This window comes from Cervus elaphus, chromosome 23 (genome assembly GCF_910594005.1).
Source record: "Cervus elaphus chromosome 23, mCerEla1.1, whole genome shotgun sequence".
Lineage (NCBI taxonomy): Eukaryota > Metazoa > Chordata > Mammalia > Artiodactyla > Cervidae > Cervus > Cervus elaphus.
The window spans coordinates 6,706,627-6,831,869 of NC_057837.1; the positions used below are offsets into that span (position 1 = coordinate 6,706,627).

Here is a 125,243-nt window from a genome sequence, read left to right on the forward strand (position 1 = left end):
CATAATGTACTTAATTTTTCTTCTTGCCTCACAAAGGCAAAAATATTTATTATCCAGCCTTCTAAGTAAAAATGTTAACCCTTGCTCTATCCAGCCCACCCATGACACTACAAATTTTCATTCACATACTGGTATTTTAGCAGAGATAATTCTATATGGAAATAGTACCATGCCTGGGACATAGCCATTTTATATTCCTCCTAGACATACAAGAATTCTCCATTTCCCAGCTCTCCTTGCAGCTGGGTAGAGCCACACGACAGAGTCTCAGCCAATGGTACGTCTGGCAGTCTCCCCTTTCTCTCTTCCCTTGTCTGCTGGATAAGGCACTGGGCCCTTAAATCAAATGAAGGCTGCCCTCTGAATGCCAAGGTATTCAGAATATTGCAGTATAAGCAAGAAAATGAATTTTTCTTGTGTTAAGTCTTTGAGTTTTGGGGGAAGTGTTTCTTACAACAGCTAAAGTTACTTTCCCTGGCTGGTATATGTAGATTTTTTTTTTTTTTCAGTATCACTGGGCCTGATATCACCATGGCATATATTTACTCACAACACACACATAAAAACATGAGAATGGTTTATTCTTCAATCTTTATGAGTATCCAAAACAAACAAGATGATTTGGCTTTCATTTCCCCAACAAATAAAAGCTTCATTCTCAAACGCTAGTTTTTGTTGCCATGGATAAAACTGAACTACAATTTGAGAACCAAGTTAGACACCAGGTAAATAAAGGAAAATCTCAATCTTGTAAAATAACAACTGTCCCAAATTTGAGCTCCAAAAACGTGTAAACAGTTCTTTCACGCTTATACCTCCACAAGGCCGCTTCACGTCCAGCTTTCATCATCCTGTTTACCAAGTGAGAATTTTCAGATTTCAGTTTAGACACATCTGGTTCACAAATGAGCCACGACACCCCCAATCATTGTGAAATCCTCACCACAAGCATTGGTGATGAGATCTTGTGTTTATTAGTAAAGATGTGAGAACCAGTCTGTTGTGAAGCTATTTTGAGTGGAGACGTCTCTGATGTGGCATCTTAGAGGTGTCAGTTTGGTCTTTCTTTGTTGAAGAACTATTGTCATTAAATTCACTTCTAATTGCAAATTCATCAGTTTTAGCTTTCTTTCAGATATAACCTCACCTGGAACAGTCAGAAAAAAATAATTCAGCTACTCTTTAATCGTTAAAAAAGAGTTGACATGACCAATCTGTTGGTGTTTTCTTCCTGTCTTTTAAACTTCCCTAGGTATTTTTAGATTCCTTGCAATTTTTTCAATGCATCATAAAACTAAGTCATTTACTATTTTGAGATCACTGAAGTCAAGGGTGATTAATAGCAAATTAATTTCTCTTTTGTCTTACACCAAATCTGGCTTACTAACAAAGAGAGGAGAGAGAGATTGAGGCTAAACTACTCAGAATGAACTGATAACGACTTTTGATTAGAGTAAACAAAAAAATAACTGACTCACAGCCTGTGCTGTATGCCTGCAACTAACACAACATTGTAAATCAACTATATTTCAAAGGGAAAAAAATCAAATCTGAAAATAATTAATTCATTAATTTAAAAATCAAGCCTGTACCCCTCTCTACTGCTGATCCTGCTCACAGGGCCAATTGTCTTGTTTTTCACACCGTCAGCACTGTTGGTTGAGCCCAGGGCAGGCAAGGTGTGAGCTGAGAAGCTGAAGGAGACCCGAGGAGCCGTAGGAACTGCAGACGTTTTCTTCTCTCCTGGCTGGCACAGCAGCCGTAATTTAACACAACATAACCGTACACAACCCTCCAGGGCTTTTCCAGGTGATGCTCACAGAGGCATTTCACACAAGGTAGTCGAGACCAAGAGAATATCTTGCGATGCGCATGCATGGTGCTATAGATGAGCTCAGCTGTTACATAGTTATTATTTACAGAGAGCCTGAACACACTCTCTGGGCTAATTTGCTCTCTCCCTATACCCTCCTCCCAAAAAAACCCCCAGTCAACGTTACTACATGAAGAGGTTCTTATCTCATGCAGTTTCCAAATAAGCATCTTTACATTCCACAGAATTTTCAAGATGCTTGACTGTGACTGTCAAAGAACATATTCTGACTAAATAAATATATAAATAACTTATTTGTAAAAGAAAGTCACCCTCTAACATGGTCGCACCCCACTGCCCTGAAGGGCCTGGACAAAGTTAACAAAGAATTTAGGACAAAGTAGAGTAGCTTCCCGGGAAATTCGATGGACTCACTTTGCACACACCAGCGTATTCTCAGTCCAGAACTCTTCCCATTTCATCAAGACCTCTGCATCTAGAGAGAGATTCCCCAACAACGGGGCCAGCCGGAGTGTGGGCCCCGTGATGTGACATACACGTGAGAACATGGCACCATCCGTATTCCTGCCCAAAGGGCATAGTCTGACATTAATCCTGGAGAAACAAACACGCTAGTGTGAACTGAAAGTCACTCTGCAAAATCACCTGACCTAGACTTTTCAAATTGTTAATAAGACAAAAGACCAAAAGGAAAAGGCCGGTGGGGGGGGAGATGGCAATTGTTGAAGACAGAAATAATGAGGTGGGACCACGACAACTACATGCAGCAGGGAACGCTCGCCTGAGTCCTGAGTGGAAGGAAGACAGCTAGAAAGGGGACTGTCTGCTGCGCCACGCTCGGCCACTGCAGTCGTGTCTGACTCTGCAACCCCACAAACTGTCACCGGAAGGGCCCCTCTGTCCCTGGGATTCTCCAGGCAAGAACACTGGAGTGGGTTGCTGTGCCCTTCTCCAGGGGATCTTCCAGACCCAGAAATCGAACCCGTATCTCTGGCCTCTCCTGCATGGCAGGCAGGTTCTTTACCCACTGAGCCGCTTGGGAAGCCCCAAAGGGTATTGTAGGAGCAATTAGAAAATTTTGAATGCGAATGTAAATTAGAAATAATTGTATCAATGGTAAATGTCCTGAGCCTAATTATATTGTGATGATGTAGGAGAATCTCTGTCTTCTTAGGAGCTATACACTGAAATATTTGAGGTAAAGGGTTGCATTGAGCACTTTTTCTGACAAATCTCCACAAAAGAGCAGCTATGTATTTAGCTTATGTTTCTATTTAGACTCAGCTCCCCTGGGAAGTTCCAGTGAGCTCTGTTGGGTCCCTCCTGTGTCTGTGATCAGCAGCCAACCGGTTGGGCAGCTTTGCTTCTGGGGTGAGTCTGGTGGTTGGCTGCAGTGACTAGGACCCTGTCACTGTCCCATCAGCAGGTTAGTCCTGGCTTATTCATGGGCAGAGGCAAAGTTCCAAGAAAGATACAGAGAGAGAGGAAGCCTGGGAAGTTTCTTGAGACCAGACCACAGAACTGGTACAACCTCACTGGTGATGCATTTTCTCAAAGTCAGGGTGGGTGGATGCCTCTGCGTCACGGTGGGGAAAGCTGAGAAGTCACATTGTAAAGGGCCTGGTTGTGGTGAAGGAAAAACTGTGGTCATTTGTGCCAACCACCACAAGGATGGATGGGTGTTCTTTCAATCATACCTGAAACATTTCTATAGGATTAAAAGTCTTCTAAATAAAAAGCTCCAAAGTCACTGCGGATGGTGACTGCAGCCATGAAGTTAAAAGATGCTTGCTCCCTGGAAGAAAACCTATGACAAAACTGACGGTGTACTAAAAAGCAGAGACATTACTTTGTCGACAAAGGTCGGTCTAGCGGAGGTATAGGTTTTCCAGTAGTCATGTTCAGATGAGAGTTGGATCATAAAGAAGGCTGAGTGCCATAGAATTAATGCTTTCAAACTGTGGTGTTGGAAAAGATTCCTGAGAGTTCATTGGACTGCAAGGAGATCAAATCAGTCAATCCTAAAGGAAATCAACCCTGAATATTCATTGGAAGGACTGGTGCTAAAGCTGCAAGACTTTGGCCACCTGATGCGAAGAGCCAACTCATTGAAAAAGACCCTGATGACAGGAAAGATTAAGGGCGGTGGAGGGTGGGGAGGGGTGGCAGAGGATGAGATGGTTAGATGGCGTCACCAACTCAATGGACATGAGTTTGAGCAAACTCTGGGAGATGGTGAAGGACAGGGAAGCCTGGCGTGCTGCAGTCCATGCGGTCACAAAGAGTTGGACATGACTGACTGAACAACTAAAAAGTTGAAGAGAGAAACGGAAGATAGCACTAGACGTGAGATACCAAGAGATATCTTGTAAAGTTGTGCTGTGTGCTTAGCCATTCAGTTGTGTCCGACTCTTTGTGACCCCATGGACAGTAGCCCTCCAGGCTCCTCTGTCCATGGGGATTCTCCAGGCAAGAATACTGGAGTGGGTTGCCATGCCCTCCTCCAGGGGCATGTAACTTGTAAAGTTAAGTTTATATTATTGTCTAAGTCCATTCAAATGTACAGTGATGAAAGTCAGAATATTGTTAACATCTGAATAATGGGTTACTGGGGTGCTGGTAATATACTGCTTCTTGATCTGAATAATAAAAATTTCATGGAGCTGTATACACCTAGGATATGCACTCTTTTTGGTAGGTATGTCACACTTTAATATTTTAAACTATACTTAGAAAAGTAGAAAGAGCAATGGCCTTGAAGTGAAAACCTGATGCTGCCACCAACTCCCTCTGCAATATTGAAAATGTCAATTTAATTCCCTGGGCCTCAGTTTCCTCATCTGTAAAAGGAAGCTTGATGAATTCTGGTTGGCCCCTACCAACCTCTAAACTCAGAGATGGAACTCTGACCAGTTTGCTTTCTTTCTGTCTAGAAATTATTTGTCAGAATTTTTTTTTTAAAAACCTATGATATATAATATATAACATGGTAATTATACAAATTATAATTATATATTTTCTCCTCCAGCTATAACATGTCTGAGATTTTATTTTGTTTTGCACAGAAATAATTATAGCAAAGCCAAAGCAATAAAGGAGTCTGTTTTTTAAGTACAGATGAGCGCTACAGAGGCCAGCTATTTGCAGAAGTCAGTGGATAGGCAGGACATCACATTTTAATGTCACACTGGAAATGCAGTCAAGGACCCTGCCACGTAAAGAAGGACCATCGCACACCCTTTCAAAGAGCCAACCCTATTTTATTACCACTCCTGCCCATGCCTGAGAAGAACAGCCCTCCCCCAGGAATGCAGCTTCTCCCCGTCCTGGGTCACACACTCAGGGTCCCTTGGGCCCTGTGTACAGTCAGGGGCTCTAAGATGAAGTGAAGACAGACACAGCATCCTCTTGGTTCTCACGAGCTTGCGTGTGTGTGTGTTAGAGCCTCCGGAGTTGGAACAACGCTGCAAGTCCAGGTGTCCCCCCAGCCTAGCTGTTGCTTTAGCGGGTAGAGCCCCCAGGAGCACCTCCGAGCCTCTGAGGGTGGTGATTTTCTCACTTGTGAGCTCTGTGACCCCTGCACAGTTCAAAGGACTCTAGTGGAACAACATTTTGGAGTTTTTGTTTGTGTTTCCTTCAGGGCTTAGAGTCTACCTCTCGGGATCCTTACAGCTACTATTTTCTGCAGTTTTCTGAGAGCTGCACCCATGGAAAAAATATTTATGGAACAGCCACCCTATGACTTCAGAAGTGAATGAGACAGACCAGTTCCCTGCCCTCACGGACACAATCTGGAGTCCTTCATCTACTGGACAGAGACCTAGAACCACTCCTTTTGCCTCCTGTGGGAGTGAAAGTGGAACCTGAAAACAATTTACAGATGGGAAACTGAGCCATTTGTTGCTTAGTCCGTAAGGTGGGTCCAACTCTTTTGTGACCCCATGGACTATAGTCCACCGGGCTCCTCTGTCCATGGGATCTCCCAGGCAAGAATACTGGAGTGGGTTGCTTTTTCCTTCTCCAGGCGATCTTCCCAACCCAGGAATCGAACCCAGGTCTCATACATGGCAGGTAGATTCTTTACCACTGCGCCGCCAGGGAAGCCCATCAACTGAGCTGAGAGAGCTAAAGTAACTTGTCTGAGAGGCTACATGGCTGGTCAATAGAATCCATTCAACCCCATTTTGCTGCAGTTCCTCCATGGATGGCCCTGAGATGAGGTGGTAAAGTATGTCCATCTCTTAGAAAAGGGACTGGCAGAAGCTAAGTCATACGGTCTAGCTGTCTGTGTATTTTGTTCAGTTTCTCAGTGGCGTCTGACTCTGCAACCCCGTGGGCTGCAGGACTACATCACGCCGGGCTTCCCTGTCCGTCACCATCTCCCGGAGCTTGCTCAAGCTCATGTCTGTTGAGTTGGTGACGCTCCAACCACCTTGTCCTCTGTCGTCCCCCTCTCCTCCTACCTTCAGTCTTTCCCGGCATCAGGGACTGTTCCAATGGGTCAGCTCTTCGCATCAGGTGGCCAAAGTATTGGAGTTTTGTGTATACATGAAGTCTGTGTATACAAGGTCTTATTAAAACACTGCCACTCAGGACTTCCCTGGCGGTCCAGTGGTTAACAGTCTGTGTTTCCACTGCAGAGGGCATGGGTTTGATCCCTGGTTGGGGAACTAGGGTCTAGCATGTCACGTAGCGCTGTGGGAAAAAAAAAGAAACAGCCACAAGCGTTGCTCTTGCATTTTCTTTGACCGCTTTCCTGCTGCAACAGCAGAGCTGACTAGTCACAACAGAGGCCTGATGGCCCACAAAGACAAAGACACCCACTCTCTCCCCAAAGACTCCCACCCCTCCCTCACAGCACATGAATTAGGGCAGCGTAAGGCCTGCAGCAAACCCTCCAAATTTAGCGGCTTCACATATCTTTTAAAGAATTTTTTTCCTTAAAAAGCTAAAAATAGAGTTGCCATATGAGCCAGTAGTCCCATTCCCAGTCCCAGTAGGCATATATTGGGGAAAAACTCTAATGCCAGAGGATACACACACTCCTGTGTTTACAGAAGCACGATTCACAGTAGTTAAGACATGGAAGCAAGCTAAATGTCCATCAACAAGTGAATGTATAAAGAAGATACATACACACACACACACAAAGGATTATTACTCAGTCATAAAAAAAAAACAAAAATGAATCTGAGTCAGTTGTAGCAAGGTGGATGAACCTAGTGTCTGTTATACAGAGTAAGTCAGAAAGAGAAAAACAAATATTGTATATTAACACATGCAAATGGAATCTAGAAAAATGGGACTGATGTGCCTACTTTCAGGGAAGGAATGGAGATGCAGATGTAGAGGACGGGCCTGTGGACACAGCGGGGGAAGGAGAAGGTGGGATGGACTGGAAAAGCAGCATTGGCACGTGTGTAAAATATATAGCTAGGGGGAAGTCACTGTACGCACAGGGATGCGATCTGCTGCTCTGTGATGACCTAGAGGGATTCGATGGGCAGAGGAGGAAGGCTTAAGAGGGAGAGGATAAATATATAATTATGACTGACTCACTTGTTATATGGCAGAAACTAATATAACATTGTAAAGAAATTTTCCTCCAATTAAAAAATAAATTTAAAAACATCTTTAGAAAAAGTTGCAGTAATATATACAATGGAATAATACTCAGCCATAAAAAATAATGAAATAATGCCATTTGTAGTAACATGGATGGACCTAGAAATGATCATATTAAGTAAGTTAAGTCAGAAAGAGAAAGAAAAATACCATGTGATATACTTATATGAAGAATCTAAAATATGATACAAATGAACTTATTTGTAAAACAGAAAGACTCACAGACATAGAAAACACACTTATGGTTACCAAAGGGGTAACAGGGGTGGGGGCAGGATAAATAATTGAGTTTGGAATTAGCATATACAAACAAAATATACAAAATACCTGAGAAAAGAAGAGAAGCGAAAGACAAAGGAGAAAAGGAAAGATATACCTATCTGAATGCAGAGTTCCAGAGAACAGCAAGAAGAGATAAGAAAGTATTTTTAAGGGAACAGTGCAAAGAATAGAACAAAACAACAGAACGGGAAAGATAGAGATCTCTTTGAGAAAATTAGAGATGCCATGGGAACATATCATGCAAAGATAGGCTCAATAAAGGACAGAAATGGTAGGGACCTAACAGAAGCAGAAGATATTGAGAAGAGGTGGCAAGAATACACAGAAGAACTGTACAAAAAAGATCTTCACAACCCAGATAATCACGATGGTGTGATCACTCACCTAGAGCCAGACATCCTGGAATGTGAAGTCAAGTGGGCCTCAGGAAGCATCACTATAAACAAAGCTAGTGAAGGTGATGGAATTCCAGTTGAGCTATTTCAAATCCCAAAAGATGATGCTGTGAAAGTGCTGCACTCAATATGTCAGCAAATATGGAAAACTCAGCAGTGGCCACAGGACTGGAAAAGGTCAGTTTCCATTCTAATCCCAAAGAAAGGCAATGCCAAAGAAAGTTCAAGCTACCACACAATTGCATTCATTTCACACACTAGCGAAGTAATGCTCAAAATTTTCCAAACTAAACTTCAATAGTATGTGAATCAAGAACTTCCAGATGTTCAAGCTGGATTTAGAAAAGGCAGAGGAACCAGCCATCAAATTGCCAACATTTGTTGGCTCATCAAAATAGCAAGAGTTCCAGAAAAACATTTACTTCTGCTTTGTTGACTATGTCAAACCCTTTGGCTGTGTGGATCACAACAAACTGTGGAAAATTCTTCAAGAGATGGGAATACCATCTTACCTGCCTCCTGTGAAACCTGTAAGCAGGTCAAGAGCAACAGTTAGAACTAGACATGGAACAACAGACTGGTTCCAAATCAGGAAAGGAGTATGTCAAGACTGTATATGGTCACCCTGTTTATTTAACTTATATGCAGAGTACATCATGCAGAATGCAGTACTTGATGAAGCACAAGCTGAAATCAAGATTGCTGGGAGAAATATCAATAACCTCAGATATGCAGATGACACCATCCTTATGGCAGAAATTGAAGAGGAACGAACTAAAAAGTCTCTTGATGAAGGTGAAAGAGGAGAGTGGAAAAGCTGGTTTAAAATTCAACATTCAAAAACTAAGATTGTGGCATCTGGTCCCATCAATTCATGGCAAACAGACGGGGAAACAATGGCAACCGTGACAAACTTTATTTTCTTGGGCTCCCAAATTATTGTGGACAGTGACTGTAGCCATGTAATTGTTCCTTGGAAGAAAAGCAATGACAAATCTAGACAGTGTTTTAAAAAGCAGAGACATTACTTTGCCTAAGAAGGTCCATATAGTCAAAGCTATGGTTCTTCCAGTAGTTTTCCAGTAGTTTTACCAATATGAAAGGCTGCACAATAAAAGAAGACTGAGTGCCGAAGAACTGGTGCGTTTAAACCATGATGCTGGAGAAGACTCTTCAGAGTCCCTTGGACAGCAAGGAGATCAAACAAGTCGTTCCTAAAGGAAATCAACCCTGTTGCTGAAGCTGAAGCTCCAATACTTTGGCCACCTGATGTGAAGAGCTGACTCACTGGAAAAGACCCTGATGCTGAGAAAGACTGAAGGCAGGAGAAGGGGCTGACAGGATGAGATGGTTGGATGGTACCACCAACTCAATGGACATGATTTTGAGCAAACTCTGGGAGATGGTGGAGGACAGGGAAGCCTGGCATGCTGCAGTCCATGGGGGTCACAAAAAGTCAAACACATCTGAGCAACTGAACAATAACAACAACGTATATAAAATAGATAACTAACAAGTTCCTGCTGAATAGCACAGGGAACTATTACAATATCCTGTAATGAATCATAGTGGAAAAAGTATGAAAAAAGAATATATGTGTATAACTGGATCACTTTGCTGCACAGCAAAAAGATTATTTCTAATCACACACTAGCCTAGCTAAGGTGTTCTAGGCAGAGTTGGAATGGGCTAAGGGCTCTGTGCCCGGAATTCAGGCTGATCATTCCTCACCCTGCACAGAAATATCCAGCCACCAGACTGAGTTCTACTAGCCAGAATTCAGTCACATGGCTGTATCTAACTGTAGAGGATATTGGGAAATATAGTGAACTCATGTGTCCAGGAAGAAGAGGAAACGGGTTTTAGTGAACACCTAGCAGCCTCCACCACAATCCCTAAATGCTAATCATTTTTACACCCAGAAAAGTCTCTGGTTTTGACTTTGCAAAAAATTTGATTTACACCTCACACAGTATGCATGAGTGTAACTTTTTTTTAAATTGAATCCTTATGTTTTTGAGATACATACTGAACTATGTATCAGTGAAATGATATGATGTCATGGATTTGCCTCAAAATAATTTGACAATAGAAAGTGAGAGTAGAGATTTGGTCACAAGTTTTGTTGAAGTTGGGTTATTTATTATACCCGCTTTACTTTTGTATATATTTTTAAATAATAAAAACATATTTTAAAAGACTATACTAAAACTACCCTTTGCTATCTTCTAACAGTTTTAATAAAAAACAAAACAAAACAAAAACAAAACAACAACTATATCTATAGAGAGAGACAAAGAGTAAAAACAATAAAATCCTGATCATAATAGACTACAAGATTCCCTTCAGTTATATTAACTATAGGTGTTCTGGCTTGTTAATTTCTCTTGTTTTACCCAGCTATTCCAAACAAGCCTGTCTGCAAAAGAAAAGGACTAATAATAAAAGATAAAATTTGTGAAAGAATAGTATAATCAAGACAGAAGAACTAATATTTACAGATCAGCTACTTATAGTAGGAACAGTCTAAGGGGCGTTAATTCATTAAGTAAGGTCTGTATAAAAACCACATGCTGCATCCATTAAAGAAACACGGACTGAGCATCTACTCCATGCAAGGCTCTGTGCTCAGCTCTAGAAATATGAGAGGAGGCAGCTGTCCCCGTCTTGAGGATTGTACTTGTCAGAACAGGCTGAACTAGCTGCGTGGCAAACATCCCCAAATCACAGTGGTCTTGAACAACAAAGTGTATTTCCTGCTGCACAAGGTTACATGCAAGCATTCCTGGTGCAATAGCTCTCTCTTGAGCAGGAACTCAGAGCTTTGGGCTCCTTCCACCTGAAAGTCCTTTGCCTACAGAAAGCAAAGGGAGAGTGTGATAGATGGTCACTTCATGTTTAATGGCCAGGTCGGAGAGCGGCAGAGCTCTTCACAGTCCCACCTAGAGCTAGTGCTGCTGGAACATGTTCTCTAGTTGTGAATAAAGGAAGAAAAAAATAAAACAAAACTGGACCGGGGGTAAGGGAGATGTGCTCTGGAATGTTCTGCCACAAAGGTGATCCAAATCTGGTATAAAGACAGACACACATTCTACTAACGCATAGTTAGATCAATAATAAAAGATATGAATAAAGTGTTGTGGAAACTCTTAAGCAGGTAGGATTTTAAAAGTTTCCATTAACTGTGGGTATGATTTCCTAAAGGTGCTCAACACTTAATTTGCTTGGGCTATTAAATTTACAATTCTTTTTCACAAACTTGCAATCCAGTTTTCCCTAACTCCTCAAAAGCAGACACTGCCAGTAGCCTTGTTTGGCAACAGTCATCATAGGGATGGAGGTTTATCAGTATTAGTTATGTGTGCTTACTAGAACATAAACTCACCTGGAATTTGGATTTCACAGCATGCAAGAATTTTAATAGGATTCATTCATACGTTTGTTCGACATTTTATACAGACTTTAGTCCCCAAAATTCAATTTACAATTTTTACAACATTTTTCAAAGACTTTGATCTCCAACTCTCCTTTTACACATTTACAAGAATTTACACTCGCTGCAAGGATTTCTTTCCAATGTTTTTGTAAAAGTTATTTTTCCTAGGATCCAAAAAAAAAAAAAATGTTCATTTTAGATGAGAGGAGAGGCATTGAGGCTCACATGTGGAGACTGTGTGTGATGGAAACACAGGATACAGCAGAAGTGCCTGGATTCTAATTTAGACCAGCCTGCCTCAGGCAATGGGAAAGTCATTTGTCCCTGTATGCCCACATCAGAGTCTGGCACGACTGGGGCTTACAGCCAGCCTAAACTCTCTCTGGATATAGGATTCCAGTTTGCCATCTTAATTTACACATTCCATCGATGTGCTGATTAGCATGAACTCCCTCACATTTTCCTAAGTGATTCTGACTTGGAAACACACAGGAGGATCCCTGTGGGATCTCAGAGCCGCTGGGATCTCCTCTTTGATCTCCCATCTGAACCCGGGACCATCTATTGTTTCAAATTCTTCCTCAGCGCTCCGGTTGACAATTATTGGCATTTTAGAGCCTGCGGATTGCAATAGGATGCCTAACAGGACCTGCTGCCTAAACGTTTAAAGCGCTCTCTCCCTCCAAACATTGCCCCTTCTCAATGCCCTCCCCCTCCGCCCCCGCCCCCGCCCGCCACACACACAATGACTGAAAGAAACAGAGTGCTTTAAGAAGCTGTCGATGTGTTAGTAAGATGCTAGAGTTGGTTAGGCTTTTAAAGATGCTCAGGAAGCCTCTCCAGAGCAGTAACTAGCTCTTCTTGCCCCTGACATAAAACCAATCCGTGCACCAAACTTTGGGCTACCCTGGTGGCTTCAGTGGTCAAGGATCCGCCTGCCAATGCAGGAGACACACCGATTCCCTCCCTGGGTGGGGAAGATTCTCTGGAGAAGGAAATGGCAACCCACTTCAGTATTCTTAGCCTAGGCAGTCTCACGCACAGAGGAACCTGGCAGACGGCGTTCCAAAAGGATCGGACACGACTTAGCGACTAAACAACCAAATACTATACTTTAACCACCGCTATTTAAATACTGCAAAATGCCAGGGTGAACACCGCCACCCCCACCCCCGTGAACTTTCTTAATGATAAAAGTGCTTTTGGTCTTAATTTGGGTAAGACTTGGCTGAGGTGCCTTGTAAAAAGACAGGAACTCTGAGAAGGTAGTTGATTTAAGAATCTTACTTGAGTTTGTAAGGATGGGAGCGGGGGAAGGGGGCGTGTCGGAGAGAAAGGTTTGTTTGTTTATTTCAGTCCCCAGGGTAGAACCGAGAGGCTCCGTCGCCGGGACACTGGAATCCAGGATGCGAGGTGCGCTTGGAAATTGGGGAAATTTGGGAACGCCTAGGCTGAAGGTTCCGCTCGCGGGGAGGAAAGGACGGGGCGGGCACAGGGGAGGAGGCAAGGAGGGACCCGAGGGGAGGCGGCGGCGGAGGAGTATAAAAGGCCCGGGCCAGTCCGGGCGCTCGCCACTCCGAGCCCCTTGGAGAAGGCGGGCGTCCGGGCAGGATGCGCGGCGCCGCTGCGGTGAGCTGAGCCCAGCCCCGGACCCGGCTCTCTCGTGCATCCGAGGCGAGGACCGCGCGCCCTCCGCTCGACCCTCGAGCCCTTCCACCGGCCGGCTGTCCCCTGCGAGGCATGAGCGACGCGCGGGAGCCCGAGGTTTCAGCGCGGTCATGAAACGCTGGACCGGGAGCGGCAACTGGGCGACGGCAGCCCCCAGGGCCCCTCCGGGCGCAGCGCCTCCGGGATGAGCTCCCTGACCCGCGCCGGCCTGAGCTGAGACTGGCCCCCATTGCCCCACCTCCGTCCTGCGCGCCCGAGCCGCGGGCATCTCATCCCTGCCGCTTCTTGCCTAGACACCTGCGCGCTGGACCAGACGGACGCCCGGCGAATCGGACTCGCCTCCCTTCCCAGGCTCTACCCACCGCCGCGGGCGCCTGAGCAGCGGCGCTCGGAGAGCAGGCGGCCCACTGTCCGGGAGCGAGTGTCAAGACCTTTCTGGAACGACCCCGTCTCTTCCCCTTCGTACACAGGCCAGCTGCAGGGAGGGGCGCACAGTCGCCGGCAGACACCTGGCTGGGCCGGTGCCCTCTCGGTTCCCATCACCACATCTCCCAACTCCACTTGTCAATAAAAGTTTCCAACCTCGCCCAGGCACCCCCACCCACCCACAGCCCCGAGCCTCGGCGCGCGCGGGGCTCTGCCCTCGCCGGCCGCAGCGACCTCGGCAGCGGAGGCGCGCGCTCGGCGCAGGCCGGCAGGCGGACGCGGACTCCGGAGGGGCTCGCGGGTCACCTCCAAACACTGACAGCCCCCGCGCACGGGGCCCCCGTCTGGAGCCGGCTCTCCCGAGGACTCTGCGGCGGGGCGGCGCGGCCCGCGGCCGGGAGGAGCGCGGGGAGGAGGGGAGGTGGCTCGTCGGGTGAGTGGCTACGGGCGGCAAGGGCGGGGGAGCCAAGCGTGGAGGTAACTGCGGGCCGCCGCTGAAGCCCTCCTCCTCCTTCTCCTCCTCCTCCTTCTCCTCCTCCTCCCGCTCCCCGCGCTCCTCTGGCGGCCGCTCCCGCTCCAGCTGCGGCGCCGCGGCCACATCTGCGGCGCCCATGTGCGCTCGGGGGCTCGGCTGCGCCCGCCCCGCCGCCGCCCCCGCTGCCGGCTGCCCGCAGGGTGGGCCCCGGCCCGGCCCGGGCCCCGGGCGGCCCGCCGTCCCCGCCGCCGCCGCCGGGGAGCGCCGGGGTTCGCTCCGCCGCCGGCTTGGACGCCCCCGGCCCCGCCGTGGCTCCGCCGTGGTGCGGCGGCGGGGACGGCGGTGGCGGCTCCTGCTCCCCGGGCCCGGCGCGCCCCGCCGCAGCCAGCGCCAGTGCCGCCGGCTCGGGGAGCGGGGCCCCGGCGGGGGCCGAGGCGGGAGCCGCGCTGCCGGACTCCCGGGCTCCGACTCCTCCTCCCCCGGCGCCGCCGCCGCCGCCGCCGCCGCCCGCTGCGCCGGGTCCTAAAGCCGCGCGCCTGCGGAGGATGGTGCGCCTGGCGGCCGAGCTGCTGCTGCTCCTGGGGCTGCTGCTGCTCACGCTGCACATCACGGTGCTGCGCGGTTCCGGAGCCGCCGACCGGCCGGACGCGGCCGCGGCCAACGCCAGCCGGACCCCGCTGCAGGTGAGTGCGCCGCCGGGCAGGGGCGCGCGTGGCGGCCGGGGCCCGGGGCGGGGCGCGGACGTCGCACCTGAGCGATGCGGGGAGGCGGGTCCCCGCCCCACCACAGAACAGGCGTTTGGGCAGTAGTTGGGCGGGGGCCACCCGTCTCCAGCCTGCACGGAGCGGGCTAAGTGCTTGGAGGCTGAACCGCCTCGCAGGTCCGGCGGCACGCTCCTCCGGGTCTGTCCCCAGGTACCTGAGGCTGCGAGCGCCAGACGGGCGGCGGAGTGTGGGGCATGTGTTGGCTTCGGGGCGCTCCCAGTCTTTGGCTGCCCTTCAGAGGCGAAGTGATGTTATTCTGAGAGGCAGGGGTAGGGGGAGGAGCGGAAGGAGACCTCAACTTGGGACAAACCCCCAAGCGAGGTCTGGGAGGAAGAACCCGGTTGAATCTGCCAGCTCAGAAAACAGTGCCAAAGGTCAGGAAATAATTTCCCCGAAGAAAGCATCCCTGGTCGCCCACGTGGTCCCCGAGCCACCCTTGTACCTTCCTAGCCTGCGGGGGGCGCGGAGTCAAGCCACCTGTTCTACTCTGAGATGGCATTACTTGGGGCTTTAAAAGCTGACAGCAAAGACTTCTTCCAGCGTTCTGCCGCTGTTGAAGTTCGCCTTAGGAATGGAATTCTGGAATTCTAACGGTCTGTGCAGCTCCAACACGGGGCGTGGGGGCCGGAGGGGCGGTCACAACTAGGGAGGGAATAGCGGGCGTCAGACACAGGATGGATTTTCCGGTTTCCAAATAAAGGGTTGCCCAGGTAGGGATTTCCTGCCGCTCTCTTGGAAAACACCTTTCCTTGGGTCTGTCAGAGGTGTTGACAACTGTCAACTTGGGGCATGGGTAAAGATGTCAGCAGGGATTTTCCCAGGAGGCAGCAGGAATTCACTCAAGCAGCATCTCTAAAAACCCTGTACTCTGCAATGTCCAGATAAGCATCTTTCATTGTTGCCAAAGGGTTTTAAGATCATTGTCCTGTTAATTCTTTCCTCACATCTTTATGCATTGTGTTGCCTAAAAACCCTAGTGTAGAGGGAAGAATTCCCTTAAATACTTCCAGAGTGCTTTCCATGTGCTAGTTTTAAGTTCTTTGCAGAACTTAACTAATTTAATGATGTACTATATTGTTAATATCCCGACCACCCCCTGCATAGATGCAAAAACCGAGGTACAGAGGTTAAGAAACTTGCAAAGTTTACACATTCCAAACTCTTGGTTTGTTACACCATGTTCTCTCTCTGGCAGGATGTTGTAGACTAAAGCAAGGTGATCTTTACACAGGAATGTAAAACCAGGAATGAAAAAGAATGCACCCCAGAGCCTAAAGTTCTTTTAACCTGGGGACATTTCTGAAAATGTCCTAATTTTGTGAGGTCCTCTCCTCTTCTCCTGTGGGCAAACAGGTACAGTGACAGCCTGACCCTATCTCTTTGGGGAAATTGAAGACACCCCCATTCTATAGCTGGTGGTACACCCACCCACTGTAACACTGGGAACAATGCCTAATATCTTCAAGAATTCTGGAAGTCATATTTTATACATGATGCTTTCTTTCCTCATGGACTCATGAAAAGCTGTAAAAATGATGTTCTATGGAAAAGTAAATTTGGCAGATTTTTTTATGAGGTGTTTGCTATCATTAGAATAACCTAGGCTTGGCCTTTCCCGTTTGAATGTTAAAGTGATGAGAGAAGCAGCTGGTGGAAGTGGCAACTGCAAAGGGGAAGTGGATTAAACTCTCCAAAGGGCCGGGGGCTGAAGAACTGTCCCAGCAGGGCAGAAGAAGTGGGGGATCTAGAAAGCATAAGGCTCCTAGGATTAGCTTGAGTCCCAGGTAGCTGGTAATCCATCAGCTTTCAGCTTATCTTGTAATCATGTTTGGTTATTCTGTCCACTCAATTAACTTATTCAGGCAGATTGATGAGTTTAACAGTTTAGCTCATAATTTTACTCTCTTTTGTAATTTGTCATTGTAAAAGTTTTATATTCCTGATTAAAGTTGTTCCTTTGGCCCTCTGGCTCTCAAAAGTATTACGATTCAGCTGAAGAGAGTGTATTTGGCCAAGTGAGGAGGTCTGCAAGATACGCTTATTAGTCTGTGGTTTTCAGGGTTCGGGATGTGAATTCACTAGTAGCAGGTGTATTTGAAAACAAAACTGTGGGTACTGTATTCTTTCTGTTTACTGGTCATGTTTAACCCATCTTAAACTGCATTTAAACTTAAATGTGTTGGCTCTGGGATAGCTTAAGCTGCTAAAAATCATTCTTTGCAATCCAAAAGTTCATCAGTCTTTATGTTACATTATTTTTATCTCTGCTTAAAATATTCTAAATTATGAGGTTGGAGTCGGAAAGACACAATGGTTGCTTTACGTACCCAAACTGTAGTATATTGGGGAATATTTATTATTTTTTAGACTGGGGTATTTTAGTTGTTTTCAATGTTGTGTTAGTTTCTTCTATACAGTGAAGTGACTCAGCTACATGTATACGTGCATCCCCTCTGTTTGGGATTTCCTTCCTATTTAGTCCACCATAGCATGCTGAGTAGAGTCCCCGTGCTACCCAGCAGGCCCTCGTTAGTTATTTATTTTATACAGAGTAGTGAATATATGTCCATCTCAACCTCCCAATTCATCCCTCCTCCTTTTTCCCCCTTGGTGTCCGTGTATTTGTTGAAGGTCAAGTGTAGTATCTGTTCTTACAGTTTAATATTTAGGAACATTTACAAGAGATGCGCCTTTGTTTAAGATCTGACATATCAACGGCATCAAATAGAAGTAAGAATAACAATAGTAGCTAAGATCTGTCAGATATCTTTTATGTGTCATGCACTGTTCTTAGCACTTCTCGTATGTTTTCTTTTTAAATCCTCACGAAAATCTCATGAGTTAGGCAATATTGTTGTCCCTGTTTCAAATGAAAAGACTGAGGTTAGGTAACTTGGCCTGAGGTTGCAGAGCCAGAAGCTGCTTAATTTGTTGTTATCTTATGAGTGTAAAAATCTTTGAAGGATATTTGTGTACCAAGTTCTTGATAAAGTATTGCTGGCTACAAAAGAAAGGGTAACAATTTACATTATCAGACACATCTTGACAGTCTTATTGTGTCAAATATGAACATATCTATCTATCTGCATTATGTATACATACACACACATACACATAAACATGACTAACCATGGGTTTTTTTGGTATTTTCAACATGCTATGCTGTGCTAAATCACTTCAGTCATGTCCAACTCTTTGCAACCCCATGGACTGTAGCCCGCCAGGCTCTTCTGTCCATGGGATTCTCCAGGCAAAAATACTGGAGTGGGTTGCCATGCCCTCCTCCAGAGTCTCAGCATACTAGGAGACATATTTTTGCCTTTGTAACTGTCTCTGTACCCTTAGGTATGCTTTTATGAGGCAGTAGCATAATGCTGTTTCTATTGGTTATGTGGCTTATAATAATAATAAATAAGAATGTTAGTCTTTATACTGTTTTCAGTATTTTAAAATATAAGAAATGTTACAGTTGTCTGTAACAGCTATATAAAAATGCATAGAAAAAATCAATTTTTTCACTTTTGAAAGAAATCTTATCTCTTCTTGTCTCATGTTGTTCAGATACTCAGATTAGCTCTTTCATATGTCTTTAATTGATAAATAGTAATAAAACAATTATATATAATCAAAAGCAGCCTGGAAGACAGACTATCCCACAATATAGAACCACAGGCAATGATAATAATAACTGTATCCCTTTAACATGTGTTAGTCACTCAGTCCATCCAGTATTCTTGCCTGGAGAATGCCGTGGGCAGAGGAGCCTGGAGGGCTACAGAGTTGGACACAACTGAAGTGACTTAGCATGCATGCATGCATTGGAGAAGGAAATGGCAACCCACTCCAGTATTCTTGCCGGGAGAATCCCAGGGCCAGGGGAGCCTGGTGGGCTGCCATCCATAGGGTCACACAGAGTCGGACACGACTGAAGCGACTTAGCAGCAGCGGCAGTCACTCAGTCATGTCTGACTCTGCAACCATGTCGACTAGAGCCCACCAGGCTCCTCTGTCCGTGGAATTCTCCAGGCAAGAATACTGGAGTGGGTGACCAGTCCCTTCTCCAGGAGATCTTCCTGACCCAGGGATCAAACCCAGGTCTCCCTCGTTGCAGGCAGATTCTTCACCATCTGAACCACCAGGGAAATTCAAATGAGTGCTTCTCTTCTGTACTAAAGCACAGGTTCAGAATCATGAATTTTTATAGATTTTACATAGTAAAGCTAGAATTCATTCAAACAATGCGATTTAAGAAAGTATTTGAAATCATCAAACCAATCATTTTTTGCAATAACATTAAAGCAAGCCTAACCCTGAAATGTAGCTAAATGTTTTTGTTCTCAACTCCTAACCCCCCTCATCCATCTACTTGCCTTCAATAAAACTATTCAGTATCTTGTACTCACTGCTTCAGTCAAGAGTTGATCTGAGCTATGAATAGCAGTAAAAGCAAAAGCAACATTTATTTGTACTTAATGCTACTAAGTTTCTTTACAATGACCCTACGAGATAGATAGTATATATATCCTCATTTCACAGATGAGGAAATTGAGACCAGCAGAGATTTGAATAACTTACCCAAGGTCATACAGCCATGATGGGCAGGGCCAGGATTCAGACCCAGGCAGGCTGGAGTTCTTGTTCCGGTTCATGAACAAGACTCCTCCAGCTCTGATTCAAGTCAACAACCTTTGTGTTTCTTATTTTGTGACTTGCCTTGCCCATTTTCCAGGTAGACTGTGTTCTCTTACCTCAGGAATTCTTTTTAAATCATGGCTGACTGTTCTACTCAACTATTACTACATAATAAGTCATCCCAAAATGCAGTGGTTTAAAACAACCACATTTTATTTGCTCATGAGTTTGTGTCAGCAATTTTCCCTGGACTCTGCTGGATGGTTCTTCTGCTGATCTTGCCTAGGATTATCCATGTGGCTATAGCCTTCTGTTGGCTTGACATGGGCTAGGTAGCCTAAGAGGACTCACTCATACGTTTGATGGTTGGTGTTGGCTGTCACCTATGCTCTTCCTTCACCCTCAAGGAAGTTGCCCTGCATATCTTTACATGACTCAAAGCAGCCAGAGAGAAAAAGCAGAAATTGCAAGGCGTCTTGATGAACTTATAGGAAAGTGAAAGTAGTCAGTTATGTCCGACTCTTTGCGAACCCATAGACTATACAGTCCATGGAATTCTGTAGGCCTCAATACTGGAGTGGGTAGCCTTTCCCTTCTCCAGGGGATCTTCCCAACCCAGGGATTGAACCTAGGTCTCCTGCATTGCAGGTGGATTCTTTACCACCTGAGCCACAAGGGAAGGCCAAGAATACTGGAGTGGGTAGACTGTCCCTTCTCCAACGGATCTTCCCAACCTAGGAATCGAACTGGGGTCTCCTGCATTGCAGGCGGATTCTTTACCAGTTGAGCTATCAGGGAAGCCCAATCCAACTTCAGCCTCATTTTATTGATGAAACAAATCACTGTATCAGCTTAGATTCTAGGGGGCCAGAAATTGACTCCTCTTGATGGGAGGACCAGCAATGGAGCTTGTGTTCAGGGATGGGAGGAGTCATTGTGGCTGTCTTTGCAAAATACCTACCATATTGACCTCAGGGACTGCAAATGTTGAACCACTCTTGTATTCATTTTTTAACATTGTTTATGCTGCCTTTGGTCATGCAGAAACTTTCTAAGTGTAATCAACTCTGGATCATTTCTCACATGACTTTTGGTTTTCATGCCTTACTCAAGAAAGAGTTCCTCAAATAAAGATTGTCAGAATATTGAAATACATTTTATCCTAATTTTTTTTTAGTGTTTTTGTTGTTCTTGTTGTTTAGAACTACAACCTACTTTGAAGTTATTTGTGGATTTAAGATAAAGATAAAACTTGGATTTTTGTCGAAGTGAATAGCCACTTGTCCTTTCATATTTGTTAAATATTTCATTCTATATTTGTTAATACAAAATACCATTTTTAACATATACTAAAATTTTCACATATACATTAGTGGGATATACATATATACATATATGTATATACATATACCGGAGAAGGCAATGGCACCCCACTCCAGTACTCTTTAACTGGAAAATCCCATGGACGGAGGAGCCTGGTAGGCTGCAGTCCATGGGGTCGCGAAGAGTCAGACATGACTGAGTGACTTCACTTTCACTTTTCACTTTCATGCATTGGAGAAGGACATGGCAACCCACTCCAGTATTCTTGCCTGGAGAATCCCAGGGACGGGGGAGCCTGGTAGGCTGCCGTCTATGGGGTCGCGCAGAGCCGGACACGACTGAAGCGACTTAGCAGCAGCAGCATAAGATTGTTAGAATTCACTCATTGTTACCCTTCTTGGGTCTGGTACCTCTTTGACTGAGATCACTGATTAGTGTTCCATGTTATTGCCTGGTCAGCAGCCTATTCAGATACTATAACTTTTCTCTAGTCATTTTTGATCCTTTATGCTTTCTCAAACATATGTTTTATTGAATTTTTACTTTATCAGTATAAAGTTTGTATATAATACATGCATATTTGGCAAATATTTCTTGATTACACGTTCTTTATGATGTACAGTCTTAAATTGTTTTGTAAGACCTATCAAATCAAGATTGTTAATTATATTGTGAAAACAGTTCATCTTAATTTACTTGTTTACTTAATCTGCTTATTCCTCAAAGAATTTAATTGCATTCTGACCCTACCTCTGTGCATTTTTCTATTCTCCTTATTATCCATGAAGTTTTGCTTTACTTGTTTAGAATTCATGGTGTTAGGAGATAAAATGTCTTTTTTTTTTTTGGTGGGTTTTTGGGGGGGGCAAAGGGGAGCAGTCTAGTGGCTTTCAGGATCTTAGTTCTCCTCCCAGACCAGGGATTGAACTCATGCCCTCCTCAGTGAAAGCAAGAGTCTTAACCACTGGACCAGCAGGGAATTCCCTGGTGGTTATATTTTTGTCAAGGTGAAATTCCTTGTATATCTTTTTATTGACTTTCAACATGTTTTGATAGTAATTTTGCATCTCTTGCTTATTTTTTTTTTCTCTTGCCATTCATTGGGTATATTTTTCCAACCTTTATTTTCAGCCTTTCTCTCCCCTTTTTCTTTAAATATCTCTCATTAATCACCAATAGCCAGTTTTTCTTTTGTCTTGAAATAGATCAATGAATGTAACCCACCTGTATTTATTGTGATTACTAATAGATTTGAAGATGTGTTTTCAGTTTTGTTTGGTGGTTTTCAAATTTTCTTCATTTTGCCTCCCATCTTCCAATTTATCTATGTGAACTTTGGCAAGAGAGTTAGCCTAGGTCTAAATGTCCTCATCTGTTAAATAGATATACAAAAGCTATTTCCTTGTGTTGTTGTAAGAATTATAACACTGTATGCAGGTAAGTGTTCTGTTAGAGCTTGGCACTTAAACATTTAGTAAGTATTTAAATATTATTTAGTTTATTATTACTATTGGTTTATTATTCCTCAAGTTTGGAAAGTGTTTTATCTCTCCAATTCTTAACATTTTAGCGAATAGATTTGAAATTATACTTTTCTATCAATGTTGAGACTCAATGAGTGTTTATAATATAACCTAAACTTTCCCTAGTGGCTCAGACAGCAAAGAATCTGCCTGCAGTGCAGGAGACCCAGGTTCAGTCCCTGGGTTGGAAAGATTCCTAGAGAAGGGAATGGCAACCCACTCCAGTCTTCTTGCCTGGAGAATCCCATGGAGAGAAGAGCCTGTTGAGCTACAGTCCAGGGGGTCACAAAGAGCCAGACATGACTGAGTGACTTTCACTGAACTTTCCTGAAACAAGATTCTAACATGCCGTTTCTTTCTCTTGTCTTTCTCTCTCAATTTTTAATCACATTATCTGAATATTTGGTGCTAGGTTGTTCATTTTTCTTTCCATTTCTAATATCTTCTTTCCTTTATTATTTTTCATTTTTGCTGCCTTAGGAATAATTTCTTAGCAGTAGTATAATTCTCCCAATCATTATTTAGACTTAACTATAAGATTTATTTTTTTATTTGTCTGCTGCTGCTGCTTCTGGAATCTCATATCTTCATCTTTTATTTTGCTGGAATACATTCTCAAGAAGTTCTCTCAGAAAGATTTCATCAGAAGATAAACTCTTAGGAGTTGCCTGGAGGTTTAGTGGTTAGCAATTTCACTGCCTGGGCCCCAGGTTTAACCCCTGCTCAGGAAACTAAGATCCTGCAAGCTGTGTGGTGTGGCCAAAAGAAAAAATAAAAAAGATAAACTCTCAGATTCTAAAAGTTTAAGTACTTGTTTACATGCCTCTCACACTTTAACGCTAATTTAGCAGTTAGTTTTTTTTTTTCCTATCTTGTTTCCCCTCAGAATTTTGAAGATGTAATGCAAGTTTTTCTTTATAGCATCTCATGTTTCAGTGAAAAGTCTGATGCTTTTTCTTTGTAGGTGATTTTTTAAGTGGAAGCTTTTAGGGATTTTCTCTTTATTCATAATGCTCAGAAATTTCATTAACTTGTGCTCAGAATCAGGGCCTTCGTTGTTAGTCCTCTTCAGCCCCTGGTGGGTGCTTTCAATCTGAATCCTCAAGTTTCTCTTCAGCCTGAGAAAGTTGCTTTAGTAATTTCTTTGCTTATTTCCAACATCCTTGTATTCACTTTCAGGAACTCCTAGTAGACTTTGACACTAATGTTACGATTTCAAAATCGAACAGTCTTCCATGTCTCTTAGTTTTTTCTCTTTGCATTTTTCTAAAGCATTTTGTCTTAGCTTAATCTTCCAGCTTTTCCAACCCTAGTGCTAGTCCTTTCACTGTTTATCAGTTTCCTGTCCTTACCCTTTTCACCTGACTTCTGTAGCTTCTTCTCTTTTCTCCCCTTCTTTTCTCTTCCTTCCCCTCTCCCCTCCTCTCCTCCTTCTCTTTTTTCTCTCTCTACATATTTAAAACATTTTAATGATGAATAATTTAATGCAATAAAGTGAATGCATCTTAAGGATTCGGTTCCATTTTTGACGATTATATATACCTATATAACCACTATCAAAATTAGATACAGAATATCTCTATCATCCCCAGATGTCTTCTAGTGCACCTTTGTAGTCAACTTACTCCCCCCATAACCAACCAGTGTCTTATTTTTATCACCATGGATTAGTTTGCTTCTGCTAGATCTTCATGTAGATGGAATCGTACGGTGTGCATTTGTGTGTATGTGTCTGGGTTTCTTTTGCTTCACATAATATTTTTGACATTCATTTATGTTGCTGTATACACTAGTAAGTTTCTCTTCTTTATTGTTAAGTGGTATTCCATTGTATAACTATGCCCCAATTCATTTATCCATTTCCCCATTGATGGTCATTTGGGTTGTTTCCAATGGTTTGGATACTGTAAATAAGATCATGTTAACTTTCTTGTATGAGCCGGGACATAGGTTTTCATTTCTTGTTAGTAAATACTTGCTAGTGAAACTGACACAGGCTCAATTCTTTACATTACTATGGGAATTCCTCTAAAGAAACTCACTTCTGGTAAGTGACCTTGAGTCCGAAGCCTGTGTGTCTCTGTGTGTGTCTGTGTGTTTGTGTCTGCTGGAGAGGGTTTTTCTAAAGACGTGAAGAAAGGAGGAAAAGCCCGGGGTGGAAGCCCGGCGGCTGCTGGTGAGCGCCTTACGCGTCTTTGCCTGGCCACGGCAGGCAGGCCTCTTCTCCCGATTGTTTTCGCTTCTGAAGAGGGAGACTAGTGTCTACAGTCGCAGAGAGAAGAGGAAGCTGCCAGAGTCAGGCCTACATGTTAGGCCTTCCTGGCCTCTGACATCATTTCCCCTTCGTTTCTCTTTGCAGTATATTTATTAGCCAAAAATTGTAGGCATGGGCCCATTGATGGGCCCTGGGCAGGGTTCGACTAAGGAGAAAGATAGGGCCTTTGCCCTGGCGTGTTTTTTCAGAGGGGTGGTGAGGAGAAGCCTTCCATTCATCCATTCATTCAACAGCATTGATTGAACAGATGCAGTGCGCCAGGCACTGGTGCTAGGCGTTGCACAGATGGAATTCCTGCCCTAATGAATTTTATAGTTTAGGGGAACAAATATTAATCAGAGAAACCAGATAAATGTTAAATTATGGTCCTGGTAAATGGCAGAAGGAAAAGGTTCACGGTTCTGGGAGGATTTATGTAGGATAATTTCGGTTAATGTGAGGAATCAAGGAAGTGAGGATTGAGCTTTGATTAATAGTCTTTTTTTTTGGTCTTTATTCCAAAAAAAGTCACTGGAATGTTTACAAACACCTTGACATGATCAAATTTTCATTTTGAAAAGCGATTCTGGCTGCAGTGTGAAGAAAAAGTTAGAGCCAAAGTAGAAGACAGCCAGGACTAGGTAAATGAAGAAAATGCAGGAATTCAAGGTCTGTTAAAGAGAGGACATCAACACGGCTTGGAGATGTTTGGTTATGAGTGTGAAGAAGTCAGCATTGTCCGGATCCTAGATTTCTGTTTTTCTTCAATAGGATTGGAAACTGTGGCAAAGGGCCCAGATGAGGAGATGATGAGTTTTGAGGTGTCTTATGATGTACAGACTGGACGGTGGCTGTCCCCCAAACAATGGCAATCCCATGTGACAACTGCTGTAAAAGGAAGTGCAGGGTCCTGTGGGAACACTAGGAATTGGTGACTGATAGGGACTGGAGGGCTCTGAAGATAAATGAACATGCCAAATAATTTATTACAGGGTTTGCCCTGATGTTTGGGTTTCTAAAGTTTTGAGAAGAGGACTTTCTGAGCTGATCAGGAAGGCTTTAGAGATGAGCTCAGCCTTGAAAGATGGGAAGTCTTTTAGATTCAAGATGGGTAGAGTGGGACTGTTAGGAGACGTCACCACCCTAACGGAATGGCAGAGACAGAGAGAGTGATCAGATTGACTGTAGAGAAGGTTTCTGTTTTGGAACTTGGAGAAAGCATTAGGGAAAGAGATCAGGGACTTGTGAAAAGCTGTCATCTCTCTGGCTGTGGAGTTGTCTTAATGTTTTTGAGGAAAGAACATTAAGCTGTTGGCTTTATGTAGGAAAAAAAATAAGAAAAAAAAAATAAAATAAAAAAAAAAAAAGAAACTCACTTCTTTTGGCAATCTTTCTCTCACTTTCTCAACTCTGTAATATGTTTCACTTTCAACTGGTTACCGTTATTTCATATCTACCAGAAATCATTCCTTCTTCTGTAGAGTTCCCTCTCAGCTTTCCAATTCTGTTGAGAATTTATTCTTCTATTTCATCTTCTTTTTCAGTAGAATATAGAGAAGGAAAATAAGTAAATGAAAATACCCAGTCTGCCACCTTGAATTGAAACACTGTAATTTTATTTTTTACTTTTATTTTCCTGTATACAAACCAGAAGAAAGTTCTATTATTTGTGCAACCCCTTCATTCATTCTTTTCCAGCCGTGTTCTAAAAGGCATTGATTTTGAGGCTCAGAAGTCATGAGAACTATCCATTCAATTAAGAAGAATCTGTTGTGTTTTTAAAGCCTCCAAAGGAAAGAATCCCATTTGTACTTGTATAAGTACTTTTAAAATATATATATATATGTGTGTGTGTGTGTATTTTATTGAAGTATAGTTGACTTACAGTGTTTCAGATGCACAGCAAGGTGATTTGGTTATACAAATACACATGTATCATTTTTGAAATTATTTTCCATCATAAATTATTACAAGATATTAACTGTAGTTCCCTGTGCTATACAGTAAACCTTTGTTGCTTGTTGTGTATCTATTTTTTAATTAGAAACCTAGCATTCTATTCAGACTAAGTCAAACAAGTGGAATCAAACTGTCGTAATTTTTTAGTTAGGCAAAAAATTCGTGTTTTCAAATATATATATATTATACATATTTGTATATGTATACAAAAACTTTTCTCCTACACTTGATAAAGTCCTGAGAAAGAACATCAAAAAAAAAAAAGAGAAGAAGAAGAAATGGAGAAATTCGAGGACATAAATGAAATGGGAGCACTGAATTTGAACTAGAAATAGTGAAACAAACTAGCTAAAAATAAAAGATCATTGTATGGTCCAATTGTTTTTAAACATGACTGCCCATTAGAAACATATCTGGAAAAAGCAATACCTGAGCATTTGTATTTTTGAAAAAACTTCAAGATAATTCTGATATGCATCTGGTTTTTAAAAAGTGATTATAGGTTTTTCTATTAGACCCTAGTTTTGGTGATATAGAGTTCTATTATTTTTCTGTTGACCAATCATGATACAGTGGTATTAAGCAAGTAATTGTTAAATAATCAAAATAGTAAAAGATGTTTATCAGTTTTCACACTCAATAGCCAAACAAAAAATAAAAAATAATTACAATTGCAAGCCATAAAGGAAACATGATTAATCTGACAGTATAAAATAATCACTAATGATTTGGGAGAGTCAAGCAGAGTGATAAGCAGAAGTGCATATGTGCACATGTTTTGGTTGGCGCATGTAATTCATTTATACTTAAGGTAATGATTGATAGATATGATCCTATTACAGTTTTTGTAATTGTTTTGGTCTTATTTTCTGTAGGTCTTTTCCTTTTTCTTGTGTTTCCTGCCTAGAAAGATTCCTTTAGCATTTGTTGTAAAGCTGGTTTGGTGGTGCTGACTTCTCTTAACTTTTGCTTGTCTGGAAAGCTTTTGAATTCTCCATCAAATCTGAAAGCAGAGTCTTGCTGGGTAGAGTGTTCTTGGTTGTTCCCTTTCATCACTTTAAATATATCCTGCCATTCCCTTCTGGCTTGTAGAGTTTCTGTTGAGAAATCAGCTGATAGCCTGATGGGAGTTTCCCTGTATGTTGTCCCTTGTTGCTTTCAATATTTTATCTCTGTCTTTAATTTTTGTCAGTTTGATTACTGTGTGTCTCACTGTGTTCCTCCTTGGGTTTATCCTGTCTGGGATTCTCTGTGCTTCCTGGACTTGGTTGACTGTTTCCTTTCCCATATTTGGGAAGTTTTCAGCTATTATCTCTTCAAATATTTTCTCAGGTCCTTTTTCTTTTCTCCTTCTGGGACCCCTATAATGTGAATGTTGGTGTGTTTAATGTTGTCTGAGAGGTCTCTTAGGCTGTCTTCATTTTTTTTTTTTTTCCATTCTTTTTTCTATTTTCTGTTCTGTGGCAGTGATTTCCACCATTCTGTCCTCCAGGTCATTTATCCATTCATCTGCCTCAGTTATTCTGCTATTAATTCCTTCTAGTGTATTATTCATCTCTGTTTATTTGTTCTTTAGTTCTTCTAGGTCTTTAGTAAACATTTCTTGCATCTTCCCATTTTTTGCCTACATTCTTTTCCCGAGATCCTGGATCATCTTCACTATCATTATTCTGAACTCTTTTTTTGGAAGGTTGCCTGTCTCTACTTCATTTAGTTGTTTTTCTGGGATTTTATCTTGGCCTTTCCTCTGGGGCATAACTTTCTGCCTTTTTCTCATGATTAACTTTCTGTAATATGATTTTTGTTTTAGCCACCATGAGACTGTGCTTCTTCTTGCTTCTGTCTGCCTTCTGATGGCTGAGGCTAGGAGGCTTGTGTAATCTTCTTGATGGGAGGGATTGGCGATGGGAAAAACTGGATCTTGCTCTGGTGGGCAGGGCCTTGCTCAGTAAAGCTTTAATCCAATTACCTGCTGATGAGTGGGGTCACCCTCCCTCCCTGGTAGTTGTTTGGCCTGAGTGACCCAGCCCTGGCGTCTACGGGCTCTATGGTAGGATTAATGGTGAAGTCCAAGAGGGTTTACGCCGAGCGGGACTTTCCTGTGCCTCTGTCCCTGTGGTGAGCCCCTGCTGACCCACACCCCCACAGGAAGCCCTCCAACCCTAGCAGGTAGTCTTGGTTCAGTCTCCTTTGGGGTCACTGCTCCTCTCCTCTGGGTCTTGGTGCATGCAAAGTTTTGTTTGTGCCCTCCAAGACTGAAGTCTCCGGTTCCCCAGCCCTCTGGAAGGCCTGTAATCAAAACCCTGCTGGCCCTCAAGGCCAGATTCCCTGGGGATTCCCAGTCCCTTTGTCCAGCTGGGAAGCCTGACATGGGGTTCAGAATGTTCACAACAGTGCAAGAATGTCTTTGATATTATTATTCTCTAATCTGTGGGTTGCCCACCTGGCGGGTATAGCTGCTTCAGCTGCTGCTGTGTCGCTTCAGTCTGTGCGACCCCATAGACGGCAGCCCACCAGGCTCCTCTGTCCTGGGGATTCTCCAGGCAAGAACACTGGAGTGGGTTGCCATTTCCTTCTCCGATTCATGAAAGTGAAAAGTGAAAGTGAAGTCGCTCAGTCGTGTCTGACTCTTAGCGACCCCATGGACTTCAGCCTACCAGGCTCCTCTGTCCATGGGATTTTCGAGACGAGTACTGGAGTGGGGTTCCATTGCCTTCTCCCGGTGGGTATAGGATTTGATTTTATTGTGATTGCACCCCTCCTGCTGTCTCGCTGAGGCTTCTTCTTTGTCTTTGCATGTGGAGTATCTTTTTTTTTGGTGGGTTCCAGCGTCCTCCTATTGATGGTTGTGCAACAGCTAGTTGCAATTTTGGTGCTCTCGCAGAAGGAGATGAGTACATGTCCTTCTACTCTGCCATGTTGATCTGGAAGCCTGTACAAGTACTTTTTTACGGCCGTCAGTGGCCAAATATTTTTTTCTCTGATGTGTCCTTTAAATCTTTTTTGATACATCTTACTCCCATGTTAGCTCTTCTTTTCCCACTGTTCGTTCCCTTTTCAAGAAATATCTCATGCAGGACTTGAAGGTTATTATTTAATAGTTCTTCTCCACATTTGATTATCTCAGTTTTTTAACTTCTCTTCACTGACCTAATTTTACAGTGTTTTAATGGTTTATGTGATCCTCTTATTTCTCTTTCATCTGAGGACATCTATCTTCTGCAGACATTGGCTCAAGATTCTACAATTTACAATGAAAAGGGTAGTGATGAAGCCTGTTTCTTCAGTGGCAGCTAAGGGCACCTCTCTGTCTGTACTCATTCCTCAAAAGGCAGATCATTTAAGGGCTGGGACTGGGATGTCACTTTAGTTCCCAGGATTGAATGCAATGAGGTTGAAGAAACAGCAAGGGAGTGTGTTACTGAAAAAGAAAAACTCATTTTGCATTTTATTTAAACCTTGTCTGCACTCCTCTTCCATAAGAACGTCATAAGAAGCCCTAGACATAAAAGATATAAAGCTTAATTTCTTTCTTTCTGAGAAAAAAGTATCAGTGCAAATGTTGGGTAGAGTGCGATGCGAAGAAAAGAGACACGCTAGTGAGCAGTGTTCCTCTTTGGAAAAGCCCTCCCTGCCCACCTGGTCACTGACTTGATCATATAACCTTGTGGCTCTTCCCCTTCCCCACCCTCTTTCCCTTTCTCCTACCAGAGCTTCCTGGGGATATCTCCCAAGGACCACTTGCTCTTTGTCTCAGGGTTTGCTTCTGGAAGAAACTAAACTAAACAAAGCCCCACTCAAACCTCAGCCGTGGGATCACTGGCCATTTCTTCAGGGGCAGGAAGATGGACAGGGTGGCGTTGCCATGAGGCGCCTGCTGTTTCTTGCTGCTATTAACAAGGCTGAAGTCCGTTCCCCTCAGAAAGGGATGTTTGGCGGCAGCAACAGAATCAAACCATGTCATCCCCTCCCAGAGCAGCTGGGGAGAACGGAATTCCAAAATGGTAGGAATAGGAAAGGTCAGGCTTAGGCAGAGCCTGTGAATGGCTCGCATATAGAGAGATGCCTGTTGTTTTCCTCAGGAGAGCCTCGCCCCGCACTTGTTTGCTATTTTAGGTGGGAGGATGAGCGATGGTGGGAAGCCCTCAATGGTGTATGAGAGCACCTTCTAATGCCTAAAAACGGTAGTCGTCAGTGTTCCTGGAAAAATGCAGCTCTGCGTCAAGTCCCCAGGCACAGACCAGCACGTGTCACTGGAAAGTTGTTTCTGTAAACTGAGTGGGAGTGAAAACACCAGGGTCACACTCCTTCCTGTTGAATGACCCAGGCATATCTTAGGAAACCAAGCCATCTCACACAGAGCAGTGTCTCCGGCTGATAGACCTCCATCAGAAAGCAGCACTCCTGGGCCCCAACCCCGGAAGGAACCACACTGCAGGGCCAAAGGAGCAGGAGAATTTCAGCTTCGTGTCTGGGGCTCTGGGCTGCCAGACTCACAGTCTGGAGCACCTCGATCCCAGATGTTCAGCAGAAGTGACCCGGGAAAAGGCAGGTCGACTGAATTCTAGAGGCTGCTTCCTGCTGTACACCTCATCCCTGTTTTTGAAAATAACAAGGTGTAGCTAGAATCTATATGAAGCATGCTGGGGGCGGGGGAGCTGGAAATGATGTCATGGGTCACCCAGGTGCTACCTTACTCCACCAGCATCGAGAGAGAGCATTCATGCCAAAGCCAATGAAACAAAGCACATGCCTTGGCTCCCAGCCCCGATTGTGATGAGGAGACAACAAGGAGGAAAATGGCACTTGTGTTATTATTTTTAAAAAATACAGTTTTATTAAGGTGTAGTTGGCATACAATGAGCTGTGCGTATTCAAAGTGAACAGGAATAGACACCTGTGAAACCATCGCCACCATCAAGATAATGAATAAACAATCTACCATCTCCAAAACCTTCTTTGTGTTCCTTGGGGATTCCTCCCTCATTCCTCAGGAACCTCCACCACTGATCTGCCTTCTGTCACCATGGATCAGTTTTTACATTCCCTAGAGTTCTAGATAAGCAGACTCATACAGAATGTATAGCGTGGGGAGCTCTTTTGCTCACCATAATGACTCTGGGATGCATCCATGTTGTTTGATGCATAAGAGTTTGTTCCTTTTATTGCCAGTTGGTATTCCATGGTGTGCATATACAATATGCTTTTCCATTCACCCAGTGAAGCGCATTTAGGTGTTTCCAACTCGGGCCTATTAAAGTAAGGAGGCTACGAGTGTTTGGGTATAAGTCCTTGCATTCTGAGCATATGCTTTCATTTCTCTTGTGTGAATTCTTAGAGGCAGACTAGCTGGGTATATGTTTAGTGTACTTAAAATTGTGGCAATCTTTTTTTTAACTTTTTTGAGGGAATATAACTGCATTACAATGTACTGTTAGTTTCTGCTGTTCAACAAAGTGAATAAGCTGTACGTATGTGAATATCCCCTCCCTCTTGGGTCTCCTTTCCATCCTTCCCCATCCCAGCCCTCTCTGTCATCACAGAGCACCAAGGTGAGCTTCCTGTGCCTTATAGCAGGTTCCCACTAGCTATGTTTTACACATTGTAGTTTATATATATATATGAAAGCTTCCCACGCAGCACTAGTGGTAAAAAACTCACCTGCTAATGCAGGAGATGTAAGAGATGAGGTTTCAATCCCTGGGTTGAGGAGATCCCCTGGAGGAGAGCATGACAACCCACTCTAGTATTCTTGCCTGGAGAATTGCCGTGGGCAGAGGAACCTGGTGGGCATTACAAAGAGTCAGACACGACTGAAGCGACTTAGCACACACACAATCAGTGTAATATATATGTCAATCCTAATATCCCAATTTGTCCCATGCTCCCCTAAAAATAATAAATAAATAAAAATAAAATTGTGGCAATCTTTTAGAGGCACTCACAGAACATGTTTAGGATCTATAAAACCCAGGACACTGTTAGAAAATGAGAGAATTTGCAAGTTTTGTTTCAGGATGGTATCTTCCTACAGCTAATACACAGGTGTATAATCCATAATATATTATGGAAAACTGAAGGAACAGGAGAAGATACTGTTTCCTTGGAAAGAATTCTCCTACCTTTTCAGGATTCTCCAAATCAAAAGTTTCAGGGGGCTCAATCCTCCAAGTGATCATAGTTGCTGGTGGTAGTAGAAAGAAATAGCTGTAGAAAGTGGTGGTAGAAAGAAATAGTTGCTGGACAAGAACCAGTTGGAAAAGTCTCCTAGCAGGAGACTTGACTTCCTCTGTAAGCTGCCGTTTGATGTTCCCTTCATCTTCTTGTCCTGATGCCCTGCCTGACTGGAAGTTAACAGAACCAGAAATAGATTTGTATCTCCTGCCTGGAGACTCAATTACATTGTGACTTGGAAATCTGGTATTGGTTATGAGCCCAAAACGAACTGGAAGCCAGGTTTATTGCTGGAAATCTTCAAATTTCAGGAAGGACAAAAATTCCAAAGGGGAGATCTCATTAAGTGTTTCTAATCCTTAGCCCTGGCAGAAGGCTGCAGGAATGTTAACATGAGCTGACCCTCTGGCCACGCTGGACATGAGTAGAGTGATGACTCTTAGAAACCCACAGAGGATTCTTGCTAGAGGGCAAGGGCTCTTCTTTACTGCCACGTAAGGTGGCCCGTCCACTGCCCCAAGGGACGTGGAGCAGTCGTGACCTACAGGTACGGGTGAGAAGCTCGGGGTGATTTCTCCACACTTGCACCCACGGTGTGCTTCACAGAGCAGCGGCAACAGTGTGTCCTGGGAGCTCACTAGAAAATATGAATCTCAGGCCCCACCCAGAATGACTGGCTGAACCAGGAGCTACAATTTAATCAGGGCCCCAGGTGAATCACATGCTCGTTACAGATTAAGATGCTCTGGTCAAGATGCATGCTTTTCTTGCAAGTTGCAAGTCCCCAGAAGCACTCAGAACAGATCAGGTATTATCTAGCTATTGCCCAATTGAGCATCACAACAAACTACCCCAAACCTCAGTGGCCTGTAACAACAAGCATGTATTCTCACGCTTGTGGGTCTGTGGGTTGCTGGGGCTCAGTAGATCTAGGCAGACTGGGCTCCAGGCTAAGGCTTGGGTCTGGGTTTCTTCTTGCATCTCCCAAACTTCCACAACTAGCAGGCTACCTGTTCTGCACTCCTCTCATAGTGATGAAAAATCACAGAAAGACAGAGGCAAGCCCAAAGGACAAGTACACTCCAGCCTCTACTTAGATCACATCTGTTAGCATTCTGTTGGCCAAAACTCATCACAAAGCCCAACAGAGTGGCCAAAGGCTTTGGATTTGTTTCAATTCTTCCTCTGCTTCTCATGTGTGTGCCTTCAGCAAAAGTCTCACACTTCTCTGTGCTTCAATGTCCTGTTCAGTAAATGGAATAGTAAAAGTGGTATCCATGGGAGGTTATAATGTTGAAAGGACTGTCCTTGGTGCATAAGGACACTTCAACCCATGAATCTGGTGCTACAGAGCAGCATGATCTTGGCCAAGTCACTTCAACTCTATGCATTTCATTTTCCTTATCTAAAAGTACACTAAAAAAATAAATAAAAATAGACATCCTAGTGGGGTAACTATACTGATTTTTAAACTTTATCTTCAAACATGGTGATAACGATGCTGATGGTGATGTAAAAGCTAAGCTTGAGCATTCATTCCGTGCCAAGAGCAGAATAAAGAACAGCTTTGTGTGTGTGCGCACCTTTAATTCTCACAGCAGCCCAATGAAGACTCTGCCCCCTTTTGCAGCTGAGGGAGCAAAGGCAGAGCAGGGTCATGAAATCAGGGTTTAATGTCTGACTGTCCTGAGCACATTGTGTGGAGGGAACTGCATCACAGAAGGGAGGCAGTCCAGGCTGGCTGCATGTGCTGACGCGTATTCTGCCTCATGTCAATCAGTGACGCTTCTAGAAAGGTTACTCCTGCTGGCGTCCCTCATGTGGGAGAAGGAAAAGAAAGAGCAGGGGCAGCTAGGGAGAAAAGGCTGGGAAAGAGCTGGTCTCCTGGTTAAACAGGCCTTCCCACCCTGGGCTTCCCAGATGGCTCAGTGGTAAGGTATCCGCCTGCCGATGCAAGAGACGCAGGTTCGATCCCTGGGTCGGGAAGATCCCCTGGAGAAGGGAATGGCAACCCACTCCAGTATTCTTGCCTGGAGAAGTCCATGAACAGAGGAGCCTGGTGGGCTACAGTCCACGGGGGCTCAAAGAATCAGATACTCCTTAGCGACTGAACAACAACAGTGACTTCTGACCCCACCCACCATGCAGCCACGTCCACATGCCACGAAACGGATGCTGGATGGATGTGCCGAACCTTTCCAGTGGGACCCAACCATTACCCAAGGCTGTGTTGTGGAGCTGCTCAACCTGGCTTTGGGCTGGTATCAGACCGAGGGGAAGAAAGAAAAGGCGAAAGTTTTAGTCGCTCAGTCACCCCTGATTCTTTGCGATCCCATGGACTGTAGCCCACCAGGCTCTTCTGTCCATGGGATTCTCCAGGCACGAACACTGCAGTGGGTAGTCATTCCCTTCTCCAGGGGGTCTTCCCAACCCAGGGATTGAACCTGTGTCTCCTGCACTGCAGGCAGATTCTTTAGCCCTGAGCCACCGGGGAGTGGGGCCTACAGGATCCTGCCTCTGAGAAACCAGACCCAGAAAGGCCACGGGTTGCTCAGTCCCTACTGGACTCCACCGAAAGTGGTTTCTGAGTCGAGAGACATACACTTCTCTCTTTCCGTCTTCCTTCTGCGTGGTCTCTCTCGTGCAGCTTCACTGCTTAAAACGGTGTGTTCCGTGGCAGGGGTAGGACTGTGCCCACAAAGGTGTTATCCGTCACCCATGGGCTTTAACAAGCGAAGCTGGCAACACCTTTGTAGGGTGTCCCTTTCAAAGGGGCACCGTTTGCTGCCTTCCTTTCTCAGACATAACGAGAGAAGCAGGCACACAGACAGGAGTTTTGCAAGCGCTCCGAGCTGTATGTTCTGCTTTCCAATCACAGTTTCTGGCCAGAAGAATCTCTTCCTTGTGACTAATCAGACTTTTCCCTTTTCTTGGTGTATCACAAAGTCCTTTTCCTCAAGGTCTTCTGAGGAGCGATGGTTGGGAATTTTTGAATGTTTCCCATAGTTGAGAGGAGTATCATCCTTCTTTTTCTGGTTGTAGCATTACACTGCTAATGTCTAACCAGCTTGTGGGCCACCGTGGTTCTAGATCTTTCTCTGTTATCCTTCCCATGTCTCTGACAGCCCTGTACCCCCAGTGAATTTTATCCTTTGTTCTGCTTTGCTTCTGACAGAACTTGTCTCACACTTTGGATGTGGTCTGTGGTGCCATCTCCCTTCTCTCTTTGCTTCCCAAACGTTGGTTTGGGACCAGTCTCACGTCAATGATCTTAATAGCTTAATAACTTTGTGATTGTCACAGAATTAAGCACTGACTAGGTTGATGGCTTCAACAGAAAAACAATCAAATCTTTAAAAAATAAAGTATGACCGCTAGAAGTATGAAACCACTATATTATCTCACAGGATGGCAAAATGGAAACAAAAACCAAAGACTGTTGGCAAGAATGTGGAGCACCTATGGGGAATACAAACAGATGGGAACACTTTGGAAAATTGTTTTTCCAGAGTAGCTACTAAGACAGAATATATATGTACCCTCTGACCCAGCAATCCCATCCTGGGTATATTCCCCACAGAAATGTATTCATCTGTGGACTCAAAAACCTAAAAAAGAATGCTCATGGCAGCACTAGTTAAAATAGCCCCAAACTGGAAATACGCAAAGTACCGATCCACAGCAGGATGGATAATAAGGCAGTAAGCGCACACATTGGGAGGGAGCAAACAGCTACACACAACATGTACAACTTCACAAACGCAGTGTCACGCAAAGGAAGCCAGTCACAAAAGCATGCATGCAAGATAATTCTGTTAAATGACCAGGAAAAGCTAATCTATGCTGTTGGAACAGGGAAAACACCAGCTGCCCTTATTAAGGGGACACAAGGGGGCATCTGGCTGCTGGTAATCTTGTCTCTTGATCTGAGTGTTGGCTGCATGGCTGTGTTCAGTTTGAGAAATCTCACTGAACTGTATAGTTATAGACATGCATTTCTCTGTATGGATATTGTCCTTCAGTTAAAAATACAGTGAAGAGGGAATTCCCTGGTGGGCCAGTGGTTAGGACTCCACGCCTTCACTGACAAAGGCCCAGGTTTGATCCCTGGCAGGGGAACTAAGATTCTATAAGCCGTGCTGTGTAGCTAAAAATAAAAATTAGTTAATTAGTTTTTAAAAATACAGTACAGAAGGCAGCAGGCAGGGTAGATAGTATAGGAGAGATGGCCTTTTTTCGCTGGGAAAGGCAACCGGCAGCCCAGAGTCCACTCCCTGTTCTCCATGGTGTATCCTGCCCTGCAGGCTGCTCTCCAAGCTTTAATGAGTGTGGACAAGTTTCAGCGTCAGGGGGGATCCTGCTCTGCCTCCGTGGCCCAGTGCTATTGTCATGACATCAAAGACCAACTGCTGGCTAAGATACAGTCCATGTGAAAAGAGTGACCAGTAAATTTACTGCTTGACTTCATCCGCTTTAGATGGAACTGGCCCCGTGGTCCCCTTTCAAAGCTCGATTGCGGACATATATCTTCTTTATAGGACACCATGTACAATAAAGCAAGGCAATAACTTAAGATATTTTTAAAAGAATATCTTTGAGAGCACTGCAAGATGGGCATTCCATCACTGTGGTTACGTGTGCTCAAACACTCCTCAGGGTCTAACCATTGGTCTGAGAGCCTTCTATTCAATATGGTGACCTTTTTTGACTCATCAGGTTATATGTTTATGCTCCAACCCTTTCCCTAGGCTCTGCAAGGTCTTTGCAAAGTCATTAATGAGAGGAGATCTGCCTCAAATGAGAGGGCCACATCACCCAAGTCAGGCAAAATGGCAAAGTTCATGTCCCATTATTCACTAACTTGTTTAGAGTTACCCTTTATGGAGTAAACATTTTTAAAGGACTGAGGTCAATCTAAGCTCCTGGATTGGTTCTGTGCGGTTCCCCAATATCCACATGGACAACATTTCTTTACACAGCCCTGATGTGGAAATCTTGTTGTTTTCATTTGTTAGCATTTACAGACAGTAGAACTGGGCGAGGAAAGAACTGAGTTGTTTGTATGATTCCCAGAAAATGAAGCACCTTATTCCCTAAGAGGGAAAATATTCCCTAGCATACTCGTGAAATGACTTATAATGTAAAGGATGTCTTTGGCTTGACTTGGAGTCTTTCTCCAGGTGGCGGAGACTGAAGCATCTGCAATCAACATTACCAGCCTGAATGGAACCATCCAAAATGATCCTTCCAATGTGTGATCACTTATTACAGCAGGGAAATCAGTCTGCAGAGGATACAGCATTCTAAAGAGTGGCCAAGTCACCCCTGGCTCGGAGCGTCCCCTCCTGTTTAATCCATTACTCTTGAAAAGTGCAGCACACCACACTTGGCTGGAAAAGAGCTAGCAACTGGACAGAACCTCTGCTTTCCAGTTTCCTCGGCCGGCACGCTCAGGAAGTCACAGCAGCTGGGTGAAACGGATGTGATCTTCCTGCTGAGACTTTGACGGAGGCCAAACACTCAATGCCAAAGACACGTTGGAAAGGAGATCTCACCTGTAAACGGGAGTAAGCATCAACTAGAAGATACTGGAAATATTCGGAGAGGCTGGGGAATCCCAAGAAAATAACTGTCATGTTGAACTGCAGGTGGGGATGATGAGAGCCAGGCTCCCTGGAAGGCACCCACTGGCCTCGCCCCCTGAAGAGCCGTCCCACGTGGGCACCACACCACACGCTCCAGTCTGCGTGTCCTCTGCCCAGTGCGAGGCTCTGGAATAGCCCTAACGTGCACATCCACGCCCTGGGCCTTACACTTGTTCATAGATCAGGAAAGGGAGGAGTGAGAGAAGGAAAGTGACCAGGGAACTCAATTACAGAGCGATGTGGCCCCGAGTAAGGGGGACACCTGTGCTGTGGGGCCAGGAAGGGCGCAATTCATCTTCCTACCGTGAACAGAAAGTGAGGCTGTGAACACAGGGAAAAACAGACGGAATCGTAGCTTCAAAGAGCCAGCTTCTAATGAAGGAGACGCATTTTTTCTCTGGTACTGAATGGTTGCTCCTGGATGGCTCAAACCATTAACTCAATTTACTTCACTTGGAGGGCTCCATTGGGTGTCCATTGTTCTTTCGGGTTGGGGTTCTGCATGCCGCTTAGGATGGGGAACGGAAGGAGGGCTGTGGAAATCCGCCAGTGCCTTGGAGCCCGCCTGGATGCCGGGAGCTGCCTGAAGGCTACACAAACTCCCTTTCGAAGAAAAACTCAGTGTCCACAAAAGCCCAAGTGTTCCGCCTGGAGTGACCTTGGGGGGTCACCAGCGGCTTTTCTCTTGAGACCCAAGGAAAGCTGGATGCTGGCAGGGAATTGCTACAGCCGTGCCCCTGGAAGGTTCTGTCCTGGTCCAACAACACGAGGAGGATGCTTTTTGTGTTGCCGGGATACCCAGGCACATGACAAGTGCCCGTGCATACGAGGGTCACTGCACGCGGGTGCGTGAGTGCCCAGCGCCCTGCTCACTGGGCTGAACAGGCTTCTCCAGCTCAACACCATCCCCACAACCACAGTGAGGCTCTCTGCTTGGAAGGCAGGCTGCAGATGAAATCCTAGAGTTTCACTGTTGGTGAGAAACCTTGAAAACTGAGTCCCAACATCTCTTTTTAGACACGAGCGATCAAAAACCTGGAGAAACGAAAGGACTTGCCCAATTCCTTACTACTTCTTCCAAGATGACTGACCCTCAAGCCAGTCCTGTTTCACGAAGCCCCATGAGCCCATTTCTGAGCACCCTGAGAGGTCTCATGGTTTTTCTTTGCCAAAGATAATTGGGGCTGATGTCCATTTCAAGTGCCTCAGCCCTGTGATGTTATAGCTGCTGTTTGATTGTCAAGGGGAGTCGAAAGGAAACTAAGTGAACATGAACTGTGTTTCTTAAGAGACTTTCAGGGAGCAGTCAGGTAAATGAAATAACATACATGTAAGTGTAGGACATGACCCACCCACAGAATAAGGGCTCCACAGTTCCATTCACTCATTCAGGACTCACATATTGAGTGCCCCTGGTATGCAGGGGTTGCAGCAGATGCTGGAGATTGATGGAGAACAAGCTTCTATTACTGGTGGGGAGAGCCGTCAGGCAGGTAAAATGACAAGTGCTGAAGCCTTGAGGTGGGAAAGACTTCGGCTTGACTGAGGGGCAGAAAAGAGACCGAAGAACCATGTGTAAGGGAGAAGTGGTTTCTGAACTTGTAGAAGAAGGCAGAGCCCTGTAGCTCATGGTGGAGAATCTGGCTATTCTTTTGAGCTTAGCAAGAAAGGAAGCATGAAAGAGATTTTGAGTGATGGCTCTGTCTGCTTTGTGGAGAATTGGAAGGAAGGGTACAGACATGTCAGAAGGTTTCATCATAAAATAATCCAGGCAAGAGAGGAGGGGACATGAGCCAGGATAGAGCAGAGTGGGCGGCTAATGCATGCAAGACACAGTTCTGACACAAAGCTAACAGGATCTGCTGATGGACTGGACTTCAGAGTCCCAGGTAACTTCTGGTTTTATGGGGGCGTCGGGGGTGTGGTGTCCCTGTCAATGGACCTGTATTGGACATGCAACATTTGAGCTGTCTGTGGATGTCTAAATGAAGATGATGAACGGGAAAGGGCTCAAACTGACCAGGAGCCGAGTCGGGAACGTCATGACCAAAATGGTAGGAGGAAAACCAAGGGTTGTGTCATAGAAATCGAGGGAGGAAAGTGACTTCAAGCAAGAGACCTCCCGTTGAATGCTTCTGTCGGAGCAAAGATGAGGACACGGAGGTGCCCACGGCAGCGTGGCCATGACTGGTGGCCTCGATGGAGCTATTTCAGAGGCACTGTGGGAACAGAGGGAGCCTCTTCTGGATGATGGCACCACCGACCCGATGGGCATGAGTGTGAGCAAGCTCCAGGAGATGGTGAAGGACAGGGGAGCCTGGCGTGCTGCAGAGCGTGGGGTTGCAAAGAGTCGGACATGACTGAGCGACTGCACGACAACTCCAGGATAAAGGAGCATGTGGGAAGTGAGAAGTAGAAATGGAATCTAAAAGTAAGTCTTAGAGAAGTTTTGCTATGAAGGGGAAGCCTGCCAATATGGGACTGAAGGAGGAGTTTTTGGTTCATTTGTTTCAAGATTGGAGATCCCAGGGCATCTTTGATGCTGATGAGACCAAGCCAATAGAAAGGGAGAAATTAGACACCAGACAGAGAGGCAAGGACTGGGGACTAAATTCCTCGAGAAGGGGAGAGTGTGTGCGTGGGAACTGGCCTCTGACCGAAGCAGAGATGGGCGTTCCCTGAGACAGCTGGGACGGGGGAGACGGTGAGCTATGTGTGCAGGTCTAGTGGTGGGGGCGTGAGCATGACCATCTGAGGGACGACTTCGTTCCCTCAATGAATATGCAGTGAGGACAATGAGTGAAAAGTTTGGAGAAAGAAGATACAAAACAGTCCATCTTGAACAGTGGAGAAGGCGAGCTTCTGAGGAAAGGGCAGTGGACACTGGAACAGTCCTAATTGCTCATTAGGGGTCTGAGAACATGAATCCAAAGTGCAGCAATGTTTTCACATCAGGATATTTTATTTTTCTCATCACCCATCTGCTTGTGTACTAACCTAGAGAAGTTGAATCCTTGGGTTCAACCAGAACTGAACTTTTGCCAGTGAATAGATCAGAGGGAGTGAAGGGGCAAGGACAGTTGAGGGACGGGGGCTGCAGAGGAATAGTTACAGTAATAGAATGTGTGTTGAATAAACAGAAGAAGAGAAGGCTGAAGGGTGGGGAGAATCTGGTAGTGGAGTGAAGATCACATTGAATTTGAAAACTAGGGAGAAGAGCTGACGGAGGCTCTGGTGTCTTCTTAACAGTCTCAGCTGTTAAGGGACACGCATCGCTTCTGCCCACGTCAATCATACTTGTGTCAAGGTGGCTGGAAAATGCATTCCCGGGCCGGGGCTGGGGGCTGCCTCCACTGGGGAGCAGCGGCCCCTGCTGTTGGACAGCTGGCCCTCTCTGCCTCATTGCTCACGGTGGCTTCTCTCGAGGCACTCTGTGCCTGCACCTCCGGGACCACACGTGGGCCTGTGCATTCATCAGTTTGCCTTCTTCCTGCCTTGCCCCTCGCCCCTCGGCCCCTGGGGAAGGCCAGTCCTTCCCCAGCACCAAAGCCCAGGGAGGAAATTAAGCACATCCAGAATTTGAAAGTCACGTTTATCACCCTTCAGCATCTACTTGCACTGTGAATATTTATCTGGATACTGATCAGCAAACCACAGTCTGGGTAGGGCTTGTTATAACCCATCTGATAGAGAAGAAGGACTAAGAAATTCACAATATTTGTGCATTAAGAGTAGCTGGTGCACTTTCCCTGAAATATTCCAATGTTTGAAGCTGCAACAGAGGTGGTGCTAATCTAGCCACAAGTGCAAGAGAGGCCCCGTTAGCCAGGTTTAAATGGTAACACTTCAGAACAAATACAGTGCGTTGCGTTGCAGGAGACGCAGGAGAGACAGATTCGATTCCTGGGTTGGGAAGATCCGCTAGAGGAGGGCATGGCAACCCACCCCAGTATTCTTGCCTGGAGACTCCCATGGACAGAGGAGCCTGGCGGGCTCCAGTCCATGGGATTGCGGAGAGTCTGACACGAGTGGAGCGACTGAGCACACACAGGCACATGAGCAAACATGAACAGGATTCTTTGCTCTCTTCCTTCACTCAGACAGGCGAGGTAAACTCAAGCACAGAGAAAACTGGCCTCAGTCCTAGACTAAACGCAAAGATCTACTCACACTTTCAAAGGCTGGAACACCCACAAGAGCAGGAGGGGATTCAGAACAGCTCACCTCTGACTGGCTTGGACCACAGATCTTGCCTAGGTGTCAAGTTCAAATACAGAGTCTCTGTTTCCACTGCCAAGGAAGATCCATATGCGAAGACCAGCCTTAGCTGCTAAAAAGAGTGTGGTTACTTATTTGTACATAACATATCTTCAGGTTCTACAAAGTATGTGGCAAGATAGTTCTGTAATTTCTTTTTCTCACAGCAAGAAGGCAGATGAAAAGAATTTAACTACAAATAATTATATTTCATACAAAAGTAATTAAAAGGTTTCGTATTGAGGTTTATTTCTCAGTGCATAGGCATGATATTAACTTTTCTAAATACATCCATAATTCAAACATAAATGAAAAGGAACTTTCCTAGTGGTCCAGTGGTGATGACTTCACCTTCCAAAGGATGAGGTGTAGCAGGTTCGATCCCTGCTCGAGGAGCTTAGATCCCACATGCCTTGCAGCCCAAAAATCAAAACATAAAACAGAAGCAATATTGTAACAGATTCAATAAAGACTTTTTAAAAAATGGTCCACATCAAAAAGTCTTTTTAAAAAACAACAACAAAAACATAAATGAAGAGATAATGAGATTTCTTAACAATCCCTTGGCCAAGTTTTTTAGCTGTCGTTCAAGTATTTTGGTGCCACTTATGTGTTTCTTCCCTGATGGCTCAGATGGTAAAGAGTCTGCCTGCAATGCAGGAGACTTGGCTTCGATCCCTGGGTCAGGGAGATCCCCTGGAGAAGGGAATGGCAACCCACTCCAGTATTCTTGCCTGGAGAATTTCGATGGACAGAGGAGCCTGGCAGGCTACAGTCCATGGGCTCCCAAAGAGTCAGACATGACTGAGTGACTAACTCCCATATGTTTCTGGGATGACTCATCGTATGTTAAAAGGATATATTCCCATTTTAAGACCCCTAAAAGCAAACACCAATGCAAAATCAAAGGATGGTAAAAGGTGGACAAAGGAAAGGTGCGTTTCACCTACATGTCAGTTTCAGAAGCATCTGCCTGGCCTGGTGTGTATGGCATTAATTTCCTGCCATTTTTCTATTGGAATGCCCCCCTGAGTCGCTTGAAGTTGAAAATCAAGTCATGTTTCTTTAATCAGCCCTAGGAAACAGTGAAAAAAAGGGGTGGTGGAGAGATTTCTTTTTATGAAACTTCTAAAGTCAACAAAGCCTAGCAGAATGAGTATGTACAACTTTGGGCCCTGAGTCTGGGATTTTAACTTCAGAAAGCATCTGTTACTCACCATCCCCAGGTCAGTTAAGCATCTCCCTCCCTGTATTATCTGTCTCCTGTTCCAATATTTAGCAGCTTAAAATAATCTCAGAATTTCTGTGCATCAGGAAATTGAACACTCCCGGTCAGGGTCTCTCCTAGCCTGACCCAGTGTATCGGGCAGAGCTGTAGTCATCTCCAGGCATGACTGATGGACGACTGGCTTCCAGGCTGGGTCACTGGCAGGATTCTGTTTTCTCCAGGGCTGTTAGTCAGAGGGTGCCCTCAGCTCCTCACCACGTGGGCTTCTCCAGGGGGCAGCCCAAATACGGCAGCTGGCTTCATCACAGCCAGCGAGTGCTAGCAAGATGCAACGCGTGGGTTTCTGCTACCTAACCACAGTGACTTCTAATTACTTTTGCCTTGTTCTGTTTGTTAGAAGCCAAGTCACTTGTCCCATCCAATACTCAGACGGAGTGTGAATTCCAGGGGACGGGTTCATGTCCCCCCACGCAGACATTGCTCCTTGCCCATTTTTGCGGTCCCAGTGGTGACAGCTCCCTTTTGCTCTCTGGTTTGTGACCTGGGTCTTTCCTTTCCCAATCTCCTTTTCAATTCTAGCTTCTCTGTTCTCATGCTCATCAAAATATAATAAATACTCAGCTTCATCTTCTTGAAAATTGTTGCCCTCCTTGCTTAAGAAGTCCCATGGTTCCCCCCATTTCTTGCCTCAAAACAGGTATTGAGGAGCTGTGTGTCTGGAATTAATCAGTTTTTCTTGCCCTTTGCTTTATAGGCTGAATTTGCAGCCAGATCAGGCTCTTACTGGTCCTTGTGCTCTCCGGTGCTCTTCGCCTCTCTGCTCTGCCTAAAACTGTCGCCTCCCTCTTTCCAGCTGCAAAAATTCTGGACAAACCACGAAAACTTTCCTGTGAGCTGTTGAGGTAGAATGGGCTCATTTCTGAACCCATTGCACACCCTTTAAATGAAGATTACATATGTACAGTTATCTATCTAGCTATCTAATCTGTATCTGTACAATGCAACCATTTATATAGATATATGTATCCACATAATGATTGTATGATTGTATAAGTGTATATATATCAATATATACATAATTATTTGTATATATATAAAATATGGGCTTCCCAGGTGGTGCTAGTGGTAAAAAAAAACCCACCTGCCAATGCCGGAGATGTAAGAGAGGCGAGTTAGATTCCTGGGTCAAGAAGATCCCCTGGAGGAGGGCATGGCAGCCCACTCCAATATTCTTGCCTGGAGAATCCCATGGACAGAGGAGCCTGGCGGGCGATAGTCCATGGGGTCGCAAAGAGTCGGACACAACTGAAGCAACTCAGCACACACATGTATATAATGCAATGTAACATAGCATGATAGAATATGCACATCCCTCCCCACTCTGCCTGCCAGCTCAGAGTAAGAGCCTTGAGAAAAGGATGGTGGCTTACTTCTCTTTCCTTTCTCACAGCAGAAACAGTAGCCCTCGGTGTGTAGTCCTTGTTCAGTAAAATCTGTAGTGTCACAGACTGCTGCGCCTTCCCCACATTTGGGGAGTGGATATTGTTATTTTTCGTTTCATAGATGAGGAAGCTGAGACCCAGCAGGTTTACTGACATGCTCACGGCAGACCACGGCACAGCCCTGCCTAAATCCCTGAGTGCTCAGAGTGGCCTGGTCTGCAAGCAGGAAGTGACCAGTTTGGACTTCTCCATTCATATTTGTTTTTTTTTTTCTCTTCTTCTAAATGTAAAACCACCTAATTTGACTTGATTTTTTAATGGTACAATTCACATTCACCAACCCCTGCACTATAATAAATGTCCTACTCTGAATTTTTTTCTTAACCACGACAAAGGATGGGATTGAAACAAGATTTTTTAAAATAAATAAAAGACCCATCAGGGGCAGGAGGAGGGCCTGGATCTGTTTTTATGTGGATTAACCATTTCAACTTACCCAAAAAAAGCAGTGTCAGGAAACATCATGTTGTTAAATACCACTTTGTGTGTCTCATACTGTCCCCGATTCACCTCTGACCCTGAGATGAAGGAGGCCATCATGCAGCTTGCAGCCCGCACAGGTCAGGGAGGCTCTAGTGACCTTGGGTCCCTTTGCCAGATGCCTTGGCAGCAATCACAGGCATTTTTGTCAGGAAAGTGGCATGTGTGTGTGTGTGTGTGTTGACGTGTGTGTGTGTGTTGTGTGTGTTGTGTGTGTGTGTTGATGTGTGTATGTGTTGTGTGTGTGTGATGTGTGTGTTGACGTGTGTGTGTTGTGTGTGTTGTGTGTGTTGACATGTGTGTGTTGATGTGTGTGTTGTGTGTGTGTTGATGTGTGTGTTGACATGTGTGTGTTGTGTGTGTGTTGACATGTGTGTGTGATGTGTGTGGATGTGTGTGTGTGTTGATGTGTGTGTGTGTTGTGTGTGTGTGTTGACATGTGTGTGTGCACAGGTATGCAGGAGGAAGAGGAATTTACAAGAGGGGCTGAGACATGAAAGATAATTATTCCTCAAACCCCACTGTTCAGACCTCTGTGGGCAACATCCTCAATCCAAAATGACTTTCAGCCAAGTCATCTTTGCACCTGGGAACTGTGAAAAGGACTGAAAGCTTCTAAAGGAGATGAAACTTGACCACCACAGGAAGCGACTTGCAGCCCCAGAGGCTCAGATGTATTGACATGAAGTAGTGAAGTAGGAAGGAATTACAGTTTTCAAAAAGCAGTCGGCTCTCGGCTTCTCTTTTATCGCGGTGTGATGTGTGTGTCCTAGAATAAAACCCTCTAACCACAGTGCAAAATTGACATTCACGCAGCAGGCGTGGTTTGAATGCCTTTCTTTTGTGGGTCTGACACCAAGGAGAGTCGGAATTTCCTCTACGACTGTTTCATCATGTGTCAGTATTGTGGTTTCCAAACACTGTATGGATCTGATTTTCCCGGTTGCAGGTGGGCAACATGCTGCCTATGGCAGTGACAGAAAGTGTGGGAGGAATTATCTAGTCACTGGGTGGTGACCTGGAGCCTGCGGCACAGTGGCTGCCCCGTTCATGTTGGAATCTCTATTTTGTGCATGAATCATCAGAAAGCTTTACTCTCTAGCATTTCTTCACTCCGTTCTCCTTCGAGGATACTTCTTATTGCTACACTTGAATTAGGGACCTGATGTCCAGTGAGTGCATGCGTGCTAAGTCCCTTCAGATGTGTCCGACTCTGCGCAACCCAATCGACTGTAGTCCACGAGGCTCCTCTGTCCATGGGTTTCTGCAGGCAAGAATACTGGAGTGGGTTGCCATGCCCTCCTCCAGGGGATCTTCCTGACCCAGGGTTCGACCCTGCATCTCTTGTGTCTTCTGCATTGGCAGGAGGGCTGTTTACCCCCAGCGCCACCTGAGAAGCCCCTGATGTCCAGTAGCTGGTGATTATCCAAAATGCAGAGCATGAGCGGCTGCATGTGTGGCCGTGAACTGACTCACATGGCCATGACCAACTAGAAAATTTGATACAATTTTGACAAGTGGGCCGATCATTTATCTTAATAGATGTCTACACATCACTGGAAGCTATTTTTTTCTGTTACCTTTTGCCTGACACACTGCTTCCTGGTCTATCTCAGGAGCACCTCAAGCTGATGGAAAGTATGCTCCATCACTTCCCAGCAGGTGACTTCAACAAATTACGTGAGACTGGGACTTCCCTGGAGGTCCGGTGGTTGAGACTTTGCCTTCCAGTGCAGGAGACTGGGGTTCAGTCCTTGGGTAGGGAGCTAGAAGTCCACATGCCTTGAAGTCAAAATAAAATCTAAAATAGAAACAATATTGTAATAAATTCAATAAAGACTTGAAAAATGGTCCACGTTAAAAAAAAAATACATAAGGCCATTGACCTTCACCCCTGGAACTGATTTCTGTAGCACTGTAATTTCTGCCACTGTCCCCCTGTTCCCTGGGTGATCTTGTTTTCTCTCTCAGCCCACTTCTTCCCCCCTCCTTTACCCAATCCCACTGTTAGAGGAACAACTTCTGATATCCTAAAGGGACGTCACATGATGACTTTTGATGCCATCTCTTTGATCCCACAAGATGTTTCCCTGTTCTGCATTACCAGCTGTTTGGGAGGAAAAGAAAAAAAAAAACTGGAATAAATATATTTTCATCTACAAAGCATAGCACCGGCTTTGAATTTTAATGTTAAGATGCAAATGAAAAGCAGGTTAAAAGTATATGATGTCAGGAAGAGAGTTGATAAACCTGAAGATGGTAGGAAACCTTGTTGTCTCTTAATCTGCTTGTATAGGAGAAAAAGCTGTTTACTTTTGGGTGCGATTGACTTAACGCTGTGGGCCAAATTCTGGCCTCAAGTCCGTGTGGTCAGCCTATGAGCCCTGGAAAGAATCTGGCTTTGCTTTTATCCAAATATTAGTCATTGCTGAGTAGATTTTTTTAAGGATGATTTTTGTTTAAAGATCAATAAAATAAGACACAAAGACATGGGTGAAAAGTCGGTTCATACATGGAACCAGGTCCCTAAGACTATTCCACTCTCCCAACAACTGAGAGGGAGCGGAACAGGCCTGAGTGGGGGCAAGCAGTGAATCAGCCCATTTCACAGATGGACCAGGACTTGGGAGTGGGTGCAGCCAGTGTGGGGCTATTTCCAGGTGATCCCCCATCCCTGCTTCTGCCCCCTAAACTGCTGCCACAAGGCTAGACGTGAAGCAAGAGCAGGCCATGCTGAGCGGACGGATGCGGAGGGACCACATGGAGCCCATTTTTCTCCAGCAAAGCAGCAATGTGTTCCAGACAAAAACCCAATCTGGGATGTTTTGGCCCAAAGGAAACATTTATAACCAAATTATACACCTTGGAAAATAAATGAGCTTTCATTTTGGAAGGAAATCCTGCCAGGCTCTTTATTATTTGCACCACAATCATAAAGTTGGTTTTAATCTCTATAGTGGAATGCTGCTGAGTTGGCCAACTGGCAGGCCCCGGTGGTTTGAGTGGGCACCACTTCATCCTCAAGAAGGTGCCATGGGAAGCAGGGACACAGCCTCCTCCTCCTGGAACTTTTTGCTTGAGATCCGTCATTTGCTTTGTTTTGTGGGTGTTCATTGCAACTTCAAAGCAGACCCCGCTTTTCTTTCTCTTTTCCTTTATTCTCATTTTTAAAAATTCTTGGAGACTTCCAGAAAAAAAAAAAAGACTTAATGTAATGTTTCCTTTCTAAATTGATGAAAATCCAGGAGTAGGTCCAAGAAAGTCTATAATGGATTTCCATTGATTGCTTGGAGGTGAACTGAGTATCAAAGCTCAGAGAGAACAGAAGGGAAGGGTTTAGGAGGCAAGTTCTCTTTTTCAACCTTAACAAAGACGTTGGATGATTTAAACCTGCTGGGAGTCTGCTCCCAGGACTCATGCCATGAAATGACCTTTTCAATATGGCAACCAGAGGGCTTAGGGCTTCTGGGATGGCCTGGCTTTTGAATATATTATACTATTATCATATCAGGTGTGGGTCATGTGTCCAAATTTCGAGTCTGGATTAAGGAAGTTTCCCTACTAGAATGTGAGGATGTGCTAGTCCTTTTAGTTAGGAAGCTCCCTGGAAGGGCTCAGAAGGGATTGAGCTTACAGAGAACTTTGCCCTTGCCTTGAAGATCTTAGGATGCAGTCCTTCTGGGCTCGTGGAGTTTCACAAGCTGAGCAGGAGCCGCTGAGGTGAGCCATGGGCCAGGCTCCCACGCTCACTGAGCAGGCCAATCCTGGCAAGTCAGCTAAAAATCCTATGTGGTTCCCAAACTTTGCTATGCATCAGAACCCCTAGGGGTCTTTTTAAAGTACTAGTACTTGGATCCTCCCCCAGACACCCTGATTTAAATGGCATGCATCAGGAAGTGAGCAAAGTTTGGGAACCCCTGCTGGAAACTATAAACCCCATGAGGGCAAGGACTGTCCCTGTCTCCCCTCCATTGTGTTACCAGCACTTGGCACAGAGTAATTGGCTCTCAGGAATTACATGACTAAATGAGTAAATGAATAAGGATACTGATGCTCATCTGCCCACACACCATTAAAATGAATCCCAGCTAATGAGGTGATTTCAGCACCTAAATATTTGGGGTGACTGAGGGTGGAGGGTGGCTGAAGTTCAAGGAAGACCTTGCCACCATCTGTTTCACCCTCTGCTTCTCCCTACTTTAAGCATCCTGAGAATGATCGTATAACCTCTTCATGGACCACTTTTCATTTTGGCGACCTCACAAGGGTAGGATCATTAATGGCTTTGTGTCTTTCGCAGGTCAGGAATTTACACCTGAGCTCCCTGCTCCCTGAATTTCCCTGTCCCTCCCCTGTAATCCTTCAGTTATCCAGAGGTAGATCCACACAGGCCTTTGGCGGCCAGGATGTGGGGGCACCGTGCTCCCCGCAGTTGGCCGCTCCGCACTTGTTCCCTTGTCTGACGCTCAGGGTTTCCACGTCCCCCTCCTGCAGATGCCGAATGCTGGCAGTGGATGAATCAGCTTTTATTGTAACAGTGTTTATGGAGACTGTCAGTTCTTAACCTTAAAACTGAACCATGCTGTTTGTGTTTTTCCAAGCGATGGAGAGTGTGAAGGACTAATGGGAGCGAAGCGTGAAGAGATCAAACGTGCGCCGGGGAATCTTTGTTCAAGACCTGGAATGGGCGGAATCCCACTCGGGGCGGGGGCCAGGATCCCGGCTGGGACCTTCTACTCCTCGAGCTTGAGGCCTGAGATCATGGTCTGGCAGAGAGCGAGCGAGGTGCGAGGGAGGGAGGGAGCGCGGACCGGGCACAAGATGCTTCCTCTCTCTTTGGAAAAGCTAGAAACTATTTCCTTTGGTCAGAGCGGGAGCAGATCCACTTGCAACAAACTGTCTCCTGACCCTTTAGAGCCTGCCTTCAAACTCAGGGTTTTGAAAGAAGCCATTCATAAGCCCGTGTAATCGGACTTGGAGAAAGTTGGAGAACTTTCTGCCGACTGTGTGCCTTTTCTGTAGGCTCTGGGGAGGGTGTTTGGAGCTCTCAGTGACTGAATCCCCAGGGATTTGGTTAAAAGCGGGTTTGCTGCTGCTGCTGCTAAGTAGCTTCAGTCGTTAAGCTGTATCTAAAAACTAGTCCTTCTATGTGCAGAGGTGTGGAGTGGGTGGGAGAGAGTCGTCTTTAAAGCAGAACATGGTGTTGCCATGGAAGAGAAATAGAATTTGTTAGCTGAGTGGAGCTCTGCTTGCTACCTAAGCCTTGCCAGTCGGGGCATGCGAGGCTTGTTGGAAGAGTGTTTTTGTACGGTGGATTCCTGGCAGCAGTGGGTGCTGCCTACAGAGACTTCAGACCCCAAGATGAAGGCATCCATCAGGCTTCTGTTTTCTAGAAGATCTCCCTGAAGAATTAGAAGCAGGTGTGCAAGTTGGTGGATGAACGCTTGTTCTTCGAGAAGGAACATTTGGCTTAGATGGTGACTGCTGTGTATGTGTCGGGGACGGATAGATTTTGCTTCTTCAGCTTCACCCGTGAGTCATTGCTTAAATCTCCTGGAAAACTGCAGGTTAGGAGTTGCACAGTCTCCTACTGATCCTTGCAGATGGATTTTCAGTGGCGGGGCTTGGGGGCACCATGGAGCACTCAGGTGAAAGAGACTCCGTTTGCAAACCCAGCATCTCTCTTCCACATGTTTCATAAGCTGATGGACAATTTCTCTCTATTACACCTGCTTGGGGGCCCCCTTCTGGGCCTTGTTTAATCCTCTGCGGGCCCTCTGAGCTGGAAAAGTTTACCCAGTCACCCATCAGGACACAAGCCCGTCCCTCCCCCATGGACCTGTTCAAAGACCAGCCCACACAGTGTAGGGGAGAGAAATCAGCTGGAAATGCTCCGCAGCCCCACTTGGGGCCTTGCTGCCTGATCGAGGAGGAGAGGCAGGGACCCAGGGAGGCCGGGGCACGTGGGCAGCGAGTTTTGTCGTGCAGGGCGCTCTCCGTCTTCCGGGTTTCATCTTCTCAGCCCCTGTGTCCATGGTGAGTGTCACTGACTCAGGAACCCAGAAGGCAAGGGGTCTGCCCTTCCCCTCACACTGTTCTCATTGTGTGGGCATCCCTGGCTGCTCAGAGGGTCTCCCCAGGCCAAACTGGAGCTGGGGCTCCTGTACTATTTACCTGATCACGTTTCCCTTAAGAAAAGTACGCCAACCCTTTGAGAATCCTTCGTATTCTGGAACCTATTCCCTCTGCTAAAGTGACCCCCAGGAGAACAGCTCCTAACCTCAGCTCAGCCACCCATTCCTCATCTGACCCTTGTCTGTGCTGAATTTCTCAGATGTTGGCCTGCATCAGAAACACGGGGAGAGCTTGTTAAAACACAGACTCCTGGGTCCCACCCTAGAGACTCAGATTCTGCAGGGTGACGGCGGGGCCTGAGAATCGGCGTTTTTAACAAGCTCCCAGATGGTGCCAGTCCAAGGACCACTAGGTTAGTGATAACTGCATTATTACCAGGTTTTCTCTGAGCTTGGTTAGGAAAGAATGGGCAATTTAGGATATTTTAAAATTAAAGTAAAAATTAAAACAGAAGTTATTATTGAAGCACACATATCCATATGCATGCACGCTCGGTCACTCAGTTGTGTCCAACTCTTTGCAACCCGTCGGCTGTAGCCTGCCAGGCTCCTCTGTCCACGGGATTTCCCAGGCAAGAATGCTGGAGTGGGTTGCCATTTCTTCCTCCAGGGGACCTTCCCAACCCAGGGATCAAACCCACGTCTCCTGCATCTCTTGCATTGCAGATGGATTCCTTACCCCTGAGCCACCAGGGAAGCACGTATATCCATATGTGTATATATATTAAATAAACATGTTTTTACATTTATACAGACATATATATTTATACATATATTTATATACACAAATATTTATTTATATACACTTATGTACGTATAAGTCTGTGCATTTGTGAATCAGTATGTGTATGGATGTACATTGATACAGTCTTAGACTATTTGACATTTAAGAGAAGGAAGTTCAGAAAGTGTTCAGGGTCAGAAGTGAATTCCAAAGAGCAGCATCCTGGGGCCCTGTGCTTCCTCCTTCCCGGTCTCCTTTCTGCCCCCCACGGTCCTCCCACACCCCACTGCTTCCCTACCCTGTGCTCCCGGGGGCTCCCCCAGGGCGGCTGCTCCCCGCGCTGACTCGGTGTGGAGCAGTGAATCGCTCCCGCCCGGCTGGCTGTCACGGTTGGCACCCCCAGCGCGCTCTCCACATTCTCTGTCTGGGCACAGGGGGACACCCCGCACGGCTCATAACGTGACTTGGGGGCCAGTGACTGCACCAAGACGTGTGGTCATCAGGCCAGTGGAGATCAAGCCGAGAACCGAGTCAGGGAGACCTTCCTCGCCCTCAGGCCCCGGGACCTGGCTGTGGTTTCAGACACGCAGGGTGAGGAAAGCGTGCCTCGCCTATCAGACGTTAAAATCCTGTTTGTCCACGTAGTCATGCATCCATCCATCCAGAAGGCAGCGGTCAGGTCCTACTGTGTGCCAGGCTCTGGGCTAAGCGCCGAGCCACAGAAGTGACACAGCAGACAGAAGCCCCGTTTCAAGGAACTGACGCTCTGATGGGGGCCGACAACAAGGCTACATTGGCCAGTTTTGTTTGTATATAGACTAGCCTTGTCTTGTGGCGAAGAGTGTTGAGGACATAAGCGGAGTGATGGAAGGGAACTCTTGGGGGAGGGACAGTACTTGATGATTGCAGAAGTCCTCCATCTCTGGAGGTGATATTTAAGCTGAGACTTGAAAGGCAGAGAGTGACAATGGTAGCCTGGACTAGGACAGTGGCAGAGGAATTTTAGAAATAGCCAAAATACTCAGGGGCTAAAGAATCCACCTGCTATGCAGGACACACAGGAGACGCGAGTTCGATCCCTGAGTTGGGAAGATCCCCTAGAGGAGGAAACGGCAACCCACTCCAGTATTCTTGCCTGAAAAATCCCATGGACAGAGGAGCCTGGTGGGCTACAGCCCATGGGGTTGCAGAGAGTCGGATGAAACTGAAGAGAGATTGTGCCCCCGAAGATCAGATAGGTCTATGAAATAAAACCTGATTTGGGGGGGTTTCCCTGATAGCTCAGTTTGTAAAGAATCCACCTGTAATGCAGGAGACCCTGGTTCAATTCCTGAGCCAGGAAGATCCCCTGGAGAAGGGATAGGCTACCCACTCCATTCTTGCACTTCCCTTTTGGCTCAGCTGGTAAAGAATCCACCTGCAATGTGGGAGACCTGGGCTCTATCCCAGGCTTGGGACAATCCCCTGGAGAAGGAAACGGCTACCCACTCCAGTATTCTAGCCTGGAGAATTCCCTGGACTGTATAGTCCATGGGGTCACAAAGAGTCGGACACGACTGAGTGACTTTCACTAAGGATGAATGGACTTGAAGAAGCTAATGTGGCTAATGTAATTTACCCCTTGTGCAGCTATTTGCAGTTCAGTCACTTTTTGTGTGCCTTTATTAGTCAGACACTGAACAAAAAATGAATAAAGTTCTAATAATGTATAAAAATACAATGAAAAGGAGCCGTATTCTTGCCAGGAAAATCCCATGGACAGAGGAGCCTTGCAGGCTACAGTCCATGGGGTCGCAAAAAGTCAGACAGAACTGAGCGACTTGAAGACATACATACATGTATAAAATACAAAAGTGATAGAGAGCAAGGAGAGACTGATTCTGCTGAGCCTCAGGGAAGGCTTCACAGAGAAGGCAGTATCTTCACAGGGTTTGTAAGGAGACATAGGAGTTTTCTGTGTTGCCAAGGGAAGGAAAGGCTTTGCAGGTAGAAGAGACAGAGACCTTTGACCCAAGGGCTTCTATTAGCCTCTGTCTGAGTTGCAGCAAGGCACCCCCTCTGGGGAGAAGACACGGTGTCCTCCAGGCTTGGTTTCAGCCCATACTTGCCCCCCACCAGGCTCTTTGGTTCCATGCACAGCTTATACAACAGGCATGGTGGCCCTGAATGAAACCACAGGGAGTCAACTGTGCCCACACCCATTGGCCTTTGAAATTTGGTTTCTTTATCCATCCGTCCACTCAGAGAGCATTTATCAAGGTCCAGATTTATTTTGAGACAGCAACTCCAAAGGGAAAGCCTAACGTTTTGTGATTCAGTCTCAGGAGACTGTTGGGGCCGGGGACGGCGGAGCAGCAGGACTCTGCCACCAGAGCAGCCGGTTCCCTCGAAGAGCCCCAGGCCAGGAACCAGGAATCTCGCGTTCTGGGCCCAGCCCAGAGACCCTCTCATGTGCTGGCCCCTCCCCGGCCATCCCCTGCACCGTGTTCTGTAAAAAGAGGGCGCTGAATCCTTAGACCCAGCTCATAGTCTGCTCCCGCCTGGTAGATCTGGTGTAAGTGTTCTCAGGACGAGCTGGATTTTCCTGTGGGATTGTCGATAGGAAAATGGCTTTAAAACTGGTGCTGAATGCATCACCCTCCCCAGCCCTTCCAAAGTTGGACAGCTTTGGAGAGGCTACTGGCCAGAATCAAGGGTCTCCCTCTGTATCCTGGCCACTCTTTTTAAAAAAAAAATTTTTTTAATTGAATGTTGTATTTGCATTTTTATGCAGTTCAAGAAATTTTCTCTCTCTCTGCCTCTCTGTCTCTCTCTCTTTTTTTTTTTTTGGCTGAGTGGCATGCAGGAGCTTAGATTCCCTAACAGGGACCAAACCCATAGCCCCTGCAGTGGAAGCACGGAGTCTTCACCACTGGACTGCCAGGGAAGTCCCTCCTGGCCACTCTTGACACCAGGGTGGTTGGAAGAAGTATTGGCATTCTTCCCTGTGACTTTGGCTAACGCCAGCTGCTTTCTCTTCTCTCCATGGGTCCAGAATAAGCCTCCACCTGTCTCAGCCATATTTTGCAGCCATGGTCAGCCCCGACTGGACCTTTTAGGAGCTGGTGACTTTGATAACATCCTCAGCTTCAGGTTCCTCATCTGTACAATGGGGGTGATGATAATGGTACTCATCTGGTGGGAGCTTTGGGAGGCATTGATTGTGATGATCCATAATGAGTGTTTGGATAGGACTACCACAGAGTTAACACTGGAAAATGGGGTGGAGGTGTAGCTCGTTATGATGAGGGAAGATAGAAGCTGGGCTGAGAAGAAAACATTCAAGAGAAAAGGTAACAAGGTGAAAGTGAGTCCTAGGAAAGGCCAATGGGAGACGGGAATCATAAAGGGAGAGAAGAGGGGCTTGTGCTACAGATACGCTCCTCCTTTTAGAGGTGAGACTAGGTCATTGGGGAAATAATGGACCAAGGTGGGGGCCCTCTGTTTTTAAAAAAACGTATTTTCCTGCATCCTTTATAGTTCAGAAAATAGCAGTAACAGAAGCTTGGCATCTTAAAAAAATCCCTGTGACCTTGCCAGGTGCCATTTCTCTATGACCCCTTTTCTATTTTATTTCCCCTTGTGTTTCTAGTAGTTATATAGGTTCAGCAGATAGGTCTTGTGCATACATAAGGGAGCACAAATCATACCTGAACAGTTCACCAAATTCCCTAAAGTGAACACGTTGTGTGACCAGCTTCCAGAAGCAGAATGTGGGGACTTCCCCGTGGTCCAGTGGCTAAGACTCCATGCTCCTGATGCAAGGGGCCCAGCTTCGACCCCTGGTCAGGGAACTGGATCTCACATGTCACAACTAGAGATACCGCATGCTGCAGCTAAGACCCAGTGCAGCCAAATCAATAAATAAAAATAATTTTTTTTTTTAAAGAAACAGAATGTGGCTGTTTTGACCTGCCCCCCACCACAGGGTTCCCTTTTGGTTCCCAGCATCCCCAGGATCACCACTGTCCTGACTTCTAACAGCGTTACTTAGTTTTGCCTGGTTTTGAACTTTATATAAATAGAACCATACATTTTGTCTGGTTTCCTTTGTTCAACGTCATGTTTGTGAAATTCACTGATAATGTTTCATTCTATGACTGTTTTCTGCATATACCTTTCTTATACATTCTGCTGTGGATGGCCATTGGAGTCCCTGTCACTTTCAAAGTTCACCCCAAATGCTTAGCAAATCTCAGGAAGAAAGTGATGACTCCTAAAGCTAATGTCCAAAGCAATAGTGTGGGACCCTGGTCTTTGTGACCTATTTTCTCCATTCTCTGCCTCATCTGGCTCCCCCAAAATAAAGTCCCCTGCTTACTGTGTGAACAAATTCCATTCAAGAATACATTTGTAAGTCCAATTTGTTCCTGAGTCCAACAAGGTTAGCCTAGGTACCGAACTAACACAATCGGCTATAGGGTCCTGTGCTGGAATAGTTTAAATACTTTTCACACAAATAACATGTACATAAAAGACAAACAAACATGAAAAATAAGGCACTTTTATTCTTACAGTAAAGAACCTTGAAGAGTGCAGTCAGCAGCTGGCATACAGGGACTGCCATGCATGTTCACATCTTTGAAAGTTCACAGCTTGAAGATTGGTATGCGGGAGACTTACTGCAGATCCCAGAACACTTGCATGAAGTATGATGTGCCGTTTCATTCCTGTCTTTTTCCATCATTAGTTTGGCAGCATCCGTTGTAGTTCATGCCCATTACACCAGCTCTTTGTGTTGACCAGCTCTTACTGACCCTGTGAAGGCCTACACAAGCCAAGTGGCTTTGGGCTGGACTGATATCTGGATAGTTTTCCTAAGAAAGTGTGGCCAGGACCCCCATAACAAACAAAGTAGGGGAGCAGAGCTGAGAATTAAATCAACAGCGTGCTGCTTCTTGAAGCAGGCCCCTTGAACCTGCCGCCTGAGTGACTGCTGCAGTGAGGGAAGATGGGAGATTCAAGGCGGCTGCAGACTCTCGTTCTAGATAACCCCTGGGAGAGAAGTTAGGACATCATACAGCGGAAGGAACAGGGTTGTGGTGCCTACTGTGCTAGCCAGAGGCCTCTCAATTGCAACTTCCTCCGCCTTGGAACACAAGCACTCATGCCTGCTTTGAAGGGGTGTTGTGAAGATGAGATAGAGAGTCCTGTGCCTGGCTTGGGTAGGTGTTTTAGCCTAGATTCTTCCCCTGTGCCCAGTATCTTCCATTCGCCTCTCTAGACTGACCCCTCAGCCTTCCCCATCCTAACGTGTGTGTATGTATCACATCAATGGACTCCCTTGACCTTGAGCTTCTGATTGCCCTTGGCCAACAGTAAATGTGACAAGAGAGGAAGAAGAGGGAGGCGTCAGTATTTTGTAAGGCCCATGTACACACACACACACACACACACACCCTCGCATTGGGGAGCAGTGACCGCTCCCTTTCCTTGCCTCTCCAGGCCTGGAGGTGTAAGATCTCCCTGGCTTTACCGGCCCTGGACACCTAAGCATCTCTGGTGGTTTCCAGCCTCCTTGCCCACCCATCTGTCAGCTGTTCTTTCACTAAGCTCCCTTGGTCACACGTACCCCGGTGCCGTCCATTTCCTGCCCAGGTTCAGACAGACACACCCTTGTACTGTGATGTTTATCCTGGGGAGAGTAGCCACATGTTAAGTATGTGCTCTGGTGCACCCCCTTTCATGACCACCCCCAAAAGAAAGCCCCTGAGAAGCTCGGTCTTCCCTTTCCTTGAACCTCAGCTAACTGAGCTCCAATGGGAGAATGATCTTTATCGAGAACAAAGCTAGCAAGTGCTTTGTTTTTCTGGGGTCAGAGTGAGAAATTGTATGGGGTCAAGGAGTTAACATCAGCCACTTTAGTGGCTGAAAGTGGTCTGGTGGGTGCCCTCTGACAGTTGATGCTTGGCCTTCTGCTCTTCCCAATAAGAGGAGAAACCCACAAAGAGTCCTGCTTACAGATCATCCTTCTCCATACTTGTTTCAACTTGTTAGTGCTTTGGACAGGTATCCAGAAGGGGGTCTTTTAGAGAAAATGAAAGAACCTTAAATGGTTATTGTTAAAGATTCAGTAGATGGTGAGCTGTGGAATCATAATTAGAAGTATGGATGCTTTTACTTCCTTATGTTGAACTCCTTCACTCTTAAAGAATTTCCCACTTTCTCCCTGGCATTTCATATGCAAGCATTTCTTAACTTCCCCACTGGAGTCTGAAGTCTTAAAGACAAAGCCCTGTCCAGATATGATTTTCATAATATTAAAAACATGAGTCTCTTGTGAAAGGGATATGTGTCCGGAATTCTCTGGCAATCCAGTGGTTTAGGACTGTGTGCTCCACTGCAGGGGGCCCAGGTTTGATCCCTGGTTAGAGTATTAAGATCCCGCAAGCCATGTGGCGATAAATAATAAAATGAATGCTTGTCAAAGCTTCATTTAACTAGCTAATGAGAGAACTAGGAAGATGCTAGTGCCAGTTAAGAGCTTGTGAGGAACAGATATTTATAAAATTAGTGGAGAAAATCATGACAAAGTAGATTTGGAGGGGCAATGACCCTGTTATTCATTATTGGTTTTTTTCCCCCAGTTTTGTTGAAATATAATAGATATATAACATTGTGTATATTGAAGGCCTATAACATAATGATTTGAGATATGATACCTTGTCAGTGATTAGCACAGTAAGTTTAGTTAACATCCATCACCTCACATACTTGGAATTTTATCCCTTATGATGAGAACATTTAACAAATTATTGTTCCTACCAGACCAAAAGATAAATTATATTTCTACAGAGTGGAAATCTCCAGGTTCGCGTGTAACTTTTAGCCTGAGCCCTGTGTGTGTGTGTGTGTGAGTGTGTGTGTGTGCTCAGTCGCTCAGTTGTGTCCTAGCCTTTGCGACCCTATGGCCCGTAGCCCACCAGGCTCTTCTGTCCATGGGATGTTCCAGGCAAGAATACTGGATTGGGGTGCCATTTCCTCCTCCAGAGGATCTTCCCCACCCAGGGATGCAAACTACACCACGTCTCTTATGTCTCCTGCATTGGCAGGTGGATTCTTTACCACTAGCGCCCCCTGGGAAGCCCTAAGCAATAGTAAATAATAAGGGAAACAAAAGGTCCATTCTCCTAGAAAAGTAAATAACCAGGGACAGGCCTGTCATAGTATGCCCTGATGGGAACTGATCAACTCGCATCCATCCTTTTGCTTTATTTCCAAGTTCTGGATCATTTCTCCTCACAAGGTGTATGCTACTGAACTGCCTCAACCCCAGGCTCACGGCACCTGGCCCAAAGCAGATGCCCACAAAATGCCTGTTGAGTGAACCTATGAATAGAACAAATCTCCATCCATTTATAGAAAAAGATTAGCCAAGCGAAGTCCAGGGCCCACAATCGCATCAGCTGCCAGCTTTCCAAGCAGGGATCAAACAGATTCCCTGGAGGAGAACAGAACAACAGCCCAAATAAGAACAATCTGTACTGGCAGGTGGGGAGGGACCGGTCCTGGTGGGGTACAGCTTTCTCTTCACCTCAGGCCATAATCGGTCTATGATGGCTCTATAATTGCTTCACAGTGTCAGTAGGGGTTCCCCAATAAATGAGCATTACTGGTTTCTGGCAGCCAACAGAACCAGAACAGGTGCGTCGTGAAAGTGTGAGGGAGCATTGTTAAGTCTCAGCTCCGAATCTCTGAAACACTGGCTGTGGGGCTGTTAACACAGCAGCCTCTGTGAATGATGGAAGCAGTAGGCAGGGGGATGTTTTTCAGCAGATCTGACCCAGTTTTGAGTCGGCAGGTGGAGGGACGGGGGAAGGTGCAGAGGAAGATAACATTTGCACTGCATGCCTTTAGAACCGTCAGATTTTTGTTTAATTTCCTCACCCTCAATTTGATGTTCTTAGCCCTTTGGTATTGACTATTTTCCCTTAATCATTAGAAAATATTTTTTTTTTTCTGGGACAAGTGTCTCTTGAGGATTCCATTCCTAAGAGGTCAGATAGATGGATTGGGAGCTTCTCTCTAGTTCTCATCCTGTGTTGCCATTCCCATTTTAGAGTAGAAATAGCTGAGGTCCTGTATCAGTTAGCTTCTGCTGTGTAACAAACCACTCGGAATTCATTAGCTTAAACCACAATGTTTATTGTTTCTCATGATTCTGTGGGTCAACTGGGTGGCTTTTCTAGTCTGGATTAGCTCAGTTGGGGCCAGATGGTCTAACATAGTCTCTGTTTGTGTGACGAGTCATTGGCTGGCTGTTTAGTCTAGGGTAGATTGTCTCTGTTTCACCTGTCTGTCCTCATCCTACAAGCTAGCCCAGGCCTCTTCACATGGTGGTCTCAGGATTCCAAAGAGCAGTTTTTTTAAAAAGTCGAGCTCCAGTATACATTTATCTCTGCTTACTCTTATCCATCGGCCAAGTAAGTCATGTGACCAAACGCAAAGACAGTGTAGTAGACCACTATCCAAGGCATAGATAGTTACACAAAGAATCTGCTGACATTTTTGCCAATCCTACCAATCTAGGTGCAAAGGTACGGGAACTTGCCTAAGCTTGCAAAACTAGGTGGGGGCAAGGCAGGACATAGACCCAGGCCTCAGACCTCCTGGCCCAGGCCCCTTCTTCAGCATCATAAGCCCTTTTCTAGGATCCCAAGGTGAAGGTCCAGTTCCCTCTAAAAACCTAGCTTATGGGTACTTGGAGCACAGAAATTCATGGTAGGTTTCAGTGCTGGGTCTTCACTTTGGGTGTTGAGAGAAATCCATCTTCTTAATTAAAACAATAGCTGGGTAAGGGTCTCTAGGGCCATCCCCACCTCCAGGCCAGTCTTGCCTCCCAGGTTCTGACAGTAGAACACCAGCCTTGACTTTGCCTTGGGTGTCCCCCTTGCCACGTGGGGAGATGCTGCATCACTGCAGGGGGCCTTTACCTCTGGGGTCTCCTGGTCCTGGGTGCTCTCCCTCTGGTCATGGGAGGACTTAGACAGCTGGGCCATTTAGGCACGCTGATAATTTGTTGTCTCTGCAACTTGGGTCCTGGAAAAGGATCTGGAGGGTTTACCACTCTGTTTTCCTTCCCAGATAATGGAGAAAGCACAATTTTTAAAAATCCACAATTATCCACATTCATTAAATATTTGCTCCAACTTTGGCTCAGAAGGGAGGCTGATCTCCACATGGTCAAAGCCCCCTGGTGGCCACCCTTCACCTGTTCCTTGAACCCTGAGTAAGTTCAAATTCAACCCTTAATTTCAAACCCCCGCCTCAGCACTCAGCAGACAAGGCCTTCCCTTAGCTTACAGGGGCACTGGCAGGGGGAGTGGGCAGCACGCGTGTCTCACACCCCAAGAGGTGTTATTTATGCAAGTGTCTTGTCTAGGCAAGTTCACCATCTCCCCCAAGAATAATTCTGGAAAACACAGTCTCCCCATCCACTTCCATTGGCAGAGATGATTCAGATGATGCTTGAAGGTTTCTCTGGCCAAATTGGCTTCCCAGCCTTGAACTCTGCTTCTTACATATTTTCTTAGACTTGAAAGAGTAATTCGCATCTCATTTGTCCATTCCTTAGTCTAACGGGACATAAAGGAAATGGGGCATAGGTGGCCCTCACTCTGTTTTCTTCGCCAGCAGCGGAGAAAAGCCCAACTTGAAAAATCACCAATAATCCGCACATCTTCAAGATCAAAGCTGTTTACAGAAGCATCCGAGACAAGCTAGTGGGGCGCTGACTTCCATTTTGTCAGCTGACCCCAAGAACCTTCAATTAAGAAAGAAGCACGGGGCGGGGGGGTGGAGATTCTCATCAGTGGCCCCTTCCCCTCTGGAACCAGCTCTGTGCCCAAGTGCAAGGAGTCAGCCATTCTTCACGCCTTCCAAAGCATCACCCGAGATCATAAGCGAGGTCACTCCCAAGCCCTAGAGTAAACAGCCCTCTGGTACATTCTGCCCCCAAAATGGAAGATTCCTCAGCTATTAGTCAGACTCAACAGAAGGCTCCATTCCCAACCGAGATGAAACACTCCTGCATTCCTGAAACATGATGTGCCCGTGTCACTAGCTCCCAGGCTTGTCTTCAGGGTCCGACGGCAAAGATCGAAGTACAGCTATGGCCACTTCTCTCTGCCAGGAGTTTGTCTTTTCCGGCAAAGGGACACTGCATGTCCCTGCTTGCTGTAACACACAGCCATGGATGTCTGCTCTCTTCCTGCTACCTGAAGGGGTGTGATTACCATCACAGGCCAGCAGAAGGTGGCCAACCTCACCATCAGTATCTTCAACGATGCGGACTTTCCCCCAGAGATCTGGCCCCTTCTTTCCCACCCTTCACTGAGCAAGCCTCCACCACCAGCTGGTGCCAGGCCTGTGGTCACCATCTCACAGCTGTCTTCCTGAGTCCTAAGAACAAGCGCGCATCCCCCACCACCTCCCGAGATTGCAGGTTTTCAGCCTGAAATTCACATTGTTCATCCTTTGATTTTTCTCTTCCTGGGAGTGCTCGCCCCCTAGTCATGTGAAAAGATAATCACTGTGCCCTTTTATCCTTTTTTTCTCCCCAAACAGGGAAACTTGTGCTCTTCCCTTTGAAATACCACCCATGGCATTCTTGAACTTATTTTTAGGCGTGTGGAAACATTCCAGACAAAAATCGATGCCCGGCACAGATAAACCCCAAGTGTGTTTATCGTGGGGAGAAGAAAACGGAGTGTTTTAATGTGGAAGGAGTGTGGCCATATGCCTGGATGCAGCATGGCTGCCTTTAATCTGCAGAAAGGAAACAAGCATTGTCGATAATAATATGCAGCTGTCCAGCCCAAATGAGGACATATTGCTAATTAGCTATATTGTTAATATATTTTAAGGAGAGAGGCTGCAGTGACGTTAATTATAATCTTTGTTGTTGGTTGTTCAAAGTCTATGAGACCAAAAGCCTTACTAATAATATCTTCTTTAATATCTTCAATAGAAGATTCTTGGATTTTTTTTTTCTCTTTAGAATCCCACATAAAAGCCACATTAGGGGTAATGAGGCCTGTAGCCTGAGCCTAATTAAAACAACATCTAACTAGGCCCGTGGCCATCATTATCATCAACTAGTACTTATTGGGTGCCCCCCGAGCTCGTTTGGAATTGGAGGGTGTGGGGTTTGAGATTGCAGATACGGCCTGTTCTTTGCCCTCCAGAAATTTGCCATCCCGCCTGCCTCCAAGAAGTCTGCCTGGTTGCATTAATCTGGGAATAGTTACCACAGCCTTGAAAGAAAAAAAAAAAATAGGCATTAAAACTGTCGAAGCCAGCCACAGCTTGTTACTAGTGTGAGCCTCTTCTGAGGCTCTGGAAGTGGTCAGATCAGCCCTGGTTTTCACACAGCGACCTTTGGTTGAGGTTTATGGAACAGGGCAGGTAGCAGTAATTCTGAGCACGGTTTTTCCAAAGGTGGACGCATCGCTCCTTTTCACTCCTTGATTGTCCTCCCTCGAGCTGATCGCCCTAAATAGCTCTGGGGCCTGGTTCTCCAAAGAACCCCTGCCTCTCTCACTCCTGTGCCAAATGACCAGCTGTCGACTCTGCTGTGAGCACTCTGACCTTGATGTGGTCCAAGGCAGTCCACCTTGGTCACGAGGGTGCCCAAAAGGCTGGATCCCCCCCGACATGGCTGAGGGCAGCGGCTGAACGTGTTGGGTCTTGGGCCGGGGATGTCCCATGGAGAAAGCACACGAGGAACAGAGTGTCTGGGCTTGTCGTCTTGGAAACCACACCAGAGCTGCCAATGAGAGGTTTCCTCAGCGCATCTTGGCAGAACTTTCCTGGGGGCATTCAGAGCTAGTGACGGGAGCCAGGGAGGCGATGCCCACACATAGAACTCCAGCAAGTCTCCAGCTGACCCAGAGGATGCCACCGGGGAAGTGGTGGCCTAATGGAAAAGTCACAGCATGCTAGGATAGAAAGCTTTCAGACCAAAGGCTGGTGGGTCCAGACACTGGGGTTGGGCCTGGCATTTCCATTATTTACTCAGTGATCTCTTACTGAAGACAGCAGAGTGGCAGTGAGCCTAAGCCCCACTCCCTTCCAGCCTGATGGCCCTTGGGCCTCAGTGCCAGGCCCCAGGAGGCCTCGGGAAGTCTGCACACTCCGTGTCCTTCACCAGGATCGCCAAGTTCACTGGCCCATCTCCCTGTCTGCTCTGTGATCGTCACCTGCTTCACAGGCCTGATGGCACTCATATGTTCAATCTCGCTTCAGGCATTATTTCCTCAGGCAAACCTCTATTTCTCTTTAATACAAATGTTCCAAGTAAGGAGTTTTATAAGCCCTACCTCGAGTATAGATGATGGCTTTTCCTGACTTCCTCTCTTTTGTGAGTGTCATCGTAGGTTCATTGAATGTCACGGATGCAATGCATGGCAGTCAATGCCAACTTTTGTGTTTTGACACCCAAAGTATCTAATCCCAGTACACCGGGGGCCCTTGATGGTTCCATGTTGTTCTGAGGGAACACCATTAATTCCTGAGTTCCTTGCTTCCTGCCACAGGAGAGCATCCCAAACTCACCTTGACTTCCCCACCCCAGCTCTGGAATCAATCATCTGTCCAAGGAGATCTGGATTCTTTGAGGGCAAATGCCTCGACATTTAGTGATAGGATTTTCAGACAAATGAAAGGAAATATGACATTACCCAGCAAGGAACGGATTTGAGAAATGTAAGGTATAGATGCTGAAACAATGAGAAGATTGTATATGTGGAAGGAGGAGGTATTTGAAAAGGAGGGCAGATTTGGAGAGTCAGCAGCAGGGCTGAGCTCTCGTAACCTGGCTGACACTGTGAAGGTCTTGGGAATGATTCACTAAATGCTCGGTTGGTACCCACATAAGCTGGGGATGGTACCCAATCATGAATCACTTTGCTGAACAGGGCTTTTCTCTTTTTATTGGTGGTCACAGTTCTCAAATTAGAGTCAAACAGGGAACATTGCTACTAGCGCTGTAGTTGTCAATGTTACTGTTTGCAGCAAGGGTGCAAAAAGTTCAGAGGTCATCATGTCAGGGCTAGTATGAAGGCTCTAGCATGTTATCAGGCCTCAGCCCCTCTATCTTGCCATTCAGCTACCTTTAGAGTGTATCTTCAACCTCATGCCAGCAGCCTCATTTCACTTCAAGCACTTGTATTATCCACACTTCAGGCAAGAGAAAATGGAAAAGAGGCAAAAGATAAACTGACTCTGCTTCTGTCTTAAGTCTTATCTGGGACCTTCTATTTACCTCTCATTGGGTAGAACTGTGTCACATGGTCATCCCTACCTGCAGTGGGTGCTGGGAAATGTAGTTTTAGCCAGGTGTGTTGCCTTCTGAAATCAACCCTGAATTTTAAAAAAGAAGAATGGATTTTGGAAATTGCAATATCTGCCACAATAATACTGCCACCTAAGGCAAAACGCCAGGCTACATGAGCATGGAGCCTATTTTATTATTACTGTTAGCATTTTGTTATTACTGTTAGCATTTTGTTATTACTGTTAGCATTTTGTTATTACTTTATTCCTATTTTAAATAAGAATAAGTTATAAAAAAAAATAAGTTGTAGAATAATGGAGGGACAGGAGTTATGCACAAAGGTGGGAGCATCAAGTATCAGCTGAGAAGTGTGGCCACCATATGTCATTCCCCTCACAGTTGAACACTGCGTGAGTATAAACCGCTTACTAGCTTCAGTTCTCCTGTTTCTTTATCAGTGGTCACGGCTCTCAAATTAGAGAGAATGTTGCTCGTAGAGCTGCAGCAGCGTCACAGGGCGAGCATCAACTCAAAGACACGTTGTGGGCAAAGTGATATTTTCCCAAACTGAACTGATGGCCTTGTGTCACTTAAATTTAAACCAAATGAATCAGGCAGTTCCTTAGAAAGAGTGGTACTGTTTCTTAAAGAGAAATAGTACTCTCCCAAGCTCACCTTTTCAGAGAAGGATGCTTGCTTTGCTGAATAAAACATGAACTGTTTAAATCTTCACTTTGAGATCCACCCTTCCTGAGACTCCTCGCTCTGCTAGGATCATTAAATGAACTCTCCATGAGTGAGTTTGGCCCTTCAAGGAGGTCTTGCAGATGGGGCCTCTGCAAGGAAGCTGTGTAGTGTGTCTTTGAGAAAGGATGAAGAAGTGGTGTTTTCCTGCCTCGTCAGCAGACCCGGTCTGCTTTCTCCTGCCCTAGATTCTTGACTATCAAAATAATGGTTGCTCCTGAATCTTGTTATTGATTGAAGAAAGTAGAGCTTCATTCTATGTGAGCCAATGTAAGGCACCCTTCTCCTACCTTATCAGTGCCGTACTCAGTCGGGTCTGACTTTTTGTGACTCCTTGGACTAGCCCACCAGGCTCCTCTTGTCCATGGAATTTTCCAGGTAAGAATACTGGAGTGGGTTGCCATTTCCTCCTCCAGGGGATCTTTCCAACCCAGGGATCAGACCCAAGGATCAAACCCACATCTCCTGTGTTGGCAGGTGGATATTCTACCTGAGGGCTTCCAGTTTCTGAACAGTTTGATAGTGTACCAAGGTTTGGAGGGAGCCAAGGTTTCCAGGTCAACATGTGTTGTAGAAAAGCAAGAATAATTCAGATATTCAGAGATCATGATTAGCACTTTTTATGATTTCACATGCCCATCTTCTAGACGCTCGACAAACGCTGAGCTTGTTTGAGGGAAGGTAGGGGGAGGCAGGAGGAGGAGGACTGGGGAGGGATGGAGAGATGCCACAATTGTGTGCATAGCCCAAGCCAAAGCATACTTTAGCCCCCATCTTCCCGGCAGAGGCACTTGTGGCCTGCATCGTCCAGCCCAGTTGCCCTGACTCTACATTCCTCTTTTCAAGTGTAGGCCCAGCCCACCCTGAGTTCTCTGGACCATCCTGCTGGGACAGCATGGGATTCTTCTTCTTGGCTGCTTAGCTTTCCGCAGAGGATTCGTTCAGCCACAGAGAGTCTTAGTCCATGTCTGAGCTGGGGTCCCAGGAGAAAGTCCAGAGTCAGATCAAGAAACCCATCAGACCCCGCCCTTGTTTTATCAGCCAGCTAAACCAAGCCACAAATGTGCAGCCAAAATACCTTTCCTCTCTCTGCCATGCAATGAACATGAACTTGGGCAAACTCTGGGAGATGGTGAGGGGCAGGGAAGCCTGGCGTGCTGCAGTCCCTGGGGTCACAAAGAGTCAGACACCACTGGACTACTGAACAACAACATCTCTCTAAAATAAGAGTTTTTGTGGTAGAAAGACTGCTTCATCACAAGGAAAAGGAAAGGGGGCCCCATTTTTTAAAGAATTTTTTTTATGTGTACTACTTTTAGTCTTTATTGTCAAAGTATGGCTTCTGTTTTATGTTTTGGTTTCTTTCTTTCATTTTTTTTTTCTTTTATTTTGGCCGAGAGTCATGTGACATCTTAGCTCCCTGACCAGGGATCAACCCTCACCCCCTGCATGGGAAGGTGAAGTCTTTTTTTTTTTTAATTGCGGATAATCGCTTTACAGAATTTTGTTATTTTCTGCCAAATATCACCAGAAATAAGCCATTGGTACGCCCATGTCCCCTCCCTCTTGAACCTCCCTCCCATCTCCCTCCCCATCCCCCGCTCTAGGTTGTCACAGAGCCCCTGTCTGAGTTCCCTGAGTCACACAACAAGTCCCCACTGGCTGTCTATTTCACACATGGTGATGTGAGTTTCCCTCTTACTCTCTGCATACACCTCGCCCTCTCTGGAAGGTGAGCTCTTAACCACTGGATTGCCAGGGAAGGCTCGGGAGCTCCCTGTTTCACCCAGTGGAGCGGTGTGTACCAGTCGCCACATGAAGCCCGGGCAGGATTTGCAGGGTATCCCTCAGGGTGTGGGCAAGCAAATCCTGCACCCTTTCTGAGAATTAGGTTCCCGGAACCTCCTGCAAGAAATGTTGCATGAGAAGTCAGCTATCCTCACTAACATTATTGGGGATCCAGGGAGAGAAACAAGAGAACGATTGCATTCAGTGAGCTTGCCCTGGGCCATGATAGAGACGTTTTGTGTTGAGGAAGGAATTAGCCTGCCTCTCTCGCTCTCTCTGCGTGCTGGATGGGACAAGCTGGGCATAATGCATTTGGCCTCTGTTGCATTGAGCAATGCCCGGGGCTGCCAGGGCAGCAGGATGCTATGCCAGGAGACGAAAGCATGACCGAGAGGTGACTGGAGAGGTGTGCAAACACTCTGCCCCCGGCCACATCTCCCAAGCAAAGAGGAAGGGCAGGCAAGGACTTGATCAAGGGCAGCCCGCTCTCCCCTCCCTAACTGCACGTTTTAGAGAGGAGATACCAGACAGGCTTCTTCCTAGCTCAGTCCTCATCTCAGCCTCTGGGAACCTTCACAGACGTGATCTCTGCACCGGTGAGTTTATTCCTCACCCCCTGTCTGTTTAGAGAGATAGAAAAATCCAGCCCCTCAGGTCAGCTGTTTAATGAGATAGTTATCCTCTGCGTGTGTTCCATCTTCAGCCCACTCTTGACCTCAGGTGCTCAGAGTCAGGAGTGTTTTGATCCCAGATGTAACCCCTGACTGGGCCAGAGGCGCTGCAGGCAGAGGGGGCAGGGAGTGCGTGCAGAAGCAACGTGCTGGGATATCCACTCCAAAACCCCCAAACATGCCCAAGAATAACAAGAACATTAACCACTGACCCAAACGCGGGTGAAATTCTATCTCCACATCGCCCTCCACCAGTAAACACGAAAATGCTACCCCTTAAGGGATGGATGAAGCCTCCAACCAGAGGGCCAGGGAGAAGGCGAGCAGGAGAAGCTGCTCTGGGAAAGAAGTCCAGCAACTTCCACCCTCTCCGATCACTGGAGAAAAATGTTCCCCCGGTGACAACCAAACCCAGACATTTTCTTGCTACCCTGGAAAAACAACAGACTTGCAACTTTTCACGATAAAGACCTTGATTTGAGAACATCTTTGTGTGACTTTTCTCAGGCTGTGCCCCATCTCTCCATCCCCATCTCGGGTCCTTCTCCCTCTCTTCCTGCCATCCCAGCCCCACTGGCCTGCTCTCTGATCCTCAAGTGAGCCAGGTTATCCGCATCTCAGGATGGGCTTCCTTGCGCTTCCTCTGCCGTATTCTTCGCTCAGTAATTGCAGCTGTTCAGGTTTCACTTCACGTGTTACCTTTTCAGACAGGTCTTCCTCAGCCATCCATGTCGTGTTGTCCCTGACCACTGTCTGTTATTTTACTCTGAGCGATCACCGTTCTCTGATCCGATCCTATTCATGTGTATATTGATGTATATTTACTCCCCCCCGCCCCCCCGCCGGTGAGATGCGCAGTCCAGTAGAACAGGACCCCTGTCTGTCTTGTCCATGGCTTTCCTCTGCCAAGCACAGGGTTGACACGTGTTGACTGGAAGGCTGGAAGGATGGATGAGTGGATGACTGAGAACACTGAAGGCAGGACGGAGGGAAGGAGGGAAGGAGGGAAGAAGGTTAAGTAGGTTGATAAGTAGATGGATGGAAAAGATGATGGATGGATACATGGATGGGTGAACGGATGGATATAATCAATGACTTAACTGAAGTATTTCCAGATCTTTTGCTGACCCACACCAAAGAAACAGACGCTGGACACTGGGGTTATAACTAAAGCCAGAGTGGCCAATCAATTGAAGCTGTGATAAGCAAACTATAATCTGATTCCAGTTCTAAATGAACAACTGTTCTCCATCAAGCTCTTCAAGCTCCATCAAGCTCTTCATGTTGATACATGTTGATGTGGATCAATATCCAATAACACGTTGTGCTATGCCAGGTCACTTCAGTCATGTCCTGCTCTTTGCAACCCTATACACTGTAGCCTGCCAGGGTCCTCTGTCCATGGGATTCTCTAGGCACGAATACTGGAGTGGGTTGCCATGCCCTCCTCCAGGGCATTTTCCAGACCCAGGGATCAAACTCATTAGCCCTCAGAAAATTCCCAAGTAGCAAGCTAGGAAAATTTTTCTGATAATTTAGCTTTTTGAAGATGGAAAAACTAAGCCATGGGAAGAACAATGATTTGGGAATGCAACCCTGGCTTAATTCCAACTCCTGGAATTGTCCTCATCTCGAATTTTTAAGAGTGGCATTTCTAAATCATGCTTCTCCTGTTTGTTTGTTTATTTGCTTGTTTGTTTGTTTCAGAATAACCTCAACATGGAAAGTGCCTCGACATCAGAAACCAGCTTTCCTCCATCCAAAGAAGCACCCGGGGAACATTCAGACCACCAGGCCGGACACCAGCCCTTCCCCAGACAGCAATTCCAGCAAGAGGCTGGGCACACTTCATTGCAAAGAGATGGCCCCAGATCCTTTCTCCTTGACCTACCCAACTTTCCAGATCTTTCCAAAGCTGATATCAATGGACAGAATCCAAATATCCAGGTAATGCTGGGCAACTGAAAGGCGGAAGAAAATGAAACAGCCTATGCCTTTGTTTCCTGATCCAGTCCCACCTCCCTTTTCCCCTTAGCCCTTTGATGAATCCTGTTATCTCTGCCAGAGCAGTGTTAACATTGCATCTGTGTAACACCCTGGATTGTAAGATGCATCATTATTTTCTGAACTGTTGAAAAAAGAAAACACTGCTAGTTAGAGTATGGCACACCCACAATTATAAAATACATTGAGATCTGATTTCAGAGCTGTTGATATAGAAAAATAAAACAAAATAATATGCCCTGAAATTGATGAAATATGGTAGCTATAGGGAAAGGCCAGTCTAACGCGTGAGTAGATGAGGCAAATCATCATGTGATTTCCAAGAAGCTCAGGAAGGCAAAGCCTCTCTCCCTTGCCTTGATCTCCAGAAATTCCTCTAGGAGGCAACAACACTTCAGTTGTCACTTTAGTTGCACTAAAGTGTAAAATGACTGATAAGAAATTTCCATAAGAAGAGAGTGAAAAATAGAAGTTCCTAGGAGATAGAGGAATACATGCCCCTAGGATGGAGTGGGATGAAGCTGAAAGAAACAGGAGGTTAGGGAAAGGGGTACCTGGAATTGAAATTAAGAACTCTCATCTGCACTGAAATAGCAGTTTACTCAACAAGGCAAAGGTGGATCTAACATGACTCTCCCAACATGTTGAAGCCAAACATGTAGTCTTCTTCCAATATTATCAATAATGCAACTAATTCTCAGCAAGTTACCATTTGGTCTGCTTGCCCAAGGTCACATGGCTGGTAAACAGTAGTTGGGGCTCAAACACAGGTTTTCAGACTCCCAAGAAAACTCACCCTATCAGGCCGTGTGTCAGAGACAAACTCCTCATTTTGAATTTCACTTGTCCCTCCGTTTCTCCCCAGAGATGGGCCTCATGGTGGTGGAGGGAGGCCCGTCTCCCTGGACAGCCTGGCCCCTGCATAGCCCTCCTCAAGTGCCTGCTTCCAGACTTGTAAGCTTTGTCCTCAGTTCTTTTCACTTGGGGAAGGGCAGTTCAGTTCAGTTCAGTCGCTCAGTTGTGTCCGACTCTTTGCGACCCCATGGACTGCAGCATGCCAGGCCTCCCTGTCCATCACCAACTCCCGGAGTTTACTCAAACCCATGTCCATTGAGTCGGTGATGCCATCCAACCATCTCATCCTCTGTCATCCCCTTCTCCTCCCACCTTCAATCTTTCCCAGCATCAGGGTCTTTTCCAATGAGTCAGCTCTTCGCATCAGGTGGCCAAAGTATTGGAGTTTCAGCTTCAACATCAGTCCTTCCAATGAACAGTCAGGACTGACTTCCTTTAGGATGGACTGGTTGGATCTCCTTGCAGTCCAAAGGACTCTCAAGAGTCTTCTCCAACACCACAATTCAAAAACATCAATTATTCGGTGCTCAGTTTTTTTTATAGTCCAACTCTCAGATCCGTACATGACTACTGGAAAAACCATAGCCTTGACTAGATGGGGAAGGGCAGCTTGTCCTTATTCTTTCTCTGCATCAAATTCCAATTAACTTCCACAGCAGAAAGAATACACCTCAGTTAGAATAATATATCCACCAGTCCCCCTACCTCCGCATGTATAAAATGCTGTGTTAGCTACTGGGAAGTTAAGAAATGTCAGACCTTAAATGTAAGGTCTTCCCTCCAGGAAATGACCTAGGTGTGAAGATTCCAACTGCCACCTAAGAGAGTGCCAGAAGGATTGTGGAAGGAGAGCAGAAAAAGTGCTGTGTGCCATGGAAGGCAGACCCAGATAGATGGAAAGGTTGAGAAGAGACCTGACCGGGGCAGGGCAGGGCAGAGACAAGGGCACAGAAGTGAACAGTGTTCCGGAAGTCAGGCTTTACTGACCTGTGTGCTAAATCACTGTGTGGACCAATTAATGTTTCTGATAGGTCTTGTATCGATCCAGCTGATTAATCAGAAACACGGGCCATTTTCTCCACTGTCCTCTCTCCAGGAACTGTCCACATGGCTCTCTGATAAAGAACGCAGGCCTCACTTGGGGGAGGTGCAGACTGACCAAAAAAGGCATAGATATCCCATTACTGTTGCTCAGTGTGACTCCCCATCACTCCTTCATTGACAGGAAGTGATTTTTCCTTGTTGGTGGATTTTTTTGGCTGTAGGACCAGACCACCCTTATCCCAAGGGTGCTTAGCCCATGCCCAAAACAATTTGAGGTTTGCTGCGGCTTGCATTTTTTTTTTTTTTTTTTGAGAGATGGGCAATCTCATTGTGGAGCTTAATGCTAAGGACTGAGCTATTAATGCCATCGATTTAAGAGTTACTGATGTAAACTTACAAGAAAAGGCCTGGATACAGGGGGCTGGAGAGCTGCAGTCCCCACATTGGAAAATTACCAAGTTTATGGGCTCCACCTAGGACTGAATTTCTAGGAGAATTTATCAGGATCCCCTTTCTCTCTCCCAGATAAGTCCATCAGTCGTCCCCAGATGTCACTTGGGTCTTTTTAAAATATAAGCCCGAATGTCAAGGAAGAACAGGGATGCAAAGGCAGTTGAGATCCTCAGATCTGGGAAACCCTGATGACTTTTCCATAAAAAGAAAAGGGCAACCATGAAATGCTAAGCCCACTCCAGCCCACACGATGGATTTGCACATGAGCTCAGAAGAGCCCCAGAACTCACAATCCATTTTTCATCAGCATAAGCTGTGCTGTTTAGCCAGATGAAGAGAGCCTTGCAACAGTACCACTGGGCTTCCTGAGGGGTGAGGAGGCTGTTGGGGTTGATGGAGAGAATTATAAAGCGAGACCAGGAAGCAGAGAATACGTGGAGGATGAATCATGAGAAGACCACTCTCGAGACCCTCTGACAAAGCCTCTTGGACTTTCATAAAACACAGACTTCTAACAGGTACAAAGCAGTCAGCGTTTTGTCTTCAGCTGGTCTCAGCACCGCACCAGTACCTATGGGAAGCTCGCCTCCACACCACTTCAGAATGGGCTGCTTTGGAGCACAGGGTGGGAAGGGAACCAGGCCACTCCTACGAGTTCCCTAGATGTTTCTAGACTTTCCTTTTGTACAGAAGAGATCACTATACCTCTCATGAGTATAGGTTTCCCCATTGCTCCAATGGGGCAACCCATTCCTGGCAAAATGGCCCTGAAGTGAAAGATGCTCCAACCCAGATACTGTCACTCCCAAGGACCCAAAAAGACCAAGCCAGTGCAGTCCTGCTGCCTGTTGGCCAGTTGGGTCATCCCGCTGCTGCTTTGCACAAGCCCCCTGACTGATAACCACCTGGGGCCGGTCAGAGGAGTAGAGGGGCCTGTGTTTTATTGATCTGATGACCTGTTGGCCCTAAAGAAAGGAATCCTGAGCTGTGTTCCTGGCCTTCTCTCTCTGGGAAGACCAGCAAAGGAGGCCGTTTGTTGCTCAGAAAGATGCTCAAAGAAAGACTGATGCGTGCTACCCCTGAGAGTGCCAGCCCAAGGTCTGAGTATAAGTGCATGTGAGCATGCATACACACACACACACACACACACACACACACAGCTGGCTGCTGTGGCCTCATGCCTCACCACATGAGTAAATCAGCTCCTGGTAGTCCTTTAAAAGATGAGGTGTTTTCTCAAAGAGGGTGATGGTTTTCATGCTGACAACTCTCACCCCTTCCTCAGAGCTCTACTGTTTTGTTGAAATCCACTGGTTTGACACAAGGCCGATGCAGCCAAGCAGACAGCCCCACCAGTTACCCTGGGCCTTCCGACTGTCCTCTCGTCCCGGGGAGCGGGCTGAAAACAGGTGAAGTCGTACCGGGGGGTCGGCCCCCCTCGTCCTCTGGCAACCTGCCCCCCGCCCCCACCCAGCTCCCCTCCCTGGAGCTGGAGCACACAGGAATTTGATACCCCTGTCTCTGAACTGACCCCCGGCACCACCCCCTTGTCTGCAAGCACTTCCCATGCTCCAGGGTTGGGGTCCACAGTCTCTCCCCCCAACCACCACCAAACCCCCCACACTGCTCCGAAATGACAATGCTGAGCTGGGCCTCTTGACTTTTAGGAAGGGAAATCCTTTAAAAAGCCCAGCTTTTCAGAGCTTTTTTTTTTTTTTTTTTTTAAATAACCCCCTGAAGCCAGGTAGCCTCTGTCCCAAGTGAATCCGGCTCTTCATTTTAAGACTGGCTTCAGGCTGTGGAAGTGAGGGGGGCAGTGGGGGGGAAGCCCAACAATGCACAAAATAGAAAGAAATAGCCTCAAACTCCTGAACCCAATCTCCATATTAAATTTAAAACAAAACTAGAAGTTGGGTTTTGGCAACAAATAAATAAGTAAACCACTCAGGAAAGAAAGTAAATCCCCCAGGACAAGTTCAAGCGGAACGTCAGTATCCTTGGCTGAGTTTCTGCTCCGCAGCTGATGGTCAGATAGCAGATGCAGAAATCTCTAAAATATTCTCATTATTAGGCTCACTGCATCAATTCCTTACCACAGTAGCTATTCACCACCAAATATCTCTCTTTTCTGGGTCCATCTGAGATTCGTATTCATTTCAACCAATGTGTTTCTTTCTTTTCTTCCATTGAGGGAGACTTAAAAATAGTCTTCTAAACGCCCTTTTTCCCCCTAGTACAGACTTATTTACATGACTGTAGGCCTCTTGATATAATCAGATGCGTTGGCCAGGGCTACAGGTGTTGTACGTGAGTCTACTTCTGATTTTCCCACCTCCTTTCTGCCTAAAATTCTTTTGGGATGGCAGGCCTGACTGACTAAGAACCAAGAAACTACTGTGCCCAAGATGTGGACCCACACCCTCCTGGAGACAAGCTGATACTGTTCAGATTCTCAAGGGGGCCCTACTGTCCCCATCATGAGCCAGAGTCCACCCACTTCTCCCTGGGCTCCGGCAGCACCATTTCTGTCAACCAGGCTTGGTCTCTGTGGCTGCTGAAGGTTTCTTGACCTCCATACGCCTCAGTTTCCTTGTCTATACAGTGGGAATAACAACCTAGGAGTAGTACCTTTGTAGGACAATACTACATAGTGGTAGGGTTGCACGGATGAAACGGGCTTCCCAGGTGGCGCTAGTGGTAAAGAACCTGCCTGCCACTGCAGGAGACATGAGAGACATTCGATCCCTGGGTTGGGAAGATCCCCTGGAGGAGGGCATGGCAACCACTCCAATATTCTTGCCTGCAGAATCCCATGGACAGAGGAGCCTGGTGGGCTACAGTCCATGGGGTCGCACAGAGTCAGACACGGCTGAAGCACTTAGCATACACAAGGATTAAATGAGATCATCCGTGGGAAGCACTCAGCAAAGTGATGCGGGACGCTTCCCCAGATTGGTGGATGCTGGCTAGTGATGGCAGCAAGGGTGAAAATGACAGAGGAGATGAGTATAAAATAATTAAGAATCAGGAGATGTAGTTTTGAGAGCAGCTCTCCTCCTTCCTTTCTGTTCACCTCAGGAATGTGAATTCTCCAGGCCAGTTTCTCTGCCTGAAATGTGGGGCTAGGTTTTGTAGAACAAGCAGTGATACCTGAACAAGAACACTGTAAGGCTCAAAGCATTCATGGTGCTTACCTGGAGCTGCCAGAGTTGTTTTGAGAGCACCAGGGGGTCTGAGAGGGAGGGATTATATATCTTCCTAGTCCTTTGTGTTCTTTCTTTGGCATTTGTCAAGGAAGAAGGGTTACATTATCGGGGGCCTAACCATTTGCTGGAGACTGTCTTCCTGTCCCTGGATGCTCTGTGCTTTTGAGGAATCGTTTCAACTCCCAGGGCTTCTCTTTGTCTCTGGGAAATAAACACAAAGCCAAACTCCCTGGTCACCGTAGCTCTCAAGCTCGTTGGTCCTCTAAAAGGGCCAATGAGTTAGAGGATTCTAGAAGATTCTGTTAGAAGATTCTAGAAGATTCTCCCGAGTTCCAAAGATCAAGCCTTCTGTATTCTCAGTGTCGTTAGTTTATTGACGATTAGACTAAGAATTGTGTTAGCTTCCCAGTGGAAAGTGCTTTTCAGTGCTAAAGAGTGTGTTTCTAATAAATGTTTGAACTTTCAAGAGGAAGAAAGAAACTGGTAATAGTGCAAAGGAGTTTATCCTTCCCTAATTTTGGACAGAATTCTCAAACTTGGCACCTATTCTGGTCTCTCTTTCTTGGATCTGACAAGATTCAGCTAGAAGTTGGACTTGGATCTTTTGGAAAAGTTCTTTTTCTTTTACTGTCTTGATTCATGGTATGGAAAAATCCATAAGAAACAAATATACTAAAGATGCTTCAATGCTGTGTATTGAAGACGCCAAAGAAAGGTAAGATCCAGCTCCATCAGCTTGGAAATCTACTGTGTTCCTTGCCACACCTTCAACTCGTCACACCGATTATTGTTCAAGACATTTTTATGAACAGATTCTTTGATGCTAAAGAACATGTAAATAAGAGTAAGAGCAACAAGAAACATAAAACTAATCTCCCTCCACCCCCTCCCATTTGAGAAGTCATGATCATGCTCATTAAGTCTTTTTAATTGGATGCCTATGAAATTTCACGTTCAAGATTAGATTTCTTCTTTTGATATCAGTACGAGGTTTCCACGTTCCTAACTGCAGGGAAGGGTGGATCCTAAGGTTTGTGTGGTTTTTGTTTTGTGTGGGGGTTTTTTTGTTTGTTTGTGTTATTTTTAATTCAGTTGGAGCAGTGGCTAGAAATGAAAGGGGGAAAAGAAACCTCTAAGCTGATGAGATTTAGTCATCGATAATAGTTTTTGGAATAAATTTGTATTTTGCTACTCATTGCCTGGCCAGGCAACAAATCTGTTTTGTTTGGATCCAAGCGGCAGTTTTGGGGGAAAAAGAATCATATTGACGGTAATAGCTTAAAACATGGAATTGTTTTGATTCCCAGCTTGGAGAAATTGCAGGGCACGTTTTGTTTAGGCAATCCCTTTGACTCCAGTCTGGATACAAACGGAATACCAAAACTGTCCAGCCTGTTCCGCCTTATCTCCTACCCAGGGACTGATCTTATTACCATAATTGCAGGCTTGCCTGGCTCTTGGCAGCTTCTCGCCTCCAAGACCCTTAATAGCCTTGCAGACAATTATTGCGGCTCAGTTGTTCTGTCTGCAGGCACTGGGGGCTGGGACTGCACAGGAGAAAGGTTGTGTCTTCAAAGGCTGGGCATCATGAAATCTCTGCTGGCTCGGGTCCATGCCGCCCAGCTGTGCACTCCTTCCACTCCGTCCTTATAGGGTTGCGTGTGGGTCCTGGGCACTGTCTCTCTCCAACAGCCATCCCTCCAGCAAACAGCAGTGATACAAGATGAATTATGTAATTATTCTTTTTGTCCTTTTGGGGGATTACTAAAGTTCCATAATTATTTATAAATATGCAAGGGATGCTTACAAGACTGGGGTGATGGTGGTGGCATGGAATCAAGCCAGTGGTGCCCTCGTAGGCATCCCACACCAGAGGAGGAGATGCTCTCAGCCTGCCCCAGCCCAAGTGTACTCTTGGGTAGAAGAGTACCCTGGGGTAGAAGACCAAACCCTGAACCTCCTGTCTGGACCACACAAGGCCACAGCTAGGCCCACCAAGAGCGGGGTAACCATCTTTGAACATCGAAGAGAGTAGAATTCAAACTTTTCCATTCCTGAGACAAAAGGAAGGGTCTGTTTGTCTCGGGGATTGGCACAACCCAGTGCAATTTGGCAGAGCATCTCAGCAAGTCTCTCAGATGTCAGGTTAGGGCAAAGCTGGAAGAGCATCTGCCCAGTACATCTTGCGCTGATTACTTGGAGCGCATGTTTCTGATTCATTTGCACATAACTCATCCAGGGGTTGTTGCAAGAGCGGTGTGATGGCCAGAGGAACCCAAGAAATCTTTTATTATGATTTTTAAACAAGTTTCTCTATGTTGATTGTCTCTCGGAGCCAAGAAGCTGCATTCTTTCAGCCCTGTGACTTCCAAACGAGGCTCCATAAATCCAAGAGCGAGTTCTGACCTTGACTCTGGGACTGTCTGCTCTGACCCTGAGGGTCGGTTAAGGAGGAGTCTGCGCTGGGTCTGGTTTCGGGGATGAGTGACACTCAGCTGGGACAGCATGCACCTTGTGCTCACATCTCTACACAACCTGTGGCATCCAGCCCCTACTGGCATCGGTGGACTCTGGGCTCACCTGGTCACCACAGGGGACGGGACCTAGGTGACTGACTTTTTGAGAGATAGTTTGGCAAAGTTCATAAGAGTGCAGGCTCTGGAGCTAGAATACCCATAGCTGCCAGTTACTAGCTGTGTGACCTTAGTTTGTTAACTTCTCTGTGTCCGGTTTCTCTGTTTATAAAAAGCTGTCTAGCCACTACTCTGAAACCTAGCAGCTTGAAACAACAATCACTGGACTGCTTGTGGTGCTGTGGGTCAGCAATTTGAGCAGGGCTTAGCTGGGAGAGCTCCTCTCTGTTCTACATGCTGTCAGATGCAGTGACCCAGCGGGGCTGGAAGATCCAAGATGGGTCCCCGATCAACTGACTGGGGCCTCAGAGCTTTCCAGGGACTTGAGGAGCCTTTGTTCTCTGCTGTATGGCTCCCTCATCACATGACGGTTATGTGCACAGTAGTCTAGGCTGGGCTTCCATACATAATGGTAGGAACTTTCTGAGAGAATGCAAATGGAAACTTCAAGACTTCGTGTGACTGGTCGCGTTGACACACCTACCACACTCTACTATGAGTCGTTAGGCCAACCCAGAGGGGAAGGGAGGGGAAGTAAACCCCACCTCTTGGTGGGAGGTGCGGCACTCACAGGCCAGAATGGGAGGAGTGGCAGGGACATCACTTCAGATCAGTATCCACAAGGGCCGAGCAACAGAACCAACATTACAGAGACGTTGTGAGGATTAAATACACTAATCTATGGAAAGCCTTTAAAACAGCGCCTGGTACATGGTTAGCTCTCAATAAGTGTCCTGTTTTATGTGTTGTTCTTATGCCATTCATCGTACCTGTTGACTCCTTGAATTAAAGACTTCCCAGCAATGTGGTCATCCGTAAATCAGGGGCCCCGTGATACACTGCTTCCTCCCAACCCAAGGCCCGTGGGCGTTGGTTCCTCCGGGCGTCCCTGGAGGTTCTCCCCCATGTCGCTGAGCAGCCTCCGCTTTCCTTCCTGAGGGAGCCACGTTTCCCTCCTGAGGGGGGGCGCGTTTCCTTCCTGAGGGGGGGGCGTTTCCCTCCTGAGGGGGCGCCTTTCCCTCCTGAGGGGCCGCGTTTCCCACCTGAGGGGGCACGTTTCCCTCCTGAGGGGACGCATTTCCCTTCTGAGGGAGCCACGTTTCTCCCCCGTGTCGCTGAGCAGCCTCCGCTTTCCCTCCTGAGGGAGCCGCGTTTCCCTCCTGAGGGGGGCGCGTTTCCCTCCTGAGGGAACCCGTTTCCCTCCTGAAGCAAGGGGGGAGGGGGCGCGTTTCCCTCCTGAGGGGGGCGCGTTTCCCTTCTGAGTGGGGGATGTGTTTCCCTCCTGAGGGGGCGCGTTTCCCACCTAAGTAGGGGGCGCGTTTCCCTCCTGAGGGGGCGCGTTTCCCTCCTGAGAGGGCGCGTTTCCCTCCTGAGGCGGGGCGCGTTTCCCTCCTAAGGGGGCGCGTTTCCCTCCTGAGGGGGCGCGTTTCCCTCCTGAGGGGGGCACGTTTCCCTCCGCTCTCTTAGACTTTCTCCCGAGGGTCACCCGGCGTGGAGGCTGTTGACTCCCCATTGACCCTGACCTGTTTTGAATTCCTCAGGTCACCATAGAGGTGGTGGATGGTCCTGACTCTGAAGCGGAGAAGGATCAGCACCCGGAGAATAAACCCGGCTGGTCAGTGCCGTCGCCCGACTGGCGGGCCTGGTGGCAGAGGTCCTTGGCCCTGCCGAGGGCCCAGGGCGGTGACCAGGACTACAAGTACGATGGCACCTCGGACGACAGCAACTTCCTCAGCCCCCCCGGCGGCTGGGACCGTCCGGCCCCAGGCCACCGGACGTTTGAAACCAAAGAACAGCCCGAATATGGTGAGTTTACCACCCAGCAATATAAAATCGGTGCAGAGAATAAACAAGGACGATGAGGCCAGTGGACGTGGAGCCAAGCAAAACCCTGTTTACAGTGTGTGGCTTTGGGTCTTCAACAAGACAGACCTCATACAGACTCTGTCCACCCCATCCACAGAAGGCCCAAGAGGCCCCCCTCACCACATTTTTCTAGAAATACTATAATTTTAAGATAATGCCAATTATCCTTGGGAAGTTTTTTTTTTTAAGTTAGGGATCTTTGAGGTCCCGCCTTATTCCCCCCCGCAAAAAAAATTTTTTTTCTAAAAAAATGACGAAACCACCAAAATAACTTCCTCAGATATTGTGTGAGTGCTCAGTCGTGTCTGACTCTTTGAGACCACATGGACAGGAGCCCAGCAGCCTCCTCTGTCCATAGTAATTTCCAGGCAAGAATACTGAAGTGGCTTGCCGTTTCCTCCTCCGAACTTCCTCATGTATTTGACTGTAAAATCCTGTACAGAAAGTCAACTTAGTGAAAAAGAGACGCCCAGCTGTCTCCTTTGACCAGGCAACTATGTTATGTTTATCACTGGTAGTGGAGTGACCCTTTGAAACCTGCATGGACATGTATGTCTCGAGTTATCAAAGTGAGGCATCCCCACCAACAAATTTCAAGACCCCAAGTTGGGACTTACAGTTAGTTTCCCATGCTTTTAGAGTAGGATAAGAGAGACAACAAACAATTTTTAAGTTCAATGACATAAAATAATCCAAGTTCATTTCTCACTTAAGCTGGGATGGAAAACAGGGTCGGGGGAACTCGGCTCCACCCAGTTGTTCATGGACCCAGACTCCTTCCAACTTTAAGCCCCCAACTGTGAGGGCCTGTGAATTACCCACTGGATGCTCTGCCTCTGGCTGGCAGACAAGTAGAGAGACAGAGCCTGGGAAAGGCACTCATGCTTTTAACCCCCTCAGCCTGGAGATGACAAATCACATCTGCTCAAATTCTATTGGCAAGACTTGGTCATATGATCCCATGTAGATGCAAGGGAAGCTGGGAAATGTTTTCTGTGTGAAATAGATGAAGAGGAGACCAATTTGGAAAGCATCTGGTCAGTCTTCATGAAGAATCAGGCAGGGTGCCCCATGTTATAAGAGCATTTGCTACCTTACAAATGCATCCACCATGATGATGGCCTTGTGGTTCGGCCTCGGCAGACTCAGGGGCAGATGGTCTGTGAGGATGACTTGTTTTGCACTGTTTGCAATCTCACCCTTACCCCAGTTTTCAGCAGAAAGGCCACTCATATACTGGCAAGTCGTTTCTGCCTGCTAACAGATGATCCTAAGCAACGTCCAAAAGGGTAGGACTTTTTTCCCAACCATGTCATTTAGTTGCAACTGACATTGAACACATCTTCTGCTCATCATTCTGCTAGGTACTGGGAATCCAAAAAAGATTAAGACATGGTCCTTCCCTGAAGAGCATCTCACCTGTCTATGGACAAAAGGAGAAAAATTAATGGATAGAGCAAAAGAGTGCCACAGTAGAGATACACAGTAAACGCTAGAGAAACAGAAAGAGTGCTTCCAGATCCCACCCAACCAGAAGGCTCATAAAACCTTCCTGTTTCCCAGAAGTCCAATTTATTTTCCAAGAAAGATTGGGAACAGTAGCCTACCTTTCTGTAGCAGTTGCCTTCCACAGTCCCTCTTCATAGCAGCTCTCAAAGATTAGATCATTTAATCAGCTCACTGAGGCAGAGACCCCACTTTACAAATAGGGAAAGTGAAGTCTGGAGAAGTTAAGCAACTTTGACCTGAGATTCATCTCAGACAGTCTAGGTCCGGAGTCTGTCCTCTTCACCACTATGTTATTCTGCCTCTCTGGGGGGGAAAAAATGTACATCCTTTAGGGCAGTAAAGTGGATCTATAAAGGGACAGTTAGATTGGAAGATAGGAATGGAAGTAGAAGTCCAGGGCTGAGCTGAACTGTTGAACAAGAGAAATACAGAGGATCCCAGGGTGCTGGCCTGACACTGCACAGGACTGCAGCTTAACCTGTCTGCCCTGCCCACGTGTAACATGGTCTCTCTGAGTGAGGCTCAGACCCTCCACATCAGAATCCATCCATGCCTGTGAAAACGTAATGCCTATCCTGCATTGCAGACAATTTCTTTACTGTTTGAGCCACCAGAGAAGCCCCAGACATCAGGATTCCTACTTTCTAAAGAAAATCGGGTCCCTTTATGGAAGCCCTAAAGCAGTGCTTCTCAGACCTTTATGTGCACACACATCACCTGGGCATCTTAGCAAACACCGCGCCTGAAGCCACAGATGAAGATAAGGGGCGGGCAACCTGGTGAAGCCCACCCTGCTGGTCCTCAGACCACACTGAGAAGCAAGACTGTAAATGTGTAGCTTACATGCTATAGTCAGTCTGTAGCATTTGCAATGTGGATGAATCATTACTGCTTCTCAGTATGGCTCACAGGGAATATACAATTTCCAGAATTCTTAAATAAGCAAGGTCCCCTTTTATTTCAATCAGCAAGAAAGTATAGAGCAATTTCTATTTCACCTGCGTCGGGTGCCAGGGAGGATACAAGGAGAGAACATACAGCCCAGGAAGGTGAGGTTCATGCAGTGGCAAAGCAGTGCCCATCACTGGGTCTTTGGACTTACTGCCCTGTCTGAGGCCAGCTACAGTTCACATAGGAACTGGGCTTAGTGGAGGCTATCAATCACAAATATTTGAAGTTAGGGTTTTTAATAATGCAAATGTCTGCAGCCAGAATATTTCAGAAAATCCTTGGTGAAATAAGTAGACTGTAACAGCATCTTTAGAATAAATTATAAAATACACAACAAAAGATAGACCTAATTTGTGATGGTGGAAGCATGTAATGACCATGAGTCAGCTCACCTTTGGACTCTGTGTGTTTGAGATACTTAAGTTGTCACCCAGGGCAAAGAAAGGATCCAAATAGGTATCTTTCTGTCAAATAGTATACCATCCCCAAGATTGCTCTGAATAACCTGATAATGCAATCAGATAGACACAGCAAAGTGTAATTTGGGCTGGTAATCAGTTCTTTGCAATTCTCTGACAGATTGTGGTTGTTTTAATAGATTTCACAGTGATTGTTTTGGAAAGGTTTTTGTTTGTCTTGTTGAATTATAGCCACATAATGGGTATCTTGGTCTTCTCTGGTGCCTCAGCAGGTAAAAAATCCACCTGCAATGCCAAAGACCCGGGCTTACTCCCTGGCTCAAGAAGATCAGGAGAAGAGAATGGCTACCCACTCCAGTATTCTTGCCTGGAGAATTCCATGGACAGAGGAGCCTAGAGGGCTACAGACCATGGGGTTGCAAAGAGTCAGACATGACTGAGTGACTAACACACACATTCAATAGGTATCTTAAGGAAGGGCTGTTTGGGCCAGAATCAAAGCTGCTGGAATATTAGGATATAGAGCAAGATATGGCCAGAGCAGGCAGATCTCAGCTCTCAAACCAGCCCTGCCAAGTTTGATTTGTGTGACCTTAATCAAGCACCTTAACCTCTCTGAGCCTCAGTGTCCTTATCCATAAAAGGTGAGTGTTTCCACCTACCTTGCAGAATTATTACAGCAGTTCAATCAGGATGTTTAGACAGAGTTGCTGGTTAAGGCAGGACTTCAATACTTGGCAGTCACAATCGTCTAGCTAGGATTAGTGGTGGAGGTTTGCCCATGCCGAGCCAAGACTCAAGTCACTTCAGTTGCCCAAACACTGTAACTGGACCACAGAACTCGAGTGCCCTGAAAGTATATAATGACCACTTTAAAATTTCAAATGACATCCTGGAAGCCCAGCCCTCAGCCCACTGCCCCGTGGATTGTTCTCTGCCCTCACTGAGCTCTTTGATGTCACAGATGGGGCTGCCACAACCTCACATAATCGTTCACAGGGACTGTTCTACGGTCTTTTTTGTCGTCTTTGTAATTACTGCTGCCCAAGTTCATCTTCTGCTCTCAGCGATGCTCCCTGGTAGGTGAGCCAATGAAAACAGGCCTGTTTTATTATAGCAGAAAGGAAGACTGCCCTCAGAGCTTTGTCTCCACCTCCCCTACATCAGAAACTCCCTTTCTGTCCTTCAAATACATTAAACAAATAGAAATCCCTGGGAGGAGGGGCTTGGCTGGGATGCTTCTCCAGGGCTGTGTGCTCTAGACACTTCTGGGGAGTGGGCTGACGTGCCCACTTTTCCTCAAGAGTTTGTTTCAGTTCCTTGCTAGGCCAATGGAAATGATCAGCCATGTGGAGACATAAATGTTCCATGTCTAACTTTGGGGGACCAGTGTAAAGGAGTGTTTGGAAAATAAATGGCTTTGCTAGCATGTTTTTTTTAAGCCATGGAGAAATCCACTACTGAAGTAATAAATCCTTCATGGTTCCAGAGTCTCCAAGCCGTTCAGAGAGCATTCATAGGGAGGGTTGTTCTGGTGTATTTGTGACAGGTTTTGCTACTTTATTGTTTTCCTTTGAGAATTAAAAATAGTATATTTATTTTTTGGTTGTGTTGGGTCTTAGCTGCCCTGTGGTATGTGGGATCTTAGTTCCCCGACCAGGGATCAAACCCGCATCCCTTGCATTGATAGGTGGGTTCTTAACCACTGCACCACCAGGGAAGTTCCAGTTCTTGCTACTTTGGAAACCACTCAACAGTAAAAAAAAAAAAAATCCACCCACAATGCAGGAGATTCAGGTTCGATCCCTGGGAAGATCCCCTGGAGAAGGAATCGGCAACCGACTCCAGTCTTCTTGCCTGGGAAATCCCATGAACAGAGGAACCCAGCAGGATACAGTCCATAGGGTCGCAAAAGAGTTGGACATGACTGAACGACTTAACAACAGCAATCTAAAACTTACTGGCTTAAAAGCACAAGTGTCTTCGAGAGAGAGAGAGTCTGCAGGTCGTCTGCACTGTTGTTCTGCTTTGGGCTGACTTGGCTGGGGCTGTGTGCTCCAGCATGGCCTCATTCCCAATGGTGGGGTCCCTGCTGGTTAGCTGGGGGTGCAGGGACAGGTGGGCCTCTCCCGCTCTGGCCCCTCACCTTCCGGGCTCACCCAGGCTCTTCATGTGGTGGTGGAAGAGTTCCCTCCAGGGAGAAGGCAAACCCTGAGGCACTGGCACTTTTCTAGCCTCTGTGTTGCATCATATTTGCTGTTTTTTCATGGGCCAGAGCAAGTCAGTGGCCCTGGGCTAGGGTGGGTATGAAAGGGTAGTCACCAAGGGGGCGGGTACAGGGGGGAGAATTATGGAATCACCTTTCACATAATTTGACACAGTACTAACATTCAATAATTTAGACCAAAAAAACCAACATAAGAAATTACCTCGGGCAGAGATTCCAAGACAGTATGTTTAATGCTAAAATCTCAACATTCAGAGATGATATTCCCCCAAGCTAGCTCTCCATCTTATTATACCAGGGAGGACATACTGCCAGAGAATTCTAGGTGGCTGAGGCCCCATTGCTTCTGCTGAGCCAAGTGGGATACCTCTTGGCATCACTTGGATCATGTCTTAGGCTGAGACCCACCCCACAGGGGACAGCAACTCTTCCTCCGTGAATTAAGCTTTTTCTGACTTACCCACTGCCCCCTTTTTATGAGTCTGAAGACAGTATCATCTTGACCCATGACTTTTTCTGGTGGTGGTTGTTCCTTTTAACAAATCAGACCCCAGGAAGAGTCACACGGGAGGTGCTGAATATGTTCCTGTGTGTGTAACACATGGATACACCCACCGCAAAGGTGCAAGCATGTGATTGTTTCATGTACGTCCTTTGTGTTCTTGGTGAGTTTACCAAGAGGCCTGGGAGGTAGCAGCCCTGGCCTCCTGCTCAGCAATCTCTCTGGTTCCCCTGCACTGATGCTCAGGAGGAGATGGAGAGATGGAGGCAGCCAGGCTGGGAGAGGAAGCACACCCGCCTCCCTTGTACGAGGCCGGAGTTTCAAACATCTGCTTGGCCATGTGCTTGGAAAATCATGTCTTAGAACGAAATCAAAATTCGGAAAAACCCCTTTGGGGGAGTCGGGAGAAAGGGATGGGGCCCCCGGGGGCAGGTGAGGTGTGGTTGGACTCTCAACCGTGGGTTAGGGGAAAGGACTAGAACTGCCCCCACCGACTCTCACAATGGGCAGAGAGTCAGTGGCCCTGGGTTTGCCTGAGAGTGAACACACTGTAAACAACAGCCTGGGAGTCTGGCGTGGGTCCCGCAGTTCAGGTAGAAACATGTGTGGACTGCATTCTTGCCAGGCCTACGTAATAGCAATCACCGGGACCTGTTCCGAGCGGAGCAGGGCCCTACCCTGCGAGGCAAATGACTGGGGCTGCATGCTTGGCACTGGCAGAGGCCCCCAGGCTGGAGGAAGATTTGGGTAAAGCGGGAAAAAGTAGTTCAGAGAGAGATGCTGCACTTAGCACTAGGGCCCAAGCTTTCTTTTCTCTTCCCCTTCCCCTTGAATGGGTCACCCAAGCATGCCAGGACTTAGCTTCCTTACTCTTAAAAGAGGAAATTAGGTGAATCCCCTGGTGGTCCAGTGGCTAAGACTCCAGGCTTCCAAGGCAGGGAGTGTGGATTTGATGCCTGGTCAGGGAACTGAGATCCCACATGCCAGGCAGTGTGGCCAAATTTTTTTAAATTTTTTTTAAATTAAAAAATAAAAAGAGGAAGTTAGTCTAGATAACATACTCAACCTCTCTCACGGCCCTCAAGCCCCCAGTCTGGTTCATTTCTCCTTTTTCCTTACCACTCACTGATTTCCGATACACTGTATAATTTAGTCATTTTTGTGTGTGTTTTTGATTATCGTCTGACTCTTCTCACAAAACTATTAGTACCACAGGACAGAGATCCTTGCAAGTTTTATTTAATAATATATCTCATATACCCAGCATTGGGCCTGGCACATAATAAAGTATTTGTTGGATGGATATTGAGTGATAAAGAACCATCTAGCTCTACCATTATGTATCAATTATCTGGGCTTCCCTGGTGGCTTAGCTGGTCAAGAGTCTACCTGCAATGAGGGAGACCTGCGTTCGATCCCTGGGAAGTTCCCCTGGAGGGGAGCATGGCAACCTGCTCCAGTATCCCCATGGACAGAGGAACCTGGAGAAGGGAAAGGCTACCCACTCCAGTTTCTGGCCTGGAGAATTCCATGGACTGTATAGTCTATGGGGTGGCAGAGAGTTGGACACGGCTGAGTGACTTCCACTTTCAGACATCTTCTGGGCTTCCCCAGAGGCTCAGTGGTAAAGAATCTACATGCAATGCAGGAGCCACAGGAGACTTGGATTAGATCCCTGGGTCGGGAAGATCTCTTGGAGGAGGGCACGGCAACCCACTCCAGTGTTTTCCCTGTGGACAGAGGAACCTGGAGGGCTACGGTCCACAGGGTCTCAGAGTCAGACTTGGCTTAGCACGCACACACGCAGGCGTCCTCTGGGAGTCAGAACCTCAGACAGAATCCCTGCCATCATGAAGCTAACCCCTGAAATGAGCGCTGGGGCCATAACTTCTGACTCTGGCTGGCACCTGGTCCCCTCCAACAGTGGGGGTGCTGCAAGTGGGCAGCTGGCAGGCAGCCGGATGGGTGCTGTGAGGGTTCTTTGGGCGAGGCTGGTGACCCTCTCCCTGGCTCCCTTCCAGATTCCACAGACGGTGAGGGCGACTGGAGCCTCTGGTCTGTTTGCAGTGTCACCTGTGGGAATGGCAACCAGAAACGGACCAGGTCTTGTGGCTATGCGTGTACTGCAACCGAATCTAGGACGTGTGACCGTCCCAACTGCCCAGGTGGGTGTACTCAGGGGTGTGGCGCTACGTTCCCGGAGAAGCTTTTCCCTTTTGTTCTGTTTTCTATCTTGTTGTACAATTTCCAAGTGTTATGCTCCATTGACAGTTATAACAAAATATTGGCTGTATTTCACGTGTTGTATAATACATCTCTTACTATACACCAGAGAGTTTGTACACCCCACCAACATCCCAGCCCTATGGGGCCCATCCTCACCCTCCCCACTGCTCACCACTAGTTTGCTCTCTGTCTCTGTGAGTCTGGGAAAGGTTGTAGCTTCTATTTAAAAACTTATAGAAATTGACTGTTTACAAGACAACCATTTTCCTAATGAGAATTCTGACCAGACTGGGACAAGAGACAAATAATGAGCTTAGCGGATGAAAAGATGGATTTTCTGAGCCTGATACACAATTGCAGTAACCATGACCTAGAAGACAATGTTACCATGTACTTAATTTAAGGAGTGATTCTGGTTAACTTGGTCCTTTGATGTGGAACTGGTTGTACCTTAAAGAGATACATGAAGATGGATGTTCATGGGCTAATAAGGAAGCCAGGATCAGAGGCTTAACAGCCATCTACAGATAAACCATGTATTAGCCTGAGAGTTGCTGAAAGTTCCAGAGGGAGCAAACTGGGGCAACTTGGCAGTTAATTATTGCTTTCAACTGCATTGTCCGTGTTTTTTAAAACTTAACTAATAATTGCAAACTTAGTGAGAGGCCATATTGGATTAGAAAACAATTGTGACTGTAGTAATATTGTCAAACAGCTGTCTAGTCTTGTTTCTGCATGGCCCACACATTTTTAAAGGGTTGTGAAGAGAGAGGAGGAGGAGGAGGAAGAAGGATACACAACCAAGACCGTATGTGAAATGAATTTATTTACAAAATGTAAATAGATGCACGGCCATAGAAAACAAACTTACAGTTGCCCAAAGGGAAGTGGGTGAGGAAGGGGTAAATTAGGAGTTCAGGATTAACAGATATATCCTACTACATATAAAATAGATAAACAACAAGGACCTACTGTATAGCACAGGGAATTATACTCAATATTTTGTAATAACCTATAATGGAAAAGAATATGAAAAAGAATATATACAATATACATGTGATACCACATAAATATTCTTATCATTTTATATATATATCAATTTTCTGTACACCTGAAGCTAACACAACATTCTAAATCAACCATACTTCAACTTTTAAAAGACCATATGTGACCTACAAAGCCTGAAATATTTACTTTCTGACACCTTACATAAGAGTTTATCAACTGGTTTGTGGTTTTCCATCTACCATGTTCACCACAGGCAGGTAGAAAATCAGCCTAAAATAGTATCTCAGGTTCTTCCAAGAAATCACACTTTCCAAATGGTTTCCTCTGAAAGAGATTTCAGAGACAGAACATTTGATTCCCTACACCCCAGACTTCCTTTTTCTACCCCTGGAAACTTTGTTCTCAAACCACAAGGCTGAGATTTAGAACAAAATCTGGAGGAGATTTTAGAACAAAAATGTGGAGGAGCAAAGGGTTTTCTGCAGAGAAAGAAGATCAGATTGGGTATGCATGTGATAACAAAGGGGTATGTGCAGAAAATGGGGCTGTTGTGTGAGAAAAGGCAGTTCTGGACTCCATCAGCCATGCGGATGGATTTCCAAAAGTGCTTGATCAACTTCTGTCAAGATGTTTGTGCTGACCTTTCCCATACTCATCACAATGAAACAGAGTTAGAAGTCTGGTGGGATGTGTAGAAATAAACCAATAAATAATAACGTGAAGGAAGAAGAGGAGGAAGAAAGTGAAGAGGAGAAGGAGAGGGAAAAGAAGATGAAGACAAGATGAAACAAAAGAAAATGAAGATAAAGATTGGAAGATGAGGAAGAAAAAAGGTGATAATGAGTGTCATGTGTCATGAAGAGTAAAACTTTTGGAGTATTTCAGTATCAAGCAGATTTCTAAAGTCTTTGCATGTGTTATTTCATCTAATCCTAACAATAATGTCATGAACTAAGTACTGATGATGGTGTTCATTTGGCAGCTGTGGAAACTGGGACACATGGGCTAATTTATCTAGAATCACACAAGAAGCAAGTGGTCCAGCTGGGATTTGAATCCAAGCAGTCTGATTCCAGAATCCATGTTCTTAACCATTAAATTCTTCCACCTTCACCAGGGTGAAGGGTCCTGGGCTCAGCCACACATGAATACAGACAGCATTTAATGTCAGGGCTTGGCAGCTTGCCTGTTGCTTTCTCCTCCAGAGTTGGCATGCAGACACAAAACAGTAGACCTAGATAACTTGATAGCAGATATCATCTCTCCTCCCATTTTGAATGTTTTCTCTCACTGCTGAAAGCAGCATGGCCAGCAGCCCTGTTCTTACATTTTCTTCTCATCTGACCTGGCTTCCATCCTTTCTGCCTTTCTGTTCCTGACTCCCCCAGCTTTTCAGGGCTCCCTTGAACATGAAGGGTCTTCTTTTGCACCTTCTCTTTCCTTTCCTGGTGTCTTGATTCTCAGAATCACTGGAAAGACTTAAGGGCCAGGCAGTCTCCCTGGCCTGGTGGTGATGACACTGTAAAAGTCTGTCCCCTAGGCTGACCATACAAATAAGCTCTAAGGGCCTCACATAAAACCAGGGAGAGCCCCTTAAAAGAAATCAACTCACACCTAGCAGGACAGCCAAGGTTCTCCAACAAATAGTCCACATTCCACTGTTCCTTCCTCTCCTGACTGCTTCCATTTGCAGGGGATTCCTTTTTGCAAAGGAAACCTGGGTGGGGATGGTCATTTGAGTAGGGGAGGGAGCCAGGAAATGTGAGGCAAACTAGGTTCAGTTGCTCAGAGCAAGTAATGACAAACCCAGCATATTCTTTTCTTAACATTGAATTTTTTTGTTTTTAACTTTTTAAAATTTATTTTATTCAAGCATTGTTGAATTACAATGTTGTACGGCAAAGTGATTCAGTTATACATACATATATATATTTAAACATACATTCTTTTTCATACTATTTTCCATTATGCTTTAATCACAGGGTACTGAATATAGTTCCCTGTGCTATACAGTAGGACCTGTTGTTTATCCATTCTATATATAATTGTTTGCATCTGTTAATCCCAAACTCCCAATCCATCCCTCCCCCAGCTTATTCTTTTTGCAGCATCACCAACAGTGCTAAAAGTCCCAGCATACAAGAAATGGGTCTTTTAGCTGTGAACCACTGCATCCTCAGAATGAGCTAGACAGATATTCAAGGAGAAAATGTCAGCCAACACTTACTGCTTCTTACGCTAAATGCTTTCTTTATGCATAACTCATTTCATTCATTCAAGGCTCTGAGGAGGGTTGTTGGTTCTCCCTACTTATGGATGTGAAAACTGAATCACCCAGAGGTTCTGGGGCTTACCCAAGTCACACAGCTAGCAAAGATGTGAACCCCAGCGAGTCAGTCCTTAAGACCAGTGTTATCCACTAGACAAGTTGTTAACACTGGACTTCCCTGGTGACACAGTGGATAAGAATTTGCCTGCCAGTGCAGGGGATGTGGGTTTGATTCCTAGGTGGGGAAGATTCTCTGGGGAAGGGAATGGCAATCCACTCCAGTGCTGTTGCCTGGGAAATCCCATGGGGAGAGGAGTTTGGCAGGCTACAATCCATGTGGCTTCAGAAGAGTCGGACACAATGTAGTGACCATACAACAACCAACAACACCACCACACTCTCCAGTCTCTGGCTCACACTGCCACTCTGATGCCTCCAGACAGACACACACCCTGACGTGTGTCCAGCACCACCCAAAACCCCACTCCTGGGACCAGGAGTGAGCTCCTTAGGACATTCAGGCACATTTGGATCTGATTTCACGCTGCAGATGGTATCTGGGGTTTTAATATATTTTATGCTCTATACCTGCCTTTTACTGTTTCCTCTGTTGGCAAGTTTCTGCCCATGAGTAGTAATGAATACAAAAAAGGCTTTGTTCACGTGTATTTGTTTTTTTATTTGCCAGTAGGGTGGGGGTGGGGGGGCGGTACTTTTTCCATATAACTAGAGAAAAAAGAGCTCCTGTCTGTGCCTAGGAATTGAAGACACCTTCAGGACAGCTGCCACCGAAGTGAGTCTGCTTGCGGGAAGTGAAGAGTTTAATGCCACCAAACTGTTTGAAGTCGGTATGAAGAGTTTTCTTTTCGTTTTTCATCCAAATATTGATTTAGTGTCTTAGAGATTCCTTTTGCCTTTGCCATGCCATCCTTGGATCCATTTAAATGTTGCGTCTTCCTCTTATGGGGTCCAGTGCTGTCGGCGTTTTTCTTGCTTACCAAATATACAGCAAGCAAAAGGGAGCCTCCTGCAGGGACAGACGGAGCCCAGCAGCCTTGCTGTGTCTGTCCCAGCTCGCAGCTGGGGCCGCCCTGCCCCTGGCGTGGGGCTCATCCATCATGGGGCCTCAAGCCTCATGGAATCTCTTCTCGCAGCCCTCACCAAGTGTCCCCAATGAAATAAAGAAATGATGATGTCCGTGTCCCAGCAGAGGGTCACGGGGAGGAAGGAAGAGAAAGGGCACTTTCTCAACGTTATGCCTTCCCCATCCTAACCCCACCCCCAGCCCCCCCACCACATGAGCTTTCTGTAAACCTCTGTAACCCCCTGCTACTCCTCTGATAGAAAGTGCCAGAGAGAGTACAATAAACACGGGCCAAAGTTATAAGTGTCTACTCAGCAAGGGGAAGTCCTGCTGTATAAAAATAGCTGCATGTGCTTCTGGATGTAATTCTATTTTGCAGAAAGGTAAGATTCCTTCTGCCCCATTTCTCATTTGCACCCACTTCCGCTCTCCTCAGCCAAGCTGGAATCAGTTTGGAAATGCTGTTGCCCAGGGTTTCCATCACAGTCCTTCACGTTCAGCCAACTGCCACTAGCAGAAACCTTCTGCAAACACAATGCCTTTGATCCCCCAAATTTAAAGGTTGTGGGAGTTTTGCATAAGATAGTAAAGCAGCAAGGCTGGCTTTGGGGGCAGAGAGCGACTGTCTTCCCCCATTTCCTGTGCACAGGCAGGCAGCTGCCTTGCCCTGTCACAGGGAATGGGACCAGGTGCCCCAGTGGGCAGCTTGGGACACAGCGGAGGAGAAGGGGGTGGCCTGCCAGGCAGGTTCCGGGCAGGGACAGACACGGTTCACGCTCCAATTGGGTGACGGAGGAGCACTTGATGAGTTGTGAGCAGGTGGATGGAAAGCAGAAGGGCTGGTACAGTGCTCTGGGACTGGCCACAGTGGGGAGCCCGCACCACCCTCTGGACTGCAGGGACTGGGGAGAGGTCCCAGACCCCTGGGTAGAGCGGACACACCCCTGACTCCCAGAAGGATGCAGCCGGCCTGTAACAGGGAGGGAGGAGCCTCAGGAACGGCACCCTTACCTCGCCCTTCTTCCTTCTGCCCCTGACCTGGTCCTTCCATCGGCGCACCCCAGCTAGAAACTGGGGTTCAGGGAGTCCACAAAGCAGATCCACGCAGGGCAGCCTTCCAGGGCAAGGAAAAGGGAGATGAGGAGAAAGAAGGACAAATGGAATATGCCCAGCAGGGGTGAGAAAAGCTTGACTAGCTTAACGTCAAGTGTCTTAACTGACTCCTGCCTCAGTTTTCTGATCTGAAAAATGGTCTAAGGTAATGGTGTCTGGGCTTCCCTGGTGGTTCAGACGGTAAAGAGTCTGCCTGCAATGCAGGAAACCTGGGCTTGATCCCTGGGCCAGTAAGATCCCCTGGAGGAGGGCATGGCAACCCACTCCAGTATTCTTGCCTGGAGAATTCCATGGACAGAGGAGCCTGGTGGGCTACAGTCCATAGCGTTGCAAAGAGTTGGACATGACTAAGCGGCTAACAATTTCATACTTTAATGGTGCCCACCTCCTAGACTTATTGTAGAGTTGAATGAGTTGATACTCATAAAGCACTGAAAACATTCACACTGAATACTTCGTGTAAGTCTGATTAAAAAAAATAATAAGTCAGTGGATGCATGTCCTGTATGTACATGACTTGTGATGCCTTTATGCCCTGGAGGGAAAATGCAAAGCTGTTTTCTGTGAATCTTGTTTCTGAAAACGCTGCCCTCTGAGGAGGACCCCCACTGGCTTTGCAGACACGCGCTTCCCAGGATGGGCCTTCCATTCTCTGCAGCAGCGCACTCGGGGCTTGCCGGGGTGGAGTCACAGAGTCTAGCACATTCCTGCAGGCGGCGTTCCCCACCCTGTTCTGTGCACGGCCCGCTTGCCTTCTGGTTTAACCCTCATGGGACTTTTTTGAGCTGGGTGCCATTTTTATCCCCAATTTAGAGATGAGAAAACTGAAGCCCACCGAGGTAGCATGCCTTGCACAAGGTCACAGAGCCGCTAAGTACTTGAGCCGGGATTTGACTCAAGCAGTCTGACACAAGTGCCCACACATGCCATCTGAGGCCAGGCCTTTCCCACGCTCCTGAGAGGCGCCCCAGCTCTCTCTTCCTTGTTTCCCTCAAAAGGACCTTGACCCTCCCTGCAAGCTGGCTCCCAATCCTACCTCTCGATTTTCACTCTTGACACCACCAGCCTCCCAGGACCCAGGTCAGTGGTGGAGAGTCACTTCTGACACCTCCCTCCCTTCCCCACAGCCCCCCAAGGCCTGGCAGGCCCCCTCCCCAACTACTCCTGATCCCACCCTCCGTACCTGCCAAGCATCTCGCTGGGACTCTTAAAATTGGCACTGAAGAGCTTGCTGTCGCTCAAAAACCATCCGTGCTTCCCTAGTGCCCTCTGAATGGGCCTAAACCCCATGAAGACCACCCCCAGGTCATGACACAAGTGGTCTCCCTTCTGTGTATCCTCTGCTCCGGGGAAACAATGTGTTCCCTGCCCTCAGACTCTCTCTGTTTAACCGTGGGCCGCACAGTTACCGCCAACCTGGCTGGCCCTCCTCTCTGCTCTTGGACGATGACTGGGTCCAGTCCATCCCTCTGAGACACGACTGGACATTCAAAACCCTCCCTGGGAGAGCCCCCGCCTGTGAGGGACAAAGGTGTGGGAGCAGGAGTGGGCGGGGAGAGCTTTCAGATGGAGGTGCAGGCCTGGCCCCTGCCAAGGGAGGGAAGGAAGGAAAGAGGACCGGGAGGCAAGGGCCTCCGAGAAGCTGGGGAAAGTCTCGCCTTCACCCATGGGGAAGGCCGCAAAGGCTGTCTGATGTGGGAATCCCCCATAAACCAGCACCCTGCCTGACCACGAGCAGCCCCAAGGGAGAAAAGCTTGTCTAGCATAACGTCAAGTGTCTTAACTGACTCCTGCCTCAGTTTTCTGATCTGAAAAATGGTCTAAGGTAATGGATGTGGACCCCAGGGCAGGTGCACTGCAGCCGGGCAGCAAAGCACCCCTGCAGGCCTTCTTGCAGGAGCTCTGAGCGAGACACCTGTGGCCGCCCCTCCAAGCCTCCGGGCCAGCCCGGGGCCGCTCACCCCTGGAAGCACCCCCTATGAGCCTACAGGTCAGTGGCCTTGGGCCAAATGTTAAATTCTCTAAAACCAGGGTCCACCAGCCTCTTCTTTAAGGCATCTTTCATGGAGATTTGCATATAATGATTGTTACTGTTTCCTGCCTAAGGTTAAGAGGTTAGGCCTAGTTCAAACAAGTCAGTGAGGAGTAAAATAAAACTTAGTCTTACAAATACTACTTTGAGGTACTTTATATCACTTGTTGTTTATTTAGAAGATTCAAGGTGGATCTCTGAATTACTGTTCATTTAGTTATGAGCGATAGATAATGGGGTTAAGGTTATGCAGGAAACCATAGAAAATACACCTTTTTCTGTAGATGCCTACTAAAACTTGTTGTTGTTCAGTCACTAAACCATGTCCGACTCTTGCAACCCCATGGTCTACAGCAGGCCAGGCTCCTCTGTCTGTCCTCTACCATCTCCCGGAATTTGCTCAAATTCATTTCCATTGAGTCAGTGATTCTGTCTAACCATCTCATCCTCTGTCACCCGCTTTTCCTCCTACCCTCAATCTTTCCCGTCATCAGGGGCTTTTCCAATGAGTTGGCTCTTCACATCAGGTGGGCAAAGTATTGGAGCTTCAGCATCAGTCTTTCCAGTGAATATTCAGGGTTGATTTCCTTTAGCATTGACTGGTTTGGGAATAGTAATATTATATATTTCCAAAAGAAAATTTTAATGAGGGTAACATAATGATGATTGAGTCTAGGTGATGGCAATCTAGGCAGTCATTGTATATTTTCTCTCCTATGTATCTGAAAGTTTTTTCATAATATAAACTAAGGAATTGGTGGTGCAGAGAACATTGTGGACAAAGAAATTCCCAAGTTCAAGGAGAGTGAGTGTGTTCACCGCGCCAGGGGCTGCCACTCGGGAACGGAGAGGTTGACTTTAAAGGCATCCTGCTGCCAGTTTTGCAGGTGATGAGCTTCTCTGTGGCCTTTTTCAGACACGGACAGCTGTGAGCGCTGGATGAGCTGCAAGAGCGAGTTCCTAAAGAAGTACATGCACAAGGTGATTAACGACCTGCCCAGCTGCCCCTGCTCCTACCCCACCGAGGTGGCCTACAGCACAGCTGACATCTTCGACCGCGTCAAGCGCAGGGACTTCCGCTGGAAGGACGCCAGCGGGCCCAAGGAGAAGCTGGAGATCTACAAGCCCACAGCCCGGTACTGCATTCGCTCCATGTTGTCCCTGGAGAGCACCACGCTGGCTGCCCAGCACTGCTGCTACGGCGACAACATGCAGCTCATCACCAGGGGCAAAGGGGCGGGCACGCCCAACCTCATCAGCACCGAGTTCTCGGCGGAGCTCCACTACAAGGTGGACGTCCTGCCCTGGATCATCTGCAAGGGCGACTGGAGCAGGTATAACGAGGCCCGGCCCCCCAACAACGGACACAGGTGCACCGAGAGCCCCTCCGACGAGGACTACGTCAAGCAGTTTCAAGAGGCCAGGGAGTATTAAAGAGACGCCGCCGCTGGTGTGCCGCGCCGATCGCAGCCCGGCGGACAGCCGCTCTCACCAGCACGTGTATATACCGCGCGGGCATCTGTCCTAAGTTACACCAGGGCTGGGCGCCGGGCCCTCGCAACTGCCATCTGAAGCCACCGTTGCCATCTTCAATGTCAACAGTCCCCTTGGAACTCTCCCGAGGGAGGGATGTTCTCAGGAGGATGTGGAGAAAGAAACCGGAAGAAGAATCTGGAAGTCGTAGTGGGTGGAATTCAACTCACTTCGGATTCAGTGGTTCCCAGAGAAGCAATGGGGCCAAGAGACTGAAATTGTAAACGTGATAAGCAGTTTTATGTATAACTTATTTAATATGAATGTGATTTATGCATAACCTTTTCTCTGGAGTTGTCATCCCGAAATTATTTAATCACTTCCGTGAGAGTTCAGAAAGGGGCTTAGGGAGGTGGAAGAGAAAGGGAATTTTCCAGGAATGACTTCTTTAAAAACGAGAAATTCAATAGAAGGATATCAACATAAAAAAGCCTGAAACCAAAGGTGAGTTAGCCAGTGAGGTACCTTGCTGAAGTCTCAGCTGCCAAAATGCCCTTCCCTCAGACTGGGAGAGGGTAGAGGGGGAGCAGATGGATATTTTAAGAGCAAATCTGAGACCTGGTTTTAAATAAGCTTTAAAATAAAGGATGATATTAGCACAGTGCTGTAATTCTACTAAAAGACCCCAGAATGGTAGAATTTCTGCTCGTGCCTTAATAGGTTCAGAAGGCTACAGGAAGGTCAGACTTAAAAACGAAGAGTAGCACTTTTCCAAAGAAAACTGCAAAATAAATGGGGAAAGAACATGAACTTCATTTCATCTATTTTATTTTCATACCATCTTAACAATTTTTTTCTCCACCAATATATTTCCAGTAAATAAATATAAAAATGAGGAAGGGAACTCATCTAGAAAATCCTAATTTTTTATGTTTTAAGAAAGGAAAAAAAATACATTATTTTTGTAAAGTATTTATTGAGTCACTGAGTCTTGTGCATCAAGCAATTATAATATTGGCCTGGTTCTGTAGGGTGGAACTTAGGACAAATAAAGAGTTGATTCTTATGCAGTCTTTACTTGCAAAACTCCAGGAAAAGAGATTATATAATAAAATCATAATAAAATGTGTTACCTGCAGTAAATGTGTTACCTGCAAATATTTATGATACACATTCCATAAATAGCCATGGTAAAGCAGGGTTTCAAGGCAGGGGAGAGGAAGGTTCAAAACAGGTGGGAATAAAAGGCTCATTGATTGATGTAATGGTGAGTGGTGTGAGTCAGCATCTTTGGCACCAGGATCATCAACCCGGTCCCCAGGAGGCCGAAGCTCACTGACACACGTGCAAATTTCTGCCCATCCACAGCTAAGAAAGAGCTGAGAAAGCCAAGCCAAATCAAAGGCCTAAGACAAGTCCGGATGAATGGACCACTTCCACACAAAATTTTGCAAGTACAGTAATAAAGAGAATGCTTCATCATGTAAGTGATTCCTTTTCCAGATGAGGAAACCAAAACTCAGAAATAACAGATCAAACTGGGCCCATCTTTCGTTTCCTAGTCCAGTGCTCTTTCTACTATATCAGATTTTTCATGTCCTTGTATTCCTGATGCCTTTTGTATTCCTAACCAGATCCTTAGATTCTTTTAGTAAGATCTTGTTTTATGGAAAAGCTCTTATCAGTCATTTATACTTTAGAATGAGTTATACATGTATTGCCACTCTCAGGATATTTATATTTGAAATCTATTCTTAATTATGAGAAGAGAATCTTTATTCCGATTTTAAAGAATTTTAGGCAACTGAACTGCTGGGGAGAAAATCAGTAGGTTCGTGTATCAGGGAAGATTTGTTTCCTAATAATAGGAAAACCATTTTGCCAAGAGAGTTGGTTGCAATAGAATGCATCACCTTCGAGATGGCGAGTATCTCGGGACAGGTATTCAAGCAGAGTGTGTGAAGACCAATCACATGAGAAGCTCATTTTAGTGATGAGGAGAGACAAAAACATGCAAAAACACCCCCTCTGATAAGTGTTCTGTGAAGGAAAAGTAGAAAGTCCTCTGGGAAAATAGAGGCAGGAATCGGGGCAGTACCTGCGGGATCCAAGGGACGAGTGGTAAAAGAGGCAGGGAGGTGGATGCATTCAGAATAAGAAAACACCGTGGGCAGAGGCAAGGAACCAGGCAAGAGTGTGGTGATTTCTGAAAACTGGGATGTTTAGAGTGATGAGCCAGAGGGATAAGAATGGCAGGTTATAGAGCCATGTCTAAGGTGCGTTTGTTAAGGATTTAGCATGGGCTTCCTACATGGGCTGGTGGCTCAGCTGGTAAAGAATCTGCCCACAGTGTGGGAGACCTGGGTTCCATCCCTGGGTTGGGAAGATCCCCTGCAGAAGGGAAAGGCTACCCACTCCAGTATTCTGGCCTGGAAAATTCCATGGACTGTATGTATAGTCCATGGGGTCACAAGGAGCCGGATACGACTGAGCAACTTTCACTTTTCCAGGTGGCCCAGACGATAAAGAACCTGCCTGCAATGCAAGAGACCCAGTTCGATCCCTGAGTCTGGAAGATCCCCTGGAGAAGGTCATGGCAACCCACTCCAGTATTCGTGCCTGGAGAATCCCCTGGAGAGAGGAACCTGGCAGGCTACAGTCCATGGGGTTGCAAAAAGTCAGACATGACTGAGCAACTAACACTTTCACTTTTACTTCACTTAGCATGGAAAATGAAAGCTCTTTCCTACTACAGGGCGAATAGCTGATATGAGCAACATTTCCAATGGGCTCCTTGCCTTATAATATCAGACCTTACTGACATAATGAACTGAGAGAAGGTGAGGTGAATTGGGAGCTGGGGAGGGTTCCTGGGCTCTTCACCTGCTGAGAATACCGCTAGCCTCCCACCCACCATCCAGACAGTGCCATCCCTGCTGGAAATTTGCTGAACTATAATCTGCCTCTATCCAGACGTCCCCCATTCACTAAGGGCCCCACACCAGCCCCAGGGTAACCTTGGGTAATCCTTCATGGAAAGCAGACCATGTGCTCAAGGGCCAAGGTCGCCCACTGCAGAGAAGTCTGTCTGCTCCCTCGCCTGTAGCACCAGTGACTACAAACACCGCTCACTGAAGGCCTTGCTCCTTGGCTGAGCCTTGGAAAGACAGCCCCTTTCTCTGGGGCTCTGGGGGGGCCGTGTCTGAGCAAGCCACCAGCAGCGGACAGAAGAGCCAAGGCCCTCGGGTGGCCGTGTGTGGGAAGGATGAAGACAAGGCCCCCGAAGCTGGGCAGCTTCCTGACCCCATTCAAGCATCCGCCATGATTAGTCTCCAAGTCTTTCCAATTTTGTGGCTCAGTGGCCAAGGAGCAGATTTCCCCACCCTGAGACCAGGGGCCACAGATCCAAGAATAGGTACACCAGCCACCCTTCCTGAGGATGCACTTTGTTCCTCTGTGCTGATCACTCTACCGTGGAGTTAAGCAGGTTACATCCGATTTACAGACACGGCACGAAAAACCCAACAAGGTCCTCTAACCTGCCCAAGCTCATGAGGCCATTCCGTCTGATCACTAAGTCCACGTCCTTAACCGTATCCCCTACTCAACTCTCTTTCTAATTCTTCCCACCACTGAGGATTAGGGGCTTTGCTCCAGCTCACTCTGCCTTTGACCAAGTTGTTCAAATGTCCCTCCACCAATCTTCACGGTGTCTCACGTTGGTGACGGAGGACCGGGGTCCAGCTCTGCCCCGTCCTTCTGTATTCCATAAGAGGATCTGAGTCCTATGTCTCAGCCCTTTCTCAGGCTGGGTGAGCAGCAGAGCCTGACTTTCTAAAAGACAGCCTGCCCCACAGATAAGAGCAGACACCAGTCTGTTTCCCCTGCTGCGCCCGAGCCCCATGTCAACCACTGCTGTTGGGTAGACCTTAAGGGCGGGTGCCGGGTCTCATTCTTTCCTCTGCTCCCAGCCCCAAGCTCAGTACTTGGCAGATGTCATCAGCAAGGGATGGGGGCAGAAAAGTGTGAGGACTGAGTCAGACTGCCTAGATCCCAGTCCTGGCTCCCTCAGTCATCAGCTGGGCAGCTTTGGATAATTCAGTCAGTCTCTGCATAGTCCAGTTTCCTCAAACAGTTGTTTGGAGAATGAAATCAGATAAGAAATATGAAGTTCCTAGCATGGGGCCTGTCATGGACCCTGTGCATTGGTGTTGAGTCACTGGAGAATTAGTTATTGAGTGTATACTAGTTTCGAGGCATTGTTCTAGATGCCAGGGATGCAGCGGCATACAAATCCAAGTTTTCCAGGTGGAGGGGAGACGGCTGATAAATAAGTGCCTGATCTGAGATAATGGTAAGTGATAGCCAGAAAAATAAAATTTTTGATCACACATGTATGTTGCATTATTTAAATTAATGCTAGTTGCTGTAATAGATCAGCCTCGAAATCACAATGGCTTAATACAAAAACCTCCAAAAAAGTATGTTTCTGGTCAAGTGGCTCCTTCTAAGGACCCCAGCTCTTTCCTTCTTCAAGGCATGACTCTCTCAGATGCCCTAATGCATGCTAAGTAATTTCAATCAGGTCCAACTCTTTGCAACCCCATGGACTGTAGCCCACCAGGCTCCTCTGTCCATGGGATTCTCCAGGCAAGAATATTGGAGTGGGTGGCCGTGCCCTCCTCCAAGGGATAGTCTCGACCCAGGGATCAAATCCGTGTCTCTTACATCTCCAGCAATGGCAGGCGAGTTCTTTACCACTAGCGCCACCTGGGAAGCCCAATAGAAGCTCTACTAGACTTCAATACCATACTGTGTAGTTTTTACAAGATGAATTAAATAAGCCCCCAGTCTTTATGAGCAGGGGCTTCCCAGGTGGCGCTAGTGGTAAAGAACCCACCGGTCAATGCTGGAGACGTAAGAAACGCTGGTTTGATCCCTGGTCAGGGAAGCTGCCCTGGAGGAGGGCACAGCAGCTCATTCCAGTATTGTTGCCCGGAGAATTCCGTGGACAGAGGAGCCTGGCGGGCTGCAGTCCATGGGGTCACAGAGTCGGACACGACTGAAGCGACTTAGTTTATCATTAGGTTCAACAGGCAGGAAACGCTTCTGCCAAATCCCTCTAAACATTTCTGAACACATTTTCTTAATTTTTTAACTTCATTTCTTGCTGGTTAAAGATAAGTCCTGCTTCAAGGGACCACACTTTGAATAATACTGCTCTAAGCACCTGAGTGACAGGGATCAACAACCCTTGAGTGCTGACTTAATTCTGGTCCAATGGACAAAGAGTCATGAAAAAGCTTCCCAGGAAGTGGAGGGGGTGGGGGGAGAGGAGCTGGGGCTCTTTCTTTGTCTTCCATTTGCAATTTCCAATGGAAAAATGTGTGGGTTGTCACCATTATGCCTGCACGGTTTCAGACAAATTAAAGGCTTGCCTCAGTAATTACTGGGTGGGTATATACAGAAACATACATCCATGTCTACAGATCCTGAATACAGTAGTGTAAATTAAGGCAGAAAGCTTACAGCCAGTTGCTTTTCTGAGGTTAAACATTGGTTTACTGTATAGCATTAGAAGAAGTGGGGTGTTTTCCAGAATCAGAAGGTAAGACTTTTCAGGAACAAATTTATGGAAACAGCAACCTTTTTGTTGCTCCAGAAGAACAAAGCTTAGACAGAGACTCTTTTTTTCATATCTCCATGTAGAGATTTGAAAAGCCAGCATATAAAGACCAGTGCCTTGCCAGTAATGGCAAAAACAACATCATCCTCAGCCATTTTAGCAGCAGGGGGGTCTGTGGGGGCCTGGACTGAGACACAGCTGCAACAGCAAAGCTGGGTAAGAATTTTATGGCTTTGCTAATTTTCTATCTGTTCTGGGAGCCGTAAATGTGCCCTTATAGATATTCATGGTTGCTCTTAAAATGAAAAAAAAAAATCTTTTAAACAGCACAGAAAAACCTTTCATTCTTGAGGCATGCAATTCATGGATGATTTTCAAAATGTCATGTTTGAGTTGGGAAAGTAACATTTCTTGAACTAATCGGCCAATAGCTTCAAGAATATGACTCAAAGGATATAAAAATTTCAAACCTGACTTTCAAAGAAGAAAAAGAATTCTTTTTTCTCTGCAAGTTCCTAAGTTTATTTTTTCACAAAGGTCATGGCTCAAAGTTAGGTTTATTTGCCATGGAAAGGAACAGTCTAAATGAAGTAAACTTTTAATTCCTTAGTGAAAGGGAATGGTAGCAGATCTTGAAGGGCACCATTTAAAATTTTTACCCCAGTAGACAGGGTGGTTCAATTTGGTTAGCTGTATCCCCCACCTCTTTAATACTGACTTGGTTGGGTTTTAGGTTTGTTTGGGGGGGAGTTGGGTTCTTTTAAATCTTTGGAGAGATGAACAAATGGAGCAGGAGAAAAGCCAAAAAGAGAAAAAGGAAAATGAAAAAGAAAGAAAGAAGAAAAATTCAGGATCTCCAGGATGAAATTCTCTTTGGAACCTCTATCAATGTAACTAAGGTAAAATTCTCACAAAGGGGATGCTGGAGAGACCCATACCATTGATGCACCTGCCCTCGAGGAGACTTCCCATCCCCAGGCAGGGATGGCTGGGTCGCACCCAGCCAGCCACCCAGCCAAGACCAGGAAGAGATTTTCAAAGATGGCCCAACTTAAAGTCACGTGATCAAGATTCCTCAGAGCAAGAGAGCAAGGTGTCCTGTGCGGACTGGTTGGGAAGGTAGGACTTTCTGACAGGAACATTTCAAGGTCCTTCATTGCTTTCAAGAAGAAGCCTGCCTCTAAGACACTCTTGAGGGCTCCCTTCTGTTATTACAGGATATTATAAAGAGAAAAATGGGCTTCCCAGATGGCTCAGCGGGTAAAGAACCAGGCTGCAACACAGGAGATGCGGATCCGATCCCTGGGTGGGGAAGATTCCCAGGAGGAGGGCATGACAACGCACTCCGGTATTCTTGCCTGGAGAATCCCATGGACAGAGGAGCCTGGTGGGCCACAGTCCACGGGGTTGCAAAGAGTCAGACACGACTGAAGTGACTTAGCATGCACATAAAGGGAGAAACAAAAAGAGGAGGGCAGGGATGCAGTGCTGGAAAGAAAAACGCTGGTTCACTGCTCACCAGCAGCAAGTGGCAGAAACCGAAGCTGGAGTTAAAGTTGCAGCCTCCCTCCCTGCAGCCTTTTCTCCATTTGTGCAGTCATGCACAGCCCATCGCTTCTCTGACTGCTCCTCCCGCATCCCCTCTGCCACCCAACTGGCCATCTTGCAGCCAACTGCCAATTTTGGAGCCAATCTTTTGTCAAAGATGCTCTTCGAATGCTATTACAAGAAAGCATGCCTTCAGAAAAATGCACACATGTCATAAGGACACAGCTCAGTGGATTTTCACAAAATGAACCATCACCAGTCACGACACCTGTGACAGAAGTCAAGAAATGGAGTATGAGGCTTATGAGAGGCTCTTGGGGGTGATGCCAATGTTCCACATCTTGGTTATGGTGGCGGCTACACAACTGGAGGCAATTGTCGAAACTCGCTGAACTGTGCACTTAAGGAGACTGAATCGCAGCATATGTAAATTTTATCCCCATGTGAAATAAATAAATAGAACATTAAGGGCACTCTGTGACCCCTGCCAGCAGGGACTGACTTTCCCACCGAAAGTCATCAGTATCGCAACTTCTGCACTAGATTAGTCCTGCGGAACCTCAACGCAAAGGCACGCAGCTTGTGCTCCTTGAGATGTGGCACCTTTTGCTCTGCGCCGCCTTGTGGGGTTTCCCTCCCTGCTCCTTGCAGCCATAGGTCCTGCATGCCCATCGCTGCCTCGTACGGCTTATGTCTATTTAGCCATTCTCCCATGGGTGGGCATGTGGGCGATTGCCAGTCGGGAGGTCGTATAGATGGTGCTATTATGAACAGTCCAGGGCACGTCACTGGGGCTCATATGCACAACATTTCTACCAGGAGTGTCTGAAGGCTCCAGTTCTTCCACAAATCTTCATTTCACCCCTTTCACTAAGTCTTCCCCGACTGTTCTGTTCCTCGATCTCTTCATTCTAATACTTAAGTCAAAACATGTGTACTGAGCACTGACTAAGGGTGTGACAGTCACCATTCGCCATTCTGGATACCAGAGAAACGAAGAAAAGATGGACAGGAGCCCCGTCCCGTGGAGGAGACTAACTCAAATGACGTAGTACGATGTGGTCGGTACCATGGGGACCGATGAGAACACGACTCGTCAGACCGATTACAACAAGCCAGAGTTGCCACATTTTATTTATGAAAACAAGGCTGATAACACCAAGTGTTGGCAAGACAGTGAGAAAACAGACACTCTTTATCACCGCTGGTTGCAGTGATATAAACAAGGATAATTTGACTGTCCCTAGTAGTGCTGAAGCTGTCATGTAACAGAATTCACCAATTTCCCTCCTGAGGGTCTTTTTTCATATTATCAAAAATTAGAAACAAGTAAAATTGCCTACCAGTAGAGGAATGTACAAATAAGCCTTGTTATATACATAGGATAGAATACCATCCAACTATTAAATGATCTAGAGCTAAGCATAGCATCACAGATGTGCTATAAACATATAATGTGTAAAAAAGCAAATCACAAATGGGTATGTAAAGTATTACACAGTCTTCAATCATTTGAAAACTCACAAAACACTACTGTATTATGACTGGACACTGATATAGGAAATTAAAGTATTAAATTATGCATGAGAAGGGTAAAAAAAAACCTCAGGATAACAGTCACCTCTAGGTCTGAGTAATAGTGAGTGGGTGGAGAAGAAGAGAAATTTTAGAGGTGATATTTTATTTCTTTTTCAAAAAAGGAAACCATAAATATATAACTATGTAAGTATAAAACCTAAAATATGTACATGTACAGATATGCAGATGATACTGCTCTGATGGTAGAATGTGAAGAGAAACTTCACTTGATGAGGGTGAAAGAGGAGGGTGGAAAAGCTGGCTTGAAACTCAACATTCAAAAAACTAAGATCATGGCATCTTTTCCCATCACTTCATGACAAGTAGAAGGGGGAGAAGTGAAAGCAGTGATGGATTTTATTTTCTTGAGCTCCAAAATCACTGCAGATGGTGACTGCAGTCATGAAATTATATTTACCTGCTCCTTGGAAGGAAAGCAATGAAAAACCTAGACAATATATCAAAAAGCAGTCATCAGTTTGCTGATGAAGGTCCATATAGTCAAAGCTATGGATTTTCCAGTAGTCATGTATGGATGTGAGAGTTGAACCATAAAGAAGTCTGAGCGCCAAAGAATTAATGCTTTTGAATTGTGGTGCTGGAGAAGACTCTTGAGACTCCCTTGGACAGCAAGGATATCGAACCAGTTCATCCTAAAGGAGATCAACTCTGAATATTCATTGAAAGGAGTGTTGCTGAAGCTCTAATAGTTTGGCCACCTAATACGAAGAACTGACTCATTGGAAAAGCCCTCATGCTAGGAAACATTGAAGGCAAAAGAAGGGGGCGGCAGGGGATGAGATGGTTAGAGAGCATCTCTGACTCAATGGTCATGAATTTGAGCAAGCTCTGGGAGATGGTGGAGGACCGAGGAGCCTGGCGTGCTGCCGTCCATGGGGTCTCAGAGAGCTGGAGATGACTTAGCAACTTAACAGCAACACATGGCAAAATGTTAATACTGTTTAAACCTGAAAATGGAATAAGGTGCAACTGTTACATCATTTTCTGTATATGTGACATATTTTAAACTAAGGACCCAAAAGAAGCAAAAGCTGAGAAGTAAAACTAAACGAAGTGGTGACTTACGAGGCTTCCTACAAGGTCATGATTCTAACAGCCCTTGGCAGCTGTGGGCGCACACACAGGCAGGAGGCGGACAGCCGTGCCATTGACTGCGGCGATGCTGACGCTGAGACCCTGTGTCCACCTGGGAGAGGCCCGGGGGGGCATCGCACCCTGTCACCTCCAGCCTACAGCCCCAGCAGGGCGCCTGGCACGTGGTCGACTTAGAGGGAGGCAGCTATCTGACCAGCACCGATCACACGGAAAGCATTGGCCCTTTAGAAAACCCCATGTAAGGATTCGGGGAGAGGGACTCTGTTCAGCCTACTCTGAGGAGGTGACCCCTGTCCCCAGAGTCAGAGGCAGGTGAGGGAGCAGCAGATAGTTCTGCAGAGAAAGGGGCCCTGGGCTCCCATGCCTGCAGAAATGGACTCAGACCCCTGACCCCACTAATTAGGCCCTGTGGCGAGAGCCCCCGACTGCACCCCCAGCACAGCTGAGGGGCTCCAGGGCCCTAGCAAACAGGAAGTTGTCTTTTTTCTAAGAATGAAGACAAGTCTTAGGTTGATGGAGCGAATTCCCAAGACAGTTCAGGCTTCACTAGTGGAGCTGTGTTTGAGGAGGTGTGACAAGTCGCTTCAGTCATGTCGACTCTTTGCAACCCCACGGACTGTAGCCATCCAGCCTCCTCTGTCCATGGGATTCTCCAGGCAAGAAGATTGGAGCAGGTTGCCTTGCCCTCCTCTAGGGGATCTTCTGAACCCAGGGATCGAAACTGCGTCTCCTGCAACTCCTGCATTTCATGAGGATTCTTTCATTTCACTGCTGATCAAACTGGGAAGCCTGTTTGAGGAGGTATTTTCACTCTAAAAGAATTAGCATCATCCCATGTTTGCCAACCCAAGAGTAGAATTTTTGAGACTCACGGGACCAGTCACGGTTCAAGTCTGAAAACAAGAGAACTTAACTCTGCTTGAACAGAACAAAAGCATGTTGGGTAGATACTAGGTAGCTTTAGAAAGATTCAACTGAATAAAATCACATCATATGTTAATTAAGAAGGATGCTCTATCGTGTAGGATTAGATTTAGCTATATTAAGTTAGAGAAAAACAAGTAACCATGGCTTAAATAAGGTAGAAATCTATTTCTCTCTTAGGAAAAATACATCTCGAGGTAAATAGTCCCAGGTAGGTATGGACTCCAAGGTCCTTCAGTCTCATTATTTTACATTTCTTTCCGAGCTGTCTCCACTTCATGGTCTAAGATGACTGCCCAAACTCCAGCCCTCATGTTCATATCCCTGTCAGCATAAAAGAGGAAGGAGTGAAACAGGACTTCCCATAAGTTGCAGACACCACATCTCTTTGCTTCCCATTGACCAGAGCTTAGTTGTCCTGCCACATCTAGCTGCAAGAGATGATGAGGAATATCATGTTTCTGTGGGGAAGCCATGTGCCCCAGCTTAAAAACAGGGATTCTATGATGAATAAAGAAGATACTGGAGAGGAAATTAGCAGCTTCTCTCATAGGGGTATAGACCATCTAAACTCTGTAGCTGGCAGCTATAGGTGCAGGGTTCTTCTGCAGCACGCCGCCTGGAGCTGAGCTTCTCTCCAGGAAAGTGATGCTGGCTGCTGGGATCCAAGTAGAGAAACACTCTGTTCCAGGAAGTTCCAGAGCCTGGCCCCACAGCATCTAAAATCCTCAGAAATGTTGCAATGTCAACATGATGTTTGTCTCTTGGCCCAGACCTGGTGCCTTGAAGCCTAAGTTAAACACGGGGACCTATCAATCCCCATTCAAACCCCAGCACCTAGCCCAGGGCTTGAGTGGCTCTCAAAGAAATGTTTGTGAAACTGATGAATAAATTGCTACATTCAGCTGATTCCCACATAAAAATGTGACTATTTTTCATGTGTATGTAAATATTTTTAAATATTCTTGAATTCATAAATTCATAACCTTTTTTATCCGTGTGTGTTTTCTTGGTGAATGTCTAAGTGTGTGTGTTGAGGAGGCTGGCAGGCAGCCACGTCAGATTCCTGGAGCTGGCCGCCCGTCCTTAATCTGCTGACCACTGGCTGGGTGACTTTGAGTCAGACTCTTAACTGCTCTGTGCTCAGTGTCCTGTGATTAGCAAGTGTTACTGCTTGTTGCTCACAGGGTTGTCATGAAGGTTTAGTGAGTTAACACTTACATTATGTGAACTGGGAGTGTGTCCCTTAGAATCTCTATCAGCACAAAAAGAAAATATTAAAAATGCAAACCCCCTTTGCAAAGTCTCCTTTTTTAATGTCACAAAGTGATTCTCCCCTGAACAAAGCTAGAAGCTAGCTGTCACCCAGCGTAGGTGACTTTCAACCTGGCAGCTTTCTTAAAGTTGGCAAGAGCAAGTCACTTCATCATCATCAAAGACGGTTTATGGTGCATCTCCTGGGTGACCGGCTCTAAGTTACTAAGTCACAGAGAAGAGATTCCCCCGCACCCCTCACACCCTGCTGTGTTGGTTGATGAACTCAGTGCCGGGACCGACAGTGTTTCTCTCTCCAAACCCTCCACCTACCAAGTCACTGCACCCCAGCAGCTGACCATGTTGCAAACAGAGACCAGTCCCTTTGATGCCTCGGACCAGACGAGGTCCATATGAGGCTCTCACACAAAGCTTTTGCTTTGTTTCTAAACAACTTAAGAAGAATTAAAGGAAAAGAAGTGTTCTATTTACTCAAGCTCCTTTTCCGGCTCAAACAGAAAGAAAAATCCAAGACCCAGGGAGGGACCCAATGAGACAGAGAGAGACATCCTTTGAGAAAGAGACAGGGAGCCCAGGACAAGGAATTGGCTGCAGAGCTTAGATTACTGCCTAAAAGATGATGGGGGTGGGGGTGGATACGTGATCTTTATCTAATCAGACAGTCTCCCCAGGAAGTCCCTGAGATCAAAGCCGGGGCGCTTTTTATTTAGCCCTGTGTCAACTTAAAAACAGTTCTGGCAAAGCCACAGATCTGGACAAGCTCACACCTCTCCCCGCCCCCACCGCCCTGACCTGTCTCTCCGCATCTGAACTCTCTTAACATTCCATCTGGAATAAAACCCTGGAATGAAAAGAGTCCCCGGGATTACCATAGGAAGACACAACATTTGACAAGGTTGGGGTGGAAAACGCCACGGTCCTCCCTGGTTCCACGGAATGACTAGGTGTGCACTTCAGGGGCAGGCGGCACCATTTCGTCTCTCGGCCTAGATTTCCTGCCACCCAGCCTCCCCCAGCCGTCAAAGGAGCCCCAAAAGGTACCCAGCCACTAGTCCCAAGCATATTCCCCAGGCTGCCAGGCATTGGGTCAGGACAATTCTGGGGAAAAGCAGGCACTAAGTGGGGAGCCACCGGACAGCCACACACAGCTAAGGTCCCCAAATCTTCCTTGGTCCAGAGGATAAGCAGATGGGCAGGGGCAGGGGGAGGTGTATTCACATAAAGCAGGAAACGCGCTGAGACTTCCCTGCTCTAGAGACAGATGCTAAGAAGACTGGTTCAGAGGGAGGGAGCTCACTTCTCAGAAATGTAGGGGCTCCAGAGGAATGGGACAGGAAACTAGAACCACACTATAAAGGTAGAGAGAGAGATTCTCGGAGAAAGGATGGAACCCAGGTCTCCTCCAGTGCGTTACCATAGAGAAAGCGCATCACCTTCTCTCCCAAGGCAGCTGATAATCACTGCATCCTTTCCTTCCAAAACAGAGGCGGCACCCTTCATTCATTACTAGTCATAGGAAGTGAAGACCTGTTGGTCATTTACTTCATTAGGCATTTAAAACATCTTATCTGGGCTTCCCTGGTGCCTCAGTGGTAAAGAATCCCCTTGCCAATGCAGGAGACGTGGGTTCGATCCCTGGTCAGGAAGATCCCACGTGCCTCGGGGCAACTAAGCCTGTGCCCTGCTACACGGGAGGCGGCCGCAGTGAGGAGCCCATGCTAAGCCCACCACGACTAGAAAACTGGAGAAAAACCCTCACAGCACGACTGAAAATAAATAAAATTTAAAAAGTATATATTCTCCTATTCCATCTGTATGTCTGCCTTCTGACCATAATTTTCACGTGATGAACTGGCCTCATCATTTTGGGTCTCATTGTTCTTATACGTGTCATGGACTGCTGCTAAAGTTGATTATTAAAACCAAGTTTTTAAGAAGAGGATGTAACACTCATCTTGAAAGGAAACCTTTTTCTTCAACTCCAATAGCCTAAAAAGGAGGCTTCCTCGTGGAAGAATGGAAAATCTTTCTTCTGTCCCCTCCTCCAGACAGTTTATTTTTTAAATAGCCAAATTGATGAGAAATGCAGTATCTCTTGTGAACTTCTCTGAGTTTCTATGTGATCAGCTCTTCACTCTTAGGATATGTTTTTCTCTTAGAAGGGTTTTATGCTTCTTCTAATGAGGACAACAGCTTGCCCTAAAGAAGAATGATCATGTTAAGCCAAGAAACATATGAAGTAATTGATTGATGTTCTGTAGGAAAACAGTGCAACTTTAGGCCCCATCTATGGGGTCTTGTTGTAAAATCACCTTTAACAACACGTATTATATTTACAAAGCGTGTCCCTGTGGGCTGTCTGCTTTTCCTGGCCCCAGCTCACAGGTAAGGAGATGAAAGGTGAGAGCAATTAAGTGGTCGGATTAAAAACACACCGGACACTGTAGGAATCAACTGCCTCACTCTCTGTAAGAGATAAGTAAATATGAGGTGTGTTTTTAAAATATGACTTCTAACTTCAGGACTTATGAAATCTTAAAATGATGGGCTGAACTCAGAGGAGTGGAAAGAGGGTCTTGTCTATTTTCAGCAGAAGCGCTGAATTTAGATTTACCATCCTTCGGTCTCTCTGAAGACTTGTGGGTTTTCATCATGGCTGGATGAGAGCCTTTTGGATGAACGTAAACCAAGTTTCAATGGGCTTTATCCCCTAATCATGATCTTCTATTTCAAATCTTCAGAAGTGTGAGCTGCCACAAGTAGAAAGGGCTGAATGATGGAGGTCAAACAGATATCTCCAAGAGATCTTTCCAAGGACAAACTTATGGACACAGTGGGGGAAGGAGAGGGTGTGACAAATTGAGAGAGTAGTATTTTTTTTTTTTAATTTTTTTATTAGTTGGAGGCTAATTACTTCACAGAGAGAGTAGTATTGAAACATATACATTACCATATGCAAAATCGGTAGCCAGAGGGAATTTGCTGCGTGACACCGGGGGCTCAAACCTGGTGATCTGTGATAACCTAGAGGGGTGGGCTGGGGTGGGAGGTGGGAGGGAGACCCGAGAGGGAGGGGACATGCGTATCCTTGTGGCTGATTCATGCTGATGTACGACGAAAACCAACACAATATTATAAAGCAATTATCCTCCAATTAAAAATAAATACATTTTTAAAGCGATATCTTTCCATTTTCTTCAATTTTCCAGGCACTGATCTCTTTGCAGGTCAGGTGCCAAGTCAGGTGGCAAAAATGGCTTTCCAACACTTCTGCAGAAAACACCTACTAAACATATATTACACATATATTAAAGATAAGCTTAAAGTCAGAAGCGTCCTTAGAATCATCTAGTTGAAATTTCTTCTTTTCCAGCTGAGAAAACTAAAGCCTAAGAGGGCAGAGTCCTGCTGAAGGAGCTGAAGAAAACACAAGGGCTCCTAGCTTTGATGATCACAGTTAAAACACTGATGGGAAGACACTTTGTTTCTTTTCTGCTGCTTCTCCTCTTGGTGGTCAGCTATTTCTTTCTTGCTATTCCAAAGAAACAAATCGGAATACTTCTCTTTGTTTTTATATGAAGGTCCCAGCCAAAGAGGGGCCAGGAGCAAGGAACAAAGAAACGCTGCGCCTAAGTGACCACCAGGGGGCGCCCAGAGGACAGCCCGGCCACTCCAGGGTGACCCCAGAGTCTCCCTTCTCATGGGAAACACATGTGATACCGCAACTGAGACTATTATCTTTTGTTCTTAGCCAGGGGTTAGAGGTCTCAGGTCCCTTCTGAAAAGCAAGGTTGCACATCTGTCCTGAGAAAGCAAATCTGCAACATGTGTAAACCTCGTGCTTGAGGTTTAGAGCTCTTGTTTGCTTGCTTGTTCTTCTGATATCTGTCTCCATAAATAAAATAGAGAGAAACCTGTCACTTTGATTCCCCAACAAGGTAGAAGAGAGCTGAGATTAGATGCCAAGAGAGGATTCACAGATGCTGCAGGAAAAGGGATGAGGGCAGAGGGTTATAATGTAACTCACCCCCCTCCTCAAGCTGCTTCTTCAAACAGTCATCTGGTTGTTCCTGGGGACACGACCATGGACAAAACCCCTTCTGCCATCAGAGGACAAAACTCCCTCTAGGAGAAGCCAGATCCAAAATAATCAACTCTTCAATGAGCCCCACCTGCATCAAAGCACTGACTTGCAGTTAATATGTATTTATTCATAATTCATTTGATGAACTGGGTATTTGGGCATGACTATTCCTCTACATACCATGGGTTGCTTGTAGAGCTGCTTATTAAAATAATTTTTTAAAGAGTATTTAACACTCATCTTGAAAGAAAACCTTGTTCTTCAACCCCAGCATTTTGAAATAGAAGCTTCTTTATGAATTAAAAAAATAATAATTTCACCAACCCCACAAAAATTCTCTTTCCACTTGTCGTTGGTCACTTCCTCCACCCCAGCCCTACTGGTCTCTGGAAATCACTGATCACTATAGGTTTGTCTGTATGAAATGTCTTGGAAATAAAAACATACAGCAGGTTACCTTTTGCATCTGGCTTGTTTCACTCGGCATAATGCCTTTGGGATTCATCCAAGTTGTTTTGTGTGTGTGCGTGTGATAGAGAGCTTGATTGTTTCATTCTTTTATATTGCTGAGTAGTATTCCCTTGTGTGAATATACCACAATTTATCCATCATCTATTAAAAGACATATTCATTTGGGTCAATTATGAAAAGAGATGTTATAAATAATTGTGTACAGGTCTTTTTAGATACATAAGATTTGATTTCTCTAGGGTAAATATCTAAGGGTAGGTTGGCTGAGTCATATGGTAAGTCTATATTTGACTTTTTAAGAAACTAATGAATGCCTTTACAAATTGGTTGTACTGTTTTGCATACTCACCAATATGCAAATACTGAATATATGACCATTCCACTTGCCGCCCATCCTCATCAACCCTCGGTATTGTCAGGTTTTTATTCTAGCCATTTTAAGAGGTAAATAGTACCTCATCATGGTCTTAGTTTGAAATTCCTTAAGAGTCAGTGATGTTGAACAACTTTCCATGTGTTTATTTGCTTCCCAGATATCGTTTTTAATTTAATATCTTTTCGAGTCTTTTGCCCATTTTAAATTTGGCTGTTCATTTTGTTAGTGCTGAATTTTGAGAGTTCTTTATGTACTGTAGCTACAAGTTACTTGTCAGATGTGCGATTTTCACAAATTTTCTCTCAGAATGCAGTTTTTCTTGCCATTTTCTTGAGTGTATTTTGCAAAGCAAAAGTTATTGATTTTGATGAATTCTAATCTAAATTACTTTATCTATTGGGATTTTGTGGGTTTTGGAGAGTGTGGTCCTCAGCAGTGAAAGCATAGATCCCTAAACACTAGACCACCAGCGAATTCCCTATCTATTGGCATTTTGGTGTTAGGTCTAAGATATCTTTGTCAAATCCCAGGTCAGGAAGATTTTCTCTTTTGTTTTCTTTAAAAATTTTATATGGTTTAAAATTTTGTATTTAGATCTATGTGATTCATTTTGAGTTGATTTTTTATATAAAGTAAGGTTTAGGTCAAAGTTTACTTTTTTTGCTTAGTATGTCATTTATTCTAACAGCATTTATTGGAAAAACTCTCTTTAATTATATTTGCACCTTTGTCAAAAATCAGTTGATTTTACTCATTTAGGTCTTTTTCCAGATGTTCCATTCTGCTTTGTTTCTCAGTGAACCTATCCTTTCACCCAATAAAGTGGGGCTTCCCTAGTAGCTCAGTCAGTAAAGAATCTGCCTGCGGTGGAAGAGACCCCGGTTCGATTCCTGGGTCGGGAAGGTCTGCTGGAGAAGGGGTAGGCCACCCATTCCAGTATACTTGGGCTTCCCCTGAGGCTCAGCTGGTAAAGAATCTGCAGATGTTCCATTCTGCTCTGTTTCTCAGTAAGCATATCCTTTCCTCAATGTTGTCTTGATTATTGTAACTCTAAGGTAAGTCATTAAATCAGGTTGGGTTCACTAATTTTATTCTTTTTACAGAATTTTTTTTTTTTTGGCTATTCTAATTCCTTTAGCTTTCTATATAAATTGAGGAATCAGCTTGTCCTTATCTATAAAAAATTCTGACAGCATTTTTATTAAAATTGCAATAAATCTATAGGTCAGTTTGGGTACAGGTAACATTTTACTATATTTAATCTTGCAATCCAAGAACATGATATGTCTCTCCATTGATTTCGGACATGTTCAATCTCTCTCATAATATTTTAAAGTCTTCAGCATATAGATTTTGCACATGTTTTTTTTTTAGATTTAGAAATTATTTCCTTTTTCTGAGGCATTGTTAGTCATTGCTCTGGGCTTAATTTTGTTTCCCCAACATCCATATGTTCAAGTCCTAACTCACAGTATTTCAGAATGTGACTATACTTAAAGACAGTCTTTCAGTTCAGTTCATTTCTGTTGCTCAGTCGTGTCCAGCTCTTTGCAACCCCATGCACTGCAGCACACCAGGCTTCCCTGTCCTTCACCAACTCCCAGAGCTTGCTCAGACTCACATCCATTGAGTCAGTGATGCCATCCAGCCATCTCGTCCTCTGTCATCCCCTTCTCCTCCTGCCCTCAATCTTTCCCAGCATCAGGGTCTTTTCAAATGAGTCAACTCTTCGCATCAGGTAGCCAAAGTATTGGAGTATCAGCTTCAACATCAGTCCTTCCAATGAACACCCAGGACTGATCTCCTTTAGGATGGACTGGTTCGATCTCCTTGCAGTCCAAAGGACTCTCAAGAATTTTCTTCAACACCACAGTTCAAAAGCATCAGTTCTTCAGCACTCAGCCTTCTTTATTGTCCAACTCTCACATCCATACATGACCACTGGAAAAACCATAATTTTGACTAGACAGACCTTTGTCAGCAAAGTAATGTCTCTGCTTTTTAATATGCTAAGTTGGTCATAGTTTTTCTTTCAAGGCACAAGCATCTTTTAATTTCATGGCTGCAGTCATGATAGCAGTGATTTTGGAGCCCAAGAAAATGAAGTCTATCATTGTTCCCATCGTTTTCCCATCTATTTGCCATGAAGTGATGGGATAGGATGCCATGATCTTCGTTTTTTGAATGCTGAGTTTTAAGTCAGCTTTTTCACTCTCCTCTTTCACCTACACCAAGAGGCTCTTTAATTCCCCTTTGCTTTCTCCCACAGAGTCTTTAAAAAGGAAAATAAGTTAAAATGAGGTCTTTAGGGTGGGCCCTACTCCCATAGGACTGGAGGCTGGGACACAAACAGACACAGAGAACATCACGTGAAGACACAAGAAGACAAACCAGAGTGAAAGACCTCGGAAGAAACCAACACCCTCAAAACATTGATCTCAGCCTCCATTATTGTGGAGGAAACAGATTTCTGTTGTTTAAGCCATCCAGTCTGTGGTATTTTGTTATAGCAACTGTGGCAAACAAATTCAACACTTTTTCTTTCAAAGTTCAGTTGTTCTCTGCTAGTTTTAGAAAAATGATGGGTTGTGCTTACCTTATATCCCATAACCTTGTTAAACTCTAATCTGAGTCCTACAAGCTTTTTCTTAGTGATACCTTGAAATGTTCTTTTTACACAGACTATCATGTCATCTCAGATAGGGACAATTTTATCTTTTCTTTTCCAATCTGAATGGCCCTTATTTCTCACTCTTGGTATTGCAACAGCTGGGACTTTCAGGATGAAGTAGAAGAGGAATAACATGATTATACATCCTTGCCTTCCCAATCTTATAGGAGAAAATGCTGTCTTTATCCATTAAATATGATATTAGCTATAGGATTTCTATAAATTATAATTCCCAAGTTGGAGGTGTTGGTTTTACTCCTTGTTAAGAATGTTTATCATGAATGAATATTAAATTTTGCCACATGTTTTTTCTAAACTATTGATATGATTATGTGGCTTTTCTTCCTTTAACTATTTAAATGTTGGATGACATTGATTAATTTTTAAATACTGAATCGACCTTGCACTTGCTAGGTAAGCCCCAATTGGCTTCATGTATGGTTAAATCTGATTTTTCTAATATTTTTGTAGATTTTTGCATCTGTATTCATGAGGGATATTGGTCTGAAGTTTTCATTTCTTATAATGCCTTTGATTTTGGTGTCAAAACAATAGTGGTCTCAAAAAATGAAGTTAGAAGTGTTGTCTCAGGCTTTCTCAGCTCAGTGGTGGAGAACCCGCCTGCCAGTTCAGGAGATGCAGGTTCCACCCCTGGGTCCGGGAGATCCCGTAGCCATGGAGCGACTAAGCCTGTGCGTCACGACCACTGAGCCTGTGCTCCAGAGCCTGGGAGCTGCAACTACTGCCTCTGCACACCCTGGAGCCCCTGGTCCACAACACGAGAAGCCACTGCAATGAGAAGCCCGCACACCACACCTGTAGAAAGGCCTGAGCAGCAACTCAGTCACAGCACAGCCAAAAGTAGATAAATAAAACTCACCATGCCATCTTTGTCAAAAAGAGGAAGTGTTACCCTTTTTTTCCTGGAGATTTTATAGAATTAGTGAAAGTCACTCAGTCATGTCCGACTCTTTGTGATCCCGTGGACTGTAGCCTGCCAGGTTCCTCTGTCCTTGAAATTCTCCAGGCCAGAACACTGGAGTGGGTAAGCCAGTCCCTTTTCCAAGGGATCGTCCCAACCCAGGGATCAAACCCAGGTCTCCTGCCTTGCAGGTGGATTCTTTATCCTCCGAGTCACCAGGGAAGAAATAGTAGACTATGCCAGCAAAAAAAAAAAAAAAAAAAAAAATCTAAGCCTGGAATTTTCTTTAGTGGAAGCTTTTATACTATGGATTCAATTGATTTACTAGTTATAGGACTATTCAGTTGTCCTTTTTAAGTTGAGCAAGTTTGGTGGTTTATGGATTTTGAGAAATATGTTTATTTCATCTACATGGTAGAATTTAAATGCACTGACTTGCTGATACTATTCCCGTATTATATTTTTCATGCTTATGGGTGTCTGTATTAACATCCTCTCTTGTAGTCGTGACACTGGTAATTTTTGTCTTCTCCCTTTTTTTTCTTTTATCAGTCTTGCTAGAGTTGATTTATTTTATTGACATTTTAAAGAACCAGCTTTTGGTTTAATGAATTTTCTGTTGTTTTTCTCATTCAATGTCATTGAGTTCTGCTCAGATCTATAGGATTTCCTTGCTTCTGTTGCTTTGAGTTTGTTTTTCTTGCCCTCATTTCTAGTTTCTTGAAGTTGGCCTTCCCTGGTGGTTCAGTGTTAAAGAATATACCTGCAATGCAGGAGACTCAGGCTCACTCCCTAGATGGGGAAGATCCCCAGAGGAGGGCATGGCAACCCACTCCAGTATTCTTGCCTGGAGAATCCCATAGACAGAGGAGCCTGGCGGGCTGCAGTCCATTGGGGTCACAAAAGAGTCAGACACCACTTAGCAACAACACCAAACTTGAAGTTGGATTGACTTGAGCTTCCTTATCTCCTGGTATAAGCACTTAATGCTTTAAACTTCCATCTAAGATCTGCTTTATCTGCATTCCACAATGTTGACATGTTGTACTTTCATTTCTGTTGTTTTACACATCTTCTAATTCTCTATGTTGTCTATTCTGTTTCTTCATTCCTTAATTCTTCTTTTCTACTTTCCTTCCTGCTTTTGATTGAATAGTTTTAGTGTTCCAAGACATTTCCCCACATCCCAGATAGACATTTCCCACAAGTCAATGTCCCCCTGACTCAAAGCATAGCTCAAAATAACAAGATCATTAAGGAGTTTCATGCTTTATGAAAAGCCATCGTGCTCACATTTTAAAGCACATACTCCCATGGAACAGGAGTGAGGATTTACATTATCAAAAGATTTAGAGAGTCTAGAGTGGACTATCCAGTCCCCCTGTTCTGATAAAACTGCCTCCATTTTCTATTAGAGAATCACCTCTGCTCCACTCATAGTTCATGTGATTTGGGTTACATGAACTTACACTTTTTAATTTTTGCTTAAACCAGTTTGAGGTGAGGTTGTTTTTTTTTTTTTTTTTGTTTTGTTTTTTTGTCATTTGCAAAGAGACAGTCCTGAAGATGAACACAAATTCCTATACATAGGAAGCTCCATTGTGCTTTTAAGTTTTCTTTCTTTCTGCTTTTACTTTACTTTTTACATTCTGTGATACTGGTCTGTAAATGCCACAAGGACCAGGACAATGACTCTCCTGTCCTCCATACAATGGTTTATGACCAGCACATATTTGTGGAATAAATGAAAGGCCACTGGTCTTCAACTAGAGTTGGTTGGTATCAGGGTGCAAATGGTTGGTGGACTCACTGAAGGTAATGAGGCTAGAACGTGTCTCCTGACCACAAACGGGCTGGTCCACTGACACTTCCCCATGTTATGTCCTCTCTTGGACTGTGGCCATAACTGCACATTCATTCACCGTGTCCCTAGAGATCACAAAAGTGTTATCCCATCCTGGACAACTTCGGACAGTATTCTTTGCAGTTTTTGAGATAGAACTTATTTACTTGAGAACTGAATTAGCCTGTGAAATTTGTCTGTCAAAATACACTCTTGCATACGGGGTTGAGTATATAATTTGGGGAGCTCAGTACAAAATGAAAATGTAGGGCCCTTGTTCCAAAAGCAGGGGGAAAAAGTGCCAATAAAGATACTAAGATATAAAGTTCTTCCCTCTCTTTCACAATAATTCTTGACTTGTCATAGTGCTTTTTATTCACTGTTTAATGAATTTGAAGTAAAGAAAAATTAAATCGAGATCTTAAATCAGTAGCATGAATTTCACCATTCATCTTTGCGCACCATCAGTTTTAAGTGCAAATGTAAGAGCATTTAACCTGTGTAAGGAATCACCAAATTACACATTTTGCATTTCATGACTGGTACATGCATATACATTTCGTTCTTATCGGAACATTGGAGATGCTGCAAAAACTAACTCAAACATTTTAATTTCACTTCTTCATACACTCACGTTCTAACAGTCTCCACTTAGGACTCACTGATGAGTTAGGAAGGATGAGAGGAAAAGGAGCTATAACACATTGTCCCATCTTTTCCCTCCCTTTTATGTCATTTTTCCGCACATGCAGCTGGCTAACAGATTTCTTGATTATGCATGTTTCTTACAAAGCCATTTCCTCTTTCCTGCATTCTAATCAGCTTCTGGTTTCAACGGCAAGCGTGGCTTCCCAGAATATCAGGGCTCTGACTTGCTTTGTACGCCCTAGACATGCATAGAGGCTTCCAGTCTTGCTAAACTCCCATGCAGCACAGGCGCACCAGAATTCTGTGCTCACAGGCCATCACGAACATTCTATGAGAATGAACAGCAGATCCACATGTTGAACACACCTCTTCTGCTCATGTGCATGTTCCATTGCCCTCCCAGACTTCACTTACACAGGTTAAAAGATAAAATTATTAAGATTGCCCAAGATAGCAATGACAGAGCACTCAACCAAGTGTGGGACCCTTGGGAGCACAGGTCCATGCAGCCGCCTGAGTCACACGCCCACGAAGCTGGTCTGGCCTGTATCTTGTCGAATCGGCAATAGGGTGAGTCTCCATTTTGTACTTGTTTTATTGCTCTCCCCACACTTGACCTCCTGGGAAATCTGCAGAATCCAGTGTGACATTCTGAGATCATTAACCATTTGACAGGGGAGGAGAAAGAAATTTAAAGCAAATGTGTCAGGAGTCACACCTAATCAAAGATCAATCCAAAGGCAAGATAAAAGCACTTTGGAAAATACAACATGAGTCCATAGCAAGATAGGGTTTGATCCCAAACATTTTGGGAACAGGTCGGTTATGTCAAGGAACACATAGCCGCTCTCTAAAACATCCTGAAACAAAAATATTCACATTTTTTTCCACCTGTCATAACCCCTTTACCCTGTCTCCTTTCAAAAAGACAGAGCTGATGTTCCATATGTAAGCTATAATGTTCAAACTTAAACAGCTTAGTGATATAACTGGATTGTAGTCCATGTGAAAAACAGTGCCTCATTATTCTATCAACAAGAAATAAATCTTATGATAAATTAAAGGTAATATACCTTTTATGCATTATAAGATTATGTTTTAGTTTCATTTCTATTTTTGAAATCTTTTAAGAATGCATAACACATTTACCTTTTTAAAAAGAGTGTTCAGATTCCTATTTGACCTTTCCTAGAGGACTAAGGATTATTATGTCAAATCAGTTATCATACTTTCAATTGGATTCAGCAAACATTTACTCAGGAGCATTTATACGCAAGGCACTGTGCCAAGACATTTAATGGCTGTCTTAGCCAATCTGGGATGCTCTAACAAATGTACCACAGGCTGGGTGACTTATAAATGACAGAAATTTATTTCTCACGGTTCTGGAGTCTTGAAGTATGAGGGTGCCAGCAAGTTTTGGTGAGGTTTTTGGTGAGAGCCTTTTTCCTGGTTTGCCGTCAGCCAACTTCTCCTCGTATCTTCTCATGGCAGAAAGAGGGTTAGCTGACTCTGGCCTTTTCTTATAAGGGCACTAACCTCACGGATAAAGGCTCCACCCTCATGACATAACCACTTCCCAAAGGCCCCACTTCTGAATATCATCACATTGGGATTAGAGTGTCAACCTGTGGGATTTGTGGGGATAACATCAGTTCATTGCAATGGCCCTGCTATTTGGTTTTTATGATTCAACTGGAGAGATAAGGCAGACGTGTAAGTTCAAAGTTCCTCTCAAAACACAGCAAGTGCTATTACATAAATCTAAACAAGTACCATGGGGACACAGAAGGAGAGGGAGAGAATGTTTTGGGAACCCAAATGTTTTGGGTCCTAAAGGATGACTTGTGATGGCAAGAAAGGGTGTGCCATGTAAGAACTTCATGAGTCAGAAATGGAAATTTGTGGGTGTGAAACATTGCAGAGTGGTTTATTGGAAGTAAAAAGCGAAAGTGCGAAAGTGTTAGTCCCTCAGTCATGTCTGACTCTTTGCGACTTCATGGACTGTGGCCCACCAGGCTCCTCTGTCCGTGGAATTCTTTAGGCAAGAATACTGGAGTGGATTGCCATTTCCTCCTCCAGGGGATCTTCCCGACCCAGGGATAGAACCTGGGTCTCTCACATTGCAGGCAGATTCTTTATCATCTGAGTCACCAGGGAAGTCCATTTTGTTGGAACCTCAGGTCATATGTTTGGCATATATGAAACAGTGAGTGAATATTAAATATTATATCTACAGATAACAGGGAGCCGAAGATGCTTTTATAATAAGAAGATAGCATCATGTTACACCTCGGTGCAGCTATGCCTTTTGTAACTTGTGATACTGTTTGTACTTGTAGGAACTGCTGTGCTATCGTGTGTTATTTTAACTTGTTATTGTAAGCTTTCTGTCACTTTTGGGTATGCCAGCTATTCTTGATACTTTCAGTATATACATTCAAATCTAACTTTCTACTAAAATTTTGTTTCTAGTCTACTAAAAGCTAGGAAACTAAATAACCAAGATTATTAGAATTGTCTTTAAATAAACACACACAGGCCATGAGAAATTTACTGAAATTTGATATCTCTCTAGATTTTTATCTCACTTAGTAAATGGCAAGGATTCACCTTTTAATGTATAATTTTGATTCCAACAAAGATTAAGAATTCTAAAGGAAACTTTTGATTAAAAATGGTGGAATTGGCCATAGCTATCTTTTCTTTCTACCCAAATCTTATTGAAATGATAGCCAAGGAATTTTTAAAAATAAATTAATCAACAAGGTCAAAGAGAAGGAGAGACAATTTGTTACAAATGCTTTCAACAAATTTTTGGAAGGTGAGAAATGGATGGAGGAACAGTAATTACCTTGGCAGAATGAAGAAAGGAGAAAGCCAATTGCTTGCAGACAAGTGGGAACAGAGCTGCTTCACCCTGAAGGAACTCTGAGTGGCTTGGGGTTTATAAAGCAATGAAATTCCAAAAGGGAGGCAAGAGAAAAGCCCAGTGTGGAAAGGGGCATCTGTTGGAAGCCTGCCCATAGCGTGTCTGAGCCCATAAGGGCTTCTCTCCCACCGTGTGCATCTATGCAACCACCCTTTCTTTGCTTCAGGGCAGAGAGTTGGAGATTGTCTTCAGAGGACTTGGACCCGGCAAGCAAGCCCTGGGAAACACAGAGGTGAAGTAAGAGCAAAATAAAAGCCTATGTGTCATACTGTAGGTGCCCCAACCCCCTTTCCCCACCTGGCTTTCAGAACTCCTTTTACCCGTGCAGGCATGCACGCGCACACACACACACACACACACACACACACACACACACGGCAGGACATCCAGGTTACCTCTAAAGGGTCCTATGGATGGTGACATTTGGGAGCGCTCCAGTGAACCAGCTATGCACGTTCTGCTCACCCTATGGTAAAGCTTCCCCATGCAGTCTTAGCACCCCCAATCATCCTGCCTCACTTCTGAATGCAGACTGAGTGGTTTACTTCTTTCTGACACCAAATATATGGTATCTTTTCCAACACCATTTCTCTAACTCTCCGAAACCGACTAGGGGTCCAATGATTCAATTCAGTTTTACCATCCACCTGGAGTTAAAGTCTGATCCCCACAAACTAAAGGGTTCAGTTCTACAAGACTGCCCCACTTTAGAGGCCAGTCATAAGTCTTGGGTCTCCCATATTTCTGACCAACCAGCCATTATGTAAATTGAGTGCTCTCATAAACCCCTCCTTGGGTTTGACAACTTGCTGGAATGACTCACAAAACTCAAGAAAGCACTCTACTTACTATTCCTGGTTTACTACAGAGGGTACAAGTCAACATGGCCAGATGGCACAGATGCCCAGGGTAAGACATGGGGAGAAGTTCACAGGACTCCCATGCCTTCTGCGGGCACACTGCCCTCCCTTGGCACCTTCGTGTGCTTACCTACCCAGAAGCTGTCTGAATCCTGTGCTTTAGGATTTTCATGGAATTTTCATTACATGAAAGTGGAGTTACTCAGTCGTGTCCGACTCTTTGTGACCCCACAGACT

The 125,243-nt window shown here is 45.7% G+C and overlaps 1 protein-coding gene and 1 long non-coding RNA gene across 6 annotated transcripts; one reads left to right on the forward strand and one right to left on the reverse strand.

Annotated features, from left to right (window-relative positions):
* Window positions 1-589: 589 nt before the first annotated feature.
* LOC122681708 lies at window positions 590-7,366 on the reverse strand. The gene is made up of 4 exons (XR_006337081.1): window positions 7,153-7,366; window positions 6,298-6,529; window positions 2,249-2,428; window positions 590-1,147 (listed from the first exon to the last, which is right to left on the reverse strand). It is a non-coding gene; the product is annotated as an uncharacterized LOC122681708 (long non-coding RNA).
* Window positions 7,367-14,548: 7,182 nt separating this feature from the next.
* ISM1 (isthmin 1) lies at window positions 14,549-99,270 on the forward strand. Of its 5 annotated transcripts, none has more exons than XM_043884107.1 (6): window positions 14,549-14,824; window positions 70,966-71,205; window positions 80,995-81,259; window positions 88,949-89,092; window positions 93,189-93,278; window positions 97,576-99,270. In XM_043884107.1, exons 1-6 carry the CDS (start codon window positions 14,687-14,689, stop codon window positions 98,091-98,093), a joined length of 1,395 nt encoding a protein of 464 aa, XP_043740042.1. In that variant the 5' UTR covers window positions 14,549-14,686; the 3' UTR covers window positions 98,094-99,270. The 5 variants fall into 5 exon arrangements, with proteins under 5 accessions (XP_043740042.1, XP_043740044.1, XP_043740040.1 ...); XM_043884109.1 differs by lacking the exon at window positions 14,549-14,824 and adding an exon at window positions 44,780-44,802; XM_043884105.1 differs by lacking the exon at window positions 14,549-14,824 and adding an exon at window positions 50,549-50,667.
* Window positions 99,271-125,243: the final 25,973 nt, after the last annotated feature.

Excerpts from the sequence above, each read along its gene's own strand:
- ISM1 (XM_043884107.1), top strand. The coding sequence starts at position 14,687 with ATGGTGCGCCTGGCGGCCGAGCTGCTGCTGCTCCTGGGGCTGCTGCTG. Across the intron at positions 81,260-88,948 it reads CAAAGAACAGCCCGAATATG|ATTCCACAGACGGTGAGGGC; the intron begins GTGAGTTTACCA and ends GCTCCCTTCCAG. Across the intron at positions 89,093-93,188 it reads TGACCGTCCCAACTGCCCAG|GAATTGAAGACACCTTCAGG; the intron begins GTGGGTGTACTC and ends GTCTGTGCCTAG.